Raw genomic sequence first — 144,179 nt, forward strand, 5'->3', positions numbered from 1 at the left:
ATTTTTACTGGAGATTTACTGTAGATGTTTTGCAATGATATAAAAAAATTCAGGGCACTATCAATATAATCAGCTGATTGATTTGAAGATTTTTATTTTTAAAGTTCTGTTACATTCCTATTAGAAAACTCTGTTAAATAAAAAATCCAAATAAATAAATAAGAAACTAAACCAAACCAAACAAACCCAAACCACTCCCAAAAACAACCACCCAAAACCCAAAAAAAAACTAACCCAAAAAAACCCCACCCAAACAAAAGCAAGTGACAGAAAGATACCTTGAGAAAGAATTGGGTTTTTTTGTGAACTCAAGAGCTGCTTATAAATATTTTTTATTACTGTATTCCAGATAAACCATATTCTAGTACTTTGTGCAAGTAAGTAAACCAGTCCCTTATGTTCTTCATAGGCAAAAGAAGAAGATATTAATGCAGAGCAGCAAAATTATGAAAGAATTTAAAATAAGAAAGAGTGGACAAAGAGGAACAATTATTCCCTACAGTAAAATTCTACACTCAGCAATATTTCTGCAATTGCCCAGGTTCCTTGAAAAGAAAGCTGTGCTTGACAATTACATCAACATAGGTAATTCTGGACAGTTGCTTTTCTCTCTGAGAGAAAGGAAAATTCTCAGTATATCTTAGGACATTCAGTGTATTTTACTAAACATGTCAGATACCTAGGATGAAATCCTACCTCATCTGAAGTGAATGGGACCAGTTGAATGCATAGAGCACTATACTTAGCCCTGTAGCTCATTCATTGAAAATTTTTCATGCTTTATGAGTCAGGTGATGGGGACACACATCAACTTGACTTATGCTATTAAACAAGGTAGGATGATGTGTGAGGCAGTGTGGGAGGGGTCCCTGCACTCCCCTGGGAGGCGATGTCAGTTTAGAAGGACCTATCAATCACTTGCTGTTACCCGCCTCAATTAGTTGTCAATCAGAGTTCAGTGTACTCCCCAGTTCTAGAAAGTTCGTTGCTTCTGTTACCCCCATTGGCCCCTGTTGTAAAACCACTCCTCCTCTGTTTCCCCATTGGTTTGTTGTATGTCACCCCATCCTGTCTCTTCCCCTTTGTCTGTTCCCCATTGGTTGATTTGTACCCTTCTCCCTCTCCCTTATATATCCAGTCCCACCTTCCCTCGGGGCTCTTGGAGTCTGCTCCCTCCTCGAATGCTTGCTTCCCCATCTCCTCTACCCGCTCCCTCATCTTCCCCACAATAAAGCGTTGTGGATTACAGCTGCCCAGGAGACCTCTCGTCTTTCTTGGTGGAGTTATCCAGGTACCATCGACCCCTCCCCGCGGACCGGTCAGCCGAGGATCTCTCCCCAGACTGACTGGGCACCTGGGCAGCCCCTCGGGGTCATCTTTTTATTACAAGGCAGAGCTTAGGGTTAGGGTTAGGGTTAGGTTTAAGGTGATGAGGTTTATGACTGTGCTGCAGCTGGCAGCCCACATTCAAGGGAAACCATTAGAAGACAACCATCCGGGTGCAATACTCCATAAATGACCTGTTGCACTCCTAGGGCCTTCTGTGAAGTGTCCGACACCTTGTGATAGAAGTAAATCGGGACAGAAGTAAACATGCTTCTCTCTCCTATTGTTTTCAAACACAGGGGCAAAATACACCAGACTTTGTTGAGCAATTTGCGTGTGGGGAGTTTCACTCAATTCAGAATCCAGAAGTTGTCTTGTGGTTTGGCTGGCTAGTTCAAAGAGAAACAACCAATACTCAAAACTTACTTAAAGACATGTGGGACCTTGTCTGCAGCATCTTCAGCAGGAGCCCTATATGGGCCACTTAAAGAAAATTCCTTTAGAACATAGTCTCTTCATTTCCCATTATATCTCAGACTAAGACTGACCTAAAATTCAACAATCTGTGATTTTTTTTCCTCCTTATATTTATTTGCTTTCTTTTTCCTCCCAGTGAAATTGATAGTTTAAGAAAAGAAAAAGGAAAGGAGAGGAGGGGATGGGAAATTTCACTTGCAGATGTGAAAAGAATTGATAAAAGTTCTCCTGTATTGTCCCACCTTCAGAGGACTAATAATGTATCAAGTGAAACACCTTATTCAAAACCAAAATATGGGCAATATAAAAACACTTACTTCAATGTATAATAATGCTAAATGCTGTGTATGCACCTCTCTTCCTGTATGCCTTGTGCTGCTTACTCTCTGCTTTTTTGGGGTTAACATGGGTGAGATTTGCAAACTATTTTATTGCAAAATTAATGAAGATATAATGGTTTCACTTATGAGACTCAGTCTGTTTCCAAGTACAATCTACTGCCAGCTTTAGGGCATAGACATTCTCCTGAGTTATGCTCTAGGGTCATGTTGCATTGAGATTTTCTTCTTCATGGATGCTACTTAACTCGAACAGCTGAGCACCTGAGCATGCATAAGCACATTAACTGACAGTAAAACTATAGCAGAAAACGTGACAGGCTAGGTAGAAAATGTCTTACTACCAACTATTGAATTTATAATAGTAAATTATGAATATGTTCATACTTTTCATTGCTTTTGAACTCAGGCAGATAGATGGAAAATCCTTCTTTTTCAAAAGACACACACACAAACCCAACCAACCAAAAAAAAAAAAAAAAAAAAAAAAAAAAAAAAAAAACAAAAGAAACCCCAAAACAACAGAGACCTGAAACAACGAAACACAACCCATCTCTGCCCCCACCATTCCCTCCACACCCAAGCAATATTCAATACCTCACCTAGGTACTCATTAGCTCTCTTGTTTTCAAAAGGTATCCTTTCAGTGACTGTGGCTGCTCTCTCCTCAACAAGCAGTATTAACTCTTCATCATGCTTTCTGACTGCTAAATATTCATATATTTCTACTGCTAACCATGATTATCTACTGTCTGTGTAATAATGATGTGGTTTTCTGCAACAGAAGGCATATCAGTATTTTAGAGGCAGTAATATGTGAGTGGAATTGAATGGGATGGATCTATTTTTCCTTACTTTCATACCAACTTTTTATTGGGTGATACCAATGATTATGATCATACCAGTGTATCAGAATAGATGGATAATTGCAAGACATGCCTTTTTGATTGGATGCTTCATATAGAAATTCACTTGATGACTCGATACATATTAGTGACAATTCTATGTGTATGTCACATGGTGGAATTTATTATTTTTCATTTTGGAAAATGGATATACTCTATTAATAATCACATTTATCATTACATGTTAGCCCTTCAGGATATAAACTGAGACTCCTGCACTGAATGTAGTGGAAGGGCAGTGTAAGTAGAAAATCAGAGAGGTGGACAGTGCTGGATGACTCAGACAGTTAATTATTTCCTTATTATACTCTGAGCAACTGTTACTGTTTACAATTTTGCCTGAAGTTCAATGGTGTTTTACTAAGGAAATTTCCATATTTGTTAAGAACTCCATCACACTGGTACTGATATGTTCCTTCCCGATTTAATTCCTCTCCACAGTTCTCCCTATCACTACCATCACAGTCCTTGTGCAGTGACTTCTTTCACATAATTTCTCCACTTCTCATTGGGTCCTAAAAAATATTTTTGTTAATTCCATTCCCACAAGAATATGGGAGCCCACAGCTTTTGGGGCATGGGGGAATTTAGAAACAGACTTCATACCTTTTTGCCATCAGTACTGGAAGAGCATCTCCACAGATGTTGTAGCTGTAGCACGCCAGCACATTACAGCATCTGCATTATGAAGAGACAGCAGGACAGAACAATCTGCTCTCATCTAGACTCTACCAGACTGAAATCTGAGGTCTGGAGTAGAAGGTTGGTATAAGAGCAGCTCATACAGCATTTATAACCGCAGTAGGCAAGAACCTCTTCTGAAGGACTGAGAGGCAGAGGTATTACAGGAAACAGCTGCCAAACTCTAGCCAACTTTCAGCTGAATCTGCTTCCTATTGGCTGACATAGTTCCACACAATATTTCTGTACCACATCTGTTCCTTAAAGATTTCTAAAGGCTGCTGCTTTCATATGTGGAGAACAGATACAAGGGTAAAGGATAGTACCTTCATGGACCTTAGCTGCAGCAAGATAGTTGCTGAAATACCAGTGCACTTGGAGCCATCTCTCCCTCTCAGACAATCCCTTTGTACAATGAAACTTCCATCAGCCATTTCCACAAATGTTTTGAAAGCATCATTTCCACAAGATCATTTGCCTCAATGCTATTTCCCCTGTGGCTTTAAGTCTAAGAGTCTTTGGTGATCTGTAGACTCTTTCTAATGTTATTGACAGCTTAGGGGGGAAAAACTTCCTATTAATCCTGTCAAAAGACTATATATTTGGAACTAAAACAGGATGGAAAAGTTTTAGTATTTTGCCAGGCAAGGAAAAATAGTATACCACAACTAGTCCACTGAAGTGCAATGATTAACTGTACTTTTGTGGCAACCTTCCCTTTTAGCTCCTGAAAAGGCCAATAAAACTTCTACACTTGCATGACAACATTGGCAAAAACACATGTGTTTTGCATACGTATGTCGCACACAACCTACTATTCTGTATGTATGCATGGCCCTGATCTGGTGAAGTCTGACACAAAGACATCTTTTTTTCAAGCAAGTATTGTCATAGATTTCAAAGGGACTATTTCCAGGAGTAAAACTTTGTCATGTGTGTGATGACAGGAACAGAGAACTGGTATGACCATACCATGATCATTTACTGTACAAAATAGACACAAACTGCTCCTTTAGTTGTCACCTCCTGCAATGGAGGCCTCATTCTGCTATGGGCTGAAGTGTGATACACTGGCAAGTGGTCTTTATTAGAAAGGTCATTGACACTGTCAAGCAGCCTTTGAAAGGTGACATTGCACCTAGAAGGTTATCAGGCCAGAGCCATGAAGTCTACAAAAATTTCTCTGTCAATATTGTAAACAGGTAATACATCTGACCTCTTTTTGGACTTAACAAAACACAGATGATTAAAGTTCTTCTGCTTCTCTTTCACCCTTCTGTCATCCATGTATACACTTTCCCCAAGCTTTGTCTTGAAGTACCCTGCAGAAGTAGTGAAGTTGAGAAAGAGCTACTTTAATTTTAAGTACCACAGTAATGAATTCAAGTACACTCATTTATCATAAAGGGCTTCCCCATCTGTCTCTAAAGTATGCTCAAAAATGCTGCGTATTTGATAACATGAATGTTGAGAATTTAACACATTTTAGTTTTGAGCACTCCATTTTGGCTGGCTTTTTGTAAGATTGTACAACTGACTTTTGACTAAAGGAGCAGATTGGGGATGGAGGGGGGAGTGTATGTGGGGAGTGAGAGGGAGTGTGTGTGTGTGTGTGTGTGTGTGTGTGTGTGTGTGTATCTGCGCGCGTGCGCGTGCGTATGTGAATGTGTGTGGTCTCTTCCAAATTTATTTGCACTTCAACCCACCGGGATCAAGCTGCAATCCCTGTAGGCAAAAGAAGATTAGGGAAAGCGACTAACTGTTTTTTCCCAGACAGAGAAGGGAAAGCGACTTCTCAAGTACCGCAAGTTTTTCTGGCCACTGTACAAATTGTTCCTTAGTATGGAGAGTTTCCAAAAAACCTAATTAGCAACTCGCTACAAACATTTCTTTGCATTAGCTAATGATCCGGCTACACTTGTAAGCAAACAGTACCAACATATCTAATCAATGCAGAAAACCAACAGAATGCCTATTAAACATCTGGATGTAATTTTCTAGTTAGACTTAGAACAAAATGAAAACATATGCAGGTTTCTTTGATCTATGCCTCAACAAAGAAACTGTCGATAAAAAAAACACACTGGCCAGTCAATGTGTCATTTTCATAAAGCCCAGTCATTTCTTTTCAAATGTTCCCAGTTTAATTTTTTTGGTTTCCTGCAATCTCTAATTTTACCATACTGTGTGAAGCCAACAGGGATTCCTTGGATCTGATTCTATTTGAGGTTTTACTGCTGCACGATCTGCTACTGACTTGTTTTTTTTTTTTTTTTTAATTCAGCTCAGGGATTTTTTAAGGGTGAAGGAATGGGGGAAGTGAATACAGTCATAATGGTAAAATGACCTAGTGCAACTTTTTGAACACTCTTGCCTACAAGGAAAGCTACTAATTAAAAAAAAATCAAATTACTAAGAGGGTATGGAATGGCTATTAGCCAAAAGACAGCAAATAATTAGAAATGTAATTGCTTTACCCTGCTCACATCATTTGCACTTCACAAATAAATGAATATTTAAAAAGTGATATTGTTTTGCATGTCCTTTTAATTACTATTCTTTCAACGGTATAGGCAGTCACTACTATACCACATGTACCGTATGATTCAGGTTTTTTTTTCTATTTCACCTGCACCACACTGGCATTAAAAACAAACAAACCAAACCCCAAAACAAACAAAAAAAATAGAACAACCCCCATGCCCATTAACACATGCATGTTTCTTTTTCAGTTGAAAATCCAGTGATCTATCTAAAACTTTGAAGGCATAAATTTTATTGAATTCTAGAACTGCTTCCTCTACTGACTTGCTCTCACTGTATAGAGAGCAGAAGAGTGGACAAATCGTACTATATTGTCTACTGCCCACCTGCAGCTAACACCTGGTGATTAACATCATCAACATCTTTGTTTTACGTGCCACTTTGCACAAAGTTAAAAAATATTGCTCATAAAAAGTACTGAGAACAGTGAAGGAAAAAAATAATAAATTGCAATAAACAGAACATCATAGTTTTGCTAAAGAATGGATGCTACATCTGAAACCCTTTCAGTACATTTAACCTACATTTTGGACCCAAGCGTGCTTTTTTTTCACTCAAAACTCCCAACTGCTTCCAGTGTGAATTTTTGGTAGCCAGTTTAGGATTAGGCCTTTTGCTTTATGAGGTAGGAAGATGACACTAAAATTTTTAACAGTAAAAAACAACTGATTTCAAACAACAGAGTAAAATGGATGACTGGACAGAACAGTTGGGGGGGTTAATACTGAAGGAAATACTTTTATTTTTGAAACATGAGACTAGACATTTAAAAAAAAACCCAAGTATTTTTAATCCAGTTGGAGAATCATGTAGTGTATATACAGCATTGTGGCAGAATCATCTGGTATAAAATGCTACCTACTTGAATACAACATGCTTAGCCATATTTTGCTGCCTTTCTATGGTGTAAATAGTGAATATTGCCATGGAATGAGAATGTTCAGTTTCCTGGAATTAATCCAGATTTATACCCATCCAACAAAACTAATTTTTTTATGCTTTAATGAGCCAGTGATGATGCATTATAAATTAGATAAATATCAGATCATGTTGGTTATAATTCCTGCTATGTAATGTCAGTAGCTCTCATTCGAAAAAAAAAAAAAAAAACAAACCAAAAAAACAAGCACATTTGATTCTACTTCTGCTCGTACAGCTCTTCTATCTCAAATATAATGGATAAGATTCAAAATGCCCTTAAGTGTCTGATTCCAGAATCAAAGTAGGTTAAAAGCACTTGCTAATAAGAACCAGGAAAAAAGAGATTTTCTCTTTCTGTTAAAACATGCCTTGGATGTTTTAATGTTGACAAATATAGGTAACAAGACATTTCAACTTTCATGTAGGTGAGCAATTAAGAAAAAACCAAACTCCTTTTGTTTATGTTCCAAAACAAAGTGTTGTTTTAATGTCATATCTGTCAATGTCTCTTTAACAACTTGTGCCAGCAGGTTAAGCAAAGTACAACAAAACTTAGGTAAGTGTTACGTTATTATAGACTCCATAGCTACTAGGCACACACACAAAGTATATAATCATAGTTTGCATTTTTATGGCACCTTTCATCTGAAGATCTAAGTACTTTAATAAGCATTAAGTAATAAAGCTTTCCATTGCCATGAACCAAGCAGTGAGCTGGCTTGTCCAACACAACAAGGGAAGAGCTGGGAACAGAATGCAAGATTTTAAGCTTTGCTTATGCAGGTGGAACACCAGACAAGTTTACACTCCCGTCCTGGGAACCACAATCTATCAAAGCTCACTATCAAGGGTATTTTGTCTCATCTCTCAGAAACCATTAAAGCCCACATGTTTATTTATGTGTTCCCCGGGATGCATGCACATATGCATCATATACATAAACAGAAACACACAAGCATATGTACACCTATAGGTACAGACCCCATTACATGCAGACATATACACTTACACAGACATGCACGGAGACACAGATGTATCAGTGCTCATTGACAAAACTCTGCTGTCCTGGAATGAAGTCTAAACTTTTCACTGCAGAAGACTGAGACAATTTCACTCCCTTTTGTGTTGGATGTTTTTAAGTTAATCCTGGGAATACAGAATATTCTGGGAATAATAACGGGAAATTATCACTCTGAATGAGTAAAGCTTTACTTTGATATAGCGAAACATTAGATTTCCTATCAAATATTAAACACAGAATGCTCTTTTTTTAGGATACAAGATAAAGCACAATACAATTCTAGGGAAGAAATCTGTATCTAGTAAAGGCTAGTGGGGAATTGTAAGAAAATGCAGACTGTAACATTACCCTTACTATGTTTAAATGACGCGGTTCAACACTCTAAGACCTCTTTTTAGGTAGCACACAAGTATATACCAATAGCAAAAGTGTGTATTAAGGCACTGGTTTAAGTCCAAAGGTATTTCACACTTCATTGTGGAATTCTGCTATGAATAAGGTGCTTGCTAATAGAGGATATGTTTTGATGTGTACTTCTCACTGCAAGCTATGTCACCATTTGTCATCTCCTCAACAAGCACACGCAGCCTGTGGAATTTGTTTGACCCTCATCTATCTCAAGTGGTCCTATAAACTAAAGTTATTGACAGCTTTCCTCTATCAGGCCCCTCTTAAAAAGAAGCCAGTTTTCCCCAAAGGACAAGTTCCGTCTGATCAGAGGGTCATTCCACCCAACACAGCAGTTGGCGTGCCCTGAGCCGCGCAAGCACGCGGGAGGGCTTATCCTTCCCCTCGGCGTTTTCCATGGCGCATTGTCAGCAGGTGCCACGGTACCGCCGCCGTCGTTTGGCGAACGAGGTGGGGTCGTGCGCCCGACCCACTCGCCACACTGTCAACGCGCGTCGCCGTGCGGTGTGGGGCCGGTGCGCGGCTCGGCCAGGGCGCGGTGCGGGCAGTGCGGGGCGGGCGGTGCGGAGCGCAGTGCAGGGCGGGCGGTGCGGGGCGCGGTGCGGGCAGTGCGGGGCGGGCGGTGCGGGGCGGGCGGTGCGGGGCGGGCGGTGCAGGGCGGGCGGTGTGGGGCGCGGTGCGGGCGGTGCGGGGCGCGGTGCGGGGCGGGCGGTGCGGGGCGGAGGCGCCGCGCGCAGCGGACGCGGCCGCCCCGCGCCTCCGGCGGAGGCGCCGCGCGCAGGCGCCACGCGCCCGCTGCCGGAGCCCCGCCCACCTGCGCAGGACCCCACGTTACTTTGATGGACAGCTCGGCCTCCCCGCTCTCCTTCCCGCCGACCTTCCCCGCCCCCCCGCGGCGCCGCGCTCCCCGCGCCCTCCCATTGGCCGGCTCCGAGCGCTCCCGCCGCTCCGCCGCAGAAACGCGGCCCAGCGAAAGCCGAGAGGCGGCGCGACTCCGGCTCGCGCCATTGGGCCGCGGGGCCGAGGCGCGTCACGGGCCCACGTTGGCGGCGGGGCCGGCGATTGGACGGCCGCCCCCCCGCGCGGCGGCGTGGGCGGGGCCGCGCGGCTGGTTAGCCGGCGGAGTGTGAAACCGCGTGCTAATGTAAGCGGCGCGGGCGAGCTCGGCGTGTCCAGCTCGGCCACAGCCGCGCTCGGGTCCCGCCGAGCGCCGCCCGCCAGGCCGCCGCCTCGCCTTCTCCTTTGCCCTTGGCCGGCGCGGAGGGGCCGAGGCAAAGGAAGCCGCTGGTGTTCCCGTACGCTCGGGTTCGGATTTTTCAGCTGGGAGGAACTTTATCCCGGGTCGACGAGGAGCGGCGGGCCACCGCGGAGGAGAGCGAGGATGAGGATGATGCTGCTGGTGTCGCCGCGATGTATCGCGCTCGGGGGGTTCTGGTGAGACGCGCAGCTCCCAGATACGCGCCCGCCTGTAAGAGGCTGTAGTGGTGGCTGTTGCACGAAGGAGCTTCCCGTCTGATTTGAACCTCAAACGGACGCTTACATTTCTATTTTTGTTTTTTTTTTTTTTTTTTTAATCTTCCCCAACGGGGCTGGTTGCTTGGACGTTAAGGCCAGCGAGCATCTTGAGGGGTTTGCTTTCCTTTTGTCCTGCGGACTTCTCTGCAACTAACGGAAGAGTCTGTGCTGCGTGTGTGGTACCCTTTCCTCTGCCCTCCAGCGTTTCGTGCATGTGCTATTGGAGCTGCTCCGATCGGCGACGTCTGTGCAAGAGCCCCCGCCCGCCTCCTTCCTCCTCCTCCCGTCTTCCTCCCTTGTTCATCGCTCTGTGTCTTGCCGGTGGTTTGGCCCCTGCGCCGACGCCTGTGAGCAACGCGTGCCTGCCTGGAGACTTTCTTTCGCCCCCTCGGCTTGCGACGGTCCCGCCGCGGACACTGCGATCCCCTCCCTCCGGCTGGATTTTCCCCTTTTGACAAGGGGCAGAAGAGGAGAGAGGAGTCGCCTCCGCCTGGGGTTTCCGGCCTTACAATCGCATCGACCACTGCGAGTCCGTGAAGGGGATTATTCGCTCCTGCCGAGGGGCGGCTCTTGCCTCCCCCGCGAGCCCCGTCGGGTCCCGTCCCGCCGCGCCCGGGCGTTGCGGGCGCCGCCCGCCGGTCGAAGCGCCGCCGAAAGAGCGCGGAGCGCTGGTGACCGTCCCAAGCGCGGCTCGTCCGCCTTTCCCCGGCCACCTTCAGCCCTCCTTGCAACAACAACAACAAAGGACGCCGCGGCTGGGGAATGTCCCCGCGGCGGGGGCACTGAGCCGCGCCTCGCCCCGCTGCTCGCGGCGGCGGAGGGAAGGCCGTCGGCCGGGTGTTGCCGCTCCGGTCCCCTTTGCGCACCGGGTGTGAAGCCGGGGCAGGGCGGGGAGTCTCGCCGCGAGAGCCGCGCTGCGAGGGAGACCCGCCGCGGCCGGAGCCATGTTCCCCCAGAGCCGGCACCCCGTAAGTATGGCTTGGGCCGCCGGTCCGGGGCGCGGGGCGAGGACCGAGCGCACCTCGGTTGCTCGGCTGGAGCCTGGGGGGAGGGAGAGGAAGGTGCCCTCACAAGTTCATTCTCTCCGGGATCGAGCGGCTACTCCTGCCTGCCGGAGCGGCCCCCAATACTTTTTGTTGCGTGGGCAACTTATTTGCCTTGGGAAGGACGGCGGGGGGTCGCCGCCGGGCCAGGCAGCATCCGCCGAGCACAGCGCCCGGAATGGGGCTGGCAGTGCCTCTGCGGCGGGGGTCGGCGGGGAGGAGCCGGCACTTCCCGCTTTCGTGTAGACGGCAGCGGCAGGAGCGGGTGGGTCGGATCTGGAGGGCGGTTAACCTCGGTCCCACCGCAGATGAGGGACGGGAAGGTGGGTAACACCGCAGCGCCCCGGGGCGGGGACGGACCGGGCCGGGCGCTTTCTCTCTCCGTCCGGCTCGGCCGCGATGGACAGTGCCGCCTCCTCTTCCTCGCGGGGCGGCCGCGCAGTATCTGAACGTGCATCTCTCTCCCGTGCCGCCACCGCGCCAGACTCCGCACCAGGCTGCGGGCCAGCCTTTCAAATTCACCATCCCGGAGTCGCTGGACCGCATCAAAGAAGAGTTCCAGTTCCTCCAGGCGCAGTACCACAGGTGAGCGCCGGCGGGCCGCCCCGGGACCAGGGACTACCGCCCGGTCCCCAGCCGGGCGCGGGGGGCTGCACCGAACGGGCGCGTCCAGGCGGTGGCGTGCGGCGTCGCGGCAGCCCCCGCGCGGGCAGCCCCGGTCCGCGGCCGGACGCGGGCTTCCGGGTGGACTGGGCGCATACGGAGAGACAGCCCTGCCCTGCGCGGGCCCGTGCTCCCCGGGCAGCTGCGAAAGCTGAACTGAGCGTTCGGCACCTCTGTGCATTTTAAAAAATACACTATTGTCTTGGGAACCCGTATGTGGAGGGGTCATTTCAGTGTGTCACAAGAAGACTTGCGCCGGTTCTGTGGCACAACGCGTTAAGGAGGCTACTTCTCATGTTTGCTCATTTGTGTGTGGTGTTAATGCATGAATTAATAAAATGCCAGCGTCCTGTGGTTAAGAGCCAGGGAGGACGGTTAAACCACAAAAGTACTCAGAGGAGTAACACAAAGTTTAGCAGAATCCATGGAAGTTGCGGGATGCACTCCTCGTTGCTGCTCTGCCCTTCAGAAGTTCTTTGTGGGTTTGTGCTTGCTGCTGAGGTCCTTTCAGAGATTTAGGGTACAAGTTCTTTTTGACCCTGGGCATCTGGTGTTAAGGAGCATTAATCTTCATTGATTTTGTACTTATGTGCACCTGGAATATTTGGAGAGAAGTAAAAGCTTTACAGGCTACTCAGTCAGAAATTGCTTGGTTTTAGTTATGCTTCCTCTTCCTTTACCTATGATACTGTAGTGTTAACTTGCTTAAGCCATTTATTGCTTAAGAAATACAATTTAACCTCTAAATATCTGGCTTTGTAGTTATGAGTGAAAAATACTACTTGTACACTAACTGTTCCATCGGATGCTCACAAGTATCATTTAAAAAAATCAGTTTGATAGAAAACAAAGGGAACATTGAGGCTCGTGGTGAAAGTAGTCAGAATTATATCATGGTTTGTGATGAGACTTGCAAATGCAACTTACTTCTTTTTATGAAAACAAAAATGGAAAAGAAACTTGCCAGTAAATGATAGTCAGAATTACCAGTTTTCAAGCACTGGCCGAGGTAACGTTTGCTAGAATGTATTTAAGGTAAGAATTATACTCAAGTTGTAATTGTAAATGTGAGTGGTGTTACTTGGCAGTCATTTACTAAATGCTGTATAGAAAGAACTGCCTCTATTTTTATCTTTTTTACTCCTGAGAAGTACTTACAGGAAATTCAGATCCTATTCTAACTTGTAAGTCAGCATTTAATAGCAGCTCTTTGTCAAAGTAGGAAGAGTGGATGTGTTTAGGTCCTGTAGACATTTCAGGCCTCATACAGCACTCATGAAATGTTCTTTAAATTTCTTCTTTGGCCTTTTTATTTCAAGTATGATTAAGTCTTTCTATATTGCAAGTCAGTTTGAGTTTTTTTTTAATTAGTAACTTCTGTCAAAATACAAATAGGGAGGGTAGATGCCAAAAAAAACCGACATGTTACATTAAAGCATGATCTATTTTGTAGCCTTAAATTGGAATGTGAGAAACTGGCAAGCGAAAAGACGGAAATGCAGAGGCATTATGTAATGGTAAGTATATTTGTTTTTATCTTTATTTCAGTGAATATCTCCTAATACAATGTAAGTCAGCTTAAGAAAATAATGTATGCTCATTTATTTGCAGTACTATGAAATGTCGTATGGATTAAACATTGAAATGCACAAACAGGTAAGACAGTTTGTTTTCTAAGCCGCAAAATCTGCAGTCTGTCTGGTGCATTTAAATGTAGCTGTGCTGTTTATGCTCAGATGACGGTATTGTGTCTGAATCAATAGCCTGATTTGTAGCCTGATTAGTAGTCTTTTGCCTACCTCCTATTAGATGAGGTGTAGATTAGGTTAAGCAGCAGCACCTTTTTTGGTATTGGTTCTGAAAGGCTTTGGCATAAGTAGGACAGATCTTGTAGCTGTGATTTTAAAAATGCAGTTCAGTACTTTACAAGTTTGAGGTTTTTTGGGTTGGGGTTTTTTTTTGTTTGTTTGTTTTGTTACTGGTAGAGGTGCTGACATGTAGAACTGATCCTGTGTCTGTGTAGCATATGTAGTCATAGTTACTCAAATCCCTGCCTTATAAAGGTATGAAGAGATTAGTGACTTGGAAAGCTCTAGTTATGACTATGAGTTTGCAAGTTCCCATAAAATTCACACTTATGGCCACTATAATGGTGAATAAAAAGAGTATTGAACTGGAACAAGACACTAAGGACCTCATAAGAGAAGAAAAGCTAAATGATTGCACAGCCCAGAGGACCCTCAATTGAGTAGTCATTGTCTGCCAAATAAAGCATTAATGGCAGGGTGTAAGTATTCTGTAGATATGCTGACATTCACTTTTTCATCAAGATGCTAGTACAATAAGTCTTTCAGAAATCGATGGCCTCTTAAAAAAATTATCATTAGATGAAGTTGCACAGTTGGACACATTTCAAAGTGCAACAATACAATTCTTTCTTGATGTGTATGTGCTATTTCATCTAAAACTCTTGTTTCATTAAATTAAAGAGCATGGCTGACCGGCTAGGGCACAGCGAAGAAATTGATTAGTTCAGGCTTCAGATCTTCAGTATATTCAAAGACATTCATTAAGCAAGTGAGTTACAGAGTTGAATTTTGCTTTTGTAACTCTGAACTCTTTGAATTTTTTTTTTTTTTTTTTTTTTTTTTTTTTTTTTTTTTTTTTTTTGTTGTTTGTTTTGTTTTCCCCTAAAAATACCATATTTGGTAGGATGGGATTGTAATTCCATGATAGCTTTCTATCTGCAAATCTGGGTAGGTATTCTTTAGGTTTTGGAGAGTTTTTGCTTGTTTCAATTCAAAACGCTGTTAAAAGAAGTAACACAAAGTTTACCAGAATCCATGGAAGTTGCGGGATGCACTCCTTGTTGCTGCTCTGCCCTTCAGAAGTTTTTTTTTTTTTTTTAAATAATGCACCAAATAACCAGATGGAACAGCAAGCTTAGTATTTGACTTGGTTCTGTATTGTAGCTTAACAACTGTTCTTGTGGCTTGTGTTTTAGAAGAATGTCAGTTTTTTTGTGAGGTGAGATGATTTTTCATACCTTTGTGCTTTCAAGATTTTTTCTTGCATTTTTTCTCTTCAACTTCTTGGCATACTTTAACCTGTGAGGAAGCCAGTATCTGTATAGGAAGATAATTTGCTGCAAAATGGATGTTATTTTCAGGAGCTCTTTGAAGAGAATGTGTGATTTCAGTTAGTGTACTAGGAATTAACTTTAAATAAAATCAATTAAACCCACAGGATTAAAGTGGGTGAGAACTAAGGTTCCCACTTTGACCTTAACATATGTATAAAGGTTTAATGTCCTCTATGTATGGCAATTAGAATTATGTACCCAGTAGGCGGTGGTACTTCGGAAGCTTTTAAGATTTATGACAGCATTATATCTGTGTTAGCTGTAGCTGAGGAGAGTAGTGCACACTTGCTCTGTGCATGCTGTTAAGAAAATAATAGGCTTTTGAAGGTATAAATACATTTCTCTGGATGTGAGTCTCAGATACTATGCTTTTACATGTTAAGTAATTCTAATTTCTGGTAAACATAGCACCTCCATGTTAAAGGTTATTGATTTAGATGCCTCCAGTGAGGATGCCAAATGGTGTTGCAGTTCAGTATGTAGGTGGCCTTTGATTACAGGAAGCAAAAAAAAAAAAAAATCCTAACAATGACATTCTTCTGAATTTCCACTGCTAACGATAAGTTCTGAGGAGTCTTTTGACAGATAGTAATCATAATTCTTATTAACTGGTGACGTCTACCCCCAAGGGTGTAGCCAGGCTCAAATTGATGCTTTTTGCTGGCTGATCACCAGCATGGCCTAAGTGCTCATTATGTTGTAGAAAGGGCCTTTGGAGCTCTCATTACGTTTGACAGGAATTCTCTCTAGGGGGAAACTGGGCATTAGCTCGACTCCTGACAGGCTGAAATGATTCCTGCTTTATGGCTTATAACCAAATGCTAGCAAGGCATCATCAGGGGACACGAAAAATTGTCATTTCTGACAACATCTTTGTTACTGGAAAATGCAGTGATGGAGAAACTTTCCAGTGAACAAGCTTTAACATTTTTAAGGTCTTCCTCCTGTTTAGATGCTGTACTTGCTCTGTGTGAAACTCTTCAGAGTGCTTGGGCTGCTGTTTGAAAAACAAAATTACACTGCAGCAGAGTTTATTTATGGAGTGTGGTGTGTACATCACTGTTAAGGTACAGTCACTTAGATAAAATTAAGTACTTGCAGTTAGCCTGCATGTAAATGAGTTTGAGTTCTTGTGCTGATGGATTTGTGTCAGCAGTTCTGTTTTTGTTTAATTTAGTTATCAGTTATAATTTAACTAAAATAAAGTTAGTCAAGACTTGAATGTTGTTATAAGTGGACTTAACTGAGGTGAACTTTGCATACATGAACGGCAGACCTTTTCACTTGAATATGTTGCATTTAAGTCCAGAAATGGCCACAGAAAGGCTTTCCTCTCAAATTTAACTTCGGCCCTTTGCAGCGTTTAACTGCGTGATGTTTGCTTAAATCAAGGTGTTACTGTGTTTCAACCTGCTGGCTGAATAGTGATCAGGAAATAATCTTTGTGACACATTTTTGTCTGGTTTAGACTCAGTTTTGTTTGTTTCCTTCTTTTTCTGCATAGGCTTTTAAACTTCTTTAAGAATTCCAGAGATTTTTTTTATTAAGAGCATGTTTTATGTAGACACACTGTATTCGTAGAAATTATTTTAAGGGGTATAGTTACTGACCAAGTTTTGCATCCCTGAAACAGAAACAACCACCTGAGGATTTGTTTAGGTAGGATGCGTGTTGATTTAGATGTTGTTTTCATATGTGTCAAGACAGAATGAATAAGAACTTTGTGTGGTCGTCAGTTTCTTTTCTATGTTATACTGTCCAAGTGAGATTTTCCCCAGTGTGACATCTGTGGCTGGCAAAGCAGATGAATCAACTGCTAGTGCCAAGATGAAGAGTTGGTTGGGTATTAAAAATCCTGCTGTACTTAGAGTTGCTGCCCTTGGCTCCTAGGGCACTGCATCTTTATTTTCGCCAGCTCTGCTTGTCATCTTCTGTCATAAGTCAAAAGATAAGGTTTCCTGTGCATTTAATGTCTGGATTGGTTACGTGCAGGATTATCTTTTGTTCATTGGCAGGCAGCCACAGGAAAAAAAAAAATTCGGCAGTGCTAAACCAAGTGCTAGACTTATAAACTACTGCAGTGTCTGGGTTTCTGCTATCCCAACAGTTATAGCAAGGTTTCCTTCTCTTTGGGTGGGTCTTTTTGATCTCTGTGACCTGCCTGGAGGCAGTCCTGTCATTCAGTAGTTTGCCTGTTGTAGAAAAGTATACAAACTCTAAAGCTGCATTGTGTTAACCAGTTACACACGAGTTACATGTCTGTTTTATCCTGGACTGTTCTGTGGAATCATTTCTAATGCTTCATGGCAAAGGACAAAGTCTTCTAATGATATCTCATTAGAACATCAGTCTTCAGGAGAGGGTTAAACAGGAGGGAATTAAGAAGCTTAGTTAGCTCTCTGCAGCTCTTGAGTAGGATGGCTTTGCTGTTGAAAAGGATTTAAAGATAAATTAATTTTCTTCTTTTTCCCTACGTTTTAATTACTGGAATGAAAAACTCCTTAAGGTTTTGGTGGTGTGCAGTGAATGTTTCAAGAGCACTTTACAGTTGACACAGCCACAAAAGACATGCAGAAGCTGTTTTTATTTAAAAGAGAAAATTGTGGGATTGATTGTGACAGTATTTTTCTCTGAAAAAATGGTACTTATTCTACAAATATTTGGTTTCTAAATGAGTGCAGTTGTGTCAGCAGCCTAGCTATTTCAACCACAAATAGAGTTACCAGTTTTAAAGAGGAGAAAAGACTAGAGTAATTACCTCAGCTTTCGTGACTTTTGAACCATGTTTCAAGCTTGAGGCCAACATTATTGTGAAGGAGTTATCTGACAGATTCAGGGCACTGTGAAGTACATCTCCATGTGGCTTTCACATAACCATGTTGTCAGATACCATCTATTATGTCACCTCCATATAGAACTTAATTCAAAAGTGTGTCAGAGTGTAAACACTGTACATATGTTAAATAGGGTCTGATCATCTCTCATTTTAGACTTAGTCTACCAGATTTCAGATTCCTCACAGAGCCATAGTGAGGAACGCTATTCCTACCAGCTACAATGTTATATTTCCCTTGCATTTCTGGAACTTGCATTGCAACATCTGTTGATGTACTTTGTGTATTTGTTCAGTTGGAGGGAAGGAAAAAAGAGTCCTGGTAACTTTAGGAGGGGAGGTACTTTCTGAATGTGCAATATCCTTTTCTCACAACAGATTCTGTGGGGAAAACTTAATGGTTTTCCTCCTTCTGCTGGTTGTTATACAAAATCAAACTGAGCATCTGAATTGCCTTTTGTCCCTCTCTACTTAAGTGTTTGCAGCAAAGTGCTAAAATTGCAGTGTCTCTTATGCAAAATGGAAAATTAGGATCCTTTACACTTGATAGATCACCACTGGCATACAGTAAAAGCCTTTAAAACCAATTTTGGATCAACTGGCACTTATCAGAAGACTGCACAGTACCTACTTTAAAAATGATAACAGCTTTGAATGGAACTAATGAAATTACTTTTCAACTTGAGGTAAGATTTAGGGACATCTAATGGCAATTCTGTCAAACACTACTATTGTCACATTCTGCATTACATTTCTTAGTTGGATTCCTAAACAATAGTTGCTTACATAGTTCCTCTCACAAAGGGGAAAAACAAAGGAAGGGAGAGTTCATAGTTTTGTCCACATTTAATTGTCAAAACAGCTAGTTTAACAGATTAGTCCTTATGATTACTTGGGGGCTATGGCTTTTAAAGTTCTTGCAAGCTGATCCCATAGTCAACCTGAATTTGCAACCTGTGTTCTTGTAAGTATCAAATTTCTACTTAATACAGTTTTCTGGAGGTAATATTGCATGACATGTCAGGGCAACACTTTCTAGTGTTTGACCTGCCCTTATTGTGAAGAATTTTATCCTTCACCAACTAGGAGTTTGCCTTTCCGCACTGGTAACCATTGTATGCCTTTTGTTCTTCTATTGTGCACCTCTGAGAAGGAGCTGACATAGTCCTTTCATAATCGCTTCTTTTTCAGCAATGAGGTCTTGTCTCCCCATTAATCCTCTTCTTGAAGCTGATAAAATCTATTTTCTCCCTGTTATGATGTGTGCTATGAGTGCCTTATCATCTTACTGGTGATACTTAGAGACTTGCTCCAGTTCAGCAGCATCTTTCTTCTTGCCAAACAAGGGGAACAGAAAGGGGAATTATTTCAATCAGCCAGTTGGTTACAGTCATTCTCCTATGTCTTCACATGAGGTGTAGCCTTTATCAGCACATGAGTGTGGGGCTGATACATATTCAACTTGGTCTCCAGAGCCCTCCTCTGCAAAACTGCTTACTAGTGTGTTTCCACCATTGCTGTGCTGTTATGAGGAGAAAGTTGTTCCTGATTTAGAACAACTCCCCACCTTTGTTTGCTTTGAACCTGGTTTTCCACTGTCTTTATTAGATGGTCACTGCTTCTCAAGACAGAAGCTGTTGAGAGCTAGCTGCGTTTTCAATGGAGTCAAAATGTTAAACCTCTTGCAGCCCATCTGTGTTGACTCCTTTTCAGGTTGGGCACTCCCAGCTTAAACAATTGTGAAGCTTTCTTTGGTCACTTTCTTTGCTTTTCACTCAACCTTTTAAAATTTTTAACTTAGACTTTTGAAAAAGGGAAATAGTACTATATGCACCTCTCAGGATTCTGGTGAATGAGATTTGTAATACCACCTTTTTCTGTTTTCTGGATGGTTTTTGTTTGGGTCTTTTTTTTTAATTTTTATTTCTTCTTCAGTAAAATTTCCAAGTTTTTCCTTTTGATTGTCATGAAATACTGAACTGCTGGAGGCTCCTTTCACATTTGAGTTCTTGATCATGAATGATAATTGTAAGCTCAAGAACCATCATTTTACATGGCTAGGGATGTCTACTCCTATTGTGTGTAAATCTTGGTTATGTACAATTGTTTCATTGCCCATTTACTCTTGTAAGGTCTTTTTAGCCTTTGCTTTTACTTTCTTACCGATAAAATAATGTATTTCTATTTCCTTGCAACCTTTGTATTTACTTTCTTTCTAATTCTTTTATGGAGCAAGTTTTCTTACTCGCTGCTTGCTCTCCTTTCCAGGCTGTGCTGCTGATCATATTAGTAAAGCAGATTGCAGCAAAGGCTCCTGTGAAACTCCACTGGTGAACTGTTTCTGGCATAGTGCTGAAGGTGATTGAAAACTGAATTACAGCTTGCTGAAATTGAGTTTAATCTTAACCAAATGCTAGTTAAATCTGGTTAGACTTAAAAATCAGTTATTTCCTGAGGTTGTCTCTTTTAAGAAAGAAGCCCTAGTGCTGCACAAACAAACAAAAACCTCCAACAAAACAAAATTTTAAAATACTACAACCCTGTGAAATAATGCTGTAAGCCTTTTTTGATTCCAATTTCCCTTGGACGTATTTTGAGTATATTTTCAAGTTAGAGATTTTAATATTGTTTCCATAGGTTTATATGAATCTTGACAACATCAAGGTGGGTGGGCTGTTTGGGTTTCTTTTGTTTTGAGTGTTGAGTCTTATTTCAGTTGTCAGCAAGCCTACTTATAAAAAACACTTTCTAGTATGGGGAAATCAGTTCAGGAAATTAATGTGTTTGGTGAGTGTCCCTGAACTTTTTTATGATGATAATAGTCTGTATCTAATGAGAAATTGCAGAGTGTATTAGAAGAGTCTAGTTACTAACTGGGGATTGGCTAAGTTGCTCCCACCTTTTCTTTATGTTCTAAAGAGCATTTGTTCTTTGTGGACAAATTAGCACTGATGATTAAATTACAGATTAAAGTTCTTTGAGGGCTGTTAGGTAAGCTTTGTGTCAGGGCTGCCTGTCTGAAAGTATTTTGTACTTCCTACATGAGCTGAACAGCTAACTAGCCTTTTTGGCTATGTGATAACAGAACAGAAAACTGATGTTAAATTGTGTTTTGGTTTAAGACTTCTTCGTTTGTTTGGGTTTTTGGATTTTTTTTTGTCCCCCTCCCTCAGCAACATGGATGTTCTCTTTTTTCTGTTTGGTCTTTTTTTTCTTTGTCTTGAAGCTTTTTGATGTTTAAACAGTTGGTCAAAGCAACTTACTTGTAAGGTGACCAGTCACTGTATTGACAAGAACAGGCACAATAGAAAACTGCATTAGGAGGCAAGCCGTTGGGATTTGCAGTAAATATATTACAGAACACAAGTGCATTGCCGATACTGCTTGTTTAGCAGTTTGCAAGGGCAATGGTAGTATGGATTTTTGAATTAGAAGGGAAGGACTGATCTTTCTGTGTGCTGGAACATCTAGTTGATGGCTGAGGATAAAATTGATTTAGTGAACAAAATGCTGCCATCTCTATTTGTGCCATTTTAAAGGCTTCTATGGATTAGCAAGCGAAAACAAAAGATAGCTTTCATTTTGGAGAATGGGATCAGGAATGGGTATGCTTGCTGAGCTGCATCTTGATAAGACATTAAGTCTATGAGAACCTGCTTTTGTTAGCTCAAGAAAAAGAAAGAACATCTGAAACTGGGTGGGTTTTATAATCTGTGGAAATTTATGAATTTATTTTTAAATGTTCTGAACCCCTTGAAATGCTGTGCTCTCTGCTTCAAGATATGATGTTCTCAACTTCTAGTGTAGAAATTTGAATTAAGCTGGGGAGAAGGGATGAAAACCCTACACTTTTTTTGGGAAAAATTACTTACAGAAAGATTATTCTTTTGTACTTCTGCTTCAACAGTTCCTATTTACAACAAAGTTCTTTGTTTTGCTAAAAAAAAGGTTATTCATCTTTCTTTAAGGTGTAAGGGTGTAATGCCATTCTGAATTTCTATTGCTGTAAAATATTGTTGCAAAATTTCTATTGCTGTAAAAGGGCTGGTTATAAGCTTTCCAGCCATTACTTTTCAGACAGTAAACTAGGCTAGCTGTCTGTGGCCTCAAATGGTGATTATAAATTGTCAGTTAAATAAAGGCAAAATTTTCAACAAGACCTATGGAAAGCTTTTAGGTTGTTTATTCAAACTGAAATATAAACTCTGGAATTATGTCACTAGCAGAGACGTAGTGCCTTCCTGTGTCCTCCTAGCAGGATCAACTATACCAGTGCCATTGCTGATAGGATGCTTGTTCTATCTGTTAGCAAAGACTTCAACAGTAGTGGCAACCCTCAAGCTCTTCAGGTAGCAGATTACTTTTATGTCCTTGCTGTTGAAGTGCTTCTTCAGTTACAATTTCAGTCTTTCCTGTTGTAGCTTCAGCTCTTTAGTATGCATTTTCTTCACCCTGGATAAGGAGAGCAAATCATTCCCCTGCCTTCCAGAACCATGCTGCATACCTTTAAAGTCGAGTGTTCATTCTCTGAATGGTGTTGCCCAGCTGAAGTACAGTACTCCAGGGGAAGAAATGCCGTCCTGAGTAGCATAGAAGGTTTACTTACAATACGGCTTACTGTGGTGGCAGCCTTTTCTGCAACAGCCTGCTATTGACTTATGTTCAACTTCTGATCCTCTGTGACTGAGAGATTCATTCCTAAGGCCCATTATTTCCTTTTCTTTTATTTTCCTGTCTGGGCATGCTATGGACCTTTATCCCTGTCCTTTTTTCTTTTCAGTCCATTTTTCCTTTCACTGTAAAGTGAGTTCTGAAGCTATTCTCTAGCATATTCTGTCTTTCTCAGCTTGAAACTCTTTGCAAATTGAGGATTAGGGTAAATAGGAAGAGACCTTTATGCTTGTTAGTGGGAAATACTAAAAAATACTGGACCTCTCATGAATGCAGAACTTCTTAGTTTTGAAAAAAAACTCCAAATGATTTTATCTGTACATGGTTTAATAATCAAGCAGTTTTGTCCTTGTCCCCATGAAGTTTTTGCTGTGCCGCTACTGTTTCTAATAATGCTATGACTGTCAGATTCTTAGCAAAGATCTTAGTTAACTCCGTCTATCTCTGTCTCTCTTATCTGTAGTTACTTTACCTTTTTAGACTTTGCATAATTCTGATGTTTTCTGCTGAAAAATATTTCTGAGTTGTGTTTATTTATGGCACTTTTGTCTATTTTTGTCTATTGAAATGCAATTTAGATTGTCTTTTTACTATTGTTTCTATTCTGCAAGCAACAGTATATATATAAAAATAATAAAATGGGTAAGGAATTTACTGTCATGTTCCCAAAGTTTTGCTGAAAGATTTGTGAGCCTTTATCCCTTCACAGTGAAAATACCCATTATGTTCACCTTCCTTGCAAATCCTGTGTGGTGGGTAGTTCCACTAGTTACTATCAAAGGAGCTGTCAGTCCTCTTAACTTGTTATCCATTAGTGAGTCATCTGATGGCACCTGAAGTATTGATATGAATAAGTGTTTAAATTGTTTTTCTGACTTGATAGATTTTTGAAACTGAGCTGTGACTATACTAAGTATTTTAAAGTGGTGAAACCTCATTTAGACTAGTACATGTGACTTAGTTGGTATGCCTACTTTGGTAGTTATTTCTAAAGTCTGATTGTTGCATAATGATTTTATTTCTCCCCCCCGCCCCCCCCACCATAATTCAGACCCTCATCTTAATATTTCTCGTTTGTTGGATGGCATACTTACTGTTCTAGTAAATAAATTCTAATCTTACTGCTATTACAGTCTTACTTGAATGTTGATAAGGACAGAATCCTGACTGGGAGCTTTGTTATTGACTTGCATACTGTAAATGTATGGTGCTTGGTTTGAGAAACTTTATGCTCTAATTTTTTAGAAACTTATTCCAGGTACTTCTCCAGCTATGCAAGAGCTTTGACTTTCTACTGCCATTCCAATCAAGTGGCTCAGTGTGACAAGTACCGAAAATATATTTGCAAAAATTCCAGTGTGGCTTATGGGAGTGAGAGCAAAATAGGAAATAGCTTTAAAATAACATCCTAAACTAAATGAAGAGCCACTGGTGCTCTTTCCTGGTAGGAGTGTAGCAGTTAGGGTTATACTTTTTATGCTTTTTTTATAATTCTGGGCTCTCCTCCTTATTACTGTGTAGTGCAGTGTTGCTTAGTTGTCCAGGGTAAATCAGGTTCTTAGTGACCTTAAAGATATTGCAGCAAAGTGTTCTGGATAATTTTGGAGACCATGCTGCTTATAGAGCACTATAACAACTCATTAGAGCATAGTCAGATGAGAAGAGGGAAACTCATTGATAGCTTATGTTCCTCCCAAAAACCTCTTGGTTCTCCTAATACTTTGGGCTATTCTCCTACTGGATGGATGTCTGCTGTGAGTTTATTTAGCTACCTGATGTAGTGGTCTACCAAGCTGGTTCTTTCCCAGTTTATATTATAGTAATGTGTTCTTCCTGATTAGTTGTTGAGATGTTTGGCAGGTCTCTAGATGTCTGCAATATGGTTCAATAAATTGTGTCCCTGGAGGCAAAGGTGGCAAAGACCTCTTCTGGATTGGAGTCAGCCTTTGATTCTCTCAGCATCTCTTGGAATATAAATAAAAGTGGGAACTCTGTGTCCTGGAAAACAGCTTGAAAGTAAAACAAAGCTGTGCACTCACTTAAGAGATTTAAATACTTCTGTGTGCATTTAAGGTTAGCTTAGGCTTGGAAACTAAACAATGGAACTAAAATTTAGATAAACACACCTTTTGTAGTTGTGAGTGCTTAAGCAAGATGGGCTGAAGTTAGATTAAAGGAGAAATGTGGTAACTGCCCTCTTTAGCCAAGTTTAAGAAGAGTCTTGACATAGTGAAGATATGTGAAAGGAGCACTTCGACATCCTGACAACAGATTCTTTGTTGCCAGTTGGCTTTGTTTCAACAGGATTTACAGCTGTAAATGGGATGGGCAGTTGTGTACAGTGGTTCATTGAGAGTTACACACAGCCTCTCTCTATTTTTATAAAGCATTGAAATTAGACATCTGAAATATATTGAATGGGATCCAAATCTGTAGTAGATATTTGGCAAGTGTAGCTGTTGTCTTATGCATCATATGTAGCTTATGTTGAAATTATTGTGACCCTTCTGTAATTTAAATGAACATCTCAGATAAAAGTAGTTTAGGTACTGAATTAAAGCTCTCTAATTTAGCTTTGGAAACTATGTGGCATTCTGTGGCTTTATAATTTTGAATTTTTATTCTGTTAATAATTCTGCTACTTTTTCCTTTCCCTACTCCCACTTGAAATATGGTGATCTTTGGTTTTTTTCAGTGCTAAAGATTTTTCATCCCAGTCTTCTGGGATTTTAATATCATTTTGTGAGTGACTGATCTCACAATTAAAATGAGTAGTACAAATGTGGGGCAGAAGGAAAACGGTATTTATTAATTACATGTCATGCTAAATTGAAGTTTGTGCCCAAAATACAGAGATTATTTCTGTTGCTGAAATGAATGGTACCCATTGCTTCTTGTCAGATTGAATATCAAGTATCTTTTGAGAATAAACCATCTCATTCCTTCCTATTGGTGAGAGTATTAGTGACGACAGTGTTTATAATTTAAAATACAGTTGGAAGGCAAACTTCCGCAGTTTGTCACAGGTTGGTTAATACGGCAGTAAAAGGGGAGATGGATGTGGCTACTTGTGCAAGTCTATTACTCAGGAGGCCTGTAAATTTGATTGGCTGCTGCAGTTCTTCCAGAATCATTGTATTTGAGAGCAATAGAAAGATAAGATATCCAATTACCCAAATGATTTGCAGGGTTAGCCAACGTTGTCATGGAAACCCAAGTCGGAACAAATTAAATTTTAAGCAATAAAATAATCTTAAAGCACGTCTGGGAACAAGAAAATTTGGCAGTGGCACTTACCTGAATTGAATCTTAGCTTGACGCGCTGTTGTTTGACATTGATATACTATGGGGGCCTAAACTTTTAAATGGCATGTTGCCTTTATTTTTATTTTTTTCTTTTGCAGCCATTGCCAAAATGGAATGTAGTGTATTAATTTTAAATAAAAGGGCATTCATAATATATGCATATCTCTGTGCTCAACCTGGATTCAAGATCTCATGAATAGCAAAGTTCACAGAATGCTGGCCTTAATCATTTGAAGCTTTTGAGTGTTTAGGTTTTGAGATTTAATTATAATTCCAACATACCCTCATCCCCTAAATTATTAGCAACTAATTTTTGGAGGTGCTAGAGTCTTGCTATAGCAAATACTAACAAAGCATGCAGCACTAAGTGCAGTGAAATACAGAAAGCTAAGCACAACGAAATACAGGTGGTTTTTTTTCTGTAATTGCTCTCTGAATGTGTCTGCTTTCTCTTGTTTTTGAAGATTTTGATCACAAAAAGAATAAAGGCTTTGTCATTTAAGTGCATTGCTTGTTTCAGTGATTCTGTTGGAAAAATTAAAACATTAAATGGATATTAAACTTCAGCACAAGACTAAAATATGCAGTTTCTTACTGCATTTTACAAGTCTTCGGGTATTTGAATAAGTTCTGGCTTGCAGCAGGGATTAAAAAAAATGGCTAAGCATGTCCCATAAAGAGGGCTTTTATTCACATGCCTTATAGACAGATGGAGATGAAAACTGGGCTAAGGTCAAGCCATTTGCAGCATTCTCATAGGCTTCGATTTTCTTCTCATCCCCACCACAGATAATCTCAAATGATTCAGTAATGACCAAATGTGCAATGTTGACCTTTCCTCCCCAGTGGATTACTGTGTTACATGCTGTAAATGGCAGGAAGTCCATTTTGTCCTTCCAGGAGGAGTTTGGTGTTGTACTTGGCTTTCTAAGTCTTGAAAGTGTAAGCAGAGGCAGAGTGCTTAAGAATTACCTTCTAAAGCTTTTGTGAATGTGTTTTAACAGTATATTCCTTTCCATGTGTTAAAGGCTGATTCTCTGATTCTTTGGCTTGAAGGGAATTAATTAGGACATGCTTCTTTGGTATTATCAGAACATTGGTGGTTTTTGCTTTGCTTTTAATCATGTTGTTCCTAAGCTATATTTTTCTGAATTTATTACAAATTTGATTTTCAAAATTGGATCAAAATAATAGCATAAATAAAAATGTAATAAATAAGAATATATAAATCCATCCTTCAGAACTGGTGATAGAACAGTGCTTTAGATCTGATCTAACTTTGTGATACTGGAAGTTCAGTGCAGGAAAGAATAACAAGCTTCTGACATAAAATGAACATTTTTAGCTAAGCATTGCTTTGTAATATAGAATCTGGACAGCTTTGACGAGTCTCAGCAATAATAGTGGAGCAGATGCTGCAGTGTGGTGATTGCTAAAACTAATGTGTTGCAAGATTTAATTTTTGTCTTAAATCACCATGGATCCTGTGGCTGAAGTTTGTACTGGGATATATATTGGTAGACACTGGTTGGAACAAACCCAAAATTACTCCTGTTGAAACCTCTGAAGCTGAAAGGGGATTAACTAATTCTCATCAGAGAAAGTCTGTGTTCTTCACTCAGAAGTTAAACTGCTGGTTCCCATAAGCTAGGGCTTCTTACATTAGAGCTAAAATACACATGGGTGTTCATTATGCTATGAAATAGAGCTTGAACACTTCCTTTTAATTTCATTGCAAAAATCTGTCCTTTTCAAGAAATTGTGGTAATTTAGGTATGATACTTTATGTGGTGCTTTGGAAAGTACAGGCTATCAAAATGCAAAATTATCTGGAATAGATCCTGTAAAGGAAAACAGGTCAATACTTTTTTCTAACAATGCAGAAGGAAAACAGAATTCAATTCTACAAACAAGCTTAAGTCCATAGTAAAAAGCCTTATTTAAATGAGTGTTATATTGAGCAACTAGTCTGGCTGTTTTGTTCTTTGTCATTATGTTAAGAATTCACTTTAACAAGTGTGCAAGACAAACTTAAGTACAAACACTTGAGTTTGGCAATGGTTAGGTCAAAACATTTAAGTCCTTAACTAAATGGAACAGAGGCAAAAAAAAATTACACAAGTGAAGAGAAAAAAAAATCCATCAGCTCAACTTAATTTTACAAAATGCAGTTGAATTCCTTCATGTTAATTTTTAATGATACTTCAGAAAGGAGGGTAGCACTTAAGTCAGGGGTCTGACAAGCTAGTCATTTGCAAATAAATCAAAAAACAATCATTACAGCAGCAAGAACCAGTGAATGATGTAGTTTTGTTATTCTTTGATGGGCTTCACACTCAAGTTCTCTATTAAAAATGAATGTATTCAAGAGGCTCTGCATTAAGAACACAAACAATTAAGGGCACTTCAGATGCTTTGCTAAGAGCTACCGTAGAGCTCAGAGGACTTTCATGAGAGATGCAGGCTTCTGTAGCCTGCTTTACCAAGGAGCCACAGAACATGAGCAATTAGTCATTAGCAATTAGAATCAGTTTGTCTATGTTTGAGCAGCTTTCTGCAAAGTTTCCTTTGTTTATTCATCCTTAGGACCTCTTTATATGTCTCAAGGTTTGCAGTTAGGTAATAGTTATGTTATATTTGAAGGCCTCTAGAAACAGGAGATAAGTACCTTTATTTTAAGACTTTCAAATTCATGAGCCCCAGGTCTGGGGGCTTACTCTAATGACAGCAGTTACTGATGTCTAGTCTTGATTCGCAAAAACTGTCCTTGACTCTTTCAGAAGGGGGTTTTGCTTTCCAGATTGAATGTGTACACACTGACAGACACAGGCACATGCATACTCAAGGGTATTTCACCTTAAAAAGCAAACGTTCATTGTCTATTGAACTGTTGCATTTACATTTAAAGTAACAAATGTCCCTTTTTTCTCAGTTCTGAAAACAACCAGCAAACTTACAGAAATTGTGCATTAAAACTTAATTTTGACAAATTGCTAGGCAGCAAAAATATTTTTAATGTGTTTGTAAATGAAATTTTTTACTTAATATTAGAGGGCAGCAAACAGGAGGTGCATGAAATTGCATAGTAGATAAATAATTTTAAGTACTTAAAATGTGTGTGAAAACTTTCTTAGACATACTGCCTTTTAAATGCAAGCAGACCTTTTTATGATTAATAGAATAGTCATTTCAGTTTTCAATGTAGATGTCTCTTAACTAGCACTTGTAACAACGACAAGAAATCTCAAAATAAACTTAATTTATGGCATGTACATTTAAGTTTATCTAGCACTGCTGTTGAATTAATGTTACTGTTCATATATGGTCATCAATGATGCCCAGCTTTGGTAAAGATAAACTAAGAAGAATACACTTTTTTTTTTTTATGTTCTGACACTAAATCAGGTGTGATAATACTGAGACAGTAACAGAAGATTGGTGTGAAAAGGGGAAAAGTTGATTATTTTCAGAAAATAAATTAAATATCTAACTGACCTTCAATGGAAGACAATTATAACCTGGTGCACATGATACTATATTTTTATCTTACTGTTTGATGTCATGTATGCTATGTTATTACAGTGTAGCTCAGATATTTGGGATTTGGGGCAGAAAAATCCAATAATATGGACAACTTGCATGTTTTACAGACTCTACTAAAAAGAGGATTGCATTTTGTTTCCTTATAGCAGCAATAGGGATATTGCCTCAGAACAGGGAGACTTTTGTGTAGCCCATGCAGGCCAAAGAAATTTGCAATAGACACTGAGTGAGTTTATTCTTTGTCTATCCCCTCTTGTCACTTGCTATGATTCATATTTGTTCCTGCCGGAAAAACAAAGTTAATCCCATTGGTCTAGGGCAATTAAGTCCTTGGATCCTAAACATCTTAGCTAAACATCATCCAAAAAGACTGCTTTGCAACAGACTACCTTTCCACAGCTGATGTACCCTGCTTTCTGGAGAGATATACTAGGTATGTGGAAAAATGCCCATTAGTACAAGTGTTTGGGTTTTTTTCCCTTTAACAGAAAAATACCAACAGATTTGGTAATAGTTAAGCTGGTAAGTTCAAAGTATTGACTTTGCTATTATGTATGTAGTAGTAGTACTAAAAGCTAAATATGGAATTATAGATGTTTTATGGTTGTGGCCCAGACAGAATGGAAAAGACCACTGTGGTACTCTGTGAAATGATAGATGTTTCAGTTGAGAATAGAGATATGTTCATCTTGTTGTAGGGGGCAAAGATTTCCTGAAAAGCAACTGTCACTTCATTGCCCTTAATTAAGGGAAACCTTTTAATCCTAGGAAGAAACCATCCCAGAACTTCTTTGGAAGCTTCTGCAAAACTATATAGTTTTGGGTGTGTTAAATATCAGGCTTTGGTCAGGAGTGCTTCCTGTCAAGAGAGATGAGGTGTTTTACAGGTCTAGATACCATCATGTATTTTCCCTGTGTCTGTCAGAGGTTTGGAAGGAGGTGTTAAAGCTTCCTAATTATGCTTAGATCCCAAATCATCTGTCTCCTGAGACATAAAACTAGAGGGTTGATTTTGTATCCTAATTATTATGTGACTGATGTATAAAGATCAGCATATTACAATGTCTTCTTAAACAACCTCAGAATTATAGGAAGGTTCAGGAAAAGGCCTGGCAGAGAGTTAACAGTTTTAGTCTGACTTAAGTGAGTTTATCTTTGCTCAGCATTAATAAGTGTCATTTCATAGAAGGCCTAATGATTCACAGTAGTGACCATTTGTTTCTTCTGTCTTGAAACATTTAAAAAAAACCCAACTAACCAAGAAATATCTTTATGGGTTAATTATATGCCAGAGATGGACAGGAGCTGTTCAGTGTCTTTTACATAAGCTGTATTCTTGTCTAGGGGCTGATTTTGGTTTTGTGCAACTGTGCTACAGTGACTGAAATTGCTGTTTTTAAGGAAGACTGAGGAAATTGTATAGGTAGCTTGAGGGTTAATTATAATAGTGGTTCTGAATTATGGGCAGATGTATGGATCTGAAAGGCTGTAAACACAGATAACACTGAGTAATGAGAGAAAAAGATCCCTTTACTCCGCCAGGAGTCCAGGTTTGACGTGACAAAATGGGAGCTACAGAAGTACAACATATATAAAGCTGTTGAAAAGTGGGACTCAAACTCCTTGTCCTGCTGTAATCTCTGTTGATTTCCCCGAATGATTGCTCTGTTCATTACTGGTTCCTAACCTTGTTCTCCTGCTGTTCATGGTTTAACAAATTTGCTGTTATAGACTATCACATTTTCTGATCTCTTTTTCTTTCCTTGTTTGCATTATTTTAAATCTCTTTCAATATGGATTTTAGAAGTCTGTACTTCTTGTCTCCATTCTTCCTCACTTCTCTTTTAGTATTTCTTTTGTATTCCCAATGGTACATTTCTGTCGTTTTACCTTCTAATAGGCAGATAAAATTGATCATGAAAGAAGCGTTTTTCTTCTACTCCTGCTACGTTCATGTTACACTGCTTGATAATTTGAGTAATAATAAATTTACCTTTTAAAAGGCTTTATATTGGAGTTAATGGATTTCAAAAATGTTCTGCTTATTAATGAACTATATACAAGGACCAGATTTGTGCCTAAATGTGTGTACAGATTAGGTGCTTTAGTCCTAGAGTAGCTAACAAAATCTCTTTCCATTACTGGGCTTGTATATTAAGTATTTATATTTGCAGTAGTATGAAAAATGGGTAATATTTTGTTACTTTCTTCACTGTCTGAAGTTAATATAATCCTGTATACTAGTTAATATGTCAAACCCCCTAAAATGCAGTTTTTAATCAAAATACTTTTACTCTGTAGACAGAAATCGCGAAGAGATTGAATACAATTTGTGCACAAGTCATCCCATTTTTGTCTCAGGAAGTAAGTAAAACTGTTCAGCTGTTAAATTGTGATTATGTTGTTTTTCTGTTTGCAAATTAGCTAGTTTTAAGTTGTTAATTTTATCACAATACACAAGTGTAAGGAACATCTGTTATAGCTGAAGTATGCAAACCCCCTGCTAATTTGATCTTACAAATCTGAGTTCAAACTAGTGACAATGGCTCAGCCTCATTCATTGCCTGAGGAGAGTGGGAGTGTAAAATAGTAGCAAGAAAATGCTTTTGTTTCTAATCATGGTGATTGTTTATTAGGTATTCAGTTGTCAAGTGTAGATCTAGTGAAATAAGCATGCTTATGTTCTCTACATAATTTATATCAAAGGTGAGTGTTTAGCTCATATGTAAAACACTATTTAAGTTTGTAGACCTACATTTAGTCTGAATGACTGTGATTTTTAGCATGTTGTGGGCAGCTGCTGTTACATTTTGAAGCTTGTTATTTTCAAACTCTACATTTGTACAAAGAGTGTTTGTAATTCCTGATTTCAGTGGTCAGTTTTCCTTGTTTGAAATTTCAGTTGGTTTTGCTATGTGGGCACAGAGTCTATAAATGTTAAAATTGGAACTAATGTAAAGTGGACATTGTCCTGTCAGCTCAATTAAAAATGATTATTCATTTGCTGGACAACTAATAATGAAGGGACTTAGGGAAGAGATAAGCTGGCTACCTACAGGTTTCTTCTTTCCTTTTGAACGGGTGAAAAATAGGGCATTGTTACCTTTTACCTGCATGAGATCTCTTGCAATGGGTAATGTGGGTTTCTGCAGACAAACTGGTTATTCAAGTATTTGTGATCCTGGTTTGATATGGTGTGGTAACACCTTAACACAAATTCCTCCTTATACCATTTCTTCTTTCAACAGCATCAGCAACAAGTGGCCCAAGCTGTAGAACGTGCCAAACAAGTGACCATGGCTGAATTGAATGCCATCATCGGGGTACGTGGCCTTCCAGGTCTACCTCCTACAGTGTGTATAACTTGCTTTCATATCTTACTGCTTTGCTATTTTTAAAATAAACTTGATGTTTTGATATCTAGCACTGTTTTGATGCCCAGTGTTGCTGGAGTGTTTTTGCTTCACACAGATATTAGCAGAGATAAAGGTAGCAGTTTACTTTGTCAGAACATAATTTTGGCCAGTGCTGCTGCATGTAACAAAACTTTTCCTGCAAGAAATATAGTTTTAGGAGAGTTGCTTGTTTATTTATGGGTATTGTATGTCAGTTGAGCTAGATACTTTTACCTCGTGCTTTTTGTGACACTTGAGTTCTTGGAGCTTATACAACTATTCATTCTTCTTTCTTTCCCTTTCTTGTGAATCTTTCATGAATTTTAAATTAGCATGCTACTGAATAGAAACTTCACTTGCTTTTGAAGTAGTATTAATTGTCTGACACAGTGTTCTAATAGCCTTTCACCAAGAATGTGCTTTTAAATATGCTAAAAAAGTTAATACTACTTGCTTGTGACTGGTTGTCAATCACAAGTCATTTGCTTTGTATTAATGAACTTTTTGAACCATACATTCCTTCCACTGTATGAGTTCATTTCCCCTGCCACTAAGTCTGGAATATTTCTCATGTTTTCTGCCCTTCTGACTAAGTGAAAGAAGTAGCCGAAACAAGAACCTGTCCTTTCTGATTTTATTCATATGTGAGTGCCTTGAGTGGATTCAAATTACTCATTTATCAATTTATGTTAATTGCTTGTGAGAAGATGCCCTGCTGGTCTTTATAGTTCCCTCAGACACTTTGTAATGATAATTAGACATGCTGCTGTACGGATTAACAGTGCCATAGTCCAATGACGTCTACAGACAATGGAACCAGTTAATCCATCTGTGCTTAAAATTACATCCCAACTGGAGATGGAAAAAAAAATAGGAGAGAGGGGGGATTAAAAGAATGAGCCTCAGCTTGAAAATGCTCCTTTCATCAGTTTCTCAATTGCAGATCTGCAGTCGGTTTGCCTGTGGTAAGCTATTGGCAGTCAATTAGGTGAAATAAACTGGGAGGGTGACCTTCATTTCTTTTTAATAGCTTTTTTTCCCTGAAATGGGGAGCTTCAGTGGATTTTCAGCTTAAATTTTATTCAAGCTGCTTTATTACACTTGACAGATTAGCTTTGCATAAACATAGCCCCCCTTCAAATCTGTGCTGTTTTTCCTTCGAATCAAATTTTGACTGTTACTTAGTTGATTTGCTAATCACATCTTAGAAACCCACACCATTACATCTGTATTTGTCAGAATCTCCTCTTTGCTTTACTTGTTTAATGAATTAGTTTATGGAGACCTGATTTGATCTTTGAAATACCACGTGTACATTTGTGGTATTTGGTTAGCAAAGATTAGAGAACTGTACTTTCTTACATTTTTTAAAACAAATTGCTTCTTAAGGATAAAAATGGAATGGAAAACCCTTCATTATGAACTAGCTTTAAAAAAGAGTTTATGCAGTAAAAGGAAACATATTAAAACATATTTTTAAAGATTCTTTCTTGCCTTAAAATAGTGCTACTTAGACAAACCAAATTTTGCTATCTTAAGCATGTTATCTACTTCTTTTTAATGTCTGCACAATACAGTCTCAAAAGCCATAGGATCTACAAGTACCACATGCAATTAAGAACTTTGGGGTTTTTGGGGCAGCAGGGAGGGAAGCTCTTTGGAAGCAGGAATACTAGGCTCTAACTTTTTTGTTTTATAATCATCTAAGATTTACCTGAAGAAATACTTTTCTTGTGTCTTATGAAAGACTCCTGAATGATGCCATACTAATCCAAAACTGTGAGTGAGGAAATTAACATGCTGGGCACAAAATTCATTTGACCATGTAGGTGCATGCATTTACATAATGCTAAAATTAGATGTATGTCCCAGTGATCTTTTACAGTCTTATTAATCAATAGTTACCTTGTGCCCCACAGTGAGTTTCATGCTCTGATATATGCTTGGTTTTGTTTGAAAGGGACGGTGTATGTCCTGGAAAATCTGAATAGCATAAAATCAGGCTGACAATTCAGTGGACCTTTGCTCCCCCTCGCTGAGCACTCAGGGTGTCAAGCCCTTTCCCCAGAGGGGAGGACACATCAGAAGCCTGTCTGTTCCTACAAGCGGCAGCTGCACGGAGGGTGAGCACGGCACAGTTTGATAGCAGCTGTCAGTATTGTTCAGGGGCCCAACTTAGTGTAAAGAACAATGGAAGGGCCATGCTGCTAAAGTGCAGTGTCTTGCAAGATAAGAAAAAATATAGTAATTTAACGGTTTAGACACCTATTATGGGCATGAAAGATCATCAAACTGCTTTTCAGGATTCAAATAGGCTGGACCAATCTGTAACAGTAGAAGATACGATCAAGGGGCTTCTGGTGTCACAGTACCTAAAATACATGCATATGATAATTCTTGAGGATAGGAGGGAAATTTCATTTTGCTAGCTGGTTGGTACTAACTTGCCTGGTTTCTCTTGAGTAAATAAAATTCTGCATTTTTGCCAGGATTTGCCTTTTTCCCCCTCTTCCTTTCTGTCCTTAAGGGCCATTGTTTCCTGACACCAGATGATTCAAGAGTTTCCCAGTTGGCTTTCTTCAGTTAGAGACATTCATGTTACTCCTGTGCAATGTGTGAATTCTGGATGGGAATAAAGACTTTTAAATTACTGGGAAAAATGTTTTGAATACAAAATGATTTTGAACTATATTTATTTTATACTTTTTATTTCCAGTTGAAAAGAGGGAAGCCTATTAGGGGACAGACTATGAGGATAAGGACTTATAATCTCACAGGACCAGGATTTTTCAGAGAATTTGACTACAAAATCAAAAGCCAGGCTTTGGAATAGGTGTATATTAAGCATGTACAAAACAGAGTGAATAAATTGACACTTTTTTTTTAAAAAGTAATATAGTTGGACTCAGTGAGCTTGCAAGCAGTGTTAATCCTCTCTGTTGATTAAAAATTCTTACTTCAGGAAAAAATCGTGCATGATGTTTGGTTATTAACAGTCATACTCCTGGCCTTAGACTCATCCTGCATGTTCTTGAAGGCTTTTACTATCAGCTGTGGGTTAGCAGTGTGGCTAAACAATCTCTTTTCAAATTTTTTTTTAATAGCACCATTTAATATTATTGTATTAGACTAGAATGAAGTAGCAATTTTGGTAGATAAATAATGAACAAAGTAGGAATCCTAACTAAAAGGTTAAGTACCCTCATTAGCTCCTTGGCCTTGCTCTAGCTTCAGGCAGTGTCCACTTGGGCAGTTAAGGAAGAATCTAGATCATGGTATGAAAGAATTAGGTAGACTATTATGGTGTAACTTGAAGGTTTGTTTTGGCTTTTTTGTGGGTGGTTTGGGTTTTTTTGTGCTTTGCTTCATTGTTTGCTTGTTTTTTTTGTGGGGTTGTTCTCTTGAGATATGTCTAGAAAATAACAGGTTCATGTTAGGGAGTATAAGTGACAGTTAAATTGGTATGTCTAGGTGTGAATAATGGAAGATTAGATTTACTTCCCAATCAATAATCTAGTTTTATGAGTAGAATATGCAAATATCTGAATGAGAAATACAAGCAGCAAACAGGAAACTTTCTTCAGCACTGTATTTTTGATGCATGATTTCAGCATACCACTGAGAAGCCAGGTATGGCTTATTTTTCCTGTTGAGGTGGGTTGCTAATGATTTAGTGAAATATGTATATTTTGGATTGACAGTTCTCTTGAGACAGATTGAGTTGTTGGCCTCCGAGAGTCCTCTCCACTGTTGCATGAGGTGATTGGCTAAAGGATTAGCAAGATGTGGGATTATTTTTTCTCTCTTGGCTGTGGTTGCCAGCTATCTCTGGGATTGTAGTGTGTGAAGCTTAAGAGGATGAGGTTAACCTCTTGAGGGTTTATTCTTATGAGTGTGTAGTTAATCCTTAGAAAGCCTATAAATAACTAGGCTGTATATTTCATTATAAAATAGAAATACAGACTAGAGCAGAAATGAATGCAGAATTTAGTACAAGGGAAGAGCTAAGCAGCTGTAGCATTACTTGAGATCCTTCGCAGGCATGATCTGCATTATGTGCTGAGGAAGGGGAAATTGCCTAGTTCTTTTAAATTAAATAAAATGAGATCTAGTGAGAACAAGACACTCTCCTCACTTTTAACGTAAACTCCGTAACTGCAAGTCTTACTGAACTCTGGCAATAGGAGCTCTATTGTGTAGCAACATCCTGGGTTATTCTGTGGACTGATGGGAAATGAAGAATCTTGGAACAGCAATATAGAGGAAGGTAGTATCTAAACAAGGATGGTAGTGTCTCAACAAGACAATTTTCTGCAGAAGAAGGTATTTGCAGTCATTCTGGAGAGGGCAAAATTGCATCCAAAAGTCAAATGGAATTGCGGTGCAGGCCAGACCTCCCTTGTCTTGCAAGGCTTCATGTGGGATGGATGGAAAAAGCTTCACCTTGGATCTTGCCCAAAAAGAAAAACAAGAGAACTTCAGCTCTCATCAAGATCTAGTATCTAAACTACAAGTTATAGGTGAGACTGAGTATACAGTTGCAAATTTGTGAAGCCTAAGAGCTTTCAGGAAAGGAGTGAAAGTATGACAGTTGAACAAAAATATTGTTAACTAGTCCGAAAGCCTGAAGATATGCAGCTGCAAATGTGAGTGCAGGGAGAAGGCAGATTCTTATAACATCTGAAGTATCCAATGTGAGTTGATACCTCTTACTAGATTACTTTTTACTGAGTGGATGTTGGGGATATAGTTTGTACACTTTGAATGCTGTAGATCTCAAAACTAGTCTGTTTTTCAGCAGAGGTGAAATAAGTTTGGTGGTAAAACATGTGTGTGATAATAGTGAAAAAAAGAAAGTCTAATTGGAACATGTGGTTTCAGGAAGGGTTAGATAGAAGGATTTGATATTGAAGAGTTGATTGATTCATTTTGTGTATACTTGGCTCCAAATGATTTGGTTTAGACTGGTTTAGAAAGATTGGTTTTGGTGAAATAAAAGGGACTGAAGTTGGATACAAATGCTGAAATAGTGCAGTTGAAAGCAAGAATTTGCAGAATGTAGTTGGAGCAGTACGTGTATGTATTCATATATGTAATTGGCACAGAGGTTAAGTTATTTAGTCCTAGAGTAAAGCATTACTTCCTCTAGAAAGTGATTCAACTCACCTCTCGATTCAAATGTATAAGCAGAATAGCTTACCTACTTTGAAGATAGTGTTGAAGTGGATAATATTCATAAAAATGAAGTTATTAAGCAAAAGGAGACAAAATGAAGAGATGTACACAATTTTTTCCGTTTACAAATGTCTGCTTTACTTTCGTGCTTAGTGAGATATATGGGGGAATTGGAGAAGACAAAGAGTCAGTAGGGTGAGATAAACTGTCATGTAACCTTCAGTACTTGTCTGGAAAGTAGTTGGAAATATATGTTGGGAGGAGGAAGGAGTTGGGTGGGAGAACTGAATTGGTTGGTGCAGACAGAAGAAAAATTCAGCTTGGACTGCGAATGAGGAGAAAAGAAATGTAAAGTTAGTTGAGTAAGGACGAAGGATGGTTATGTTCATGGAGCTGTCCCATCCCAGCATTGAGCAGGAGTAGAGGAAGTTGTTGGGAGTTAGTATGTTGAACAATGTAGAGCAGCAGGTTGGCCTGCTTTGCAGTAAAAGTGGTGCAAAGAATGAACCATGCAGATTCTGAGAAGAAAACAGTGATAAACTGAGGTGAACTAATTGCTACTGCATGGATGGGAGTGATGTGGACTGCACAGGCAAAATATACCTCTAACTAGGTGCCAGTGTCAATAATGGGGTCGCTTGAGAGTAGGGGGGTGCAGAGGAATATGCAGGTGAGGGAAGAATAGGGTGACACAATATTTAATATTTACAAGTATGTAAATAGTAAACATTGGATTTGTACAAGAAAACAGAAACCTGCTTGCTGTGTTTTTCATGGAAGAAGAGCAGGACAGAATTGAGATAGGGACTCTGTGGGAGGACTAGACAAGAAGCTTGCTTTTCCTTAATCTTTAATACAGAGAGGCTAGCATAGGCTGTTAGGATAATTTTAGGAAATAGTAAAGGCACAACAAAGACGTGGTTTTTCCACAGTTTTCTGCAGTATTTTTCCACAGTAACTCTTCAATGTGCATAAGAGTTTGTTTCAATTGCAAAATTTCTGCTATCTAGTAACTGCATTGTTTTTTAATTTTTCAGAGTACTTGCTGAACTATCAAGGTTGCTATCTTGTATAACAGTTAATTGCCTGAAAATAATACTCAACTACTTGAAACAGTATCTCGTACTATTTATAAAGGTGCTGGCTAACTGGCTCTTCAGATTGAGTACTTACAAGCAGCAGTAGTGAGAAAGTAAAAGCAAGAATTACCAAAAGTGCTTAACTGCATGTTCAGAATTAATTGTTGCTTGGTGTGTTGAAGTTGTTATGGTATGTAGAGAAAACATACAAGCTTCTGGTCTTGGCTTGGAACACTAAATAAAGATTGGTGCACTGCTTTTCTTATGACTGTCATATTTTTCATTTGTTGGTGTCTCTGAAATGTTTTTGTAGTTAGTAGTAGCTGGGACAAAAGGATACTGAGTATAATTTCAAATCCTCTATTTAACTTCTGGATTTTAATTTACAAAAAGCCTGCTACTTAATAATTTCTGTCATGTTCAGCAAGAGTTAAATTTCTGGAGACTAAAAGAGCCTGGAAGGAAAATAAATACTTTTTAAGATAATCATGCGTCAGTAATAAAACTCTCTGGAGTAATATCTGTAAGTCATTTCCAAATTGGTGCATGCTTGAGCTAGTTGTTTTTGGCAACTGTGCAGTAGGAGCATGCTTTTGAAGTGTTGTTGGATGGTGGTGGTATGCTAACAGTAGCTAAAAAGGCAAATTCTAGATTTGAGGTTAGAAGGTGAGTAATAGCAGGAATTTATGATTGCCGCAGAAATGAAATGTGCTGGCAGTTTCTGCAGAGCAGAAGCAGTGTGTGCTGACAGCTTCATTCTAGAGACTTCAGGCTTGCATCTGAGCCTTCAGAGAAGGCAATATGTACTTGTCTAAAATTAAAGAAAAGCTTTGCTCTTGAACTGACTTACACTGACAGTGATAGAGGAACATGACTGGTTTCAGAAAACCTTTGTCTTGTCTGGATCAGGAGATTTTAAGGTCATCTTCTGCCACTTTTAGACTGTGGTTCTGAATTTGTTACTTTATTTTAGAGTCTGGGAAGTCCTTTGGTGGTGACATGTTTTCCCAAGCAAGGATCATTTTTTTTGTGGTGACTCTGACTCTACCCTTCATGTCCTGTGGCATCTGTTTTTTACAAAGGCTTGTCTGGCTCTTCCATTTTGGCAGTCCTTTTCCCTTGGTTCCTTTCAGCTTTGCTGTTTATCCCTTATTTCTTCAGAATTTAGCCTAAGAAATAAAAAAAAAACAACAACAAGATTTTATCTAAGTTAAAAACAAGGTAAATAACATAATTAATACAAGGACCCTTAAAAACGTGGTCTTCTGATTCAGTTCTGTTTCGTTTTTTGGGATTTTTTTGCTATGTGTTTGAGGGTTTTTTTGGGATTTTTTTTGCTAAGTGTTTGAGACAGGAATTGTTATTAAATGAGCCCTGGAATACACATTTTTTATATGTACAAACACACTGAAGATCTGTATTTTTCCATAGAAGTATAAACACTCAATATATATGTAACATACACAGAACAGTGCATGTAATATATAGTAAAAGTATGTAATGCTATATTACTGATATATTAAGATGTAAAATATTGTGTATATGTCATATAAAGTATGGTTTGTTTGCACATACATAAAAAGACAAGCAAAAGGGCTTCTTTTGTTTGTGAATTGCTTGTTGTGTTGCTCTACTCATACTTCAGTGGGTCTGCACGTGGTACAACCTATAGAGTTTTAGGTTGACTTGCATTGCCTAAAAGCACAGGGGAAGGAAGAAAACCCTTTTCTATCAACAAAAGCCTTTGTGTGGGTGCAGCTATGGTAGGAGAGTGTTAATGCACCTTGGGGAGAAGATGTCAGTGAACTGGAAGAATTCCATCTGCTGGTGATGCCCTTCATCCTCTCTGCAGGGCTCTGCCTACGTGCAGTGGGATGATCCACAGAGGCTCCACAGCCTAGAGGCTGCTACTGCTGACCTACTCTGGTGAAAACGCCAGTCCTGCTGGCAGTGCTATATGATTATTCCCTCTATGATAATGGGAAATCCTGCCATTTAAGAGTTATTGCAAAAAATTTTTTAAATAGTTAATTGTTGGTCACTTTATTGGAAAAACAGCTGATGGGCTTATTCACTGGGTGTGGTGGCAAATCATTTGGGTGGGGCCACCCACACCTGTCATTTACTGTTAACAAAAGTGATCTGAAGTGTATTATCTCTTACCTTTCTAATTCTGATGCCTGGGCTTGCCCTTGAAGATGCCAGGAGGAAAAGCAGTGAAACCTAGCTGTTTACAGTAAGACAAGAAGACCCAGAGAAGATAAGAGTTGCTGCTCAGATTTATACTAAGGGTCCTTTCTCCCTTGCTATATATAGTGGTAATGTGGAAACTAATCAATGATTAATAAATTATCCTTGAATATTAATTTTTAAATGCTTTTTGAATTACATTGGGAAGCATTGAAGACCTGTTTCTTAGTTCTGTAGGTGTAAAACCAGCTGTAGTATTAAACTTTAAGAGTGGGATCCTGTGCTTCAGCAAATGTTCTGTGTATGTACTGTTACTGGCCATGTAATTAAGAGCAACCCAAGCCTTTCTGGTGTTGGAAGAATTTTTTTTCTCTTCATGTTAATTCAAAATTTCTCATAAAGTAGAAAATATTTCAGAATGTAAGCCACTTCCCTTGTCCTGCTGGCACTGCTCTTCCTATCGCATCCCAGGACACCATTCTTGGTCACCAGGACATACTGCTGGCTCATGGATGGCTTGTTTTCCACCAAGACCCCCAGGTTCTTCTCCACAGAGCTGCTTTCTAACAGATCAGCCTCAGCCTGTGCTGGTGCTTGGGGTGATTCCTTCCCAGTGCAGAACCCTGTATTTGCCCTTGTTGAATTTCAGAAGGTTCCTCTCTGACCATCTCTCCACCCTTTTGAGGCCCTTCTGAAGGGCTGCACTCTCAGGTATGGCCACTGCTCCAGCTCTATGTCATCAGTGACCTGCTGAGGAGGCGTCTGTCGCTTTGTCCAAGTCACTAATAAGCAAGTTAAAGAATAGTGGAGTCATTTTGAACCTTGGGGTACAGGCTTCCAGTTAGGCTTCATGTTGTTTTGAGGTAGGTTCATGGATTACTTTGAGCATGTTGCTGGACCTTCTGTATCTTATTTTTTAATTTTAATAGTTAAAGTGACACAAGAGCTTGCTGTACTTACAGTGGAGCACTGAAATACAGCTTCTCTGTCTTATTTCAGTTACCTTAGAGCTGAAATTAATTTGTGAAAAAAGGAATGTTTGGGGAATGTGTATGACAAGGTGCCTTTATCCCAGTATAGTATCAGTTTTCTGTTTTATGAGAGGCAATTTATGCAACCCTTTACTGCTTAAAAATGTTGTTGTGCAATTGATACTTTATTAGTGTGGTTTGTGTCTGAACAAGTGAAAACAGGAAATGGGAAAAACTCTGAAGAGCTTTCTGTTCAGAAATTTAACAGGCTTGAGTTAACTTACATCTTCTTTCTGACTTGGATATTTGCTTTCTGGCATAAATTTTCTTCCCAATAAAGTTGTGGGGTTTCATTTGCTTTTTTTTGTGGGAGTGGAAAATCAGTGTGAAGACCCCAAGACCCTACCCTATACATCTCCTTTAATAAAGCATGAAAAAGGAACAGGATTTTATCCATGAAACAGTTGGGCCATTAAATAATCATGCCACTGCCACACAAATTCTGTATGTGTGAAATATACGGCTTTGAATAGCTTTTGTCAATGTTGTCCTTTTATGGATTTAAATTTCTGTAGTACAATGACATTTCATTGTGGTTTACAGATGGAGGAAACTTGCTGAAGACACTATTCTTTATTTCTGAAGGGACATTTTCTTCCTACATTAGGCACTGTGGCTTGTTCACATAAGGATAGTTTTCAAGCAACTTCTACAAACCCACATTCTTGGCTCATTAGCTAGACATGTAGTAGTGGGCACTTTAGAATTTGTTTACTGTCATAGAGTGTGGCTTTCTTTCTGTCAGAATAGGATTTAGAAGATAAGGAAGCGAGGAAACCAAATTGACCAAAATAAACAAATATTTCAAATGAAGTAGTTAGAAAATTAAGAAATTATAGTGGTACCTGACTCACATTTCTAAAACTTCTTTAAACAATGAGAATTGGCACGTGGTCTAGTGGCAGGCCCGTCACTAGCAGGGGTCTACAAAGTTCATTAAGGAACTGGAGCATCTCACTTGTTAAGAAAGGCTTGCAGACTTGGGCCTGTTCAGCCTCGAGAAGAGATGATTGAGGTGACAATGATGTCCTCATGATTGTCTATCAGTATCTGAAGAGAGGTTGTCAGAGGATGAACCCAGGCTTTGCTTGGTGGTGCCGAGCAATAGAACAAGAGGCCACTGTCACAAACTAATGCACAGGAAGTTCCATTTGAATATGAGGAAGGACTTCTTTACTTTGTGGATGACCTAGTGCTGGAACAAATTGTCCAGAGGTTTTGGAGTCTCCCTCATTGGAGATATTTAAGAACTACATGGACACAATCCTGTGCCATGTGCTCTAGGATGACCTGGCTTGAGCAGAGAGGTTGGACCAGATGTCTCCCTGTGGTCCCTTGAAGCCTCAGGTGTTCTGTGATTCTGCAGTCTGCAAATCATAAAATTGGTAAGGTTGGAAGAGACCACTGGAGGTCATCTGATCTACTTGCTCCTGCTGAAACAGGACCACCTAGGGCCAATTATGCAGGACCACGTCCATACAGCTTTTGAGTATGTTCAAAGGTGGAAACTCCAAAGCTCCCTGGGTAGCCTGTGCAAGGGCTTGGTCAAAAATGAGTGTGTTCTAATGTTCAAGACAAACCTCCTATGTGTTAGTCTGTACCCAGTGCCTCTTGTCTTTCATTGGGCTATACGGTGATGGGCTATAAAGGTAAGGGACTAGGGTATGTCATATGAGGTGGGGCTGAGAGACCTGGGACTATTTAGCCATCTCTAGATATATTGTTGGATGCTCTCTGTTTTGTTCATGTCTCTTGTAAGGAGAAACCCAGAACAGGGTATAGTAATCCAGCTGTAGTTCCCACCATGATAAGTAGAGAAGAAGGCTCCCCTCCCTAGACCTGCTAGCAATACGTGTCTAACGCAGCCCAAGATGCCATTTATCTGCTTTTCCACAAGGGAACGTTGCTGCTGGCTCATGCACAGTTTGGTATGGAAGGACCTTTTCTGCAAAACTGCTTTCTAGCTGTGTGGATCCCAACATATATGAGTTTATGGTATTGTTCCTCCTGGTGTAGGATATTGCCCTTGCCCTTGTTGGACATCATGAGATTCCTGAGAGTCCATTTTTCTAGCCTGTGGAGTTGTCTATGAATGTTATCTCAGCTGTCTGCTGTATCAGCCACTCTTCACAGACTCAGACCTTAGTTTTGTAAATTGCTGTAGTGATACTGAAGATTAGGGTTGAAATAGGTGAGAAGGAAGTGTCTTGTGGGGACTATTAACACATTTTGTGTGGTGATGTTATCAAGGAAAAAGAAACATGTAGAAGCATCGAGAAGGAAACATGACAGCTGCTGCCAAAGCAAAACTGGGAAATGGAGCAGTAAGCAGTGCATATTTGGTATTTCATAAATAAATCTGTTTACCTATGATAGAAAGGTTTGGATTGGAAGAAACATTCAAAGATCAAATCAAACCCCTCTGCCATGGGACAGGAACATCTTCCACGAGACAGGTTGCCCAAAATCCCATCCAGCCTTGACTTTGAGTACTTCCAGGGATGAGGCATCCAGTGTCTCACCAGCCACAACATAAAAGTTTTGTCATTGTGTCCAATGTAAACTTACCACCTTTCACTGTAAAGCCACAAGCCTTGTTCTGTAGCTACAGACCATGGTAAAAATTTTCTTACAGACCCACTTTGTATATAAAGATCAAAGGAAGGTCTTTTTGGAGCCTTCAGGCTAAAGAAACTCAACTTTGTCTTTTTTACTTAGGAAAGGTGTTCCAACCCTCTCGGATAATTTTTGTGGGCCTTCTTTGAACCTGCTGTAGCAGGTTAATGTCTTTCTTGCACAGTAGACCCCAGAGCAGGGCATGGTACTCCAGTAAGCATCTCATGATGTAGAGGGAAGAAAAGGAACAGAACCACTTCCTTTGACCTACTGGCCAAATTATTTTGATGCAGCCCAGTATACAGTTGGCTTTCTAGGATGCAGATGCACTAATCCGATGATTTATCTTCTAGCACCTGCCAGTCCTTTACAGCAGGCCCATTCCCAAGCCCTTCATCCCCCAGTCTAGGAATTGTCACAGCTCAGGTGCCAGACATTGTGTTTGGCCCTTTGGAGCATCTTGAGAACTTCATGAGATGGTCCCACTTCTCAGGCCTGTCAAAGTCCATCTCGATGTCACCCCTTAAGTGAATCAATTGCACTGCACGGCTTGGTGTCATCTGCAAACTTGCAGAAGGCACAGTCAGTCCCGTTTCCTGTGTTATTGATGAAGGTCTTGCGTAGTGTTGGTCACATTTTATGCTTCTGAGGGACACCGCTTATTGCTGTTTTCCACAGAGGTGTGAAACCATTGACTCTTCAGGTTTAGTTTCATTGACGCTTCGGATGCAGTCATCCATCCAGTTCCTCATCCATGTAATAATCCATCCTTCAATTAACTATTTCTTTGAGTGGCAAGAATTTTGTGAGGGGCCATATCAAAGACATGCCTCAAAGAAGCCATAAGTAGATGGTATCTTTTACTCTTCCCATGTCCATGGATATAGTCATTTTGTAGAAGAATGTGAATATGTTCTTCCAAGTGATTGTTGTCCTGAAATATGTTCTACCCTATAGCTGAAATAATCTTTGGAAGGTACTTATAGAAATTTAAATGTAAGTATTAATTAACAGCTTAGAGTGTCTATTGAGTTTCCTCCTGCCAAATTTGACTGCTGGTACTGTGGTTTGTACATACAGGGCTTTTGGTTTTTTTAGGATGAGGGGAAAAAATGGGATGTGACAGGAGCATAGGCTTGAGTTACTTCCTTTTTTGAAAGGTTGTATTTGCAATACTGGTTTTAAGAATACCTTTAAAATTGTTAGGAGGTGCTTGCTCAGAAACAGTAACACTGTTTTTTATATGCCAAGTTTTGGGTCTTTATGGTTTAGTTATGGAGACACCGGGAAATAAAAACCTGAGGCAATAAAACCTACATCTAAACAGTACAGTAATATATATGAGTTTGTAATTCCTTTTCTCCCTTTGCAAATATTAAGAACTTCTGAGTTTGCAACGAAATGGTGGGTGAACTACAGATATTTTTAAAATCACTGCTGTGGCTAATTATCTTAAGTGCAGTCACTTAAGTATGCATCATTGTGCTCTTCTCTACCTTCCCACTTTCCTCTGAAAGTGGACACAGCCTTTGCTCTGCAAGTAATGATAATAATTGGTACTAAGACAGACCTGCTACTCATCCTTTTTTGAGCACATTTCTTATGGCAGATGTCTAGTTTTTAATTAACTGCTAATGAACATGCCTAGTAGACCATGATACTGCTGCCAGCCTACTCCATTTTATATCTCACTGCTGCTAAGCTCTTAAAAGGTTACAGAGCAGGCATTAGTGTCTTTGAAGTGATGGGAAAGTGATTATATGCATAACATAATTGTTTGTAGGAACTATAGCAAATGTTTAGTTACTAAATGCATCTGGTGAACATTGCTGTTATCCCTCCCCCTGGTCTTTATTTTCTTCCTTTGTGTGCAGTACATATTCCTTTTATCCCTTCTACAAAGATAATACAATATGCTTTTAAAAATTAAAGCTTTTTAAATAAAACAAATATGAACTTCTGGAAAAGATCATCTTTATGGATGATCCCTCGTCTCTTAGGGAGAACTTCAAACCTGTTATGAATAAATAACACATAAGAAATAAATCAGGATTTGAAAGACCTGAACAGCAATGCACATCAGATAATAAACATGAAATCATGACATAACTTTGGTGACTTAAAAGACCATGATCAGTGTTTCAGTTTTTCAGTTTTAAGTCAGCTTCATGTGCCATATTTATGGATCTTTGCGTACCATGCCTGTAAGTAACCATCTGCAAAGCTACAAAAATGTGCAGAGCAGCTTTGCAATGCACTTGCAGCTCTCACACCACACCTTGCCCATTGCTCCCCACTATTTGTGTGCAATACCACCAGTGAGCACAGGACACAACCCTTCCACTCTCAGCTTCAGAACCTTTTATAGAGCATTAATCTGTTCCTCATTTCTCAGACTTCCATAATGTGTGGTATGTAGGCTACAAACCAGAGCCAGGGAAATGGTAGGTAACGTGCCCCTAACATTTCTTAAAATGTTAACCTGTGCTTCCTGAAATCAAGTGGGTTAACTTGTTTGTTAATTAAACCAAGCAGGAGAAAGATGAGTAAGGGTTATCTTCGTACACTTCGCAAATGGTAGGGACAAGAATGGAAACAATTTAACTCATGTTCCCTGTTTCAACCTTTCAGTGGGCAATCTGCAAAAGAAGCTAGTTTGAGCTTATTGTTGGAGAAGGGAGGAGGCTTTTCTCCATGAAACCAGTTTGGAAGGAATAAATAACTTTTTATTCTTAGGCAGTTGCACACAAAACTAGGTAATATGGGGTGATAGTGCAGCTGGGGACAAGTAAGACTGATGCCAGAAATGCTGCACAGTACTGCTGATTGAAGTTGCCTCAGAGCTAGAGTGCAGATGACTGACCTGGCTGAAATGGTCAGTGAGGAAGGAGGTGAAAAAATCACCATCTCTGAGAGAGACTGCCAAAATAACAGGTTATCATCTGTTTTGAGGAAATGTGCTGGAAACTACTGAAGTCTTGGTTAAGTGTGGAGAGGGATGTCATATTGTTCTTTAGAGGCTGGATTCAAAAAACAAGCAAAACCCCCAAACCAAACCTCTGCAGTCCTGTCAGACCTTACAGTGCTCCTTACTGATAGTTCTTCAGTTAAGTGAAGCTTCATTAGCAAAAACTGATTGATACTGTAGAAAATGGTCTACTGTGTTAACTGCTTTAAGATTAAAATGATTCCTAATGCTTCCTTCAAAATGTTGCCTTCTGTAAACACATTAAATTAGAAGAATAAGTTCCCTTTTACCTTGTTTTCTAAACATATTGAAAAGGGTGATGATCAGATGTATGTTTTGAAGTGTAGACTAGCATGGCTTTTTATGCAGCATTCAAAAATATATTCCTGATATGTGGTGTGAGAAAGATTTGGTAAATCTGTGGCTTTATAGAATTGACTGTGGTAGAATTGTGGTAAATTTAAAGATTGCATTGTAATTCAAAATAAGTAAATGATTGCTGCATGACAGTTGGGACAGCAGAAAAGTGAAAAATTAGCAAGTGCAGTGTAGAGTTCTTGAATGTCAGCCCCTGTGTCTGCATAATTTTATAAACAGCTCAAGGCATGTCTTGGGATGGGATTAAAGTAAAAGTGGCGTTCAGTAGTAATATATATAAATAGTAATAAGTAAATTCATTCATATGCCAGCAGATGTTGTACAGTTATTGTTGACAGGTTGTCTTGAAAAGACTTCACACCTAAAGAAATAGATAAAATATTTCTGTGTTTTTTGAGTTCAGTTTTTTTGGTACAATGGGTGAAATATTGTAAGCTGCAATCCAGGTATGATTTCAGTAGCTGCCACTAGTACCGTAAAAATTTTATATGTTATTACAGGACCACTAGCATTCACCTGGTCAAACTTGAGTTCATCCTGTTCAGACATATGTTTATTTGTCTCCTTTTCGATCCCATGAATTGGATGGCACTCTAGCTTTTTCCTGGTATCTTCCTTGAACAGAGGGATAGTAGAGAGTGGCCAAGGTGGAGAGAATTGTTCTGTCTTCTATTCATATGCCCAGACAGAAGGAAGCAGGAGAGAGAGGCAGAATACCTGTTAACCTGAAGCAGATTATGGGAGCTATGACTAAACTAAAGATGCTTTTGAAGCTTCATTTTCTAAAAAAAAAAAAATTGTGCTAAGCATTTTAGGCAAATTAAATGGATAGCTGAACTTGGTAAACATTAATAAAACCATGGAAGCTTTAACTAGAAAATATTTTAATATTTAAACTATGGGTAAGACATGTAAAATAATGTAAAAACTGTTTCTAAAATTACTTACAGATTATTTTAGCAGATTGGTGACAGGGTTGTATGTCCATTCATTATGATTTTGATCTTCCTAGCTTCTTTTAAAACAGGTATTCATTAATACCATGTTTCTTGTTGAGAATTCCGTGCCATCTAAAATACCTGGATTTTCAGCTCAAAGCTGGCTCCTAAACAGAGTGTTAAGTCATGAATAATTTCCCCTCTTTCCCTTAAAAACCTTGGCTAGAATAAAATGCAAATTAAATTTCACTAAATATGAAATTCATAATGTCTTTTACATTCTTGAATATTCAGGATAGAAAGGCACTTGCTGCTTCCAAACTGAGAGAAGAGAGGGATGTGAATTTAAATTAATCTTGCCCCTGGAACTTTTTTTTTTCAGAGCAGTGATACAACTTTCTCTAAAAAGGGAAAGGTGTTTGATTATTCTGCTGCTGTTCTTTGTTGCCAGAGATGCTGTGGCAGGCAGTAGCTGCCCAAAACAACCTATAGTTGCTGAACTTATGTATCAGGCTGCAAAACAAGTATTCAGCTAGTTTTTCTGGGACGTGAGCAGAGTTTTTCTTCAGACAGCATGATACAATGCAGTGTATATAGTGTGGTGGGTTATAGTGGGGCTAGATTAAGAGGAAGCAAATAAATGTCAAAATTCCACTATAGATTCTCGATAATTAACCAAACTTCTGCCTTATCCTTCCCAAACTATGTGCTGTACATTGTTCTTCTGGGGATGATGATACCGCTGGGAACAGCAGCAGCAGTTGCAGGCTCAGCATCTCTCCCATGGCCATGGACCTCCAGTGCCTCTAACGCCGCATCCATCAGGACTTCAGCCTCCAGGAATCCCTCCACTTGGAAGCAGTGCTGGCCTTCTTGCCCTCTCCAGTGCTTTGGGTGGGCAGTCTCATTTGGCAATAAAAGATGACAAGAAGCATCACGATGCAGACCACCACAGAGGTGAGAGGCATGGCAGGCCTGATTAGGACATTGTCAAATTTGCGCATTGCTGCAAATTATGTGCATCTCTAAAGAATTCAAGTTATATAGAATGAAAAAAACTGTTGGCAAACTTTAAAATGTCTGCATATAAACCACTGAAGCAAAATTCAGCTTGGAATTTTTCAATATTTTAAAGGGGATCACTAGGTGTCACCTGCTCTGTACTTTGCAGGGCCTTTTGACATCCTGGTAAATGTTTAGTTGTAATAGCAGTGGCCTGCACCATATTGTGGAAAATTGTTAAACTGCATAATGGTGATTTTTTTCAAAGAAAGTAATGTTGTTAAATGGGTGGGTGGGAAGGTAGGGGGAACAAGAATTTAAATTTTGAAGTAAATGTGTTCAAGATTTAGATAATTGCATCTGTTAAGTTTCATAAGCTTAAATTCTAGTACTCATATTGGGCAAAATTGCACTTGACTAATTTTTGAAAAGAAAATAATTTATTCTGTCATGAAATAAAACTAGCCTTTGTGTATGGTTAAACTGTAAATCATGTTTACAAAATACTGTAATTTTCAGGAAATCACTGTATTAGGAATGTGCAATGACTTATATAAATAAAAGCCATTTTAAAACTGTTTGTGGCTTGTGTTCTAATTTTTTTCCCCCCTTTTTTATTTCTGTTCTTGCCTCTGTGTCTGAACGGGCTTGTCTGTCCATTTCTTGGTTACTGCGGGAGCAGACAGAGAGCCAGGCACAGTAAGTACCAACATTCCTGCTAATGTTTCCGTTTCCAATAATGTAATAATCAGAAGATGTGCTGTTTGTCTGTTTTGTCTTCCTTTTAGTTATTTTCATTATGCAAGGCATATGTGTTTTCTGTTAAGATATGTCTTGGTTTATGCAGAACACCAGATCATTTGTTTGATGGACTGTATGAAGGAGTCTTGTTTCTGAGCAGAATGCTTTTAGGTAAACTTGAACTTTAGCTTGTTTGTTGAAGGCAGAAAGGGGGCATGAAGCTGCAAATGAAAAAGGATGTTGCAAATACAGCATTTTTAGTCCAGAGTTAAGATTTTTAGTCTCTAGGATTTTCAGGTATTAGAATTGGAGAACAGGTGAGAAATTTAAATGTGAGAATTTTAAATGTGTCATTATGGTGTTTGGCCCTAGGAGTTTTTTTTAACTGCATCTGTTTAAGCCATACTAATGTTTTTACTGCTTAATTTGTGCTTCAGGTATAACTCCTAAGTGATACTTTTTTCCCTGTAGACATAAGCTGTAATAGAATTGGCCTTGTCTGAAAAGCCCTCTAAAGAACTACTTGCTGTTTTATATGCTGTTGTGTTTTGAGTGATATTGCTGTATTAATCTGTTAGAGATGGTCATGTGCAACTTAAGTAATAAAGCTCATTCTGTTTGTTTATGTCAGAGGTGAATTTGGGCTCTATTTTGTTCCTTTTCTCAATTACAAAATACAATAACTAGTAAAAGTTATTTGACAGATAGCTGTACAGTACTAAACGTCTGACGTTTATTGCTGCTTATTTAATAAATATACAAGGTTTGCTTGACAGTTATTTAGTGGAAACTATCTGCGTATCTTTTGCAGCAGTCTTTTGTTTTAGATTACTAAGCAAGAAGCATTCATTTCAGCTTGCTCAATGTTAGTGGTCACAGCGTATCTGCAGAAATAATTTTAAGCTGGGTTTTTATGAAGTCCCTGACTTATTAAGGGCTTATTGCTCTGTGTGGGACATACCTCTTTGAGTGCTGTTAGATGACTGCAGGAATCCCTAGCTAGTGATGGCTCTGTGTTTTGATTTGATTGTTACGTTTCCTGTCCTTGCCCTGGTGCCAGCTTCCCCTGCCCTGTCCGTCATGTAATTTGGTTTAATTAATTTTAATTTTAAGTAATTTTGGTCAAGGGTTTGAATTTAAGATCAGGTGCTTAGCATTGTGAAATTTGGACTCTGAATTACTTGTAGCTGAGAATAGTTCTTGCCTATGGAAGGAAAACTATCAAAAATTAAACCTCACTTTTGGGTAGTGGGAGAGTTGCAGGATCACTTGCTTAGTTCACTATAGATGTAAATTTTACTTAAACTATATAAAATTGTTGCTGCAGTTGCTACCGTATCCATATGTCTAACTGATGATTGCTTGCTTATTACTTGAAGCAGACTTTTTTTTATGCTGGTTTTATCAGTAATTAACTTTTTAATAATCTGAGGCTTCACATCATAAAGGAATTTTGCCATGTGGATATATTGAGTTTTGGATACTACACTATGGTCATTCTAGTTTTTTTTTTGTCTCAGTGCAGGATAATACTGCATAGCTAACTTAAACTTTAATAGCTGAATACAGGTGAACTTGAACTTAAAATTGTTTAAATACATTGTTCTATCAAAATCTTGACTTAACAGTAAAGGACACCTTCAGTGAAAAAATAATTCAAGAGATAGTTAAGTTCAATTCTGTGGCTAAAATGATCAGCTGGAAATTATGGGCTCTTCAAACTTCTCTAGTTCTCTTGTATTTTTAATTGAATTTTCTTTTAATGTAAAATATATTTTTAAGGATAATAGGAAATTGGTCCCAAGTACACAAGTGATAGCAGCAGGTCTGTTTGGTTATTATGTGTGGTTGAAATCACTTTATAACATCTGGATCATCAAGATAAAATCAATTTGATTTTCAGAATAACAATTTAAAAGTAATGGTGCTGCTAAAAATCCTGACAGGCATGCTTTCATTATCCAAGACACCAAACCCCAGGCTGTTTGTAAGTTACCTAAATTCACCATGATGTTTGGTGTTTCTGTGCAGTTCTACAGTATGATTTCCATCAAATATGTCTAGCATGACCTTCAGGCACTATCAATAGAAGCTAACAGTTCAAAATGTCAGTTTGAAAAGTTAAAATTTAGCGCATGTCTATGGGATTTTAAATTGAGTTTTTGTGACATAACTTTGGGTTAAAGTGTACTGTGACAGATTGTAGTATATTAATTTTTAAATTAGATGTGGGTTTTTTTTAAAGTCTCCTTAGATAAGCAGTAATGAGCTTTTATGTGTTGTATGTGTAGAAATACACCAAAATTAGTGAAATTCTTGTATTTATAAATTAATACAGACATGGTTTCATTGTTTTTTATTTTGACCAGTTTAACTACTTCTGTTATATCAAGGTCTACATTTTTCTTTTATATATTAGCTCAAGTTCCAGAAAGTAAAATGAAGAAAAGTTTTTTGGTAAATGCATGTTTGTGTAATGAGTAACATATAAATTAGTAATAATAGTATACTTCCTACATGAATGCTAAAACTATGTTGTCAGATTTAAATTGCATGCCTACTGGGTTATGGCTGGTGGGTTTTGGCTGATTTATCTCTTAACCATACCAAACTGGGTCGTGTTATTGTGCAAATGCAGGCATCCTTCCAATGTGGCAAATTCTGGCTGCGGGTAGTGAAGCCAGGCAAAAGAAGCAAGTTTTGCAACTGAAACTGAAAGTTTTGAGAGATATCAATATAAAAGAACTTTGATATCTGCATTGTTTTCTTTAGGAAACATACTTGCAGCAGTTTTCAAACTCGTAGGTGTTCATTTATCACTTGTCTTCCCACTGTTCTATTATCCTGTTTGGACAGCACAGAAATGAAAATGCACTCTGTTTTAACAGAAGTAATTTCCAGCCAGTTAAGTCTTATTTCATTGTGTGCTTAGCATTCACATTAGTTGGTATTTATCTTTTGTTCTCATGAAAAATACTGAGCTTCCTAGGTCCTAAGACCTAGGAAGTATTAATACATTTTCCCAGACATTTTTTTGCCTTCATTGTTGTGTAAATATTGCTATTGTTTTGTAAAGCAAATGCTCTTTTCCTACAGTAGGAAAATATTCTGTACCCTGAGCTCTCTATCCTATTCTTCACCTCCCAGTCTTGGAGAAGGTGGACATGAACAACTGAGTACTACTTTTTGGAAGATATTATGTGCAAGCTGTTTTTGTTTTGTGTTTTAATTCTTTTAATGGGGAGAAGAAAGTCACAGAAATTGTTATATGGAAGTTTAGAGTGCTGATCAGCATACCACAAGTTTGTTCCTTGGACTTTTTGAAGAAAGAATGGCTCCAGAGGTTGCTCATGTGTAAGAGCTCTGGGTTGCTATGTTGCAGTTTAGTTTGTAGTTGGTAGAAGGCAGCATAAGGTTGATGACAAAGGACAATGGGATTGAGGTGGTCTGGTAAAAATTTTTATGGATACCTTGATTTTGATGAACAGTAGCTCGAAAATACTGTAATCAACTTATTCCTTGTAATGTCTTCTGATTATAAAATCAATATAAATTAAAATGGTGCTTGAAAAAAAGGTGAGCTCAAGTAGCTTTCCATCAGGAGTAATTTGACACAAAACCTACTGACGTCATAAGTCAGCTTTTGGGTTTTTGACATGCATGTTTGCAATAAGCATATTGAACAAATTGAAGTTAATGATTCTGGAGTAGAATTGCTTTGAGTGCAATCTTCTTTTGCCTATCTGGGGGATATTAAAGTCCATCTTCCAGCATTTACTGTATTCCTGTCAGTGAGTCCTAACAAAGAGCAACTGATGTTTTGGGTGTAGTTGTTAGACTTGATCCTGTTTTGCCTACTCAGCAAGGAATTGCACCTGTTCCTGTCTATCTGTGCATATCTGTAGATAGCACTTGTGTGTGGTGCAGTGGCAGGGCAGAGATCCCGAGCATGGTTAAATAAAATAAACACAGAGGCTCTACTGAGCACAGCAGGCAAGCCCAAGTTGTTAGCTGTGGTAACTGGCTGTGATGGCTGGTGGCTGTCCTTGGCATGGATGTACAGCAAATCAGGGAATGACCAAGCACAGAGCAAGCTTGTGTGTGGGCACATCTTTGGGGAAAAGGGGAGCGAGAGGACTAAGGAACCCAGCACTAGAGAACATCTTAATTGGGACCAGGTGCAGTTGAACTATGTGCACAGATGTAACGTAAATACTATTATTTAATTGATGTAATGATCAGCATAAAGTCAGTTGTCAGTTCTCTGTATACTATTCTGTATGAATTGTCTGTGCTGTATTATAAGTGGGATAATGGGATAAATGAGATAACTCTCAGCCTGTACCTCTGGCACACATAGTTGAGGTTTGGAAGTGGTTCCTGTGGGGAGTAGTGTGGCAGTCAAAGAGGTGCATTTGAATAATGTGCATTATATTCCTAGTAGGGAACCTACCTTCTTTCTGTGCATCAGGACTAGGTTTTTGTTTCACATTTGCCGTCTGGTGGTTTCAGTATTTACCTTTTGCTGGCAGCAGACTTGCTTTAGGATCACAAGTTGCTTGTTGTACAACATTTATGCGGTCTGGTAATTCTGACAGGAGAACACATAAAACTTGCTCTGATCTGAGCTTCATGATTTGTAAATGTTGCATTGGTAATCCTAAATAAACTGAACTCTTAAGAATGAAAGGAGTATCCTCAGTCATTTATCTAATCTCTTGAAATTAAGACAAAATAAAAATTGGTGTTGTGCAGTTTCTCTTTAGGATAAAAACTATGCCTGTATATTTATCTTTTTGCCCTTTTTGCATAAGCTTAATCATTATTGAAGATCTATCCCCAGCTGAAAATTTCTGTAGAGTTATTTAAAAAAACTATAGCCAAATTAAAAATTCTTGTTACGCTTTTGAAAATAAGTCACTTGTTAGTAGACCTAGTTAGGAGAACTAAACAGATTACTCTTCTAAATAGAAGATAAGAAAACTAATGTTGTGAAGCTGTTGCTGCTGTCTTCTGGCTGACTCTGTTTGATACTGGACATACAGCAAGTATAAACTCTACCAGAGCTAAAATGAGGAAAGGTAGCTTTTAGTATGCTGTTCTCACTGTTCTCTGAACCTTAACATTACAAGGGTGAGAGATATTAATAGCCCAAAGCTTTTATGATCATCTCTTTACCAGTTCTTGTTTGTATTTTCATTTATTTAATTTGTTCTTCAGTGTTCTGGATTTACTGTTTGCACTATTTTAAAATATTTATATTTTCACATCATTAAATGAAATCTTACATATTTGGTAATTTGAGTTATGGTAGTAGTTTACAGTAGCAAGCTGTTTTTTCTTTATCTGATTTTAGTCACAGTTGTTAGAACTTTTTGAACTTCTTTGGGAAACAAAGCAGGAACTTCTTAAACTTTGAGTTTACTCATAGATTTTGCCATAAAAAGAGCACAATCTTATTTGCAATTTCTAATGTAACTGTTGGGATATGAGCTGCTCTACAACAGCTTCCTAGCATGAATGCTCTGATCACAGGGAACAGTGGTTTAAATTAATGTGGTAAGTCATAGAAAGGTTGTGTAAATATGACATGGTGGATATGTTTTGCAGAATAAGCTTGTGATATAATTACATGTTTGTGTGAGAAACATGCAGTCTTTTGGAGAAAAAAGAAATCTTATAATCTTTCTTTGGTGTTTAAGACACAGTGGGAGTTGGGATTTCATACGTCACAATTCACAGTTTTGAAATTCTACAAGACAAACAGTATAAAATATTGTCAACATTGTCTAGGTAGACTAAATTAAAAAAGAAAAACAAATCAGCTATTGTAGTTATGCCTATAGGTTGTCTAATTTTGCAAGCTGTAACTCCAAATAGCAGATTTGTTAAATTTTTTCCAGATGTTGCCTCTTTGCCACCTTTCTGCTATTCACACTTTTTTTTTTTTTTTAATTAAAGTGAGGAGCTAACTTTATTCTCTTTACTGCATTTGCTTTAATTGTTTTAATCTAAATTCTTCAGTAGAAAAATAGATATTTTTAGTTATTTTTATTAAGGAAATTATCTCTTAAACATAAGACTTTCTTCCTTAAGAGGAAGAAACCTCTGGTCAAGTTTTAATTGACATCTTGCTTCTTAAGATGTTTCTACTGCTACAAGCATGACGGATTTAACATTAAAATATTGAAATTAGTTTTTATGGTTTTCAGACTAGTGAATCCTTGAATTTGTGTGCATCTGGGAGGAGATAAGGGGTTAAATTCCAGATGTATTTGTCAAGGCAATTAGTTCAATGATCCAACAAGCCCACCTTTTAGCCACAAAACATTTTGGTAAAGACATTATTTTGAGCTTCTTTATACTGAATTTCAATAGACCCTCCTATATGCTTTATGTAAGCCCTTTGGCATTTGTTTAGCTTGAATAGTCATGCATAAAAGAGCTTAGAGTTGGCTTTAAAGTGCAGCTTCTGAATTACGAAAAAGAGGATTCAGATTGCCTTATGTACCCTGTTTCCTTGTCCTTCTCCTTGGGGCTAAACATTTGTGTCTAAGCAAAACTATCTTGATGTCTTCAGGTTTTAAAGGGGAAGCTATTCAGTGCACAGTTCACTGGCTATTTGTATGAGTTTATGATACATTACAAGTAAACATCTCTGTCTCTTGGGTAGATCTAAATATGTCCTTTGAGGGTTTACACTGAAGTTAATGTTGGTATTAGACTTCTCTCTTGAGAGAGATACGTGTATGGGTGTAAATACGTGTTTACTTATATATTTATGTGAGCCTATATTTATTTATCTAAGCATGTACTTGGCTTTTAGGATCTAAGCTTACCAGTTCTTTGTGAAAGGAGATTTTTTCTCAACCCATTCAGTATTGTTCACAGCATTAACACATCAGTGAACAAATTGCCCTCTTGCATATGCTAATCCTGCACTTAAAAGAACTCATTGTAACACATTTTAATGCTTTAGCTGGAACTGAGATGGAGATGGGAATCTGGAATCACAGGCATATCAAATTGTCATGTGACTGAAAAATGTCTAAAATGCTCTTTGGGTCAACAGTTTGTTCTTAGCATAATTTAGCATGAATGAAAGCAGTCCATGTAGTTTGAGGAAAAGATTAGTCTTTGCTTTTGTCTTTTGTGTGCCTGTGTTGGCCTCTGTTTTTTTCAGATCAAGTCTGATTAAGCAACACTTTAGCCTTAATTTCACACTAGTAGTGAATGTTATGCTGGAAGTAAAAATATTTGATCTTTGTTTGCAATACGTTTGTTGAAAGAATCCAATTGGAGTTTACTCCAGCTAACAATTGATTACTGCATAACTGTATTCAGCATATACTTTTTGTCAAAGCTTCTTCTATTTATGGTGTTCTAAAAGTGACTGATAAATCAGATTGTGTAGTAAATATTTTTTATTATATGTAATCTGAACATTAAAAAAATAATAAAATCGGTTTTACTTGCTCATGAATAAACTGCAAGCCAGCTTCTTCTAAACAATCCATTCAGTTGAATTAATTAGTTAAATAGATGGTGACTGACAAGTGAACTAAACTTTTGATAAGTTGAACAATGAAAAGCCAAGCTTCTTAGAATTCATGAAGCTGTACATGTTTGCCTGGAGGACTTTGTTTTGAATTAAATTGAATTAAATGACTAAGTACATATCACTTTTCTAAAATATCTATCATATCAATTTGAGTTTTTAGGAATATATGGAGGAATCCTAAAGGGAATTTTTGATTGACCTTGTTTTTTGTCTTTACAGAGTAATTCTCTGTTGGTCCCCGACAGTCTACGAAGCACAGATAAACGCAGGAATGGCCCTGACTATGCCAATGACATCAAAAAGAGAAAGGTGGATGATAAGGATTCCAGCCACTATGTAAGCAAATCTGTGTCAAGGAAATGATTAATTTATTTGCACATACTGTGCTTCTTTGAGGAGTAAAAGAGCTGTGAAGAACGAGGCAACTTTTGAATGGCTGAAGTAGTACATGAATATATGTGCCAGAGAGGCACAAGATTCAGATTTTGGGAAGAGTAGTGACTCAGTAGTTTGGGATATTGTGAAGTAATAGCCCTCAACTGGAGTAGCTGTTTGGGATTCACGTGTGCTCTGGGGCATTTTTCAGAGTTTGAGTGACATTCTTTCTGGACTCCTCAAGAAAAACTGCAGGTTTGTTTGAAATGGAGGATTTTGTTATTGAGAGGAGTTTGGTAAATTTTAATGATAAGTAGTTATTACCATGCTGAGTTATAATTACCATTACAAATTGCATATGCTGTCAAGCTGTACCAACCTACTGAATTTTACTTCTGGCTGATGAGGCAATTTCAGCAGAAAGCAAATTGAAATACTGCAAGTTCAGAGATTTGTGTTCTGCATTTTTAACTAGCTTGCTTGTTGCTTGGCTTTTAAGAGACACTTCAGTGCAACAATGTGTGCGAACATCAGAGGGTTCACATAGGCTTTTGACTTAAAGCCTAAATTCTCAGCCAAAACACAGGATGGTACTTAAACAGGCCTAAGAGACTTGGACTGGTTTGAGAGAGTACTGAAAAGCAACATTCAAATTTATTAGAACATACTGTACTTTGATATACCAATAATGTGGCAAATTGTCTGGTTTATGTGATTCAGATCACTAATTAGTTCTTGGTTACTGAAACCCAAGAGAAAATTAGGTGCCATATTATTTTCTCAGTATTTGGAAGGGTAATTTTAATTTCTCTCCACTTGGATAATATCTTTGAGCAGCTATTAGATATTTTTGTGCTGTTAATGGTTTTACAAGTTGTATTTCCACCACTTTCTAATTATAATGTTTTAATTACAGAAGGGTTTGGCAAACTTCCTCATGTTACTATCTCAGCTTTAAGGATTTGATACTCTATTGGCATTTTTCATTTTAAATATTTGGAGATTAACCATTCTTAAGCTATGCTTAATATAAAAAGGAAGAAAAAGTTTAACTTTTTTGTCTTGTGTTTCTACCGTAAAGAAATGTAAAGGATGCCATTGCACAGTAGAAGCAGTTTTTAATCCACATTTTAAGTATGTTTCTGCCCTCTGTTTGTTTGAAATGGATTTTACAACTAAAGGCAGCATCAAATTAAAAAATGGAGTAAAGCAAGGATATTTGAAAGTTCCAGATTTATTCTGATCTTGAAGATGTTTTTTTTGAAGGTCCATCAATTAAGCAAATACAGATCTGCTGATTTTGAGCTTATTTTAGAGGAATCCTTTGTAGGGACAAGGAAATACTGCTTGTGTCAGAAGGGACATAAATGAGTTGTAGGACCTGTAGCTTTTGGAATAAGAATAAAAAGTTAATTTTTTCCCCCTTTTTAACTTTTGACTAATTTTCATATTAGTACCTACCTATTTTCAGTGCATGAATTTATTAGTGAGGAGACTCTCTGATATTAGTAGAAGTTACTGGAGATGCCTTTGATAGTCCCAGGAAGTTTCAATTTATTAAGATGACGAAGTTGCTAGGGTTCACTTAAACATAGCATTGCAACTAATTTTGTCCTCCTTCAGAGGGGCGTTTCTGGCAAACAAGTGTCCCTTCTCCCACAGTATTCCACATTCTCCCACCTGTTCTAGCACTCTGGGTTCTTCATACTTCTCAAGAGGTGGCAGATAAACTGAGCTAAATCTTCCCTGTCCTTTGTTTTCACCTTTTGATTGCATAGCTTCCTGAGTAGCAAATAGAGTGACCATTCTGTGTCCAGTGGCGCTCTTGGATCCCTACTACGTTTGTGTTATTTCTTGGAGCAAAATTCAGCTGTTAACAGAAGGGAAGGGTTGAAACTACCTATTGGTTAGGGAGTATTTTTCAGTTGGATTTTGGGTTTTTTTTTTTTTTGGTTGGTTGATTGGTTGGTTTTGGGTTCTTTGGTTGATTGGTTTTGGGTGGCTTGGTTTTGTTGTTGTTGGTTTTTTTTTTTTTTTTTTTTAAAGCACTGTGGCCTGAAGTGAGAGAAAGTATTTAGTGTTATGTGTGAAAGCTCAGTCACTTTGAAAGCAAGAGATGGAGGACAGTTGAGCAATCTTGTATGTCTGGTTTGTTTGCGTAGAAGCTTTTTAACTAAAAGTACTTTTATTGGAAATATCAAACTTGCTCCCACAAAAATTTAAAGTTTTGACATTCACTTCATTTCTTTGTTTGATTTTGAGTCAAGACTTGCCTTCTGATTGAAACACTCTGGGGTGCTGTGGAAATCACTAGACCTCTGTATCAGAGTGTGTCTGCTGGGGCATCCTGGCCTCTGTTGGAGAGAGGGACCAGGAAGCACTCCAGTAACAGCAATCATTAGTAGACTAGCTCAGGTGAATATCAGTCTAAATGAAACAGTCAAAATGCAGTTTGACTGCATTAGAATATTTCTGTCTTGGATCATCCAAGTAATTTGCTTTTCTTGGGCAGAAATGTTGAAATTCCTTGGTATTTCTGAAGTTTTTTCTTCCCAGAACTTTTGATTGCAAAACTTGTCTTTCTGAAAAAAAGGGGGGAAATGGTACTATCACTTTAAGGAAGATGATTCATCAAACATGCCAAAAAGCTTCATTTTTCTGAAATACGTTTTTTGGTGTTTTTCCAGGTATGCACAAACAATACTTTCTCTAAATTAACACAAGATTAGTGTATGAACAGAGTACCTTTCTCTTTTAGGAGTAGTGATAACACTGTTTGTTATGGTAATAAAGGAGAGGTTTTGGACCATCTTGCACTGGTAGTGAGATCCCCATTTTTCAAATAGTTCTACCTTACTTGCGTTTTACTATTACAGCAGAAATAAGGTGTTGTGTTTCTGTTTTAATTATTCTCCCTACTGCTAATAACTTAATGAAAGGCTGTTTGTTTTTTGTTTAGGAAAAACAAAAAATGTCTGAGTAGATGCGTAGTCTTTCTGTCTGGGCTCTTATTGCACTAATTTAAATGAACACTATATTTATTTATTTTTAATAGGACAGTGATGGGGACAAGAGTGACGATAACTTGGTTGTAGATGTGTCCAATGAGGTAACTTTTTTCATTTTTGTAGTCTTGACATTTGCCTAAAGGTGAAAGGAAAAGTACATTTAGTTGTTAGAAGAAAAATAATCCTCTGTGGATATGTTAAAATATTCACAACTTCTCCTTTTTATTAGTACTATGTCTTCCTCTGAGCTTTATCTGGTTGCTGTCTCAGTTTTTCCTTCTGCTGTCTCAGTTTTTCCTTTCTCTCTGCAGTTAACATTCTGGCACTTCCCAGCTGCTCTGTAGTGTAGAGGGTTGTGGTGAACTGCATGTGGATGGCTGAGGTTTTCAAATTTCTGTCTTTGAATGAAAAAGGAAGACATTATCTAAAGTTGTATTTCATAGTAGGATTGTTATTTTAAAAATTACCTTAAAAATTGCTTGTATTTAAATCTCCTGCGTTAAAGACATTTTCCAGAAATGCTGTTTTTTTTTAGAATGAAGTTAGTTTACGAGATTTTCCAGAGATTGTAGACACTGTTTTTCTCCAGGGCTGAAATTTAGTAATGGCATCGAGGTAAAGGGATGGGTACTCCCTTTTCTTCATCTTTTATTTCATATAACACACAGATTTAGGAAGCCTGAATATGGTAGTGAGGTTCTTCAGATCTGTGAAAAGCACACGAAGAGAAGCTGGTAGAGAGAGAAGTGCCCACAGTAGCCCGAGGTGCCCAAACAATGTCAGCCAGGTAGAAAAATGGGTGTCCAAGTAGTGATTTTAGTAATCCTTTCAGAAGGTCGGCTTACAATGAACTGCTTAATAATCAGCCAGTAGACTTATTGCCCTTTTGTGAGGTGTGATTTCTCCCTGGTGCTATTCTTATGAGCCAGAGGAGCGTGGAGAACCTGCAGAGCTCTGATAGCATTGTAACTCATGGGGCTGGCTATTTCAAGTTAAAGTAAATGCAGAGAGTGCCTCTGGAACAGAGAAAAATAATCACCTGAGGGGTGATTTCAGTTTTCCTGTAGATGTAAGTGCCAAGGCAATTACAGATGGTGTTTAGCAAAAAATGTGACAGCTATTATGGCAAATAAAGATCCCTGTATAGGCCATTCTGCTTAAGAGTTGGACTTGATGATCCTTGTGGGTCTCTTCCAACTCAAAATACTCTGTGAAATCTGTGAAGGCATGAGTCTGCCTCTTCTTCTGAAGGTAGAGATAAGCAAGGTCTTTATCATCTATAAGAGGTTATTGAAATGTTTATTGCAACTAGCAGAGCTTGGAGAACTTACATGATAAAAACTGTGTCAAGTTACTGCATTTTCTGTTGGTCTTCCTTGCTCTTACCACATTTTCCACACTTGCTTTAGTTTGTACTTAGGAATCCTTGGAAGCTCTGTGCTTGAAAACCATTTATGATTACAGTGTAAAATAAAAACAGATTGCTTATTATGTGACTTTATGTACTTCTCTAGGCTGGTGAAGGGATTTCAGCTTTTTTTCTACAAAGATAACAAAAAGTCTTGTCATTTGGACTTACTGTTTAAATTCTTCTAGTTTGGTGGGGTTTCTTTGGTTTTTTCTCCCTTAAACTCCTTAGTGGTGTTTGTATACAAGTTTATGACACAGTTCTATGCTGTTCTTCCCTTCCCATTGTTTTAGGATCCTTCTTCCCCAAGGGCAAGTCCCACTCATTCACCACGTGAAAACGGTATCGATAAAGCCCGCCTACTGAAGAAGGATGCCTCCAGCAGTCCAGCATCTACAGCCTCTTCAGGAAGTTCCACTTCCCTCAAATCCAAGGAAATGGGTCTGGTAGGTAGCAGTCAGTGGTCCAGTTAGTCTTCTTTCTTGTAAAATCTGACTCTCCACTCTTCTGCATCTACTTGGCACAAATTGCCTCTCATTAAACATTTGAAGCTGAAATTGCCTACTCTTTTTCCGGATCTTTAAAGTATTATTGAGCTTTCTTCCTCAGCAGTATTTTCTGCCTTGTTTTGATTTCTTGTATTTCCTACATTTCTGTCAAATGAGTTGCAGATTTATTACAAGGAACAAGAGTGGCTTAAGCATTGGTTTGGTGGTATTTTTGGAAGTAATAATTTACGGTTTAGCGTGGCCTGTATATAGTCACTAAGAAGTTCTTCAGGCTTTTTTGTTAAACTTTTCTAAATAGGCTGTTATTCCTTGGAGGCTTTTTCTTGTAGTATCACTAATAATTTGATCTGATTCTCTGTGTCGTGGGTTTTGTTTTTTTTTGGTTTTTTTTTTTTGATACCATCAACTGTGGTGGTATTTTGGTTTTGCAGTCAGATTTTCTGTGTCAAATAATAATTGAGATATTAATGATTTCAAACTAAAGTGGTTTGGTAATGCATACTGTATTTTCCTGAAGAAAAAAATGAGCTCAGGCATTCCTTTTTATATGTCAGTAGAAGAGGGAAAATAACTTTCTACTTTTCTTATTTTAATTTTGGCAGCAATCAAAAAGGTCAACATTTCTCTCTCACGAGTTAATGTTGTCAGCATTGTGTGGATTTATGAAAATTGGCTAAGGGACTAGGTAGTAGGTGCCCAGCATCCCAGCTGCTGTTGTGATAAATTGTATAATATGGCCTGGATTAAAAATAATACTCATTTAATTTGTTTAATGATACCAGCATGAAAAAGCCAGCACGCCTGTTCTGAAATCCAGCACACCAACTCCTCGAGGTGATGTGCCAACCCCAGGCACTAGTGCAACTCCAGGACTCCGTCCAGGCCTTGGCAAACCTCCAACAATGGACCCTCTGGTTAACCAAGCTGGTAAATGCATTACCTCATGTTTTTTTATGGTTCCAAAATTAATCTTTGTTTTTACACATGTGACTGTTAACTAAATATATTGCTTTGTTCTTGATATCAAGAGAGGGCTTGATGAGAAGCAGATGTTTGGATTATCAGTAGTTTGAATATCTTTCTGTCTCTTAGTCTTCTTTGTTTACTTTTGTCTTTATCTTTTTTTGCAAATAATCCAGAGACCGAATGTAATATAAAAAGACTTCTCAGAAGTTTCTGGTACTTATTCTGCATGCAATTTCTTCTACAATCTTTGTCTGAGTCTACTAATATTTGCTGCAGTGCACAGCTTGACAAATGCCGGGGGAAGTTTACTTTTGCTATTCAGGCTGGTACACACAGTTGCTTCAGACATGAGCTGTGTAAACCATGTCTGTCAGCTTTACTGCTTAATTTGGCAAAGGAGAGATTAATGTAAACAGGGGAATATTACAGAAATGGAAATAGGTAATGCTAGAAGAGATTGCTAGAAGTAATCAGCAAGTTCAGACTTCAGTAGATCTTATTTACCTTGAAAAGAGCTGGTGGTACTGACAGATTATGGCAATGTTTCTTGACAGTGTGTGAGAGGGGAAGGTAAGGTGTTTTAGGGGAGGAAAAAAAAGGGCTTCTTTTCTGTATGCAGAAATACATAAATAAACCCACTTAATTTCGTTATTCTGTAGCTGCAGGTTTGCGGACACCGTTGGCAGTACCCGGACCATACCCTGCTCCATTTGGAATGGTACCTCATGCTGGCATGAATGGAGAGTTAACCAGTCCAGGGGCAGCCTATGCCAGTCTGCACAATATGTCACCCCAGATGAGTGCTGCTGCTGCTGCAGCTGCTGTGGTTGCCTATGGACGATCTCCTATGGTAGGCCATACGTTGCATGCAATCTCAGTCCTGTGAGTTGTGGTTCACTGAGAAAAGCTGCATGCTTCATTTAGCACTGCAGAATTCCCAACTCGTAACAGTGCCAGAGGCTTGACAGCTTCACTGCATGCTTCACTTTGCTGAAGAAACAAATTTCAGTGTGGCTGAAGAAACAAATTTGCACCTTGAAAACAAAGAATTTCAGTGTATTAATGTATGTTTTCTTTGTCCTTCACCTTCATCAAGGCTTTAACTGATGAATAATTGCCAAAACCTTATTTTGTGGTGCTGTAAATGAAAAAGTAGTTTTGGTACACGTAAAGTATTTCACTGTAGCTGTGGACATCTGCTTTTTTGTTGCTGGGCCACATTTGTATTCCATATAGACATAACAAATTAATCTTGAAGCATGTAAAAGTCTTTTTATCTGTGTCTCTGTCCCTTTGTTGGGTTTTTTTGCGGAAATCAACCTGAGTAGTTGGTCAGTACCTATTTTGGAGCTCTGAGATCAGGTGTGTTAAGAATACTTGCCGTTGTGGGTGTAGTAAGTAATGGAACCTGGTAGTTATAGTGGCTGTCACACAGAATAACCTAGGGACCTGATTCTGTAAACATGAGCTTGATGGCAGCTTTCTGCATAGACAAACTTACCTACTTGTAAATTTGCAAAGTTGGATTTATACTTGTCAACTTCTCATTATTGTTTCTATGACCACTTTTTTCAAACTGGTAAACAGGGCTTTTGTGTGAAAATGTGCAAATTTTAAATAGCCTACACCCTCCTTTTAAAGCAATAACAATGTTTATTCTAATGTAATGTTCAGAAGAAAAACAAAGTCTTTTTGGTCAGAATTTCTGCTTGGATTATTTTATAAACATACTCAAGATATAAAAATTCAGTGGAATTGGAGTATGTAAAGAGAATGTTGTTTTTTTAAGCTGCGGACAAGCTTGTTTGCACCCCACAATGTGTCTGAGAGATCTCTCAGCTGCTGTGCCCACACAGAATGCTGTGGAGGCAGTGAGATCTTAGGTGGGACCCAGAGCTACTTTCCAGCACCACACTGTGCCAGCCTGAGCAATGCTAGCTCTCTCAGGAGTGAAAAGCACTGGCATAGCTTGGTGCTGATATGGACTCTGATTCCAGGGCTAACACAGGACTCTCCCTGCTAACCAGGACTGCTGGGTAATGCTCAGTGTGTGAATGCATGATAAATTATTTTCTGCTTTTGTATGAGTGCTTCTATCAGAAGAATACTCAGGGAAAAGGTCTGGGTTTTGCCCCACAGTGGAGGGTCATGCAGTTAACCGATACTGTGGGTAAAAGTCACCTTTTGATTATATGCGTAATATCTTGGGAGTGGAGAAAAGAGACTTGCTGAGAAATGGATGAGAAATTCCAAGTGTGAGATTAATTCACTTTTTGTTGTCAGGTTGGGTTTGATCCTTCTCCTCACATGAGAGTACCTGGAATCCCTCCAAATCTAGCAGGGATTCCTGGGGGAAAACCGTAAGTAACTTTTAACATTTTGGTAACATCTGCAATATTTAGAGGGTGTTACTAGAGGACACAAAGAAAAACGATGTACCACAGCTATGGTCACAATGAAGAGACTAACTTCATTTCCTCTGACTCCAACATTTATAGCTTTCCAAAGGTGCCAGTGGATTGGAGGGTGAAACTACCTGTACATCAAATTTCTCCTCCTCTGTGAAGGAATGCAAAACAATAGGTTATTTACAGAAAGTTATGTGAGAAAGTTTTCTACAAGAATGTAAACTCAGAAGGCTTTAGAAAATCTTAAAAAATCAGGGCGACAAGAGGGAATGAAGTTATATTTGTCAGTGAAAAGGGATTTCAAAGGGTATCTTGTCTGGTTGTTTTTAAGAGGGTGTTTTAGACTTCTCTAGGTAAAACCTGCAGCATAAAAGTTCTCAAATGGTAGTTGTCATATCCCAAGTTGTCATTTCCAAGTTGTTGAAAGTATACTTTAAGGTTTTTTTTATTTCATTCTTTCTGGGGGAGGTTAAAGGGATGACAAACTAAATGGTAAATAGTGGTAAAATGTGTTAGATAAAAATATGTTGAAACTAAAATTTGCACTACACCAGGATAAATGTGTATTGCAGGCTCCTGGTCTGGCACTTATTTTATCAGGCATGAGAGTCTGCAACTGATGACAGTAGGTATCTGGAGCAGTTACTTTAGCAACAAATTACACACACTTTGCATAATGGAGCAAGCTATTTAGAACTTTTGTGTGAGTGCAGCTGGAGACCAAAAGGATGATGAAGCAGTTGTGGAGCAGGTGGTGCATAGATGTAGAAGAGTTTCCACAGTAAGTTATTTTTATTTAAAAGTTTTGATTATTGGTGAAGCAGTTATTAAATAAAATGGTTCTGTGATGCTGTGACTTATTGACGTTTCAATAAAATAAGTTCAGCAGCATACATGAGATGTTTCAGTAATTTGGCTTTGGTAGACCATTGACCCTGAACTTAACCAATGCAGTAGACTCATAAGCATGTATGACCGCTGAAAATATGCAATTAATATGTTTAGGTATTTCTGGATAAGTAGTCTATGTGGGTACTAACAGAAGAAATTTAACTCAGCTGTTTTTCTGGAGAGAATGAAGTAGAGAGAACTAACAGATTTTTCAACACTCTGTTAGAACTTGTTCTTTGTTCACACTTGGCAGTCAGTCCTGACTTCTCTTACAACAGGAACTTGCAATTAGAGTAGTTTTTCTCTACCTAGGTACTTAAAAAATTTTGAAACTTATTTAACATGTTGGACTTTCTGTGCAGGATGTTCATGTTACATAATGTCTGTTTACCAATCTACATTTAATTTTTCCTTTTACAGTTTCAGGAAACATTTAGAAACTATTACTTTTAGGATGCTGTGGTGAAAGTTATATCCTCACACATTTCTGTTTGCTTTGATTTTGGACTAGTGATACCTTGTAGTGTCTTGCAAACATCCTTGAAAGGATACCAGATTACAGGCCAAAAAAAAAGTGTATTTTCTTCTGATCTTTTCCTATAAGAATAGGAAAGCAGCAAACTTAGTTTGGAAAGCCATCCTGAATATGTTTTTGTGGTTATCCACCATGCTTCTGGGAACAGGCATAGCTATCTGTTGACAGTGTGAGAAACCTGTTAAATCTTGGTTGTACTTAAAGTTGGTGGTGTGTTGACAAGATTAGCCAAGTGAGGGCTCAATGAGTTGATGTTGTGTATCAAATGTGGTGTATTTAAATTTAGTGCAGTAAAGGTCAGGCTTTGTACTCAAAATTCAGACACAGTCTTGCTGACTTTCATAGAATTTGCCATACTTAAATAAAAAGTATACTTTTAAAAATTGCATAATTGAATGGCTCTAAGTTTTTACTTCTAAACAAATGTATTCATAAGCTTTCAATAACATATTTCATTGCTTTGCAATATTTTATATTGTAATCTAGCAAAACCTATTTTTGTTCAGAAATTTTGTTCACAGAAATTTTCTGTGGCTGAGTTCTAGCTGTTACAGTGTTCAAGGACAGGATATGTATAGTGCTCTACTTTGTATCCTGGTAATTTAGCTGAATTACTGGGGTGGGAACTGTGTGGGGGGTTGCTTGTTTTTTTTTAATGTTTTTGCTGCTTTATTCATACTGTTTCATATACTGCCTACTTTGATACATTCTCCCTAGTCGCCACTTCATTGAATGTGTTCTGCAATGTTTAGGGTTTTTTGTGGTCATGTTACTTGTATATTTCTTCTAAAATTACTTGTTTATCTTAGTGAAGCAAGCCTAAAATTCCATAAACTCATGGAATTGACAGCTGTAAAACAATCTCATGTTTTAGTCTCGATTGGCTAGATGCTGTCTGCTACCTACAGCATTTACGAGTATCTCACCTGCTTCAGGTTTTTCTCCTGTAGTTTCTCTAGAGAGCAGATATAACTGTGCAAACTGGTGGAGTATGCCTTGTTTATTTTCAAAGTCAGCCTTTTTCTTGACTGGTGATATGGTGACACATTGAATTTGTTTTATTAGATGTGAAGTTTTAGTTGCAAGTGGTACAGAGAATTTTCAAATTGAACTATTGAATCCCCACTCATGTTATGCTTTAGGCTGCACATTTTTTATCAGTGGTTATGGTTATACTGTTTTTTCACCCAAAAGAAAATTATGCTCCCTTCTTTCTAAAGAACAGACACTTCTGATAGCACACAGGTTTTTTTAAGCCTTGTATGTTCTGAGGTCTGTTACTGACCTGCTTGTTTGAAAAATGTGTAACCTGTTAAACACTTGGACATGAACATGTGGTGTCTTGAGTTGAATGCTTTTGTTCTGATGCATTTTAATATGCCCTGGACTGTGAGTTTTTGGTGTGTTAATTTTTATTATTTTTTTTTCCTCTTTACATAGTCTTTCTAACAAGTACTTAGCTTTTATTCTTATGGATTTCTGGTTTTTGTGAACCATGCCTTCTAAGAGCTGGATTTTGGACTAAATACAGAGTTTCAAGATGAGTGGTAAGATTTATGTCCACAGTACTGCTTCCCTGGTGTCCAAAATTCTGAATTAATGGTAGTATTGAGGACAAATATATTTTTCAGCATGTTTTCCCAGACAGTGAAAATTGCTGAAAATATATGTTTATTATTTTAGTAGGAAAGGGAAATTTTACATGGTAAATGTTAAATCTTCCTCCTTCTACTTATAAGCTGACTTTTCACTGTGTTTGTGGAGAGGTATACTCTACTCTTTTGGAATTGCTTGATTTCAGTTCTGTTCTTCAGATCTTCATATTTTTACAGTGAACATACAATGAGAAATTTTGTAAAGGAAAGCTAATTTTACTGTATTATAAGAGATTAAGGGCTGTGTGCATCCCTGCCATTTATCTCTAAATAGAATCATTTGGTGACATGTATGAAGATGAAAATTTAGTCATTTCTGTACAAATATGTCTATCCTTATTTCTTGGCATTTTGTTCTATATGATGAAGCAACACACTCAGATATTCACTGTTTCTTGTGATAATTACAATTAAAAATTATCTGGAGTGCAAAGAAAAGCTGAAATCAAAATGCAGTTGTGAATGGAAGGAACTCTTTGCTTTCATGTTTTGCTGTCAGGGGTATTGTTCTGCTAGTTAAAGAAGTCTGCTTGAATTGAAGGGATGAAGTGGAAGTTTTTGAGGGTTTTTTTTTTAAGACGTTACTTTAGTAGGCAGGAATTGTGTGCATTTGTAGATCAATCTGAATACCTAGAGTAGCTGGCAGGTAGTTTAGTTAATTTGCTGTATTCTTGGATAATGAATTAATTATCCTGAACTCTCCGCAGCATGTCAGATGATACTTACTTGCTGTATACTTATTTGGAAATTGGAGAATTAAGCTGAGAAACTGGTTTGTATTAGTATCACTTAACCATGTTGCTGTGCCCAGGAACTCTGCAGGTTCTCAGTGCTGCTTTGACATATGTGAGAGAAGTCTCTGGATACAGTAATTCAGAAGACTATTTCCATTATTCAGAAATAATATAAGTATACTATTTCTCAGAACTCTTCTAAGCAAAAGGCACAGAAGTTTGTCTTGTAATTGTTGTTGTCATAATATTCTGTTAATATGTATTACTTGACATGTACTTAGTGTATTTTATATTAAATTTTAATTGCATTTTTATAAGATAAAATTATGGCTTTGTTGTTAGACCAACACAACGAAGGACTCTCCTTTGACCAAAGAGGGCTAATCACAGAATCCATTATAGGATAGCCATCTTTCACATGGACAGAATGCTCTGAGTGAGACACAAAACTGTGTTAGTCATGAGACTAAACAGCAGTTTCTGGCATACATAGTCAGTTCTAAAAGAAAAATGGGTGGTCAAAAGGTGCCTGTTAAGAAATCGTAAGCTTTAGAGAACTCAAGAATTTGCCAGATTTTGCTAGTTGTTGACTCCTTTGAGGTTAGATAATGAAAATTCTTGACATTTTTGAGAATTGAGGCCTGTGAATATGTCTAGTGCACTAGAAATTAAATCTTCTGTAGGTATGGAACTGTAAGTATAGTCCTTCCCAGAAGTAGCAGGATCTCTCTCATGATGAAGAGGAAGCCAAGGGCTGCAGTGTTTGAGCTGCAAACAGTCTCTTTGCACTGCTGCTGTCTCCTACGTTCTTCTGGAGACAGGCACTTCTCCATGTCCAGGGAGTGTCTGGAGTGTCAGTCTGGCAAGCCATGCAAGCCTTTTCAAGGTTAAAAGGTATTGTGTAGCAAAAGTTGTACCATAATACCTAGCAGAGACGAGTCACTAGACTACCATACTGTAAGTATGCTGGCAGTGGTGATGTTAGCATTACATGGGACATATCTTCAAGCAAACAGGAGCATTTACTGTTTTGTGTGCTTGTCTTGGCAGAGGGATTTGGCAAAGTGTAGCCATTTCTTTCTACAGTGGATTGCAGATAAGTTGCACTGTAGAAAAAGCTGTCTTGACTTGTGAGAAACTATTGCTGGTCTGTTTGTTAGGCCATCAAAACTCAGTCATCCTGCGTCGTGATCAACCAGTCTTAGAAGCAAAGGCTAAAAAAGAGGGACTGCTTCTATGATTAGTATAGCCCCACTTTAAACACAGACATAGTAGTAAAATTCTACATGATTAAAAAATACACTGGGTAGGCCTCTGATGTTTCAAAGCATAAGAGTCACTACAGTTCTACAGTAAACAGAAAGTACTTGAAAAATGTTTCTATTGTCTCCCTCATACCTCATCTCAGCAAGAACTGAGGAGCTCTGTGTATGCACCTAAGCATTTCAAAACACTAATTATTTAGGTATTTTGAATTGAACAGAACGTTTAAGCTGTAACCTTCAAATAAAAAAAAAATCATGGACAAGTAGATTATTAATCTTGGACATGCTGGAAAAAATTGTCTAATACATGCTTCATTGTTTTGTTTCAGTCCATGATAAAAGCAAGGGCGGGCTGAAACTTCAAAGTTGTACAGTTCTGTGTACTCTTACTGCTAACAAATACTCTGCAACTGACTTTGATCTGGGGCAAAGCTTTTCAGTGTCTTAATGCTATAACTCTATTTTTGGATTCTGGAGATGAACCTGAGCAGTTCAGCCTCAAGCAACCTTGTTGCCACTCCTATTCTGCTTCCTCTCCTGTCCTGTATCTGATCTATTTAGTGACTACCTACTTTGGGACAATCTTGTCTCTCTTCTTCACAGAAAGGAATGAGTTTCTAGTTAAGCCTTTATCATTACTGTAATTCTTCATACAGAAAGCCAGAAAGGGTCACATGGGACAAAATACATTTGATATACTGTGTGCCTTGTGTACATGTAAGGGAGCGAACATTGCACTTCCTTTCTTACCTTACATTTCCCATTCCTGACATTTCTGTGCAAAAAAAAGATGTCATCTTTTGCACTTGCTCCTTCTCTATTTGTGTGTACTCTCTGAGTAAGCTTTCTGCTTATACGCCCAACCATGAAACATGAATGAGTATAGGAATTGCCTACATATGCACTATTTCTCCTCTGTTTAAGAGCAGTTACTTTTAACCAGTTTTTACCCTTCACTTAAGAAAAAAAAACATGATATTGGATGAATTGACTATTTCCAATCTTAGTTTCTGTATGAAAGAGCTGTGGAGTTCTTTCATCTCTCCTCACGGTTTTTCGAAGGAATATCTTATGCCCAGGAGCAGAGCAGATTCAGTTGCTTTGTGATGTCTGTTCCAGAACCAAGCATCTTCCTTGTTTCTTCATTTCAAACTGTGTGGTACTTGGGAACATGTAATAAAATACCTTGAAAATACTAGCTTATTATTCAGGATAGAAGATTTAATAGAAATACCTGTTGCTGGGTTCTTGAAAGATGGATGGGATACTAATAGTTGAACTACAGTGATTGAAGATTTCTGAGAAAAAAAGTAGATTTGGAAAAGAAAGGGAAGTTCTGAACAAAAGATTATATTAGAAAAATAAATGTTTCAGTAGGGAGATGGCATCTTATTAGTGAAAGAAAAAAAGAGAATACTCATCTCTCACCATTTTTTATCCACTTCAGCCTCCTGAAGGATGCTGTGGATGTAACAACAGCATCAAAAGCATGAGCTATGGATGCACTTACAACAGAAGTAACAGAAAAGGAGCTCACTAGTGTAGCAAAAACCAGTCTTTTACAGCAGTATTTTCATTAGTAGTTAAAGCAAACAAAGAACCCCCCCACACCTGAAATCTTTATTAGTTGGTATTTGTGCCCTTGTCCTTGAGCAGTGCTGACTTAGTTTTCAGTGACCATGAAAAAATAATTTCATGTACTTCCCCTGAGTAGTGTTTTTATTCAGTGCTAGAATGTCACTTACTCAACCCTCAGTTTCCACAAACTGGAAATCATGCAATGAATACAAATAAAAGGTATTTCTGAAGTGCCAAAAGTACCTGGAAAACTGAGCCTTTCCAGTTTTTCAATGTACAAATTCAAGAAAACATAATTATGAGAAGGTGATATCAGCTTTCTGGTGAAATCTGTGTGCAACCACTCTATGTTTCTATTTTCTGTTTAAAGCACTACTTACCAGCTGGAAAGAGGGGTATATGAGCACAACCAGTGGTGATGTTGCAGATGAGGTGCAAGAATCAAGCAAAACTTTGGCTTGTGGTACTGCAAGGCAACAGGTGCAAGCCTCATGGAAGGAGGGTAGTGCCTGGTGGGGGACTGCTGCTGTAAGACTTGTGATGACGAGACTTGCAGCTGCTAGCTAGAAACCAGGGGCTGAAAGGTCTTTTGATTATCTAAGTGGCTAAGGGATAGCAGCCATGACCTTGGTCTGTAGAGTTAAGGGTGGAATTTAACCTGCTTCCCCATTACACAAATACTTTGTCTGAGTCAAGTTGAAAATTTCTATTGTGAATCTTTGTCTCCATCTGAGGTTTCATCTGCCTGTATTACTTGGCACTGTAGTTCTGATTTTTGTGCATGATTGGCAAAAAAACTAAAATTAAAAATACTGTGTTTTTCTTGCATTGTAGTTCTGTAACGGCTGATTTTTTAAATTGTTTTGTCTTCTCTCTTTCCCTTCCCCAAAAGAGCCTACTCCTTTCATGTTACTGCAGATGGTCAGATGCAGCCAGTTCCTTTCCCTCCTGATGCCCTCATCGGTCCAGGAATCCCTCGCCATGCCCGTCAGATCAACACCCTGAACCACGGGGAAGTTGTGTGTGCAGTTACCATCAGCAACCCCACGAGACATGTGTACACGGGTGGGAAGGGGTGTGTCAAGGTTTGGGACATCAGTCAGCCTGGCAACAAGAGCCCTGTCTCTCAGTTGGACTGCCTGGTAGGTGAACAGGAATTTATGCACAAGGGTAGCTTCTCCTTAGAGACTCAAAAAAAAGTCCTTGTTTGGATTTTGTTCATATTAGAAGGAAATAGCAGGCAGATCTGTTTCCAGATGTCCTTTTTTTCTTCAATACATAACGGTGTTACAGAGAATAGTGCTGGTTTGTTTAGTGATACTTATCACGGAGGGTCAATAGAACATGTATGTCATGTTTTGAATAAAACGTAATATTTTTTTCCCCTTTCTAGTTATACTGATGATTTTTGTGCAGGAGTTTAAAAGGAATGTAGCTTGTCTTATGCAGGGCTGCAGAGAACCTTCCTAGGTCTTTCACTCACACAAGGACCAAAAACCTCATTTCTGTAAGATGATAGCAGCCACATGCTGAAAATAATGTGACACGTACCAAAGGTCACTTAAAGTTTCGCTATGAATTTTGTTCATGATCCACTAGTTATACATATAGACTGGTTATTTTCACATGTGCAGGGTACAAAAGGGACTGGGTACAATAGTATAGGTAGCTGAAAAGTTAACTCAAAAAAGGTAATGGCAGTAAGAGATGCTTCTCACTGGAAGCAGCATAGAGGTTTGTACAGTGTTAACTGAGAAGACTTAATGTTGTCAAGCACAGCAATACGTATTGTAAATGAAAATTCTAGCTTCAGTGTAGATCCAATTAAATGTGGTAGGGGTTTTTACCCTTTATCCTTTCTTTACTGCTATCATTTTGTAATTGCTGAGTAGTAATAGTGAAGTTGAATATTCTGTTCTGGGGCAGGTATATCTGTCTGGATGCAGAGCCTTCATGTTAGTTAGGGAGCAGTAATGACTGATTAAGTCAACATTTTCACTGCCCTACTTACTGCTCCTTTCCTGTAAATTAGAAGAAATATACCATAATAGAAATGCTGTTAACTAATTCTTCCAGTGTTTTTTTTCTGTCTTGAGTTACATATCTTAATCATCAATTTTGTAAAAAAACTGTTGCCAGTCAAGCAAGGTGGTAATAAGGAAAGGTAGAAATGTCTTCTGTCACTAACTCCCCTGCAGTACCTCCAAATCAACAATAATATAATGAATGAGAGATCAATATGTACAATAAGAATAATGTTGAACAACAAAGGACCAACATAAATACAAGACCAAAACGGGAATCCTTAATCTTTCAACTTTAATACTGTGAATGCAAAATATTATTTAAAAGAAAAATTCAAAAATCTGAAGCACGTGAAACTAGAACGACATTTTCATATAGGGCTGTTAAATGCCAAATGAAAGGTCATTTGCTTTAATATTTCTATTGTTGGTGACCTTCACTGATGGAGTACATTTGCAGAAAAGCAAGCTTACTTTGGCTCTGTTTTTGTGTAATGAGATAGAAAACTTGCCATTTGTAAGGTTTGAAATAGAGTAGACTGTGGCAACAGGAGTCTGCAGTTTTAATTTTTGCAGCTGCAGTTTGTAATTAGTGATGAGAAAGTAGGTGTTTCCAACCTTTTAGGATCTCCTGGCTCCTCTTCATACCTTGGTAATGGAAAAAGTACCAAACTGCTTGAAACTGTGATGCAGTCAGAATTATATTAGTGGTCATTACTGGCAGGCATGTAACTGAGGTGATTTGTGTTGTACAGAACAGAGATAACTACATCCGTTCCTGTAAATTGCTGCCTGATGGATGCACCCTCATAGTTGGCGGGGAAGCCAGCACATTATCCATATGGGACCTAGCAGCTCCAACTCCTCGTATAAAAGCAGAGCTGACATCCTCAGCACCTGCCTGCTATGCTCTGGCTATCAGCCCCGACTCCAAGGTGTGCTTTTCCTGCTGTAGTGATGGGAACATTGCAGTGTGGGATCTGCACAATCAGACATTGGTCAGGTGAGTTGTTGTTTACAGAAAATTTTAGTAGAAGTTACTCTTTGGACAGCTATATAAATATTTCTCTCCCTGAATAGGGTTTATAACAGCAAAGTAAATAGTGTCTCTTATTCAGAGGAGAGGTTTACACCCAAGTCAGGCAGAAATTAGTTTTAGTAGCTTCAGCCTAGTCTTGGAAGATATGCTTTCAGGGCTTGTCCATAACCTGCTGTAATCAATGTAAAAGCTCCTGCAGGTCTTTATTATTTGGGATTGGTCTGCAGCTTTCTACAAGCAATGTTCTTGCTGTTTTGTTACTGGTATGGACTAAACATACCTTTTAGGGAACACTTTGAGGTTTGTTCTTTTCCTTTGTCTTAAGCCTTGTTAAGTAAAAAGGAGTATTTTCAATTCTTATTTAGCGATAGTAAGTAGTAAAATTAATCTTACAAAAGTGGTTGAAAGGGTGGATCCTCTCAGTTCTTTAGGAAAGTAGAGGGGCTTAGTGTTAAGATAAATTTAGTTTAGGCTTACCAAAGCAGTGATGGCTTACAATATTTTGAGAAGAATGAGTCTAATTTTGGAAAGTCTATAATACCTTGAAAGTTCTGAACACAAAAACTAAAGAATATGCTTAGTCTGCTGTGTTTCAGTTAAACTTCTGTATATCCATAATTAGCTGAAAATTACATGCAGAGAGTCATGTTAATGTGCATGCAAATTTTACTTTCTGTTGAACTTTAGGTCAATAAATACAATTTTAGTTATATAAAGTTTTCACTTTATCGTGTGCATGCTTAGTCCCTGTAAAGGCACACTCTGCGACATCTATACCCATCTGTGAATGTCCTGCTTTTTAAATGTTTTCTGTATGTGTTCCCACCACTTGTGTGCTGATCTTGCTGGTTGATAGCACATGGAATTTTGCAACCAGAGCTACTAAACAAAACATGCCGTGTGACCTTTCTGTGGCAGTTCTTGGTGATTCATACCCTTCCTTCCTAAGCTAGTTGTCTTTTCCCCACCTGCCCTCCACCTTTCACAGTGAGGCATAGGACTTTGCTAAAGCTAATTGCTGATGAAAAATGCAGGAGCTTCAGAATGCTTTTGGCAAAGGATTAAGAAAAACTTGAGATGACCTTCTGGTTGCTGAAAGCTGAGAGTTGCTAATGAGAAGGTTATAAAACAAACAGCTCCTTTTAGATTTTTCTAATCTCCTGCCACAGAGAATGCAACTTTGTGACTCAGCAATGGTTGTGTTTAACTATCTGGATCTCTATCTGGATCCCTTTCTGTTAGTATATCTGCTTGTTATTTATCTTCTTGACTTGCAGCCAAAGAAAAATACAGAAGCTGTTTTCTGAAATTGGAGGGTTTATTCTCTGACTGCTTCAATTTTATCTGAGTTATCCTTAGTGGTTTTAACTGTAGTTACTCTGCTTTAATATTCTCACAAGTGGGTTTGGTTTTTTGGGGGGTTTTGTTGTTTTGTTTTCTTTTTTCAAAACCTGATAGGAAATATTTGACTTTATACAGCTAGCCATGATGCAGATCATTTCTCTAGCACCTGGAAAATGTTTTTTTTTAATACTGGTAATTAATGCTCAGTGAGAGGGAGGGGCTGATTCTTGCTCATCATCAGACACAGAACAGATGACACATGTACAGAGTCCAAAACTAACACCACAACAGTGTTTACCTTGAGCTCTGGCAGGAAATCATTAGTCAATCTGGTTTGTTTTATCAGGCAATTCCAGGGCCACACAGATGGAGCCAGCTGTATTGACATTTCTAATGATGGTACCAAGCTCTGGACAGGAGGTTTGGATAACACTGTCAGATCCTGGGACTTGAGAGAAGGAAGACAGCTACAACAGCATGACTTCACATCACAGGTAACTGGATTTTCCTACAACTTGTGGCAATATGTGGGGTGGGAAGGAAACCCTTAGGATCAAAGGTAAGACTGAACCCAGTAGAACTGGCAGATTGTTCCCTCTCTTCCTTTTCGCTGCTCCCAACACAATATTTTGAAGCTTTTTTATGTGCTTAGATTGCAGAAGAAAATTATAGCCTGACACTACTCTTTTCCTATTTTTCTAAGTTGATATGTAAAAACAGGGGTTATTTAGTTAATCAAATTTTGAACTGCAGTTTTGCTATTGAACTATGTGAATTTGCCCTTATCTCTCTCTCTCTCTCTCTCTCCCTTTCCCAAATAATTTTAAATGTAGAAAAAATTATCTATAGGAAAAAAAATTAAAAGGTGTAAATATGGTATAATTTTCAGATATTTTCCCTTGGTTATTGTCCAACTGGTGAATGGCTAGCTGTGGGAATGGAGAGCAGCAATGTTGAAGTGCTACATGTAAATAAACCAGACAAGTATCAACTGCACCTTCATGAGAGCTGTGTGCTGTCACTCAAGTTTGCTTACTGTGGTAAGTTGCCCTGAACATAGAACTGGAGGTCAGGGCTCTTAATTCATGTTTTACTGATTAGTTATTTCATAGTCATTAGTTATTACATCTCAGTTTTTTAAGTAATGCATAAATATCTCTGCTTTATGAATTCAAATGCACTTATCTACAAACAGCCATCTGTTTGTCTAGAGGCTGCTGTGAGTATTGATTCATGTGTAAAAAGCTATTTCTTTTTGAAGTTTAGGGATTTCATAGTATGTAACATCCTGCAAACGTGCTGAGCATCCACATTGATTGTAAGCAAAAGTACTGTGTTGATGCATAGTAAGAGCTTATATAAGGATAATTAGTTAAAAATTTCATTGATGTGAATTGAAAACCCCAAATTTATCAGATGTCTCTTTCATGTTTCTGTAATCCTTCTTGTTTATATTCTAGGTAAATGGTTTGTGAGTACTGGGAAAGATAACCTTCTTAATGCATGGAGAACTCCTTATGGAGCCAGTATCTTCCAGGTGAGGATGACGTTGCTTTTAATGAAAAAAAAAACCAAAAAAACCCAAAACAAACCAAAAAAAAACCAAAAAAAAACCAACAAACAAACAAAAAAACCCCACAAAAACAAAACAAAAAACAAAACAAAAAAACCAAAAAAAACAAAAAAAACCAAAAAAAACCAAAAAAAAAAAAACAAAAAAAACCAACAAAACAAAACAAAAAAAAACAACCCAAACATGCAGAGTTCCAGGAGTGGATTCAGATATCTTCACATATGTCATCTACCTAAAATGAGATGATGAAATGAGGGTAAAAAGACTTCTTTTCAATGATGTAATATATTTCTATTTTTCTTCTAGTCCAAAGAATCTTCATCAGTGCTTAGCTGTGACATCTCTGTGGATGATAAGTACATAGTCACTGGCTCTGGAGACAAAAAGGCTACAGTCTATGAAGTTATCTACTGAAAAATATGATGGGGATATTCTTTTAGAGGTTGAACTGGGCCAAAATTGTTTGTAGAAGTAGAAAGGTTTTGAATTTTTGAAAGGAACAAAAGTGTTGAGGTTCCAGATCTTGCCATGAAACTACTCCAATTTTTCAAAATAGAAGGCAACATCCACCAACTAAGTGTTGGCTACGTGGACCAGACGGAACACAGAAGCAAGATGGACAAATGTAGCCTAGGTTTTTGACATAATTTTTAAAAGCCAAGTCTACTGAAGAATGTTGGAGCCTTTTATTTTTTTTCTTTTTGTGACCTCATGCAAATTTTACTCATTGCCTGAATATGGGGGATAAATACCTTTCTGTTCTTGCAGTTCAAGTTGCATTCTGTCCTGGGTAGAGCAGCAGTGTCTCAGATGAACTTGTTTCCTGATTTTGCATCTTGTGATATGTTTTTGTATTTTTGTTGAAGGTCAAACATTTGTATAAACTGTAAATATATTTAGTTTACTACAGTAAAGGCTTTAGTACCAACAACCAGTCTTCCCCCTTGCCCTCTCCCTGCTTGCCCTGCTTATTTAAAATTAAAAACCTTTTGGGGATATAAGTACCTTTTTAGAAGCAAAAGCAAACACTATGTATAGTTTGAAAATGGTGTCTTATTCTTTATAACTATTCTTAGATTCTTTTATCATACTTCAGAGTAGTTGATTTGACATACTAGGGTATCAAGTCCAGTAGATATTGTCTTGTTCTACGGAAAACTTAAAGTCAGTTTTGTACTAATTATAGTGTAAATATAAAAATTGAACATTTCATGAAACTGTGCAGTTTAAGTTTATTCTGATGTCCCATGTATATGTTCTTTGGCAGATACAGTAATACGTGCCTCATCATAACTCATTTGGTCATTTTTCTAGAAGAGGAGGTGACTTCTCTGTCCTTTATTTCCCCCAGCTGAACAGAATTCATGTGAGACTACATTTCAACTAAGTACATCAGAGCCTTTATTTGTTATATGAGGATGTCTGTGATTAGATAAGTTGCATCCTTCATGTTGTACGGAGAAATGGTAGTTAATGACCATTTCCTTTTTAAAGTCTTGTCTATACTTAGATACTCAGGTAAATTTAACTAAATTACCAAAAGTGTGAGTTTACAGGGGATTGCTTAAAGATGTTAAATTACTTGCAGAGTTGCAAGTGAAGTAAATTATCCTAAACTAAGTTAAACTTGCTTCTTAATTTCTTGTGAGAATATTGACAAAGGAATATTTTGGTTTTTAACTAATCCACTCTACAAATTAGTAAGAATTAATTTTCCTGAGTGTCCCACATTACGCAGGCCTGTAGACTCTACGTATTCATGCTGAGCAGTCTGAGTCTTTTCTGTTGTCACATCACTGTGTGACATCTGTGAAGAGCCATGATAAGCAGCCAGTTACCAAAGCTATGCATCTTCAAGTTTTCTTGGTGTACTCAAGAGCAGTGGATGAGGACAGAAGGTGTTCACTTTATTTAACTGCTATTTTTTCAGTCTAATGTGTTCTACCACTGTGTGCTAGACAACAGACTTTGCTGTTGCACTGGTGAGAGCCATACATTTCCTACATTCTGTAATTTGATTATAATTTCTGTTGATAACGGAGAATACAGATGAACAGAAGGATATCATTGAACAATTAGTTTAGATTACACAAATTGACAGAAGAAGAGCTGCTTTCTCATTTTACTAGCATTTGACGATGGCCTATGTCCTTGCTCTTTCAAAGACATGTAGCTAGGAAGAAACAAACTTGACTGACAGATGTGTTGATTGGAGAAGGAATTTTTCATCTGGGGGCAAATTTTATCTAAGTTTCTAGTCTGAAGAGACACAGGTTTTCTTTTCAATTTACATGACCATTCTACTGAAATCAAATTATAGCATCTAGAACTGTAATAGCCTTAACGTATTAACATTCAATTCAGAATGTAAAATATTACCCATTCAGGATCATCTGTCTCCTAGACTTTTAAAATTAACATTGTATCAATATGTATCCATATATATCTTTGATGATTGCTTCATTGTTAATTTGTAACTGTATGAAAATGACATTTTAGATGCTGGTCATGTTGCTTTCAGACAGTGGGGCAAAAAGCAGAATCATCAGGCTTTCCAAAGAATTAACTATATTTGCTACACTGAAATACTGGGAAATGCTATGCCATTTTTAAAAGGGAAAGTTTTAAAACAAGATTATTTACAAGATTACTTGATTTTTACACTTTTCATATTTAAATTTCTCTGAACATCTGGCTCTGGCAGTGATCATTGACTTTAGCAGCACTGGCAAATTTGCTTTAGTTAAGACCTTTTGGGTTTTTGCCAAACTGCTATCACCTTGGTTTTTACTTTATAGGTATCCTTTTGCTGTTCGTTGAAGTCAATATCAGAGGAACCAAGAATGCAAGTAACCTTACACATCTATATCAATTAAAAAAAACCCCACAAATGTAATTGGTTTGCTATATGTTGTGACATAGGGCTTGCTAATAAGATCACACTTGTCAATCAGGAGGTTGAAAATCATTGTGTCAGGAAAATCATAAAATACCTTGTTTTCTTGGCTTCTAGAATGTACAGTGTGTCAGAGCAGTTATGGAATCAGAAATTTATGTGAATGAATGTAATCATATTTGTACCATGTATTTCTTGATTGTAATTATGAAATTCATTCCTTTTTTCCTCCCATCATATCTTTAAGCCTTGTGTCTGAAAATTAGTGGATACATCTGAAAGCTTCTGGATGGATCATCCATACTTGTGGATGAGTAGTTCTCTCCATTTGTTGTTTCAGATTTCACTTAATGTTTATAAAATTGTGAGTCTTTTCATTTGTCAGACAGTAAACCATATTCTACTTGCAGATGTATTTTTAAATGAAAAATAGATTTGCTGAACTCCTAGCATATCTGTCTACGCAATTACCTAAAAGATGTAAAACTTTTGAAGCTTAAAACTTCTGTAAGTTCTTGTAGCCCTGTGTAAAGTAGTGGGTGGAAATATTGCATATTGAATGAAGAAACAGACTAACCAACATCATCAGTAACAGAAAAGGCACTGGGAAAACCATATGGGAAAGAGAAGTGCACCAGTAACTATTGTATAGGTAATTAATTTTTTTGTGGGGGGTCAACTTAAATACAGTCCTAAAAGATTCTTTTGGTTAGCCCCTTTTTGGGATAGTCTTTGTGTGCTGGGTGGCCTTCAGTATTCAGAGATGTCTGAATGCCACTCTGGCAAATGCTAGTTCTGAATAGAAGCAGGGAGTCCTTAAAAAAGACATTTTGGATGTCAGTGCAAAAAATAAGTGTTGAAGAGGGGATTTGTGGTAATACCAATTCAACTGAACAAAATCCTTTGTCAGCTTTAATATGTATATTTTGTATATGTGCACTTGTTATAACCCTTCATAAATCAATTGTGCAGAAAGTCATGATATCATTCCACACAATGTATTTGTCAGTGTGTCAGACTTTCTTTTTGATTATAATTCCAAGCATTGATATTTCCCCATGTTAGCCCACAAGCCACTGGTATCTGAAAAAGAATTTTCATCTACATTAGTTCTTTGTAACTCACTTGGCATTTCAAAGGCTTTGTTTCCTTTAAAGGAAAGAGAGAGCACTAAATGAACATCATTTTCACAGACTGTTACAACAAGTGTTATTTTTTAATATAAACATTAATGTAGAATCTGTCATCTAGTCTCATACATACTTCTATGTATGAATGATTGACCATAATTTTTGGGTCATATTTTTGCATTGGTGATGAAAGTAGAATTTCAGAAGCTTCTAAGTTACTCAAGTAGCTTTAACTCAGATTGACAAACTGATTTTTGGTTTTGATGTTTAATTCCTGATAGGGTTTTTTGTTTGTTTGTAATTTTGTGGAATGACCGGCCCACTTAGGAGCCCATGGGATTATGTAGTTTAGTTAGAATAGTCTTTCATATTTTTTTATTATATTGGTGCAATTTTGAGTTGATGGGGAAATTCCACCATTCTGTTAATTAAGAAAGGTGGATTTTGAAGTTTTTGGGCTAAGGAGGAGTACAGACTTCTGATTTCGCACTACTGATAAAGTGTTTACCCTTTAAATCACTTCACTGGATAATCTGGACTGACTCCAACTTTGCTGTCTCTTTGAAGGATTTTGGTTTTTTCTCCTACCAGAAACACACAGAAAGAATTTGAGAATGTAGGTCTATGTAAGACTTCAGCCAATTCATTCTGTCCTGCCAGACAGACATGACATACTTCATTACATAATGGGGAAGGTGAAGGAACTCAGAGTTGAACCTGACAAAAACCAGAATGCAGGAGAGTTCATGGCAGGGAAATTCATGGACAGAATCATTCAGTTAGAAAAACCCTCCAAGATCATCTCGTCCAACCTTTGACTGAACATTATGTGTAAACTAAACAATAGCATTATGTGCTGCTTCCAGTCATTTCTTGAACACCTGTGGGATGGGTGACTCTACCACTTCCCTGGGCAGCCTGCTCCAATGCTTGATAACTTTATCCATGAGAAAATTCTTCCCGAGGTCCAACCTGAACCTCCCCTGGCTCAGCTTGAAGCTGTGTCCTCTTGTCCTGTGGCTGAGAAGAGAGGCCAAGTGACACCCAGCTTGCTACAACCTCATTTCAGGGATTTGTAGAGTGATGAAGTCTCCCCTGAGCCTTTTCTCCATCTAAACAATCCCAGTTCCATCACTCCTTAAAAGACTTGTGCTCCGGACTCTTCAGCAGCTTCTTTGCCCTTCTCTGAACACACCTCAATGTCCTTGTCATAAATGGCCTAAAACAGAGCACAGGATTTGAAGTGCAGCCTTTCCAGTGACGGGGACAGGGAAAATCCCAGCCCTAGTCCTGCTAGCCACACTGTTGCTGACACAAAGCAGGACACCATTAGCCACCTTAGACACTTAGTCACACTGCAGGACGAGGGAAAATGAGAACATAGAAACATATACATTTTAGGTGTAATCTAACATGCAATTGCACAATTCACCTAGGATGAGATTTCAGTCAGAGTTCACTGATTTCTGTTTCTCTATAAAGTTGTTCAAATGTTTCTGCATAATTATTCAAGGACAATTGAGTTGTGTGTTTGAACTGGAAGTGGACATTTCTTTGATATCCATAAACATCTAGTCATCTCATCCTAAGAGGAAAGAGAGTTAACTCAAAGCCAGTTCTCAACATTTACTATTAACTTTTATTTCTGTAGCTCAAGATCTGCTTCCAAGCACTTGATAATCCCATTTTCAGCAGCATGCTCTCAAATGTCCCACTGCAGCTTAAGTGCTTAGTGCCGTGTGGTAGATTTTGCTAGGGAAACCAGACATATAAGAACTGTGTGCTTAAAAAAATCTGTCCTATGTCTTACTGACATTCCTGAGAAATTTACCCAGTGTTTCTACTCTGCTATATAGCAGAGCTCAAATATTCACTGAAACATGTTCTAAAATCAGCAAAAAGTGTGTTTTGAACATATTTGAAGCACATGGGTAGGCTTGGGTTTTTTTTTTTGTTTGGTTTATGTTTTTTCACAATTTTCTGTTAATTTCTTTTTTTCTTCTGACATTACTTTAAAAAGTATGAATTGAATACAACAAGGAAACATGAAGGGAAATCAGAAGAATGAATAATAGTCTTCAGAGGGCAGAATGTTGTTGAAGATGCAAAGAACCTACTGCTTCTATGATACATTAATTCTTGAGAGAGCTGGATTTCTATTTCCTTGAGGTTAAACATGCTGCTCAGAAAACTGAATACCAAAAAAATGTCTGTTGTGGGGACAAATGTTGGTTATCATTTTCAAATCTGAGCAGGGTTTTTTGTGGGGTTTGGGGTTTTTCCCCCCATATTTTTAAGGTCTGGGTCTCACAGTTCACTCTGAGAAGCTGAACAGCAGTCCACGTTCTTTCTGGCTCTATGCTCTACTATGCATTAATAAGAATTTAGTTGCCTGTTAATGATAGATACATGAAAATCTGATTGCATATTTTAGTGGGTAGCTGCATAATTATATTGGGCAGTGTCTGCTGAAATGATTTCCCTTACTAAAGCAAGCACTGAGATACAAGATAGCTGCATTATTCTATACTCATACTTCTATTGTTTATGGAATTCTTGGTTTGGCGTAGTTGACTCTTCCTAGAAAAAATTCTGTGGTGGTTTCTGAGGTAAAACATAAAGTTACGAGATTTTTCATGTCCTATAATTTCACATGTAATTTTGCCCATATTTTGTAAGGTTATGTTGATTCATAAAAGAGATGCTGCAAGGAACTCAACATTTCTGTTGTGTACATCTTGGCAAGGATTGCCTTTGCTATGTTCACAGCACAAAGGTATCTCTCAAACCCTGTTTCAAAACCCTGTTTTCTGCCAAATATGAGTTTGAGGTGACGATAACACATAGTCTGGAGACTAAACAATCAAACATACTGTTATCATTATCCCTTTTGTATATGCTGTCATTAACATAGAAAATGGAGATGATAGCCTGTAACTGCAAACAATAAATGCTGTTTTCCCTTTGAGCACTGATTTTAATGGCAATTTAAAGAAGTTAACAAGCAGAATGAAGGGGTCATAAATGAAAGATAACCCACAGCAGTTGGAAACTGAGAAATCCTTGTTACTTTCCTGGTAGTGAGCCTAATTTGTTTAAAATAAAATCCATCTGCTCATTTCACAGCCTTTGTCACATTTCCTTCAGCGATCCACAGTGGATTACACTCTTACCTTAAAACCTCTCTGCAATTATGATAAGTTAATAACTCTTATTTTGTGGTTTGCTGTAGCATAAAGTTTTGCAGACCAAGGAAGATGCCCTTTATTCTTAAAGAATAGTCAGCTATTGGAATTTTTTTTGCAGTTGGACAAAATTTTTTAAAAATTAGATTTCAAATAAATATGCAATCTGATGGCTTTGCAAATTCAAAGTGTTTTCTAATTGTTGATGAACAGCCCAAACAGTGCTGTTAAGTATGCAAATGTCCTTAATGTCAGTCTGGTTTTTGCTTAGCATGCCATGCATGCCACAAAACTTTAGAGTGATTCAACTTTTGTGGCCACATTAAATTTACTTACTGGAATAAGTTTCCTTTTTCATACAGAAATCAGTTTACTACCGTGCTCCTTTGTGTTTCCTCCTGGACATACATTAGATCTCTAGAGATGTTTTAATGAGTTATATATACATAATGCTTCTAATTTTTTCTGTCTTTCTGATTGTTGATTATGTGAGATGTGTATTTCTGACAGCAGTTGAGTGAATATTCACAAATATATGATATAATCAAATTTTTGAATGTGTACTTCAAGAAGTTTATAGACTTGCATAGCTAAATCATTGATTTTCATTTGTCAAATTCAAGCTTTTCAAGTCCTGATACTCTTGTATTTTTACTGGTGAATTTGTTAAAGGAAATACTTCTGGATTTTGAATGGTTCTCATAGCTTTTTTTTATATGTTTATGTAGATACTCTTCTTTGTTGAGTACAAGTTATTGACCTGGTATTCTATTTATAATTCTTCCTGGTTCTTCAGTACTTTATCTAGTTGTAACTTATTAAAAACCACAAATATGAAATGGGGATATTAATGACAAGTGTTTTAAATATGAGAGTTTCAAAATGCATGTTAGAATATTTCAATACTTTGTTCACTGTAATTTTACATTTTTTCATTACTTAAGTAATTAAAAAAATCCCTAGGGTTGAATTATAGTAAAATTTTATACATCTCAGTACTAATTTTGTCTCCCAGTGGACAGCAATAATTTAGATGGGATTGTTTTTACTCTGCCTAATTTATTCTTGGGCAGGGGGGAAGGGGAAAAAATATTAATCTTGCAAATTTTGCTAATTATAATAATTTCATTACTATTGTTAATTGTTTTTGATAACCTCCATGCCTTCAGAAATTTGTTCTTCTATATTTTGAAGAAAACATACAGATATACAGGGTTTTGTAATAGAATGTGTTTACAGTATTTATCCCCTGGGTTAGCTATAACAGTAAGGGGAAATACAGTGACAGATACCACATGCAATAGTTGCTAGTGCAATGTGCCTTTGAATAATTTTCTTTAGTTATGAAATTTTTTTGTAATCTTAGGTGAGGTGAGCAGCTTTAATTCAGTTTCATTTCTATCAAAGTGGATATGATAATAATACATACTTATAGCATTACTAGTCTTACTAATTTTAAATCTGCAAGGTAAATGGTTGCATGGATGGTTTTGAACTGATTTGACAGTTCAGATTAACTTCTTAGGTTTCAAAACCTGCTAGATTAGAGGGAGAAATTACCAGTTATATTTGGGGGTTTTTTTATTGATTTCATTTTGTACTATGTATCAGTGGGACCTTCTTACCACAGTAAGTGTGCTCAATTTTAATGTTCCCATAGTTTGCTCCATCTGTTTCATTTGAATTTAGCTTAAAAATTAATCCCTTTCCTTAGGTGTCTGCCTTGAAACTTAGCAAGTATGAAAATAATCAAAATATTGCTGTTTGATAGAGACACTGTATATTTCTGTTTCTGATGTGGATATCATTTAGCAGGGCATGTCTAGTTAAAAGGCAGTTAAAATAGAAATCACACATGATCTATGTCTAACTGTCATTTGTAGAAAAAGTGCAACAAAGTGATATGTGGTGGTAACAATTCAGAAGGAAAAGATTATGAAATTCAGATAGCAGCTTGAACGATTTACTGTTAGCATGGGGCCCAATAACACTACAAAGCTATAAACTCTGTCTTTCTAGATTGCCCAGTTAGGTGGCAGAGATGCAATTTGTCTTTTCTGAAGCCTCCTGCTGCTAGCTAGCTCCATCTCCTGTCACAGCCTATTAGCTCCCCAAGAAAATTGGTGGGAAATTGCCTGCAGATTGTAGGAAATTGCATCTCCAGACCCAGGAAAAAATGTAGGATAGCACAACACTGATCCTCCCAGAGCAGCTATTAATACAGCAAAAGCTGACCTTTGGCATGGTGTGAAACGACTTTGCTGAATAAAGACTGTATTATGTGTGGTTGAAGGAGGGAAGGAATTATTATCCTAGCTATGCTTGTAGTCAGCCTGTTCCAGGAAGCTTAAGCATGAGCAGCAGGTTTTGCCCCCGAGCTCATTCTGATTAGAAGATGGGAGAAGACATTTTGGAGCGTTATATAAAAATTTCATTGTACAGATGGGCAAAAACCCCATTGTGTATTTAAATTATGTTAGTATATATCAAATTAAAAGGTTTAGTGACAAAGCTGAAAGGTAATTTATGAAGCTAATTGCAAAAAAAGTTAATAGGTACCTCTGCTCAGTCAAGTCTTGATCAGACTAGGAACAACTTTTTGCCTATTTAATTCTATTTGTGTATACGTATGATACATTTGATCTTGGACCAGTTACAATGAAAAGGAACTGATTTGTTCTGTAACTGTGAACTGTAAAACATCATGGGATACACATTACTTATCATAGATTTTAGCATTAAATTCCTTGCTGCTAGGAAGCTCACTTCTGCCATGTTTTAAACCGATTCCCATGTGTTCTTTATGGTGTGATATACAATGAGTTTCATCCTCTTGTCATTTCCACTACAGCTACCTTTCTAATTTTGTACTTTACCTCAGTTTTATAGGGCCTTTCAATAAAAAACTCAACTTTTCTGTGAATTCTGAGAGAGGGGGTATGTAGGGTTAGGTTTTTTGCAACATAAAAATAAATGCCAGTATTTTCTTTGAGCTTGCAATTGTACTTTGATTCAAAGCCTCCTGAGGAAGATGTGGTTGTAAATCAGAATGGTGTATTGATCAGAAGTGAATATGAGGAGGGCAGCAGCAGCAGGGAAAAATTCATTTTGCAATCAAGAGCATTGCTGTTTTCAAACTCAGACGAGATCTCTTGGTAACTGGCAGCTGCCCAGGGATCTAAGTGAAACCAATAGGTTCATTTCCTGTTGTTTTAGTGTCCACTGTTGTAAATGAGCTAGCAGGACTTACGAACACTCACACTGCTGATTAGAGAAAATTAGTGGCCTACCTTATGGAGCTGAGGCAGAGGTAGCAGGGCAAAAAAGGTATTGCACATAGTTCAAAGTGTAGCTGAAGGGATCAAGAGAACTTCATGTTGTGGGGCTCTCTGGACTGCTGTTTTGAATTCTTATGATCATGAATGCACACATATGTCAGTCTGAAATGCTAATTCATTGAGGTATTGATTTTCTAAATTAGTTTTAGCACCTTTTATGGAAGTTATGCAGTTTAGTGCTGTGTGTCTTTTCTTGTAAAACACAAATACAGGAACAGAAGAGCTGTGGTGCTTGAGCCTTTATTCTGTATTTACAATAGCGATTCATCTTCCAAGGTATTACATATTAATTGCATTCTCAAAATAAACCTTGCCATTTAGTACCAAACTGAGTTTTTTGTACAGTTCAATACATATACTGGATGAGCAAAGAACATTTGGAGGACACAGAAAATCTTCCCAGTCTAATCACTGAATTTGCCTTCTCTTGTAACAAACAGACAAACTAAATTGAGTGATACAGTATTCAGAATTTCATTTCTTCTGGCTGACAGCGCCATGTGCACTGTTACCTGCATGTGTACACTGAGGCCAAACTTATTATTCTAAACAGAGCAAGGAGGTAACTAATCATTCTGTATGAAAGGCAGAAGCTTTCTTTCCATAAATTCAAAGCTGCAAGCTCTTGCTTTCCAATGGAAAGAACCAAAATTCAGACTGTGCTGTGAGAAATTTGGAGTACACCAAAAGCTGCTCTGGACAGTTGGTTAGTTTAAAAGTGGACTGGCAGGGGGAAAAAAAACAGCTCCTGACAAACCAGTTCTCAGCCAGCACTTAATGACTGGAAAAGATGTGCAATAAATAGCACCCTTTATCCTGTAACAGCTGATGAGCTCCAGCAAAAGACAACACAATAAACTGTGCTTGCTTTCTTTTCCTCTAGTTAGTTCAAAGAGAGTTTGTTGTCAGTCTAGGTTCTGGTCAGTCCTACTTTGGTCAGAGCATGTTTTTCATAATGCACTATTACAGCCAAGAACACATCAGAAAAACAAAATCCAAGTTCTTTAATCAGTCTGATTTTATTTTTTAATTATGCCTTTCTGGGTAATGCCTCTCACTCTCACACTAGGAAAATGCAGCTTTTTCATAACCATTTCTGTTCAAATTTCCAATATTCCAAGTGCAAAACCATGAAATTGTTCTGATCTACTGCAGTATGCTGGTGAACATTTATTTTTTTTGCTAGTGTCATTTTTTCTAGCCCCAGCAAAAATTTTTACCTATTTTTTTTTCAACAATTCATTGTACCTGGCATCATATTCATGGTTATTCATTGAAACTATTCACAACTTTTTTCCAAGTTCTTCATCAATGGCATTTACTGGGCTTGTCCAAGATGATCCAGGGACAAGTGGAGAAAAAGCCAGGAGTTAAGGGGTTTGTCGGGTGACACCAAGTCTTCAGCTGGTCACAGCCACTTCCACCTGGGGGGTGTCCACTAATTTAATAGTGAACTTCTCATCTCCCTCACCTCCCTACAGCAAGCTGCTGTGCAGTGGATTCGAAGCACCTGAGGGGAAGGAATTGCACACTCTGGCTCTGGTGCCTTTCTCCAGCCAGGGCAAAGTACTTTATCTGGGGCTTGTTTACTGGAAAAGAAGGTAACTGTGGATTGGATTGGAAAAGAACATTGTTTTTCTGCCAGCAGGGAAGACTTCCATTTACAGAAGAAATGGAGATACATTAGAAATAGCACACTTGAGCAGCAATGAAGATGCAACATCAAAAAGGTAAGCCAAGACTTTTACTTGATTGAAGATATTCATGTGGAATATTACATTTGTGTTGAACAAAATACAGCAAAGCTGGAACATGCTATTGGTTGTTCTGAGTTTTTATTAATACCCTCAGGAAAGAAGGCAGTGGAAGAGTAAATAACAAAGCAAATGTTTATCTGTGTGTTTGATATGTTCCTGAGAAATGGTCTTATCCAACCAGGCAATGGCTACCAGCCGGGTTAAAGTATAATGTGCTTTTGGCAGAGATTTCAGCATTCTTGTTTGAGACAGCTTGGTTGCAATTGTTCTAATGAAAACAAGTTTTATGTAAGTACCATCAGGGGTCCTCTCTGTTCCCAGGAAAGCATCTTACTTGTAAGGAATTTCACCATCCTGTTCAGGAGCACAGTATCCAGAAAAGACTGAAAACACCCAGTGCAAGTATGTTGATTATTAACTCTTGATCAGTCAAGCTGGAGACTTTGAAACCTGAATATATACAGCAAGAAACAGATCAGGGATTTGTCCAGATGAAGGCTCTGCCTTTTTTAGCATGACATAACTATAGTATGACATTACAAGCTCCTGTTTTGATGTAATACAGGCCCATGTCACTAAGTGCTGAACATTGTATGGCACTTACCTTCAAGAACTAAAAAAATTATCCTTTGGTAATACTACTGGAAATTCTTTACTCTTTAATTTTTTGAAATCTGGCAAATGATACAGAAAACCACAGGTATTGTTCAAAATCATTTTAGCTTTGCTAGGTCTGCTACCAGTGTCCTCCCCCCTACACTGCTTTTAAAAGTCAAAGACTTATAATAGCAATTTCCCATGCTTTCATCCAAAGCCTGAAAATATGCCTTGAGCAAGACATTCAATCAAAAGGAAAATATTGCTAGCTATTTGACTATTTGTCTGTCCAGCTCCTTGGGAGGTAGTTTGCTGCTATGCCAATGTGAAGAAATTCATATTACAAAAGCAAAATGAAAGAAAACAGAAATTAAACAATAAGAGTAACTTCAGCTCTGAGCAATTGTCTGAGTATTCCACAGCAATCAACTTTTCTCTTCTAGAAGAACAGCTTTAATTTGATCTTACTTTCACTGATTTATTTTCTGCTTCAGTTTTGAGCTTTTAAAATGAAGCATTTCCTTTTTCCAGTGTCTCTAAGAGATTTCAAGGATCTCTCTAACATCTGTAACTCTTCTACTCTTTTTTTTTTTTTTTGTCCTTGGTGTTTATTTGTCTTGGGGTTGCACATAAGCAAAATATCCAGTCCTGAGGAATCTGTGTGGTGAGTGTGTTGGGTCGGGCTGCTGGACTATTCTGTATGAATGGGTAAATTAGGACTAACCTCTTTAGATTAAACTAGTTAAAATTGGTTTTAAATCTCAATCTGCTGGGTGTTGGCAGCTTAGGAGGCCACAGTGGGTAGTATCTGCTTGTACAGGCAGAAGGAGCTTTTTTGTCATTTCTGCTAGCTTTGCAATGAATGTAATTTTGTGCAATCAATATGTGCTTGATTTCCTGCTGTGAGTGGAGGGAGGTCGTCTCATAACTACCAATTCAAGCATCCAGCAGGAAATTTGTTGGGAAAAACCACAACAAAACCACCACAACCAAACCAAACAACTGACTGGAAAAAAGCCTTTCTCTGTAGACCTACTTGCTCCACCAAGGGGAGGATGACAAATTTCACAGCCACCGTAGGTCTCCTCTATTATACATCTATGCCAGTTTGCTAAAATCTAGTTAATTTTCAGCCAGTTCTCTTGTATTTGTCCCATAAAGCTACCTAATTTATTTAGTATAGGCCCCTATCTCCATATATTGTTCTTGCTCCCTAGTGTCTATTAATTACTTCAATAAAACCAAGGAGGAAACATAATCCTTATGCTGATGTTTATCTTAAAGGCTTCTCACCTCCCACCAGCTCCTTTTCAAAGCTGAGTTGCTTAAGGCTTGAAAGTCTTAAGCATGAGTATATATTGCTGAGTATATGTTATGACATCATGAAATGAAAGAGCAATAATAGCGGCTGTCTGAAGTCCAGTTGGATTTTGCTTAAATCTGAGAATAGAGATACCAAATGTTTTCTAGACAACATGTTTCAGTGCCTAGATATTCACATTATGGCTTCTCTGCTTTTTGGGGAGGATTTTTTGCTTGGGTTTTTTTTTGGTTTATTTCAAAATGCTTTTGGAGTAAGAACTGCTGCCTCTTTTCCATTTGCTGTGCAGACCAAAGAGATGTGCTTTGTCCTGTCCAGCAGAAATAGCTTGATGGGAAAAATTATTTGTGGACACTCAAGACTGTTCTTTCTCTTAAGTAGGGGGGGAAAATGGTAATTTTAACTCCTCCATGGTTATGACTCAGTCTTGAGTGGGCTGTAAAATCATGTTGTGGTTTTTTCCGCTTTCATTATATGAAGAAGGAATTTTTATCTTAAAAATGCCATTGAGGTTTCCATCCTTGAGAAATGTTAAAACACTTCTGTTTATAAATCACTCCCTCCCCTACAGCAGCTGAGATGACTCTACCTTAACTTCAAACACAGCACTTGCACAAAGCATTGACTTTATGGAGAAGGACTTATTCTTTTGCAGGTGAACTACAAAAGCACTAGAAAGCTCATATTGTGTTGAAGTTGTCCTAAAAGGTCTTTGTATAACTTGAGCAGTCACAGGAACATTGAAATGAACTTGGAACCCTGGAATGAGCTTGGCTAGTGATAATAATGCAAAGTGTTGATTCAAAAGCATAGCAGTCTTTTCATGGGAATACTTAATGGAGAAGAGCTGGGAGTACTCAGCACTCCTGTTGGTCCTGTCAGATATGCACATGTGTCCAGGGCACAATATGATGGACCAGAGGAGATCCTAAGAGACCTTTTCTGCTCTTTATTCAGCTCTTTGTAGCTTCAGCTATTATAAATTCCATTGTGTAGTTGTCCAATTAGATACCATGTACTCTACAATGGCATTGAGATGTACAGATTATGTTTGCTAGTTGTCGAGTGTAAGTTCCTGTGATGCAGAAACACTGTTTTCCCAGTATAATAAGCACAGAACAAAATATATGTGAGGATAATGATGCTAATGTAAAATTTGCCCTACCCGATGAAACACAATGAATAATGTGGCTTGCAGACACAGGTGAACAAATTGCGCCAGAAGATTCAAGGTTCATTGCAGTGCAAACAGAAATCAGGGGCAACCTGTTCTATGTTCTCAAGACATAGTAAATAATTCTTCTACTAAACTACTGCTTACCTTTTGCTGGGTCAGGTATTTTAATACATTATGGGATTCCCTTTTCGAGAAAAACTCCAAGTCTCATCTTCCTGTCTTTCAAACAGGATTTCATTTGGTTATCCTTGCAAATTTTAATTTAAGTGTGTTTGAAACTTCAGTCTTTGTTTAAGAAAATGGTTATAAATTTCTTGGGTTTAGCAGCTGGAAAATTCATCTCTAAATTCCAGGACAGAAACTTTAAAAGTTTTAGAGATGAGCCTGACCTGGGTATCAGTTGTATATAATTTTGTTGAGCTTTGTGAAGAGCAAGTACATTGTGCTGAATGGAGAACTGGGCTACTTCAGTAGCTGTTGAACACTTTCTCCTAGTTCAGAATTTCTTATGTGCTGTCCATGTACTTTTATTTGTTGTTTTCTGCATTGTTGTTTGCTAACCCTAATATAACAAGTATAGCTTGTCTGTTCTTCCTTTCAGGTCAGTAAGGAGAAAAAGTGGAACATTCATCTATCTTGAGAATGGAGAAAGAGTAATAAATTCAAAGTTATTCTGAACTAGGCATATTTTGCACATCTAGGAGCTCATGAATAACATATATCTTATGAGCAGGTACTAATTTTGTGTGTGTGTGTTCACATGTGTGCAAAATACTCATTTTAGACATTAATGGCCTCATAAACTGACTTAGGTCAGTTTATGGCCTCATAAACTGACTTAGGTCAGACTTAGTACTATCTGTAGATGGTACTTGCTGAGTATATGTTATGGCATCATGAAAAGAAAGAGCAATAATAGTGGCTGCTTGAAGGAAAGGAAGCTACCAAAAGAGGTTTTCCTTGTTTCTCGTTTGTCACGATGATTGCCATTCAATTACACAATTTTGGAGCAGGTACCAGCAGGCTTTCAAAAGAGCCATGGAGCCTATCACAGATTACTGCTGTGCCAAATATGATGTTGCTAGTCGTATACGTGGGACTGGAGGAAGAAAACTACTCAGCAATCTGCCATAACTTAATCCAGATGGTCAAGTTTATGTTTTCTTTAAAATGCAAACTGTCTCCAGTGAATTCATTAGAACCATATTGTAGCTTTCTTTTCTAGTATAATTTTAGCAGCTAGGTTAAAAAGCCTTGGTCTGCCAAACTAATCTCAAGTGCCTGATTATTTTATTTTTGAAGGATTTAAACTATTCAACTTATCTTTTTCTTGCCCCCCGCCCTTTTCTTGTCTAGTTTTTCTTTCCCTTTTCTATTTTTTTTAAGTACACCAGTGTACAACACTGAATTATTTGTTTACGATATCTAGAGATAGCTAATACATTGTGTTTTGTCTGGGATTAATCTAGATGTTTGAATACTATGGAATTGTAGCTGTAATGTTTTCAGCCAATGTTGCTGCCTTCTTCCTACCTATGGCTGGATCAGTTTATTGAATAAGAATCATTGGTCCTAAATAAGATAGGTGTCTTTACCCATGTTTCTAGACTCTTTTTTTCCTATACCTTTTTGTTATTTTGGATTTCCTTCTTAACTTATTTCAAAGATTTGCCAAAAGTACCCAAAATTTGGGACAGAGGTGCTCATTTAATCATTAAATTTAAATTTCATCTCATTTAATCTTGTTTAGTCAAAGTAGGTTAAAGCTGAAGTAATTCTGAGAAACTAAATAAAATGTTTTTATGTGCTTTGATTCTGGTAGAATTAAATCTTTAAAGATACTCTAATAGCTACTACTAGTGGAGGAAAAAAATTCCATCTGAATAAAAGACCCCAAGAAAATACCAAACTACTAGCACCGATGAATAAATATGCCTGGGTTTTTTATCATATATATTAGGCAATCATTAAGGAAGCCTCTTCTGTTTTCTAAGATGTTTCCATCCCTGCAGTGAACTTGAACTTTATTATTCAGAGTCTAGTGTTTGCACATGAGTCAGTGAGATGTAATCAACCATCGTAATGTTTGGGCAGTCTTTGCTGTACCTGGAACAATAGGCTGACTTATTTTGCTGACATGCTGCTTTCAGTATTGAAGTAGTGTCCAGTAGGAATCAGCATTTCAGTAGGCTCCATTCGATGAAACAAGCAAACCAAAAAGGCATCTTGTGCTATAAGACTATAGGATCTGCATAAATCTGAGTAAATTAAACGAACTGGTAGAAAGGTGGAGTGGTAGACCAGGTTTTGGGTTTTTTACTGGAGAAAAAAAGAAATAAATGGAAGGGGTAGCTTTTTTACAACACAAGAGAAACAAGCACTGATGCTTGAAAGGTGTTTTTATTTGTGAAGTAGCAAAACATTCAAGGGAACATGCCAGTGTTGGTCCAAGACAGTATTGCACGACTAAGGGGTTGTGTAATGATATAGATATCCAGCCTGGCAAATTTTGTCTTCTGTGAGAATGCAGCAAGAGTTAGAGGTTGGAATCAAGATGCTTAGAAAATTGTCACCTGTTCCAAAATATTTGCAAATTGATTTCAGGTGTCATGGGATAGAAGGCTCTGAGATGCTGCCAGGAAACCAAGGACCACACGACAGACACCTGGTACAAGTTGCTGGAATCATTACAGTAAGACACATTCCCAGAAGCATGTGGGATTCAAACTTCAGGCTCACAATGGAAAGTGGAGGGGGTTTTGGGTAAGCTTTTGAAAGCACACAGGCATTCAGACTTGTAGAAATGCTGTCATTGACTGCTGTGAATCTGGAATTTTATCACATTTTTCTGTACCATGTTTCTAAAAGCTGGGTCTGCCTGACAAAACAGCTTTATCTATTTTATTTTCAATATTTCTTCAGGGGTCTGTTGAAGACCTAGTGGAAATATTCATAATTGCATTTCAGAGTTGTGTAAAAACACATGAGAAACTTTCTTCTTTTGTTGGATTTCTTTTTGTTTGCTTGTCAGAAAAGGTAATGCTTTGTGATGATGAATTACTTGAGGTGGTTTAAGCCTGTTGGAGCTCTTGTCAGCTCACCCACCTAAACTTTCAGTAGCCCTTTTTGCTGGGGATGCAAGCATTTCCCAAGTCTCCTGGGAAACCTGAATCATAAAACAAGCTTCCCTCTAGGCACTACTTCTAATCTCAACAAATCATGATTTAAGTGCAGTTTTTGGACACAATTTCCAAAAACCAGTATATCTTTTGGTGAAGGATTTTTCTGACAAAACCCAATGAGTCTTCCTCTAGGAAAGCTGCTGCTTTTAGAGGGACTGTCACCAAAAAGAAGCTGAATAAATACTAGGTTTAGTGCATGCCAGGGGATGGCCCTAGGCAGCATGAGTGCTTTTTTGCAGTTAATGATCTTCAGTTTTCTGCAATTCTGTTGTGAAACAGCAGTATAACAAAGACCATGACAGCACAGCTAGTGCTTTTAACTTACAACTGTACACCATACAACTTCATCCTTCTGCTTTTCTTCTCTTCTGCCAAGAAAAAAAACCCGAATAGCCAGAATTAGTGCTCCTTTAATACCAGTTCATTGCTTGCCTAGCAAATTTATTAAAAAAAACAGACAATTCAGTATGTGAAAGAGGGCTGGTAGGGACCCCTGTGTGAGGTTTTTGGAAGGGTAATCTCATTCCAAAAATCTAGGTGGCTGGAATTCCCTCCCCCTCCCCTTTAATACAAATCCTTAAGTATCAAGTCAGGCAGAAAATGAGTCTAGTCCACATTTATTTTACTGAATGGCAGTCAACTCCTGTCTAATCTTTCAACATATATTTGTTCAATGGATCAACAGATTGTGTAAGCAGCGTGACGGATGGGTTTAGAAATGTGTCTGCTTATGTTTGGTTTGTACTGAACCACTGACTATTTTGTGTGTGAATTCATCATAAATTACATCTCCAGGTTACTCAGTAAGAGTGAGGAGGGGAAATCCTTGTTCTCAGTGCTGAAAGGCATCTTATACAGCTGTCAGCTTCCAGAATGGAAGCTGAATCACATCAGTACAACTTTAGCTCTGTTTTGCCAAAGCTGAATGGGTATGGCTGTGCTTTCACAAGATTTTACTAATTGCAACTCTACTGCTATTTGAAGATTACATAAGGCAAAAGGCAAGAACTTTAATTGTGAATTAAATGTGTGATAATTGGGGAACAAGGATGTGATAGGGACTGTGTATGTTATTTTAGGTGCATTTGACAAAACCGAGGCTAAGTAATGCCAGAAATACATAAGCTTTTTGAATAATGAAAATACATAGTAAAATTTCATTGGTACAACAACAGCAGAAATGACCTGGTGGGTTGTATTTAGTAATATGTGAAAGCCAGCTATGAGGGTTCCACATCAACAGGAGTGTGGATTGTGTAAATACTTTGATTAACTCTTCCTAATATGAAAATTGTTTTTAATATACTTGTTATGTGACTACTGCTACAGTGGGAGATGAAGGAACAGGAGGAGGTTCCCAGATCTAGAAACTGCTCTTCTGCAAACAGGAAGAGCTTGCCTTAAAATGCCCAAGGAGTAGGGCACATGGAAATTACCAGAGTCCTGCTGAATCCCTTCCCAGAGGCCAGAAAGCCAAAATACAATATCTTCCACTTTTGGTTATTATGTTGGTTTTGAGCCACTGCCTACCTTGAGAACATAGGCATGTGGCACAAAGCCTCCTTACCCATATGCATCCCTTCACAAGGCTGGGTAAGGGCTTAAAAAGGGAGAAAACATGAATAAAGGGTCACCCCTATTGTTGCCACCCATCCTCATTTCCATCTAAAAGTTACAATTTTTGAAAATAATTTTGAACATGAAAGAGGTTTGCCTTATCCTATATACGTTTCTGGAGGCAATGAGCCCCAGATGTGACTCCCTGCAGCCTGCCCCAAGCTTTGGTTAAACAGATTTGAACTAGAACTGAATGGCTTTGGAAAAGAAAGACTATGGGAAGAGAGCCAGAGAAGAAGAAAGACTAGGCAGAGGACTAGGTTTCTTTATGCAGGCAGTAGGGAGAAACTGAAGCACAGTGATGTTGGCCACTTTGCTCTTTTATATGGTTATGTTCTCATGAAGGCAAGTTTTTGATTCATGTGGGTTTTTTGTGGGATTTGTGTTATCCTGTTCTTTTAGTCTTTTGTGCATTGAAACTTTTTAGTCTCTTGTACATTGAGAATTTTTAGGATTGGTAGAAAATTATTGAATTTTTTGAAAGGCTAGACTTCAATGGAAAGCATGCACTGAATTTTTTTTTAAAGAGAGCACAGGATAAAAGCTATTTTTGACAAGCAAAGTGCACATAATTATGGTTTGTTTTTTGGGGTTTTTTTTGGGGTTTTTTTCTTTTTTTTTTTTTTTTTTTTTTTTTTGTGTGTGTGTGTGTGTCTTGAAGCGTAAATTTGTCATTTCTCTGTGGAATAACGTTTCCAACTTTCAGTTCAGCAGAAAAATAATTTCTTTCTGATGATCTTTAACAATATCTGAAGAACCTGATAAGTAAAAAAAACTGAGAAGGAGGAAAGCAGCCTTGACACTACAAAGAAGAAACTAGGAGTGAAAAACTGAGCATATCTATAGAATAAGATTTAGGGCACAGAAACAAAAATGAAGCTTGTAACTGAGAGAGTAGCAAGAATGCTAACCTGTGAGCTTGAAACTTCTTTTTCTTAACCATCATCCTCTAAGACAAAAAATCTAACATCTATTCAGTATAGTAATCCCTTGGGTATCATTTTAGTAATTTTACTTACTGTATTTCTTTTATATAGGTTATAATACTGACTGAAATTTCCTTACCCTCTTCTGTCTTGCTAAGATGTAGGGGGCTTTAGAAACTGCTTCTAGAATACAGTGTTTTCCAAATATTGGCTCAGGGAATAAGATGGCTGTGAATGCCTGTGTTTGCTGAAATAAATAATTCTACACTGTCCTTGTGAATACTTTTGTTGTTTTTTCCATTCCCTTTAAAAAAATTAAATAAAATTGAGTGGGATGGTTTAAGTACCCCCTTATGTACCATTAAAGGTTTTGGATATCGCATTCTTGCTTTTATCTTTTGTTTATTTTCAGCTCTTCCTCTAAACAATACAGAGTTCCTTTCTTAGCCAAAAACGATGGTATTATTGCCAGTTTCTTCATTTTGAAAAAAATAAATTACGTTATTAAATCAAAACAAAAAACCCTTCACCCAGGAACAAATGTTTAAACTTACCAATGCATAGATAGAAGTATCAATAGGTATCTTTACTATTTTTACAGCTACTGCTTAATACAACACACTGAATATCCTGTCTACAAATACAAGTGTGATTTAGTGAATTATTCCATTTCATCCATGCCTTTGTGTGCATATACACTAAATATCAAGGTTGTGACAGAATTGCTTGGACATTAAAATTCATCATTTTCTCTCAGTGTGCATTATTTGTGAGGCTAGCAAATTGAAAATTGTAGTACAAGAAAAATATTAATCTGTCATTTAAAAAGCAATTCCTTTAGAAGTGTGTATTATTTCTATATCACTATCTAACTAGATAATTTGTTATTTGTTGTTGTAATGATTCAGAATTCAGTTAGAAATCAGTTAGAAATTCAGTTAGAATATCTGCTGCCCCTCTACCAATAAAAAGGGGGTTTCTATTTGTAACTAAGGCTAACTGAAAATCTGATTTCTTTTCAAGAATCATGTTATATTTCCCATAGAAAACCTATTTCTGTTGTTGAAAATGTAATTCCTTCTGTTGTCAAATGCTGCAGTCTTCTGTGTCCTCAGGCTCCTCTTTCTCCTAGTGCTCAAAATTCCTGACCGGGTTTCATTGTGGGGATTCTGGACAAAATACAACCACTCTGAAGTCAAGAGAAAGTGGGTTAAATGGGCAGATTTATCTACAAGAAGAATATGGACATGAAATCTTCAAATTAGAAGCCCCATGTAATATGATTATGAAACATATTTTTAAAACTTTGGTTTTGTCCCTTGAAAGTTTATCTCCATCTTGCCCCTTTCTTCATAATACTTTGAATAATTTTAAATGGGAAACATAAGTCCTTTTTTGAAGCTTGAAGTTGCCATGCAAGTCCTACAACTCAAAAGTAGGTCTCAAAGTGCTTTCCATTCTGTTTGGAGTACTGCAGTCAAGGTATGCAAATTACAATTTATTCTCATTCCATACTTTTGAACCTTATCATATAGCTGAAGTGGCATGAATCCACTCTTCAAAGTGTTGAAAAAGATTTAGAGAGGATAAACAGCAGAAAACTTATGATGTGTCACACCAATCCCTTTGCTAGCATTGGCAAATGTTTAGTTGTCACTGAGATAGAAGATGCAGCGGTGAGGCACACACAGGTGTAAACAGTGTTAGTGTTGCAATCCTCTCTGAGATAGCTTCTGAGTAGTCTTAAAGCATGTCAGACATAAAGAGAATCAGAGATGTTTAAGCATGGTCCTCTATTCATGTTATGCATCTGCTTCCTTCCACAAGTAACCAAGAAATTCAGGTTTGGATATCTAGCTCTGCTTCACAGATTTCTCTTTCTTGAATGATATAGTTGGAATTTTGTTTATTCAAGACAAAGACTTCTCCCACAGATGTTTTAAAAGAAATACTTTTTAAAACCTTTGGCTTTTAAAAACTAGGAGTTTGCTATTTTTGCTACCTGGTTTCTAAACTGGCATAAACTACCTTTGTTTTATTCTATCAAAACAGTGGTTGAATATGTTTTTTTTTTCTTTTTTCTGTCTGCTGCTTAACTTGTTTTTTATCAGTGTTAGAGATTAGTAAAAAAAGCTTCAGTGTTCTTTAGTGAAGGAAGATACGGTACAGCACAGCAGAGTAGAGTGGCTGGCTAAGAGCCAGCTTGTTTTTAATCATCTGCTAAAGACATACATTGCAGTTTTAGATGGTTACTGACATTTTCATATGGAAGCATGTTTTGATTAATGTCTTTCTTTGCTTTTCAAGTATAAATTGGGAAGGTTTCAAGTGGTTTCAGCAGTAGGGTCTGGTTTGAATAGAGTCTGAAAATATGCCACTGGAGCGTGCTAGAACAGAAGAAGCACTCCTAGTGAAAAAACAACTGAGAATACATTTTAGGAGAAGGCCAGCCTGTGGAAATGGAGTCTTGCAAGGTGCCTTGTGCCTTGCCCTTACTCTTTTGTGGCATCAAGAGTTCCAGATCCATAGCATGGCATGGAAACCTGTTGCATCCCGGAGTTTGGGTTTAGATTAGGGTTTTTAATTTATGTTAAAATAAGTCAAGTTCTGTAATCCCGTGTTTCCCCCGCGTTGTTCCCCCCCGCGGTTTCTGCCCCCATGTTGCCTGCTGCCGGCTCTTACCCCTGTGCCGCTCCTGTAACCACCCTGCCGTCCGGCCCCGGGAAACCCCGTGCTGGCCACACGATCCCGCTCAGCCCACTCTGGCTCGGTGCCCGCCCCTGCGGGGTTCTCTGGTTGGTCGCTGTTGCTGGCGTCACCGCCACGGCAGCCGCCCCTATTGGCCGGCCGGCTGTGGATCCTCTCGCCCCGCCCCTCCATAAAGCCCTATCCCGCCGGCAGTCAGACGCCATTTTCTCCCATGCGAGTGCCGGGAGCGGTCGCGCCTTTCCATCGAACCGCGCCACGTGACCAATAAACCGTTCCTGCTAAGCACGGAGTAAATGGACAAATTCCTTCCTCTTTGCCAGGTCCCTAGCGCACGGTAACAGCGGCTGGCCAGCCCACGCGCCCGAGACACGGAGCCGTGTCCGGGAACCCGCGGCAGCAAACCCCGGCAGCACGTGGAAGCTACGCCACAGCCGGGCTCCCAAGAGCCGCGTGCAGCCGGGGAGAGCAAAAACCCACGCTGCAGAAACCCTACTCTTTGGACCTATATCTCCAAGTTGTTTCTGAAGTTTTGCTGGAAGGCAGGGAGAGACCATTCTGGCTCAGGATGTTACTTACCCTTTTGTAAGCTGTCAGGAATGGCTTTCCTGAGCAGCCTCTTGCAGGTTTTTTAACCACAGTCTCTCACTCTTATTTGTCTGCTTAATGACACGTTGCTTACCAACTTCTGTATTGTGCTTGAGATTCACATCTAAAATGCCATGTAAAAGCTAGGTAGTGCTAATCTATATTGGCAGCTTGTTAAAATGTCATGGTGATGCATTTGTAACAACTCTAACATAAGATAAATGTGACAAGTGCTAATTCCAAACACCCACAATCCTGAAACTGAGAACAGCTTAGCTAAAGCACTTTGAATTTCCTAAGGACATCTGAGGTCTGTGGTTACAACACCTCAGTTTGCTTTTACCTGAGCATCTCAGGCTGCTCAGGCCTGAAAAATTAAAATGTTACATTCATGACTCAAGATTAAATGATGAATCCTTGATTTAAAAGAGGTTAGGGCAGAAATGCTATGCATATATCTGAAATCTGTGAACATTTCTTATTTTCCAGACAAGGTGAAGGAAACTGTAGGGTAAGAATAGGTGGATCTCCCCATGGGAAAATAAATAACCTAATAACCAAGCACCAGGACCTATGCATTAGCACAACTTCATTTGTGAGCATCCCTCTTAATGAGATTTTCCTGATGAGTCTGTGTCATGGACACAAAAGATCCTAATCTGAAGAGGAAGCCAATCTGAGGGAGGAAGAGATAACTGTTCTTCAGATGACATGTTATTAGAATTATGTCCTTTTTTGGTTTGAGTGGGAAGTTCTGTACACAATAGTGCTGAAAGGTGGTCCCATCAGTGCCCAGTGAAAGAAATTACAATTGCAGGGACTTGGAAATCTTCATTTAAAAATGAGAGATACAGAAAAAGCAAAATTGCATTATCTTCAAATTACTTTTATCTATGGGCTTTCCATGTGGAGCATGTTAAAATAATGAAAAGCCTGATGTCAAATTAGAAGAAAGTGCAAGATGTCAACTGTGTCCTGAGGAATTACTGAACAAACAAGTACCTTGCTAGTACTAGTGACTCCAAGAAGGTGAAAGGCCCTTGTATGATAGTAAAAGGTGCTTGTCGTGGTGGTAATATTGTGCAGCTGCAGAACAAGCACGGGATGGTGGGGAAAAAAGAGAAAGACAAGAGGTGTGTGAGCAGTCTGCAAACCACGAGGCAGGGTCTCAGCTATACTATGTTGGGTTTGGAGGTTAAAACATGGTTTGTGCATAACTGCTGGAAAAGAGTACAGAGAAAACTCCTTCACACAGCAAAAGAGGGAAGCTTATAATGGGGATGTGCATGTTATACCATGTGGGGTTCATTTGGAATGTGGTGGAACTGTGCAGAAAGAGGGATTCCTTTCCCATTGTAAATCTCATACACTGATATTTTTCATCTCCCAGCAAAAACAATATAAGAAGCTTCACTAAAAGGACAGTGATTATGGTATCTTTTCCATTGTTCTTCCTGGGTTATTCTATTATGAAGTATTTTTCCAGAAACTGCTGTTCTCTGTAGATATTTAGATGCAGAAAAGGTTTCTGGGTTCCAGATCACAAACAATTAAAAGTTGTCTACATAGAGAATAACTACAAAGAAGCAGGGAGAGAGATAATTAATCTTTATCCTATTTGCCAAAATTTCACTTAACCTTGAAATAGATTATTATCTCTCTCTTTTCATTCTATCTATCTTTTTCTCTTTTTTTCCCTCTAGCTCTTAACCCCTGAAAATATCCTAAAAATTGTGGGGTTTTTTAATAGAGAAAAGTATTTTTTCTTTGCTGTTTTTTTTTCCTTTGAAGCATGTAGTGTAGTTATTCTGCATACTTATAGTAATTTTCCCTGACACTCCAGCTACATCTTCATTTTGGTTTTGTTCCTTTGTGTGAGATATGGTTTCCTTATTGAAGTTATAATGAGCTTATCTTCATGAATCACTAGAGATCAGCCAGGCTAAACTCTCTGCATTAAAGTTCACCCAACACTATTCACTGTAACACAATGTTTAAATGAAATATCTCCTTATAATACAAACCAAGCACAATAGTAAGTATGTAAAAAGGACAGATCTACCAGTATAATTTACTTATTTTTGTCATAGAATATCTTAGGTTGGAAAAGACCTTAAAGATCATGTAGTTCCCGCTGTCAGGGGTACAGACACTTCCACCAGACCAGGTTGTTCAAAGCTCCATCCAGCCTGGTCTCAAATATTTCCAGGGCTGAGACATCCACACCTTCTTTGGGCAACCTGTTCCAGTGCCTCACCACCCTTACAGTAAAGAATTTTTTTCCTAATATATGATCTAAACCTACTCACTTTTAGTGTGGAGCCATTCCTCCTTGTCCTGTTCACTATATGCTCTTGCAAAAAGCCCCTGTCCAGCTTCCTTGGCACTGGAAAGCCACAATTAATTCATGCTAAAGTCTTCTTTTCTCCAGGCTGAACCATCTCAATTGTCTCGGCCTTTCCTCATAGGAGAAATGGTCCATCCCTGCTGCATGCCGGATTGGTTCAGTTAGGGTTTTAATAAATGTTGGTTAGTTGGTTCTATGTACCCCCATTTTCTCCTCACAATGGTTCACTCCGAGTCACTTACCACTGGAGCTCTCCCATGTCAGTCTTGTAGCCACCCCCTGTTCATTCCTGAAAGTTCTGTGACAGTCACCCCATCCTTGTATTCCTATTTGTCCCAGAATCCTGTACCCACCCCTGTTATGTTCCTGTAGGCTGCTGTGGTCCACATCACTCCCCTGTTGCCTGTCCCCATTGGGTGAGGGGGGCTCCCGCCCCTGTCTGCCCGCCCCCTATTTACCCCTGTGCCTCCTTTGTCCCGGCACCATTTTGTCCATGCGCATGTCTCATTGGAGACGTCTCATTGGAGACGCCGCTCCAGCCACTGCAGCAGCCACGTGGGAAATAAACATTCTCCAGCCACACAGGACAAGGTGTGCCTTCCTCATCCCTTTGTTTCCTCTCAGCATACGGCTACGAAGAGCGGCAAACCCACGCGGAGGCTCAGCCCTAGAGCTCCGCACACGCAGCAGCCCCAGTCTCCCAGCCAAAAGGCAGTGCCACTAGCCAGGTGCCCCAGCTGCCCAAGGCTGAGGAGAGAAGAATGAAAGCCGCACATCCCTCTGATCATCTTGGTGGCCTTCTCTGGACTCATTCCAATAGATCCATGTCATTCCTTTGCTGGGGATCCCCAAGCTAGATGCAGCACTTCAGGCAGAATCTCACCAGAGTAGAGTAGAGGGGCAGGAAGAATTTATAAATGGCCAAAAGACTATTTTTTCTATCATGTAACTATGCAGCAATTAAAAATGGTGCAAACTTTTAATAATATTCCAAAGTACTTGTTACATTGAAACAAAGCAGAAGTTTAGCCCCTTAAAAATAATAGGGAAAATTATTTGGATTTTAAAAATCTGTATGCAGTATAAGGCAGGAAAAGAGCATTGAAACTCTTTTTCTTACCTTACACTTTGAAATTGTGTAGCTCATGTGTAGCTCCTTCTCATTTCACATGGTTTCTAATTGTGAACTGAAAGGGAGGAAGTGTTTGTCCTTTGATGTGGTATAACAGTGGAAGTCTTCTACTGTCATGTATAGGTCATGTATATCTGGAAAAGCAACTTTCTGGATTAATTTTTACACCTTTCTCTTTCGGAAATACCTTCTTCAGAGTTAAGATTCTGTTTGGAAACTAGATGTCTAAATACTTAAATTAGCTCTTTTAAGAGGGAAGTTATACAGTGAGTTGACATCTTGTTCTTCTGATCTGGGAAATGTCTTACAGAAGTACATGTATTGTCAAGGACAGGAGTGAGAGGTGTGGGAATTTGAAGCAATGGTAATACACTTGCTTTTAAAGGCTAGAGGAGCATGAAGACTCCTCCTAGGAGGCTCTGTCCAGGGTGACCAAGATCTCTCATTAACATTTCCAGTAGAAACTTCTAAATAAATGTATTTGTAGTTCTTTGACCATAGCTGTAGTTTTGAAGTATTTTTCCTTTGTACTAGGCTGTTTTCCTTTCTGCTTTAATGTATACAATGTGATACTTGTTTGTATAATCCCCTGAGGTTTTATTGTGCAATTAAACTGCATGTTGTTGTTAAGCTTAAAGATAAACCTGTCCTATAATGTCTTGCTTCTCTTATTCCATTATTTGCAAATTTGGGAAATGGTCACTGAGCTTAGAAAGCAGTGGGACATGATTGTCCATGGAAACTCTCTCATGTAGCATTAGAGTAATCAAGGAGACAGATGATGGATGACTTTGTACTTTTCAAGTTGTGGGATTTTAAGTTTCATGACTTTGGCTGTGGAATCTGCTGCTGACTGTGAGCAAACAGCTTAATCATTCTGTGTCTCTATAAAATGGTTATAATAATTCCTCATTTCATCAACGTTATGATGAAAAAGAAGCAATGTCTCTAAGTGGTAAGTAGTGTGACTGTAAGGTCAGGCAGTGAAAGCTAATCTCATTGCATCCCTATTTGCTGACAAAAAGTTATTTAACAATAGTCCTTTAATTTCTATGCACAATATGCCTATACATGTGCAGGGAAAGTGATATAGCTGTAAATCCATGGCCAACATGGTTCGTAAGTGAGGGAGAGGGAGGGAAGCTCTGGGGTAGCTCCTCAGGCTGCGTAGAGTGAGGAGTACTGATGAGTCATGTCTAGGCAAGGATGAAATGTGTGCATATACCTCCTCAAACATGGATTTATTTTTATTGTTTGGGACTTTGCAATAATCTTGATCTCTCTCCTTTTGGCACAGCTTGTATCTCTGAGTAATGCCCATCACAGACATATGATCAAAAACACCAAAATTATCTTATGACTGAATCTAGTTAGCCCTGAATCTTCTCATCTTCTCATTCATGTCCACCACTGGGTGTAAAACAGCTTAGTACCACTTGGCAGCTGTCTTGTCCCCTCTTGGATGCACAGTGGACAAACAGCAGTGGAGCAGCATAATGCTTTTCTTTTGCAGAAAATAAACTGGGATCGTAGTATGTAACTGGGTGTCTCTGCCTCACAGCAAGGTGACCCCATGCATGAGGTGACTGCTGCCAAAAACACCCCTTCTCAAGGTTAGTGTACTGATTACATCAGATTTTTGTGAGCAGTTGTGGAAGGGTGCTCTCTTTTTGCCAAGGGGGAATCAGTAGTAAAGCCAGATGAGCTAGATATTTCCTTTTTTGAGAGCTGAGCTATGCAAGTCCTCTACAGGTCCCCCCTGGTCATGATGGTGCTGCTGGCAGACTCAGTGCTGGCTGTCTGACCTGCAACTGGTGCTGCTGCTGGACTTGCTTGAGCCAACTTGCCTGGTCAAAACCTGCATTTGCACTCAGGGTGACAGGTGTTCTGGTTTGAAAGCAAAACTAGGGAGAGACTCCAAGACAGAAATACAATTTAATAGGAAAAGGGAAAAAAAACCCAAAAATACATTCAATACTACAAAAGAAAAACCACTGACAGAGTCACAATACAACCGGACACCCTTTTGGTCAGGGTGTTGGTAGCAGTCCAAATTGGAACAGCTGCAGTCCTCCTGTAGTGGCAGATGTGGTTCTGTTGGAACAGTGATCCTGTAGAAGGGTGTAGTCTTCCTCTGAAGATCCAGTGGCAAAACCCAGCTGTTCCTCTGGGAATCCAGTGGAAAAGCTGCTGTGCTGACCCGAAATCTCAGATGACATCTAGGTAGGAATGCTTGGCTCCTCCCTCTGGGTGGAGCATCTCACAATGGGATGCTGTAACTTTTATCAGTCATGCAGTGACATTCAATAGGCCATTAACAGCAGATGTCTCCCCGGAGGGAGGATTGGTTTGTGGAAGAGATAAGGAAAACTGCCCAATTAACAGAAGATAACTGCCACACCTCTAACAGATGGCAAATAGAATACATCTTGCCTTGCAATCCAGGACAACAGGTCAACAGATCTCAGTTCCCCCTTGCATCAGGTGCCTACTCACATCTTAGCTGCCTTCACCATTCAGACAGCCTTTAGAAGGAAGTAAAGAATATGGCAAGGGTGTGGTGTGACCACTATGTTAAAATTCTAATTTTAAGAATGCCAAATGGACCCATGGGAGAATTCAGAAAGGTGAATTGCAGAGAAAATACTCTTCCATGGTGTTCCTTTTCTTATGACAATGATTTGTCTACTTCAGACATAAGATGGTAAAGCTGGTCCTAAAGTCAAAATTCTAGCATTCTGAAACAAGAAATAGAAATTCCAAACTTTCCTACAGAAAGGAAAAGTAAGTATCTTCGTGCTGGGGATTAGGCTTTTTCTTTTTTTTTTTCCTTTCTCTCAGGGAACTTTTCTTCCCATTTGTTTCCCTGGAGATGATGAACGGACAGTGTTAAGAGACAAAAACATGGTTGGGCATCTTCAAATTCCACTGAGATGGTTCTGGGGGAGGAGAGGGGAAGGAGTATGGTTGCAGCAGTCTCTTAGCTGGGGAGCGAGCTCTCTGGCTGCAGGGTTTCTCTTGGGAAGTGCAGTGATATCATGAAATGTCGGAGTCTAACAGAGACTTGGCTGGGGGTCAGGGGCTGGGCTCAGCCCTTTCTCCTCTCTGCAATCAGAGGGGAAAGCAGCCACGTGTGGTGTGGGGAGCAGGTGCCTGTCCTTCCCTTGATGGAGCTGACCTGTGGTTTGCTCCCAGGGTCTGTCTTTTTCTTCTTTTTCTTTTTTCTGTTTCTACTGGCTGCCGACATTAATTGCTGCTCGATTGGACCTGCCCGCCTTCACCATTGCTGCCAGTTGCCAGTGAGTGACGCCAAGGCCCATTGCTGCCCAATTGGATCTGCTTGCCCCTGCTGTTTCCTGCCACTACTCTGGGGTCTTTTGCTACACTTAGCTCGACTTCCCTCCACATCTGGCCCCCGCTGTTTCCTGCTGTTGCACCAAGGTTTTCGCTACATTTTAGTTCCACCCTCACCCTCTGGGGTCTACCCAGCCGCTGTTCCTGCTGCTGCACCGACATTATTGCTACACTTTGATTTGCTGCCCTTGGACCCGTTTGCCTTTGATGTTCCAGCCCATTGCTCCAAGTTTCCTGCTACAGTCCAGGTCATGACCCGGAGTGGCACTGAGACTGACTACTCCCCGTGAGTTTCACAAGGGAAGCCATCTCCCCTTGCCTCAGCTGCTATTTCCGCATGAGGAAGCCGGGCCGGACCCGCGCCACAGCGCCCCCTGCAGGTGTGGGGGAATCACAGCACCCGCCCAGCCCACCGGGAGCCAGCAGCGCCCCCTGCCCGCTGCGGCCGGAACTGCACCAAAAGTGCTCAAAGAGCGGAAGAAACTTCACTGGGATTTCTTCTCTCGTTTGCTGTGCTAGCATTGTTGTTGTTTGCTTGCCTGGTTACACAGACACACACTAGTAAAGAACTGATATTCCTTTTCCCATCTCTTTGTCTGAAAACCCTGTAATTTTAAAGTTTTAATAATTCAGAGGGAAGAGGGTCATATTTTTATCATTCCAGGAAGAAAGGTTTTAGTCAGTACATTCAGTGAGAATTCAAGGGGGTCTTAAGGCTGGGAGCTCCATTCTCTAGTCCTTTGGGTGGATATTGAGAAGCATTCAGAAATGGCCAGCAGTTTTAATAAGTGGCAAGAAAACTTTTAGGACTTTTGATGGTTTATGGAGCAGAAAATTTATCAGGAAATTTCTGAACTAAACCTACCATACAGTCTTCATTCAGAAATTATCCCAAACAGTGCAGATACTCCTGAAAAATAATATACATGAATGTGATGAATACTAGACCTAAAGATATATAGCATGTTACATTTTTTTAGAGAAGATTTAGGCCTGTCCCTAATATGCAAATACTGAGCAGGATTAGAATTAGAATTAATTGCACCTATAATATGTGCGCCATTGAGGACAGTAATGTCAGAGAATTAAACCTTACTTCTTATTGATGAGCTATTTCTCACCTACTTAGCTAGCTTCTTATCTACTTCTGAGCTTTGTTTGCTATCCTTATTTATGCTTCTTCACTTCAGTTGAAGTACTAGAAAATAACTCATGTGGTGAGGTATAGCCTTTGTGTTTGGTTGTAGCACAGGGTGATCAGCTTTTCCAGGATGCCATGTAGGAAGACCATACGATTACCATGTCAGCAACTAAAGATGGAAAAAAGGCTAAGACTTGTAATGCTTTCTTTGCCTAGTTAGGGTACCCAGCCCCCCAAGCTGGAAGACAGGGATGGGGAGTAAAATGAAGGCCCCACAGTCCAGGAGGAAATGGTCAGCAACCTGCTTGCCCACATACACTCTCAAATCTATGGGGGCAGAATAGATCCACCTGAGGCTACTAAGGGAGCTGGTGAAAGCACTCCCTGAGCCATGTTCATGTGGATCTGTCTACATGGACTTCAGTAAAGTCATTGATACAGTTTCCCACAGCACTGTCCTGGAGAAACTGGCTGCTCATGGCTTAGACCAGTGCACTCTTCACTGATTTAAAAACCCCCTGGCCCAGAGAGGGTTGGTGAATGGTGCCGCATCCTGTTGGTGGCCAGTCACTAGTGGGGTTTCTGAGAGCTTGGTGTTGGGGCCAGTTCTGTTTAAAATCTTTATCAACAACCTGGATGAATGCCCCTGGAGAAACTGGCTGCTCATGGCTTAGACCAGTGCACTCTTCACTGATTTAAAAACCCCCTGGCCCAGAGAGGGTTGGTGAATGGTGCCGCATCCTGTTGGTGGCCAGTCACTAGTGGGGTTTCTGAGAGCTTGGTGTTGGGGCCAGTTCTGTTTAAAATCTTTATCAACAACCTGGATGAATGCCCCTTCAATTAGCTTGGCATTAAGTTGGGTGGGAGTGTTGACCTGCTGTTGTATAGGAAGGCCCTGCAGAGGGATATGGACTGAAACTGAGAACAACTATGAGGTTCAACAAGGCAAGTGTGGGGTCTGCACTTGAGTCACAACAGCTCCAGGCAGCCCTACAGATTTCAGGTAGAGTGGCTGAAAAACTGCCTGCAGGAAAAGGACCTGGGGGTGCTTGTTGACAGAGTTGAACATGATCCAGTGTATGCCCAGGTGGCCAAAAATGTCAGCGGCATCCTGGTTTGTATTAAAAATCATGTGGCTAGCAGGACTAGGGAAGGGATTGTCACTCTGTACCCAGCACTGGTGATGCCACACCTTGAATCCAGTTTAGAGCCTCTCATGACAAGGAAGACAGTTGTTCAGAGCAGAACAACTGAGCTGGTGAAGGGTCTGGAGCACAAGTCCTTTGAGGAGTGGCTGAGGGAGCTGGGATTGTTGAGTCTAGAGAAAAGGAGACTGACATGAGATCATATCACTCTCTAAAACTACCTGAAAGGAGGGTGTAGTGAGGTGAGGGTAGTCTCTACTCTCAAGTAGGAAGCAACTAGATGAGAGATAATGGACACAAGCTGCCACAGGGAAGTTTTAATTTGGCTATCAGAAACCCTTCTCAGAAAGGGTTGTCAAGCAATGGAACAGGCTGCCCAGGTAGGTGGCTGAGTCATCATCCCTGGAGGTATTTAAAAGACTTATAGACATGGTGCTTAGGAACATAGTTTAGTGGTGAACTTGGTAGTGCCGGCATAATAGTTGAACATAACAATGTTAAAGGTTTTTCTTACCTGAATAATTCTATGTTGTATATATGTATCGGTGGATATTTCTGAGCAACACAAGAATGGTCGGGGCTTAGAGTATTGCTGAATCATCTGATGCACCAAGAATGAATTGTAACATTGAAATTTTATTTACATGTTGAAGGCATTCTGAGAAAAGACAATATTTATAAATAGTTTATTATACAACCATGAAAGCTAGAGACAGAAAAAGTAATAAAAATATACATAGTCCACATTCTTACTACTATAGAATTTTCTTTTTCCTTTGGCAGATATGGCTGACTAGCCCCTCTTTTCCCAAAACCTAATAAGCATTGCATTCAGCTAGCATGTGAGGACTAAATCAAGTAATAAAAATATATATTTGAGATGAGTTTTTAGAATTAAACTAAATGTCCCTATCTTACTCACTATACACAAGTACACTAACAATTTATATTGTTTTGCATTGTCTCTGAATTACATGAATTGTGTAGTTCTGTGATATAGTGATTTTTATTGTAAATGGTTATTGAATTTATAATCCAATGGATTCTTATGCAATGGGCTATAGGTATCTGAGATGACGGCTTTCTTTAGTCAGGGCTACTAGTACTTCTTGTTTTACTGAGCTTCATACCAGTTTAATCAGGAGAATGAAGTAGACAGAGGGACAATATTCATTTTGGATTAAAAAACTCACACAAAGCCAAGAGTTAATCTGAGTGATGCTGATGTCATTGTTTTACTGGATGGAAAAGAAGCCTTAAGAATGGTGGACACAAAAAGAACAGTCAGACATCTAATGCATTCATATACATTTGCTGATATTTGTTGTCAAATCCTATAAAGGACATCAGGTGTCATTGTGCTGGAGGCACTAGATCTGCCTGAGCATATTTAAATCCTGATAATCAGATTTTAGATATTTTTTCAGTGACTAAAATGTGAATGATTTTGTACCTGAGGTTGTAATTTTTAATGAATAGGAGGAACAAGAATTTTGTACGTGTTGTTGATGTTGCAAGAATGGTTATTTTTAAAAATTCACAACTCTCTATGTCTTCCATTTACACATACAATTATTTATCTGCCAAAAAATAATACATAGTCAAGTACATAGTGATATAGAAAAAAACCAAAATAGTAACTTCTTACAATAGTAATCCTCCTACAAACAACGCAACTGTAATACCCATTGTGAGTACATGTTTAATATTTCTGGCCTGGCAGATATTTTTGAGTGCTCACCTTTCTAGTCACCACCACTGAACTAACATAATGGATCACCAGAAGATCAAAGATCTCTCACTAAAGGTTAACACCTGAAATCCAGTTTTGACAAGGCATTGTGATGCCTCATTCTGTCCAATCCCTCTTTCCCATCTCTCATCCCAGAAGACCTCTCAGCTGTTCAAGCCATTGTAGTGTACTGGAGCCAAAGAAATTCCTACAGGTTAAAACAGATTATCTGTTAGTCCTGTCTTGTGCTATTCTGTCTTGCATTCCTTCAGTTTTTTGTGCCCTAGGAGGTCTATTAGTATTTCTATTTGCATTCAGATGAAAAGAACTGTTGGTCTGTTTTTTACAGTTTAACTTTCAGTAATGGAGTACACATGCATGAGAACTTAGGACCTATTTAAATTGTAGTGAAAGAAAAAGAATAATATGTATTAATTAAATATTTAGAAATTTCTATTACTAGTTTTCTTTTTTTTTTTTTTTTTTTTTTTGAGGATAAGCAGAAACAGTCCTTTGTGTAGGGCAAAAGCAAATTTAATTTTTTAAGTGGAGCCTTAGAATTTTTTTGAAATAACAGGGTTCTTTTACTTATCTTCCTGGTGAAGTTCATTATCTTTCCTACAAAAGACTGAAAGAGAGCCATTCACATTAGATAAGAAGGCATGATAGCTTAAGTCAAAAACTTTTTCACACTGAGAACTATGAATAATGTGGCAGCATTATCTACAGGTGATTCTGTCATTTCTTATAATCTTCTCCTTCCCACTAACAGCTACAGGAACCAATGCTGGTTTTAGTGCCTTCTGAATCTCGATTTGTCTTCTGATGTGTGATATAACATCTTAGAGGAGGAAAAAAGTCATTGCTTTGGGATTTAATGGCTAGTGGACCTAGGAAAACAAGAGTATTTGCTAGAGCAGACTCTCAAATCCTTCAGCAGAGAACTTTTAATAGACCTTTACTACTCATTCAGCATTGAATAATCTTGTTTTTCTACCCACTTGGATCTTTATCACTGCATGTAGCAGTAGATTTTGTAGAAACGTTATATATGCTGGACAATGCCTTATGATACTACAGTAGCTGTAGAGAAGGAGAAAATGAGGTCTTTAAACTTGAAGTTGAGATATTGCATGCTTTTTCTCTTCTCTATAAACTTGGCTATTTAACAGATGCATGCCCTATCTAGCAAACATGAATCAGATATACTTGGCCTGAGGAATGGTGAAGTTGATCACAAAAAAAATGTGCTTGTATCTACATATCTCATTCTTTGCAGAGGACTTTCTTATGCATAAGAAAGAATCAAACCTTGAGAATGTTGTCCAACTAAGCAGTGAACTGATTGTGGGAACATGCTTAGTACCCCTGTGATTTAAGGCAGATGGAAGACTCATCACTTTAGCATTTTTCAGGATGGCTTGTAAATTTCCTCTGGCAATCACTCAAGTGGATGTGTCTGAAAAAACGGGCATTTATGTCACTTAAGAGATTTTAAGGAAGTCTACCAACATGGTGATAATCAACAGGAGCGTGCTAGTTAGGGTACCCAGATCATTCAGATCTGGGCCATGCAGACTGCCTTGCCCTAGGAAAGTCTGTTCTAAAGAGGCACATCAGAAACTTGTTGATAAAAAGAGCACTGAACTTTCTTATGGTACAAATGGTTGATGGTTATTTAATCTCAGTTATACTGTGCCAGATCAACTAGAAGTGAATTTGGACTGAGACAAAAACTGTGTTTTATGCAAGGGGACTTTTTGCTATTACACATTGCAGGAGTTGCTAAAGAAGGGTGAAGAGGACTCTTTCTCACTTTTGCTGTGATGAACATCCTACATTTTATAGGACCAGATTTGTGTAGTATAGAGGTGAAATATGTTATCACACTTTTTTTGGGTTATTGTTGCCAGAAAGTGAGATGACTCACAAACTGAAACTATTTTTTTTACTAGAAGAGTCAGCTGAATATGTGAAGATGCTTCTTCTTATCCCTTTTCAAAAATGTGATAGATGGACAGCAATGCACTGGCAAGAATCCTTGGTAATTCATATAAAAGAATAAAACCCTCTAGTTTATTCGGTAATGTTAGGACTTGCAATGTTTTATAATAATGCTTTACAATATTTAGAATGGCTGCCTACATACAGTATGTACTGTACAAGTTATTTCCAATATCAAAACTAGAATTCTTGGCAAAATCTGAAATGTAAAAGTTCATATATTTTTAAAGCAAGAAGGAACTGTTAGATAATTTATTTTAATAGGCACCAAATGGTACACTAGTGTTCTCAACTTTTTTCTATAGAGTTTATTTTGTACTTAAATATTCTAGAAGTTTAGAAGGGCAAGAAGATAAATGATCCTGAGTTGATTTTTTTCATAAAAGCAGCAGAGTAATCTTTTGCTTGAAGGGATACTGCTAACATTTAAGCCTGTCTGTAGCTGTGAATGGATGTGAATTTATGTTGACTGTAAATAAATGTTAGCAGAATAATGACCTACTAAGACAGCTTTATATTATTCAGTAAATTATTGTACATGTAAGTGTCTGATAAAGCAGCTACAACAGGTGTGACACCAAACCACATCCTTAAGAAATCTCTAAATATATTAATATTTAAATTACTAAAATCTACTGTTGTTTTTATTGCTTTACTATGGGAACATATTTACGTTGGTTATACTTGTCTAATTGTCATGCAAATTTAGAAAGATAAGTTTCAAATGGAGGCATGTGGCAGAATAGAAGTTAGATATATTGCACAATGGTGTACAGAGATGACAGTGGAAATTTTTGCTTCTCTATAAAAAAACACATTATCTATCCCATGTGATGTGATGATGCTTGCAGCAGAAAGTATCTGCTGCAAGAACTAATCAAAATTTCTGTTTTCCCTAACTTAAACTTAATCTAGTTTCAATGTCATTATTATGTGCTAAGTTATAAGTTAATACCAGCTCTCAATCCCCTACACTCCTTCCTGTTTTAAAATCAAAGCTACTGAAGTGAGATCAAGCTGTGCTTTCTGCAAACATATGTTGCTTTTGTTGGTCCTGCTATATTTAGCAAAACTAAAACCCTCACTTTAATTCTGGCAGTTGGTTGATCCTGATCTTACATTACAGTGTCTGATAATTTCACTAGTGATAGCATGCTTACCATGTAGTGGGTGGATGAGAATCCATCCATGTCTGTTGTTATTTTACTCTTGAGAAGATAAGGTGCCTAATAAATGCCTACAACAAACCTTCATTCTCAGAAGTGTTATATATAGTGCTCTAAATGGACAACCTATGCAATGCAGGGTATGCACTGGAATTTATGAACAGCAATGTAAGTTAGGATATAAGAGACTCTGGTCTTTTTCCAGCTACGTTGATGGTTAGGAAAAATATAGATCTTTTTCCTCCACACCATAAACTGCAAACACAGCTGCATAATATACACAGTCAAATGCCAAGGATCTAATAAGATTTTGCTTTCTAGAAATATAAATAATTTAATCATATTAATGACATTGTTCTACCTGAGGAATTCTATAATTAGTAGATTATTGAAGCAGCACACAAGTTATCTACCATTAGCACCTGGAGGAATTCCTGTTGTCTTAAAAAGTGGAATCAAATTATATGAATATTCCTGTCATGCAATCTGTAAAGATAATAAGCCTCTGGCATTTTGTAAGCTATATAAATCCATGGATTTCACATTAAATATTTAAAGCACAGGAGGTGTTATTTGTTAGAATACTGATAAAAATAATTCAGCCATTACAGCTGCCTTTTCCATTTGGTAAATCCCTCTTTGTTTGATTTGCTTTCAAGCCTTTTTAATTTTTTGGGTGTTTTTTTGTTGTTATTTAGGTTTTTCGATTTTGGGTTTTGTTTGTTTGGTGTTTTTGTGTTGTTGTTGGTTTTTTGTTGTTTTTTTTTTTTTTTCCCATTTTTGGGTTTTTCTGGTTGGTGGTTGTTGTTTGGGGTCTGTTTTTTTTTTTATTGTTACATTTTTCCAGTTCCTCTGGAGGTGTGTTTCAGACTTTGTATGATAAACACACAAAATATTTTTACAGACATTTTGCCCTTTTCATACAGAGAGCATATTCAAACCAGGGGTATAAACAGATATGAAGCAGGAAGATCTTTTTTGAACACCAAAGAAATGTTGCTTGAAATGCATTAAAAAGGGTGCCTTTCTTCTGAATATATTTACAAAGCAGGAACTTATTCTTTGATGTGTGTTCCATTCTAAGAGTTTGTTTGGGATAATACTGAGAATGGAACTCATCAAGTTCAAATATACATTTACATATCATAACGAGGGTGTTGAATAATTCTTGAATAATAGAGGCCATGGGGAAGATGGCTAGCGTCTTAATAGACTGTAGAACTTAACAAAGGATTTTAAAGATGATAAAAATAAGATGACTATTTGTCTGAAAGTGACCTCTTAACAGTTTCAGTCATCTGGCAATTTAAAGTGAAAAACTTTGTTAGTAAAAGTCTGTTTCTAATGGATTGCCATGTCAGTCTGGAGCTGCAGTCAGGATAACTGATGACCTTTGAAGTCCTTAGAATAAATTATGATTTGTGTGCAAGAGATGATATTGCAGTTAAAAAGATTTATGTAATAGTTCTTCAAAGAGCTCAAGGAATTAACACAGGGTCATAAATTAGTAGGATTTACAAGTAAGAAATTACTTTACTGGGAGAGCCTTTTTCATCCCATATGGTTTTGCCTCCAGGCACTTGCTGATGTTTAAATGAAGAGATACCTGATGAACACTCCAGGCAGCTGTGAAATTACAGGGGCACCTGTGTTGTTAACAATCCATCCAGCTTTAATAACAGCCAGGTACTTCCCCTGTAAAGAAGTGAGCTTCTGCTTGTAGGACACGTGTCATAACCTTGTCATGAAGTATTTTTAGACCTCAGGCTAAATGACAAGATAAAAGCTACTTTTACACTTTTTCACTTTATGGGTGGCCTAAGTAAATCCTTTCTAGCTGTTCTAAAGTGTATTAGCCCTCCACAGGACTCATCCCTATCAACATGTAGATATTTCTTCTATCTGCAAAAGAAGTTTTAACAGTGCTGTTCAGGAGATGCTTGACACCTTCAACAAATGCTTGATCATTTTTGGTATTGCCACTACTGATAGTAGATATTTTTCAGTATATAACTAGAAAGATACAGACCTTCAAGGACCGGAAAGAAAGGGACTTCAGTAATGGTATCTGAGCAGTATTGCTTCTTTGGCGAGAAGAATTACAACTATCTCCTCAGCACAGTCTCACAAAAAAAGAAAAAAAAAAATAAAGAAGGGATGTGTCTTTCCCTTCTGCCCCTCACCCCCAACATTTTAGCTGGAAACCTCTCTGCAATCATTTCACAGCTTCTTTCACTGAGGAAACTTAGAGTATGTGCTGATTTTCTAGTGAGCCACATGAAAGCCTAAAGCTTTAAATGTTCTGAAGTCTGTTAAGTATGTTTTGGAGTTTTTTAGCAAACAAGAGAAACAGCTATTATTTGATTTATTTGCCCTATCAATTTTATTTTCTAATGTATTTCAAAACATGAATAGTTTTAGGGTTTTTTCCCTTATCCTACCTATTTAAGAATAATATTTTGCACAACCCTATCTCTTACTCTCTTGCCTAAGAAGCTACTATAGAAACTACTATAATCTCTAAAACAAACTTATTTCACCTTTTCATGCATTTAAAAACTATTTGTAAAGAAAATGGAGTGAAAAACATCACCTTTTGCTTTCATAAGCAGTCATTTACCTCACCTGGGTCAGCAGGATATTTAATGCAAATATGGAAGAGTGGGAAGACCATGACTCCTGATGATTTTGGATGCTGATAACATACAACTTTTTTCTTGCTACAAAGCCTGAAATTTTGCATCTAGAAAAATAAAAACTGAAGGCTGATTTAAAGGAATATATGTATCTCATTAAAACTTATTTCAAACCTGACACAGAGAGGATGAAGTCTGGGGAAATGTCAGGTATTTAATCAGGGCAAATTAGAAAACACTATTTTATCAATGCTTCTCATTGTAATTGAATAAGCTTTGGAGGCAGCAGTGCAATAGGCTCTGATTGTCTGTCTTAGTTCATTCCTCCACCACTTGGGCTTATTTTCTGACTGGTTAGATCAGCCACTCTTGTTCCATCTACAGCTTGCATGCAATTACTGGTTTTCTTCTCCTATAGTTGTCCAAAGATTGTGATAAGGTAGTTCATGCTGTTTTCCTACTTTGATTTCTAAAACTTCTAATTCTCAATTAAGACTTTTCAGACTTTATGGGAGAAAGTGAATTAATTATGATGCTGTGGCTCTTTGTCTGTGTCTGCACAGAAGGATCATTCACACATTGTCTTTTTTCCTAAATTTTGTCTGAGCAAGTATGACAGTCTGATTATTGAAAAAGGGACCAGATTGCCATCTGGCTTTATTGGAATATTTGTTTTTATAGCAACGAGTATTTTGATAAAACTATCCCCAAAAGTAGTTGTATACATGTAACTTTTCTGTGCTCCAATCTCTAGTCATCTAGGGATCCCATTTCCTGTCAGTAGTGGATGATCTCACTTACCCTGTCAAAGACACAAGAACACAGCACCATATGTATGTGATATGTGTAATGAGCTATGTTTTTGAGCTGATTCAGGGCTGTGAGAGCAAGTAAACTGTGATGCCATTTTCAGAAATTAGCTCGTACCCCATCACTTAGCTGTGATGCAATAGTTTGCAATTTATTTGAGTCTGGACTGCTGGCTTTGGCCTGAGCTCGGTGCTGGCTGGAATCTGTTAGAAATTGTTGGGTTAGAGAGAGGGCTAATGCTTTTCAGCAGCACAGTCACATGTGTGGCCATCCCATGTAGTTAGTTGCTGGGCATTAAAGTGGTGTCTGTATTTTCTCCTCAGCTGTTGAACGGTTGAAGCCTACTGTTGATCCAAGTCCCTGGCATCTGTTCCTGACCTTTGACTTGTATCTTGGCTCTGGCTCACAACCCTTGGATCATATCCTGGCTCTGGGTCCTGCCTCTTGGCAGCTTGTTTCGTTCCTGTCTTTGGCTTCAGCCTTGGCTTGTATTCTGGCCCTGGCTCCAGACCCTGGGCTGTTAGGTGAGTTCCAGAATTTCAGTGTTTATCCCAGTGTTCCAGGTTTCAGTCTGAATTGGCTGTGCCCTTGTCTCCTGCAGTGAATCATCTGCAAACATTTAATAACACTGGAATTGTGTACAAGGGAAGAAAATGTAATTGTTGAGGAAACTTGTCTCTGGATGTCCACACTACATCATTTGTCCCCAGTGTTCACCAGAACGAGGTCTTGCAAGGAAAGAGATACTCCTCTTAGTTAAGTTGAAAATAGACAAATATTTTCCCCTTGTTTTTGAAGCTTGTCAACACGCCCAATCTATATACTGCTTTACATATATAGGAAAGGTTTCTGTATATAAAGAAGGTGAAAATGAATACTTTTGGTGCCCTGGAGTATATACTTGGACTGTAAGCATTTTCTACAAAACAAAGATATTGTAAAAAGAAACAAACAACCAAAAAAACCCCAAAAAATAATTTAAAAACCACCAAAAAAACAGAGAGGAAAAATGAGTGCTAATAAATTCTAAAATTTGTTCTCAAATTGTCCAGGTTCCTTAGCTTTTTGGTCCAGAAGATAGTAAGAGAAACAGTGAAGGGAAAAACGTATTTGATAGAGAGGATAACTTCTATATCTCAACAATTTTTTTTTTTTGTTTGTGTGATGTGATATTTGCCCTTAGAAGACTAGATCATGTGGACCTGGTTCTTAATCTGACCTGAGTCCAAAGGAAAGATAAGCTATGATAGAATTCTGGTATTCAGGGAATAGACTTGCACTCTAATGAGTTGCTAGGCAGGAACCAAGGGCATGCAATAGAAAAAAACAAATGCCTAAGGAAAACTGACAATACTGACAAAAATCTACCTATTGGAGTTTTTTCAATGCCTGTCTGCAGAGTAAGGTCTGATTTTGATTTCTATTTGTAAATCAGTGTGACTTCACACTCTGAGATCACCTAAAACAGGAATAGCCTCATCAGTCAAACTGTTAGTTTCCAGATCACTCCAGATCTCATTTTCATGCGTACAATATGCAGCATAACTGATAATTATGTTGGAGTTTTTTCTCAAAAGACCAAAACAAACAATCAAAATTAAAACACCACAACCCCAACCAAAATGCATAGGCTTTTGACAAGATTGTGGATGGAACAGTAGAGAGAAGATGAGGAAAGAAAGAATTTGGTGAGTGGGAGATATGAGAGAGGCTATAACTTCCTGAGACTGTGCTAAGCTTGGCAAATCTTTCAGGAAGGCAGCAGATCAAGGGCATGGGAGATGGAATATAGCACAGGAATGATCTGGAGGGTTTGAAGAACAGGAGACACTAGGCTTGCATGTAAACATTAGAAAGAAGACAGTTTTCTTACAGGAAGAAATTAGTGCATGGATTTAATTATAGATCAGAAAGGCATTGAGAGTTCGAGTTGTGTTAGATAGAAAAAATATTGGAAAAGGTGGCTGATTTTTAGGATAGATATTACTTCTTCCCATGCCAAAATTAATTCCATTAAGCTCAAAGCCCTCTAGAATATGGAAACTTTATTTTCTTTTCCTTGTCTCTAACTGAGGCCAAGCTGGAGCCTGTTTTTTAACAAGAGTTACTATTAAACACTTAAATCTAGATTGATTGTGTTTGTTTTCTCTGTCATTCCTATCATACTTATTGACCACATCAACAGGCAAGTTGCTTTCAAGTCTGATTCTTATCACAACACTCTCTCCTCATATAAGCATTTTCCAACCTAATTTTTACTGTACATATTCTTTTTGCTCATTTCCATGATCTTGTCTCTGTAGATTTCTCTGCATTTCTCCAACCTCTTAGTAACAGGATTTGTTGTCTTATAATGAATGTCTTGTCAGTTTAACTCTTTACTAGATTTTTTAGAGTGGTATCAGTGTATCAGTCTACTAAGAACTCTGATAGATGCCTGAATATATGTTATGGCAAAAGTAGGCAAGGGCAAGTGCAGTGTTGTATGTCTTTTTGGATAGAGGTACTCAAGTATCTGTCTCTGAGTGGAAATCTCAGACTTGCAACTCAGGGAGTTGGAACTCAGATGATGAGCTGTGTGCAGTTCTTACTTGTCTAATAAAGTACAGTCCCACTTAATTCAAAGTCACATTCCAGATTGCACAACAACTGTGCCCATATGTAACCTCTTAGAAATGTCCAACACAGCAAGACATCTTGCACTCATTGTGTGGCAGTAATGTATTGTCTTCATAGCTGCAGACTCAGCCTGTCTAAGCTTCAGCCACTCTCTCGGTCGTTGTAGCCAACTCTCTTTTAGAGGAAGACACAGAGGAAAAAATAACAGTCATGGTGGGCCTTATTTCAGCCTTGTCACTCTTGTTGGGAATTATGTAGTTGTCTAGACATAAGGCCGTGACTGGAAGTCGAGCTGTACCAACCAATTAGGACTACAAACAGCAGCCTTCTGGCTGGTTTTATGCTGAGTTGCTTTGCTTTTTGTTTGGGAATGTTGCTTATGTTGATGCTTTAGGATATAGCAGTGGAAGAATTAAAATACTTAATCCCTTTGAATCACTGGTTGCATTTGGAGAAACCAATTCAGTGGCTTTTCAACTCGATCTAACTTTTAGTTTCTTTCAGGCCACGAGATTCAAGCCCTTTGCCACCTTTGTTAGGTCTGTTAGTTTCTTGGGGTGCTTATAAGTCTTAGTCAAATCACATCTATACCCTTGTTTCTCCTTTCCTCTCTCCATCCTGTCCCATGGGTGCAATGTATTTCATCAAGTCTCTATCTATCAGTCTTTGCTCTTTAGTCATTGTTACCTACTGTTTTCCCTCTTGCTTTTACACACCTGGTCATTTTCTCACCAAAATCAAGGCACTTCTCTGTAAATTAAAGAGCCATGGGACATTGTGTTCTTGTAATTAGGGCAACGCTTCAAGGGCCAGTGTCACAGAATGATCTCTGAAGTTCCTAAAGCTCAAACCCCCTACTCAAAGCAATGGAGTCCTTTTTCCAGCTGGAATTAATCCTCCAGATCAGTCTGTTGTCTGTGTGTGACAGGTACCAGGTTTGCCCACCCATGAGCCACTAAATTTACCATTTATCTTCAACAGGTCCAGTACTGTAAAACCTTATTTGGCATAGTAGCATTATTATACCAAATTTTGCTGACTGTTATCAATCCTACTTATCCTTAAAAATCACCTTGGCCAAATTGTTATGCTTAACAGTATTTGTTAGCTTAGCAGAATTTTTTATGTTCCTGTTATGTCTTTCTGTTTTTTATTATTATGTTTTCTGTTTTTTCTGTTTTTGTTTACTTGTTTTAGCAAGGAACCTCAAAAAGCTAATTGTTTTATAAGAAAAGCTATGCATTTAAAAATAGCTATTGTTTCAGTATTGCTACAAATTACATTATCACACCAAAATTTGCAGTCCACACAGCAGTAAAGTGCATGCTTGAGAAGAGCCAGGGTGAACCATTAGAGTGTTATTTTTTTCATAAAATAGTTTTTCCTGAGAGTGTAAAAACCTCTGAGTTTTTGGTTTTAAACAATTTACTGGAAGAAATGCAACCGACATATCATCTACTTTTGTATATATTAGCACCAGCTGCCTTTGTAATTTGAACTGCCTGGATTAATCAAGCAGCTACCTGATTAAAAATTGGACTACAAATGAGCGAGTAAATACTTAGCTGTTCTGAACAAGTCAGAGTTTGGGGGGTTTGTGTCAGCACTCTTGCTGGTTTTTTGGCAGCTATATTAACGAGCAGCTTTTCTTTCATTGTTCAAATAAAAGCAAAACAGCCTTTGAATTTTGTACTCAGAAATTCCACTCATCTGCCTAATGTTCTTTTTTTAATTAGAAGGATACACATATGACTTAATTAATCAAGCCTGTCTTAGGGAATTATGCATTTATTAATGGTTTCTGCACTCAAACACATTATTAAGGGATTTGTGCTAAGTACCTGACATAAAACAGCCTAATTTTGCTTGCTTTGCCTAATGTATTGAGAAACGGCTTGTTGATCAGATTTCAAAACATTCATGCTAACAACTAATGTCCTATTTAGGATGTTTAAAAATGCAGCAGTTTGGCAACTGAGCACTCTGCTGGGTTGTATTTAAAATGAAGTCAGTGCCAGACAAGAAATTAAAAGGATGGAACTTCTTTGACCATAGTGAAGATAGAAGAAATTAAAATAAGAATGATTGCTCTGCTTTAGGCTCTTTTTATTCTTTTTTTTTTCCTTTTTTTTAAGTAGAAATTAAGTGGAATAAACATATTTTATCTATTCATCAAGAAATGGAATCTGTGATTGCTTGTTTTTGTTTTTCAGCCTGCACCTTTGAGTTCAAGAAACACTTCTTCAGTCCTGCTTCACGACATGCCACATTAGCTGGAGTACGAGAACACTTCTCCTGCAAGTGCTTAATTTCAGTAATATTCCTGTGTCTGATCATATGGAGGGACTGACTATCCTAATTTTTGTGTATATGTACTATTGCAGTGCCTGATCTACAGAGAAATAACAGATGCTTGTCCTTCACAAAAGACAAGCCATTTGGAAGCCATTAAGATTTGTTTATGAGAGTGATGCAGATGAATACACTCTTTCACACTAACCGATATGAAGGTAAACAGAAAACCTTTTCAGAGAGAAGAACAACTTATTCTGATGTGGTTAGAAATAAGATATCACTGTATAAGGAAAATTTTGATCTTTAAAGACCCTCAGCAAGGTAAGCTGACTTCTATCCATTTGAGTCTGGGTCTGAGTATGTTCAGTTTTTTGAGGCACTATATTTTTCTCTCTTTAATGTCCTGTCTGAGACAAAGACATTATGTTATCTCATTTTGATTCTGCTAATCCAGGCCAGATTTGTTTTAACTGGTCCTTCTCCCAGCTGCAGTTTTCTAGACACTGAAACATTTTTTACATTGAAACAACAATTCTTTACTCCTCTGTCTAAAATAATCGGTGAGTGCCCTTCATTGTAACTTTAGGCCTGTTTGTCTCTTTTTTGAGTGATTTGTTACTGAAAAGTTCACTTGGAACTCCTAGGCAGTGACTGCTAACATTTGCCCACTGGTATTTTGGGTGAATAGAAGCTAATCCTGACTCAATCTTCTTTGTTAGTTCAGTTAAGTCTACAGGAATGAGGCACAAAGAGTTTGAAAGGAGTTTAAGTCCCACATGTGTACTTTAGGGCTCATAAAGTGTGCATGGACAGTTTTTCCAAATTTAAATGAAAGCTTGAAAAAGACATAGTTAATTTTGAAGAACCAGAAAAGTGCCTTTGTGGTGTATGGAAAGGAGAACAGGAGAGAGAAAGAAAGAAAAAATTGAATTATTTTCTAAAGGTTAAACCAGGCATTTTGAATTAATGTTGAAGTCTCATTTCCTCCTCTCTGACGGTTTGCCTGTCACTGAAGAGGATTAAAGCTATATGGGATCTGAACTCATGTAAATGTTAATGTGTTGACCTTATCCTGCTTACTTCATTCTTCTGCTTCCCATGGTAGTAAGACAAACACTTACAGACTAACTTTTTCAAAATGGACTCTTCTTCCATGTTATCCAGATTCTCCAAAGGAAAAACCAGCATGAATCGTGGCAAGGTGTAGAGATGTTTGATGAGATGTGCTTGATTTATTTCCAATCTTTGAAAATGCTGTTTATTTGTCATTATCCCTTTTTATTCCTTTTAACTAGTCTATAACATTTTCATTTTTAAATTAGCGAAATTTCTTATACAAAGTTAGTTAGGTGCGGCGTGGGTTTTCGCTCTCCCCGGCTGCACGCGGCTCTTGGGAGCCCGGCTGTGGCGTAGCTTCCACGTGCTGCCGGGGTTTGCTGCCGCGGGTTCCCGGACACGGCTCCGTGTCTCGGTGCGTGGGCTGGCCAACTGCTGTTACCGTGCGCTAGGGACCCGGCAAAGAGGAAGGAATTTGTCCATTTACTCCGTGCTTGGCAGGAACGGTTTATTGGTCATGCGGCGCGGTTCGATGGAAAGACGCGACCGCTCCCGGCACTCGCATGGGAGAAAATGGCGTTTGACTGCCGGCGGGATAGGGCTTTATGGAGGGGCGGGGCGAGAGGATCCACGGCCTGCCGGCCAATAGGGGCGGCTGCCGTGGCGGTGACGCCAGCAACAGCGACCAACCAGAGAACCCCGCAGGGGCGGGCACCGAGCCAGAGTGGGCTGAGCGGGATCGTGTGGCCAGCACGGGGTTTCCCGGGGCCGGACGGCAGGGTGGTTACAGGAGCGGCACAGGGGTAAGGTCCGGCAACAGGCAACATGGGGCCAGAAACCGCGGGCGGGAACAACACGGGGGAAACGCGGGATTACAGAACTTGACTTATTTTAACATAAATTAAAAACCCTAATCTAAACCCAAACTCCGGGATGCAACAGTTAGGAACTTTGTAGAGAATTATGTTGAGAACCTCATACTCAAGGTATGCTAGTCTAGAACAAAGTGCTGCTTTGACAGTTTCCTTGTCAAAGGAATGCAGTTTTCTGACAATACTGGTATTATGCATCTGTAATTTGCATTCTGAGCAATGATTTGTGACTACTTTAACAGTAAAGGCATAGAAATGGTGGACTTCACTTTTTATGTTAAAAATGATAGTTTTAATCTGGAGGCAATTTGAAAGCTGACTGTCAGAGGCTGCAAAATGTTTCATAAACAGTAGATATGTAATTTAAACTTTCATATCTACAAAAATTATGCTAAGATTAACTAAAATAAGGGACCATAATCCCTTTAGTTTCAATCATCAGAAATTATTTTGAGGATGTCTACTTAGAAGACTAGAAAAATTGTGAGCTATGATACGCAGTGGTTGTTTATAAATTAAAGCTGCTTTTTCTATTATGAAAATGCATTATACTACTGGAAGTTTCAGGAACAAATAGGGGGTGACTACAAGACTGACATGGGAAAGCTCCAATGGCAGACAGCCTGGAGCAGACCATTGTGAGGGGAAAATGGGGGTACACAGAACCGGCTAACTAACATTATTAAAACCCCTAACTGAACCAACCCGGGATGCAACATATCCCTGGTTTTTAAGACATAAAAAATATAGAGGTGGTCGCCTCTTGTCTCAGTGTATTCTTCTGCTGCTGTGACGGCTGCCCTCATAGATGGAGAGAGCTTGCTGCGATGATGCTGGGGCTGGTTCTTCCCTGGGTGTTTGGGGATAGGGGAACTGGGAAAACAACTTTATTACAAACAAATGGACTGGGAACATAAATGGGCTGAGGCAGCTGGAAGGATTTTTTCTCAGGCTTTGGGGAAAAATTTTTTTCGTCCTTGCAGCGCTTGCGGTTGGATGTGACCCCCTGGTTAGTGGGATCATCTGTTGCACTCACCAGCACCCTGTTGTTTTGACTCACCACCTGCACTATAAATCATGGCTTCCCTTGAGGTGCCGTGACCTGCCTCATTTTTATCCTCATGAGAGGCAGATTTGCGCTCTCCTTTTAGTTTTTTTGGAAAGTGGAGTCCCCCTCGCCCTCCCCCCCCTCCCCCGCTGCTTCTGGTGGTGCCCTCCTCAAAAATGGACATTGGATTAGAAAATGTCCCTTCCGATCACAGTGGAAGCACCAGCGCTTTGATGGAGACTGCCTTGGAACAGCATTTTTTGAAGGCACAGCAGCCAAGGCGACCACATTGTCTCTGGGCTTTTCTGGGATCTCTTTTCTCTTGAGCTGTGTTTTTACATTTATGGATGCTATTTCTGGGACAAACTTGTCCTGGATCTCTGATCCCTCCACATGCCTCTCCACTGTCGCCCTGACCCAATCTGTGAAATCTGCAAAAGGCTCAGAAACCTGTTCCTGCTCCCCCCTCCCCCCCTTTCCTTCCCCCCCCCGGATCTCTGGGGACCATGGGAATGTGGAGGCGGGGGTTCCCGCTCCCCCCTCCCCCCTCTTTCCCCCACCCCGGATCTCCGGGGACCATGGGAATGCGGGGGCGGGGGTTCCCGCGCCCCTCTCTTCCCCCACCACCCTGATCTCAGGGGACCATGGGAACATGGAGACAGGGTGCAGGGGACAGGATGGGGGCTGTCCCCTTCCTGAGGCAGCAGGGCGGAGACAACAGAGCCCTCGCCAGTGGGAGAGGGTGGGGCCGATGACACGGCTGGGAGAACATGTAAAGGACTGGAGGGAACGCCCACAAGAGGAGGAACACGGGGAGGGGGAGCATCCCAATCCCTGGAGGGAGTGGTGCCCACACCCACAGGGAAGCAGGAGTGGTTTGGGTCAAAGGCGGGGACAAAGGGAACAAAGGGGAGAAAGGGATTATGGGAAGAAGAAGAGCCCTCAGGCGCCTGGCCTCCATTTTGTGAAGACAAAGGTGCCTGCCATGTGGTCAGCGGGGCTTCCTCAAGGGAACAAAGAAACGGGTTCAGGGGGACAAAACTGCACGGGGTAGTGCCAAAACTGGGATTTTCAATTGGGAAAAAGAGATTGGAATGAGGATTTGGGGTCAGGTCCCTAGCGACGTGGTCAGTGCCACTAAGGCGGGGATGCTAGGGGGGCTCAGGGGAGCCAGGAACACGGTCCCCGTTTTGGGGGGCTGTCCTGTGCCTCTGAGTGGCAGAGTACTCCCCCCTGCCCACCCGGTTTAGGGAAAGAAGGGGAAGGAAAGGAGGGTAGGAACATGGGTTCGGGGTTAACTGGGGTTTTGTTTGGCGGCTCCCCCCCCCCCCCCCCCCCCGCATCCCATGCACTTTCTGTTCTAACAACTTCCTGGATTAGCAAATACTGCCTAATAAAGCTATCTTTGATGGAGCAATCCCTGCATTCGATTCCCTTCATTAATTTCGCACCCACACTCTTCTAAAATTCCTTTTTCCTAACATCTTCTGCAGAGACACTGGGGAAAGCATGGAACAACCACTGAACATTTTTAACAGAACTTCTGGGGACACCACCGTCCTTCACCTTCAGGATTTCCTTAACTTGGATATAAAATTCCCTCTGGTGGGAGGTTAGCACAGCCCCCATGCTACCTGCCCACGTGATCCCACCCTCAGCTGCAGGAAAAGTGGAAAAAAAAAAGAAAAAAAAGCGAAGTCCATCAGCGGCTGCCCCTCGCGCCGTGCACAGCGCGTCCCCTACCCTTGGGATCATGGCTAACCCACCCCAGTGAAGGCAGTTTTCAACCAGGTCCGTCCCTGCCACTGAATACTCACCAAACCGGCGTCCTCAGAAACAAAAACTGCAGCCGAGGTCCTCACTCTTGGAAGCGGCTTCCCTTCGTTGCTCTCAACCATGGGAAGTTATGCTTCCCTCCCTTGCAGGGACAGCAGGACAGAATTCTGCGTGCTCTCCTTCGAGGGTGTTGGGCTTTTCACTGACTTACTTTTGTGGAGCCATGCTCCAGTTTTCAGTCTGGCATTAGGCGCTCTCCCACGTGGAGACGGCGTCTTGGCTCACAGCTCGGTGGCGGTGCGGCTCCCCACACAGCTGTGGAGCACCTGACGGTGAACTCCACCTGCGTTGGCTACGTTGCTGGTCGCCCCACAGCAGGCGCCAATTGTGGCTTTTGTTCTTTTCGCCCCGGCCTCAGGCAGCTGGGATGCCCGGCTAGGCTCTGCCTTTCCATGAGCCTGGAGCTGCTGTGTGCCTGGGCGCTCTAGTGCTGAGCACACCGGCGCGGGTAATGCAGCTTTCGCAGCCGTACACTGAGAGGAAGCAAAGGGACGAGAGAAGGCATACCTTGCCTGCGTGGCTGGAGAATGTTTATTTCCTGTCTGGCCGCTGCAATGGCTGGAGCAGCTGCCTCCAGGGGCGTGTGGGGACAAAGGGTGATTGAACAAAGGAAGCATTGGGTTAAATAGGGGGCGGGCAGACAGGGGCAGAAGCCCCTTTTGCCCAATGGGGACAGACAGCAGGGGAGTAACGTGGATCACGGCAACCTACGGGAACATAACAGAGGTGGGTACAGTGGGGATGGGGAGACTGACACAGAACTTTCAGGAAGAATTCGGGAGTCGCTACAAGATGGACATGGGAAAGCTCCTATGGTAGACAACTTGGAGCACACCATTGTGAGGGGAAAATGGGGTACAGAGAACTGACTAGCTAACATTTATTAAAACCCCTAACTGAACCAACTCCGCATACAACAGTAATAATACATGCAAATAATTACTGTGGCTTGTCGTGGTTTGACATGGAAGTGAATTTTTTCCAGGAAGTCGGGTCAAACCAATCAGTGGTCTGGTTTGGATATTGGCACCTGGAGTGACCACTGAAAGTATGGACACGCCTCTGAGAACACAGGGGGTTAAAAGCAAGAACTCCCAAGAGAACTCTCTCTTTTGGTTCCGGTCATCAGAGAATGCAGACTCTCCCCTGCCCAGCTACGGGCTGGGTGGGGGAGGGGAAGCCACACGGCCTTGTCCAGGTAGGCCGAGGGGGCTGAGGGTCTGGAACTGAGCCAGCTCCTGGACGGAAGGGTGGAGAGGAGCGGAGATGCCTTTGTTCCCCCCCTCCCCCAGAGGGAAAGAGACAGAGAGCCTGGCGGCACCTGGAAATTTGCCGGCAGAGGAGAAAGAGAAGGGGGGGGATGGTGCCCAGCGTGGGAGGCGGCGGAACACCGGACCGAGATATCAGCCGTCCAAGGAGTCTGAACGTTTAACCCTTTCCAGGAAATGAGGGCTTTGTAAAATATTACTCCTCCTTGATTTGTAGTGGAAGAGAGATGGTCCGGGACCTGAGATGTTAGAAGAAGAAATATTTAGGTGGGAGGAGATGATGAAGTAGCTTTTGGCTGGACTTTTCTTGTTAGCCATGGACTGAACTAAAATCTCCTGCAATAGAGACTGCATTTTAGGGGGATGCAGTGGTGACCCAGGGAGACCTGTTTCAGCTTCGAACAGCACAAGAATGGCGAGAAACGAAGAAAGCTGAAGAGGGAATGGTGATACCCTCTGTCTTTGGGAAGAAGATGAGTCCTGTTTTTGGACCCCTCGGCCCCAGGGGAAAATGGGGGGGACTGTAGTCCCAGGATGAGAAACTGAACTGTTGTATTTTTGGGTCCGTGGCAAAGCATCCTTAAAGGAGCCCTATGAGCAGTCTGTCCATGCACGGTGGTGAGAGCACTGTGCCATGGAATGGAGAGTGTCACACTGGCAGATTTTTTTTTCCGGGCGGTTGCCATGTGTGACAGGGAAACACAGGGGGGCAGCTGTGTTTCCTGGGGGGTCTGTGGTGCAAGAGAGACTTCTCTCTCCCTTGATAGTTTAAGTATAGATTACCTGAAGGGTGGTAATTTGATCAAGAATCCCGGGTGATGTTTCATGGCTGGGTGTTTTTGGAATTGGGAGGAGGAGGGGTGGTTTAAAAGGTCTTCATCTTGGATTTAGTTTATGTGTTTTCTGTATTAGTAGTAGTTTAATAAAGTTTTTTTCCTTTGTTATTAAGCTTGGGCCTGCTCTGCTCTGTTCCTGATAACATCTCACAGCATTTATTTAGAAAAGGTTCATTTTCATGGGGATGCTGGCATTGCACCAGTGTCCAACCATGACATGGCTGGATCTTGATCTTGATATCAACCTAATATTAAGTTCTTTCTTTTTCAAATCCTCCTAAATGTTTAATCTTAATACTTGCAGTGACATAGACATGTATTTTTTAAAAACTCTAATTATGAGTAGTAGTAAATATATACTCACTCTCAGTACTGTAGAGATTCTATTTTTTCTCAAATGCAAATTATTGTCTAAGATCATGAGAGATACAACATTTCTTCAACTGAAATATCATTATATTGTCCATTAACAGACAATCCCTAAAGTCTTTAACAAAAGCTTTTTCTGTATGAGGAATAATAGACAGGTTCTGTATGATAATGAAAAGTGAACCCTATTTAATAAGGTTCCCTTTTACTCAACTGAATTGGTGTTTAGCACACCAAAAAAAAAAAAAAAAACCACAAAAAAAAAAAAAAAAAAAACAACAAAAAAAAAAAAAAAAAAAACAAAAAAAAACCAAAACAAACCCAAAAAAAAAACCCAAAAAAAACCCAAACTACATTCCTACATCTCTACTACAAAGGACACTCTTTCAATATTGTACCAGCTACAGGCAAAAAATAAAAGATGCTACAATTATATTTTCTTACTGGGGGTGACCTCTAGTGTGAAACAATGGCATTTAGCATTCTTTTGGGTTTGAAATGACAGCTTTTTGCCAATTACACTGTATTTCACAAGTTTTCAGGTCAGTGTATAGTATCAAGGTACTTCGTCATTAAAAACATAACCTCTGGCCCCTACCATGGAGTAATTCTGTCTTCTCGGTCTAGTGTTTCCTTGAAAACTGTTTGTTTGCTGATATTATTTTTAAAAAGTCCAATAACTTTTTTTGCCCAAACACTGTAATTCAGATTCTATCCTATTATTTATGGCACCAGTGAAGCTGTTAGTTACACCTATAATTAGCTCTTCATGCATTTATTTCCTCTCTACCATTCAACTGCATTAATACATCTATGCAAGATAGAACCCATGAAAAGAAGTTTTTTAAAATAACTCATAGAGAAATGGTATTAATGAAAGTCAAATTTACCAAATGAAAATGTGAAAACCCAGAGTACTTCTTTCTAGAACACTTAATTATGCAGGAATATTGTGGCATTTTCCATTCCAATTTGTCTATAGATATCTTCCATCTCTTAGAGCTGTATACTCTCTGTGTACTCATCTTTGTAGAAAGCATTTATTTACAGGCTTTTATTTGTTTGTTTAAGTTACAGGCTGTATCTATTCACAGTAAAGCTGACTTTATAAGTAATTGCATTATCCTTTGGACTGTGTTCAATAGAGGCATGAGTTTATGTGCGTTACAGTATGACCTGCCTTACTCTTACTCATCCCATTTGTTGTAAAATCATTGCTGAATATCAATTTTCTTCTTTGCTGAGAGACACGTGGAATTACTGTAATTCCAAATGGTGCCATCAATATCCATGGGAGATGTAAATTACTGAGATTATCAGTACATTAGCATGGTGGATGTTAGTATAAAGACTACTAATAATAGCCACATAAAAAATAATTTACTACACATTTTTATTATCTAATTGTAAATTTAACCCATGTGGGCTTGTAAGAAAAGGAATATTATTGAATGAAAAAAAAAAAAAAGAGATATTATTTTGAAGTAAATGTAGGTCAATGTTAAATGAAGTATTTTAAACTTCTGAAATTGATTTAGAAAACTGTTTATTCTCCTTGAAATCCTAGTATTTGGTTATTTTGTAGCCATGATGTTCTTGGGATTTGTCCAGTTCAATCTTGCAAGCTAAACAGATCCTAGGCAAAGTATAAGCTAAGGAGTCTCTTGAGACTAAGTGTGTGGACATGTAACACACTAATCTTTTATACTGGCATACATGACAAAACAAATTATACTCTGTAAGAGGTGGACTGGCATTTGGTCAAGTTGGTGTGACAGCCAGTAGAGACTATTGCTTTAAATTACTGTAGAAGTTTGCAATGGAATGCAACTGTTGCAAGTTGTGTGCTCATTACCTTAAAAGGATAAAGAAAAAATAATCAGATTACTCATGTTTCCTTTTTGAAGGGTGTTTTGAGATCTGATGGCATGTCAAAAAATGTCCAATGTTTCAATGCTCTTACAATACCTCCGTATTTCAAAAGTTTTCAAAACAAAAGCAGGTAGTTTGAGCTACTGTACAATTTCCCTGAAAGTTGATTTTGACATATCTATTTTAATTATTTCCATCCAGACTGATTCTATATCTCCTAATTTCTGAGGTCACTCAAGCATTTGAGCAAATATTACTTCATATTAATGATGAAGGACTAAATAATTGGAACATTATCACAAGGTGGATTACACAGTTTCTAAAAGGAGTTAAGTCTATGACCCTGCAATGTTCCATTCTGCTCCTAGTCCACTGATTTATTAAATAGGGCTGATTTTTCTGTGAAGTATATCTTAAAATATCCTATAATTAAGATAATGGTATGTATTTTATAAAGAAATTTTAAGACACTTAATTTTACTTAGAGCATATTTACAACATTAAGAAACACACAAGTTTTTATTCTTACAGTCTTACAGCAAAAGCAATGTAAGTCATTACACACTGGATAAAGAAAGCACTCTGGCCTGTCAGATTCCATGTTGCATTTAAACCTCTTAAACTGCTTCATTCACATTTCTAGAGATGTTTTATTAATTACAAAACCCACTCAGATTTGCAAGATATTGTGGGGATGGTCTTAACAAATCCTCTGCTAGGTCTCAGGGATCCACTGAGGCTTTTGAAAACAAGAGTTGCCACTGGCAATTTAGGTCAGATATAATGCGCTTAAATAAACATCTCATTTCAGATGTCTCATTTTCCATGATATTCTGGAGTTCAACCTCTCTTATTTAAGCTCTTCTTAACAGTCTACTAGATTAATTTGCAACTGTTGCTTAAGAGTAAATTTTATGCCTATTATTTCAAGAATGTGCAAGTTAGTGAAACATGCCTGATTTCTAGAAAATTATACTGCTGTGTATGGCACTGCAAGTAGATTGAGTTTTAATAATGGATAGGATATTATTACTGTATTAGTAAACACAATGCTTTCTAGCACAGTTGTTATCGTTGTACAAGTCTGTATTGTGTTTTTCATTCTGACAGCCACACCTTCTACAGCACATCACTGTGCACTTTTTCACCTGGCTTTTCTTCTTGCCATTTTGTATTGCTGCTTTCCCAGAGTCTATGTAAGTGCTGACACAATTACCTTGACATCTTGAGAAATAATTATATTGTTTTATTTTTCATGGCTCATATTGGCCATAATAAATAAGTCAGCTCACATAACTTTTGTATTACCTTTTTGTGCTTATTTAACTGGTCTTAATCTGCAGAGTTTTACTGCTTGTTTTGGCATCTTGTGATACCCTATTTTCCCATAACCACTCAACCTATGTAGCCTTAGTAATTCTTATTTAAATTTCAATGTACAAGGTTCAGGACACAATTTTTAATATGCCACCAACAAATTAGTAGATTTGTTTGTATGTATAGCTCTTGTATAGCCTGGTCTGCTTTTGATCTTTGATTAAGTCTATGCTACTTTGCTGACTAATCAACTAGTTATATATAGCTGGTTTTCTATTTAAAATAAAATGAAGTGATGAAGACAGTTGACATTAACTATAATTGTGCAAGTCTTTACGTGTATATAGGCATACGAGGTTAAACTAATACAAAAACGCCATTGCCTGTGGCGTTCACTCTTTCCCCCGGGTCCGGGGCAGCTCCAGCGCCCTCCGGCACCGCCCCCACCCGGACTTCCGGGTCTGCCACTTCTTTCCCGCGTGCCACTGCAGCTGGCATGCCAGTTGGGGTCTGCCGGGTTCGGTCACCTGCGCACTGGTCCGAGGCAAAAAGGCAAGGAACGTCCAAATCACCCACAAGGAAGGCAGGAAGGCTTTATTGTCACAGAGAGCTGTGGTGGGGGGATAGTGACCCACGCTTCCCACTCCATGTGGGGGAAACAGTGCTGGAACCCGGGAGGGAGCGGGATGATATAGGGGATGCGATAGGGAGGGAGGTGTCCCCCCCCAGTCTGTGCGGGTGACGCGATGATGACGTGAGACAGCGACCAATCAGGGAACCGCAGGGGCGGGCACCGAGCCTCCGGCTGAGTGGGATTGTGAGGGTGGGGCGGCAGACACGGGGGTTCCCGGGCCGGACGGGGGAGTGGTCACAGGAGCGGCGGGGCGGGGGGGATCCAATGGCAGGCAGCAGGGGGCCAGAAACCGCAGGGCGGGGAACGACACCGGGGTACACAAGACTTGGCTAGCTAACACAAACAAGAGCCCCTAAAACCCAATCCCAGGATGCAACAATTGCCCATAAGAAGTGTCAAGAGTCCTGCAGAAGTAGCTTTGGGCTAGCATGTTAGGGCAGTTTGCACAGAAAGAACAGCCTTGGTTTTCAGATGGTATTTAAACAAAAACCCAAGAAAGTATGTTGAAAGTGAGGCTTTTCATCTGACTATATTGGTCTATGCTGGAATGAGCCATTAATGTTTGTTTACTGAAATCCACTTCTACATTTGTTAGTGATTTTTTCTTAAAAAGTGAACCTATACTTATTTAAAGGTTACTTATATGCTATTCTGAGCCTCTTTTCTGCTTGATTCACCCGAAAATGCTCCTGCAGCTCAAGAACAGTCTTTGATTCTGATTGGTCAATGTCTTGCCCCAGTAATTTCAGTAATTCAGCATTTTCCTGAATTTGCACATAGGAGAATAGTCCTAGTAGTTCGTATAAATCAGGGTTAGATTTCAAGACAGTCAATATTTTAGCTAATGGGCTGAAGTTTTTCTGAAAATAGAGTAAGTGTGAAGATAGCAAGTATAAAGTCAAGAAATGGGTATGAACTGAGGAAAAAATGGATGGTATTTTTTCGTCTGCAAGTTATTTTGTGAATCCAGGCTTTTTTTTTTTGCCAGCACAGAAGCCATTCCCCCATGCTCACACATTCACATCTTCTCATTCACATACTTTCCCATAATCAGTTCTATTCGTATTGATTTTGATACAGTGATACATATTTCACCTTGGAATTCAATGCTGCTAGTAATTAAAATTTCAGTGATTTAATATCCTTAATATTCTTACAAATGGGGAATATAATGCATATGGAACATAAATAATTAGCATAAAGTGACACTGGAATGTCATAGGATTATTCTTCTGCTTGCAAAGTCTTTCTGAAGTTGAAGATGAAGATGTAATAGGAGGCATTAATATGATTTTCTGCATAACATAGGTATGTACTCTCCAAGTCAATGCAGTCCCCACAGAAGTAATATACTATTTTAATTCTACATGTCTTTATCAGTTTTATATCATCAACTAGCAAATGACTTCCAGCTATGTGGACAACAATGTATTTCCTTATTCCTCTATCATGTTTTTTATATAGGATCTTTTATTTCCTACATAGGAATTATGCTGAGTTAGGCTGAATTATGCCTGAACCTTATCTCATGTCTAAATATTCTTTTCTATGTGAAATATTATGAAGAGGAGGTATCTTTGTTTCATTTAAACAGTAATTTTTTCATTCTTTCTGATAAAAAAAAATTATATATATCCAAACTGTAATGATTTAATGGTTGGGGGATGTGTTTGGTTTTTTTGTGATTTGTTTTTGTTTTGCCTTTTTTTTTTGTTTCATTTTGTAGTATAACCAGGTTGCTTGCTTTGCTAACAGTAGCAACAGCTGGAGAGTGGAAGTTTACTTTAGAATACTGTTTTTTTACCCACTTACAAGCTGTTTATGTGACAGTTATAACCTAAGAGGTATCTAACTGACTTTTTTTTAAACACTCATGTTTTCTCACTGGAATAACCAACATATTTAGAAGCTGATAGTGATCTTTTGGTAATAAATTTTTTCTCTACAATTATGTGTCATTGTAAAGAGCTGTTAACTCATTTATAAGCAATTAATTATTAATTCATTTCCCTAATGTACCAACATTACTTGCTGTATTTCTGTCTTGCTTACAAACAAAATTCCATGTCACATTAGTGTTTGAAAGACTTATCCTTCACTTTTATAGTGCAGCAACTTCCAATAACTCTTCCTAGCCTGGAAATCCATAGAGGGGGCTACAAACACAAATACCATGTACAATTTCAAAGCTGTAGCTTCAGACTCATATTTTGGCCATTGCTGGTGAAGATACACCTAAGGAAAGAAGTTTGCACAGAGGTGATGCAATAATCTGTTGTTCAAAGGATGGGCTGCCTGGAGACTGCTTGGTTTACTGTGTAGAGCACAAAATACCATCTCCATTGGTACCTGGCTTGAAAGGCCATGATTTCGCTTCAAGGTTTTGTATGATTCTGTCCACCCATTGACTTCGTACTTTTACCTGCTTTTTCTGTTCTCTCTTTGTTTGACCCAAGGAAAAGACTTGCAAGCTTGTCTCAATATTCTCCTCTCTCTCTGCTCTCATAACTTCTTCCATATGGCCCTGTTTGTCTTCATCCCACTTCCTGAAGCAGTCTGACAACCCTTCACACTCTTTCTGAATGACTCGTGAAGACACACAACTTGAGAAAAGAAAATTATAAATGTTGGCCTGCTCATCCAGTGAGTAGAAGCATGTCTATATAAATAAGAGAATTATGAGTCACGGGGCTAACAAAATGCGGTTTTAGCTTTTACCCTTTCTTTTCAGTGATTTCATCAATTCACTTTCCTCCCTCCCACTTCCTTATGTATGTACTGTCTAATTAGTCTAACATTTTTGAAGCAGGGTCATTTGTTTTATATGTTCATGGAATGCTCTACACATCACATTTATACACTTGTGAAGTTTTTTTTCCATGTCATGTGATGACAATACATATTTTAAAGGCAAGTATGTTTACTTGAAATCCTTCTGTATTATCAGAAATTCTTTTGTTTTCAGTGATGTGAATTAGATGATAAAAGGGAATGATTAGTTAACTTAGTCTTCTCAGAAGAAGAAAGTTTTGATATATCTACATTCCAATGTCAAAAATGTGTGTTACATAAAAGCTCTGTATTTTCCACTCCTCTTAATTCACATTGACATGTGGTTTTGCATTTGAATATATTACTTAACTTGTGAGACTGAAAAAAAAAATCATACTAATAGTTCTGAAATGTGTTGGATGGCTTCAGCTGTTACTGACTGAAATGTGTGGAAAGTCACCCACTGATTTCTGTGGGTGTTCAGTCAAGTTCTGTGTGTTCTTCTATCTTCATGCTTCAGCTTTTAGCAGTTTGGCAAAATTTCAGAATTATAAACCTTTTCTCAAGTCTAATGTGGTTTTTACAGACTTGAATTTTGAGTATCCCTGCTTGGCTGGGATGAGAAACTTTAATCTTATGTTTGCAAGGGAATAACTAAATAGACAGAAGTTGCTGTCTCTTGTCTTCAGCTTTATTGTAGTGAACATAATTTTGGATACCTCCATGCTTCCTGTGCAGCTGAATCTTCAGTAACAACTCATGAGTTTGTCTTAAATGTCGGAGAGCACACCAGTGAAAGTTTTATGTGGATGTCAGATCAGTAGTTTGGGCTGAAAATCCAACTTTGAGCTGCCATCAGGCTAGCTAGAGTAATAGTTTGAGCTGCTGAAAGAAACCTCTTCAATTGGCTTTATCAGTTTAAATACTAATGAATCCAGTGTTCAGTAGGAATCTGTATACAAGGCCTGCCACTGCTGCTGAACTAAGTGGCAGAGTACCCACATATAGATAGAAGCCCTAGATGTGCTAATCTGTGTTCAGTAGAAGAAAAGTATCAATGTTGATAAATGTATATAAGAGGGGAGGAGCAATTTAAATCTAGGATAAAAGTAGGAAGAACAGCAGAAAATAATGCCTGAGTAATTAAAATAAGAGTGAAAGGGTACAAAAGCAGTAAAGAAGTGGTATAAGACAATATCAGCTAAGTCTTTATTATTTTCAAGTATTTTAAAATCTCTTGAGTGTCAAGATATAGCGTAAAGTGGCAAATACAAAAAAAAAAGGCCACCAAATCCTAGCAAAAGGCTTAGATCATGGCAGACACTTTGGGTATTTGGGTCTTGGAAACAAATATCACCTTGTTTCCTTTCCCAAATGCTAACAGAAAGCTTTCTCAGAGTGCAGTAGTTTTTCTCAGTAGTTTTATTTTCAATAGCCTGTTGTCAGTGACTGACAAGGTCTCCACCTCCAGATTTCTTCTGTTACCATGCTTAAAAATGTGTAACTTGCATCCTAGCACTTGTAATGAAAATTCAACAGAACTCAGGAAAGCTGAATATCCACCAGTGGGTTTTCTGTAGAATATAGTAGCTATCACTGCATTTGGCAGCTAAATAAATACAAATATTTATATACTTACCATACATTTAAAATATTTTTATTTTTACCATAGTGGACAGATCCTATTGCACTTGCATGAAGGAATATTATTATTCCAAAGGGGTCTGTTACACAAGTATGTGGCTTTGTCAACAAGTGCGATACCATGGGCATTAAAGATATCTCTTACTCAAAAATTTGGAGTAAAAACACAAATTACCTTTTTTGCATGTCTGCATCTTCTTTTCATCCACTAATTTGGTAGCTGTTATTACCTCCCACTTCACATATGGGTAAAGATGGGAGTGAGAGTGCGTCAAAGTAGGCACCAAATGACTTTCCCAATTCACATGCTTGGTAGAACCGAATATTCAAGATTCCTTTCTCTTCTTTTGGTAGCAAAAAACAAAGCATGTATTTGAGGTATAATTCTATCATTAATTTAATATTTAAAAAATCCCAAGTATAGGTCTAAAACAGATAATGATCCTTTGCCACCTGTACACTTGTACAAAGACCAGATCTGTGTGCCCAGGAGTATCATTATCATATTTACTGCATGTGTCCATAGACATTTTATCATCTCTTCCTGATCTTTTGTGTCTGTGGCTTGTTCAGTGGTCACAGTGTCTTTCTTACAGGACAAAGATCTGATCAAACCTTCAATGAATTCAGAAGAGGTTTTGCCTTTGATTAAAGTGAAAGGAGTGCTTTCCTAAATGAACATAAAAGCTGAACTAATCTCTCCCCTCCCCTCCCTCTCCCAGGTAATTCTGGGAGGTCAGAATTACCTCCTAGGTAATTCTGGTCCTACTCTAGTAGGACAACTTGCACTATTTCATATTTCACAGTTGCAGTCCTGTGAATAAGCCAATGAGTTCAGTCTCTGGGGCATTCAGTCTAATACCTCTCAAGATAACTAAATTCACTTTATGAATGAATTTATAGCTGGAATTTAAATATCTTCAGTCCATCACCAATTGTTTTGTTCAGCAGATTTCAGAAGGGAATCTGTCCTTACTGCAGAACATAAGTGGACATATTAAAAATAACAAAAAACAAAAACCAAGTTGAAACAATTTTTCTTCCCTCCTACTGGTTTCTCTAAAGTCACTAGACAGAGTGTTTGAAAGACATGGTAAGTGTTGGTGAATGCACTGAGACATCATCTAGGTTGTGCTTGAGTACTAAAGTCTAACCTTGGCAAGGAAAAGAAGCAAAACATGACAGCAGGGTTAAAACGCAAGACCAAATAGCACAACTTTTGATGTTTAATGTTTTTATGATTCTCCAGTGTCTGATCAACAAAAATAGCCTTCAGAATTCAAAGGGCAAAACTCAGCATCTTTATGTCAGTTTGGTTGTCTGCTTTCCCCAGGTCTGACACAGTGGATTTTTACCAGACCGATCCTGCAGTGCTCTCAGCACTTATCACACACATGGAGATTAATCTTCATTTTACTCTTGTACTTCTTCTGTACCAGACTGCCATCTGGAAGTTTGAACCAAAGGCTCTGAAAGAACCTTTTTGAGAAACTGAATCTCACAAGAAATGGCACTTCCTGATCTTTTCTAAAGAAAACAATAAGAAGCAGGTCATATCTCTAAACATATACAACCTGTCTTTTCAAATCTTTACCACACTTGCCTTTTCTAGGATTAGTATCTCTTAATATAGCTATGAAAAATAAAAGAAAGGAAAACAGAAAAGAAACATACAAATGATACTGAGTGATTTATGATACCAAAGATGAGATGACTGCAATAGATTAATAGGCGACATGATGGCAGGTGAAATTTTATGTCAATAGAGACAAAATGATGTGCAATTGGAAGAATAATTTCTTACTCTAGTGAATTTTCTTTACATGAAAATTACTGAGGAAAATAAAAATCAAGCATTGTTGTGGATTTTGGGTGCCAGTATTGAGTAGTCAAAAGTAAAGACAGATATTATATATTTAGTTCTTATTTACTTGCATAATATAAAGGAAATTTACATTATAACTGCCCCATATTCTAGGCAGTAGGAGAAATTTTTAGCTGTGGGGGTGAAGGAAAGAGAAGCTGATCAGGTGACTATACATGCATGTACAAAATTACTTTTACTACAATAATATGAGATGCTTTACATCTGAGAAAGAAACAGGTAGTAGACCATTTTGGTGCCTCCCAT

General features: G+C 38.7%; 1 protein-coding gene and 1 long non-coding RNA gene across 5 annotated transcripts in view; both read left to right on the forward strand.

The window, feature by feature from the left end:
• The first annotated feature begins 11,018 nt into the window (after positions 1-11,018).
• On the forward strand, positions 11,019-83,804 carry TLE1 (TLE family member 1, transcriptional corepressor). 4 transcript variants are annotated; one of them, XM_054003249.1, is made up of 20 exons: positions 11,019-11,104; positions 11,664-11,764; positions 13,296-13,359; positions 13,454-13,498; positions 31,639-31,701; positions 32,586-32,690; positions 49,860-50,064; positions 50,792-50,808; positions 58,631-58,747; positions 61,842-61,895; positions 63,496-63,648; positions 64,494-64,638; positions 65,337-65,527; positions 66,961-67,037; positions 74,636-74,885; positions 76,523-76,770; positions 78,497-78,644; positions 79,040-79,190; positions 79,611-79,687; positions 80,030-83,804. In XM_054003249.1, exons 1-20 carry the CDS (start codon positions 11,081-11,083, stop codon positions 80,135-80,137), a joined length of 2,343 nt encoding a protein of 780 aa, XP_053859224.1. In that variant the 5' UTR covers positions 11,019-11,080; the 3' UTR covers positions 80,138-83,804. The 4 variants fall into 4 exon arrangements, with proteins under 4 accessions (XP_053859224.1, XP_053859225.1, XP_053859226.1 ...); XM_054003250.1 differs by having other exon boundaries at positions 32,586-32,660; XM_054003251.1 differs by having other exon boundaries at positions 32,586-32,660; positions 49,863-50,064.
• Positions 83,805-128,325: 44,521 nt separating this feature from the next.
• Positions 128,326-144,179, forward strand: part of LOC128821924 (uncharacterized) — a 99,441-nt gene continuing 83,587 nt past the window's right edge. The window contains exon 1 of the long non-coding RNA XR_008441275.1: positions 128,326-128,383. This is a non-coding gene — a long non-coding RNA (uncharacterized LOC128821924). The remainder of the gene's footprint in view (positions 128,384-144,179) is intronic.

The sequence above is a fragment of the Vidua macroura genome, chromosome Z (assembly GCF_024509145.1).
Source record: "Vidua macroura isolate BioBank_ID:100142 chromosome Z, ASM2450914v1, whole genome shotgun sequence".
NCBI classification, from domain to species: domain Eukaryota; kingdom Metazoa; phylum Chordata; class Aves; order Passeriformes; family Viduidae; genus Vidua; species Vidua macroura.

What these genes read in the sequence shown, in the direction of transcription:
- TLE1 (XM_054003249.1), top strand. Translation starts at nt 11,081, where the DNA reads ATGTTCCCCCAGAGCCGGCACCCC. An exon ending in ACATTGAAATGCACAAACAG is followed by an intron (nt 13,499 to 31,638) that starts GTAAGACAGTTT and finishes TTTACTCTGTAG; the next exon opens with ACAGAAATCGCGAAGAGATT. An exon ending in ACTCAAGTTTGCTTACTGTG is followed by an intron (nt 79,191 to 79,610) that starts GTAAGTTGCCCT and finishes TTTATATTCTAG; the next exon opens with GTAAATGGTTTGTGAGTACT.